This window comes from Rana temporaria, chromosome 13 (genome assembly GCF_905171775.1).
Source record: "Rana temporaria chromosome 13, aRanTem1.1, whole genome shotgun sequence".
Lineage (NCBI taxonomy): Eukaryota > Metazoa > Chordata > Amphibia > Anura > Ranidae > Rana > Rana temporaria.
In genome coordinates, this window is record NC_053501.1 from 23,438,919 (window position 1) to 23,583,097 (window position 144,179).

At 46.0% G+C, this 144,179-nt stretch overlaps 2 protein-coding genes and 2 pseudogenes across 3 annotated transcripts; 3 read left to right on the plus strand and 1 right to left on the minus strand.

Moving 5' to 3' along the window:
• Nucleotides 1-9,517: 9,517 nt before the first annotated feature.
• Nucleotides 9,518-37,118, plus strand: LOC120920899 (annotated as a pseudogene).
• Nucleotides 37,119-43,115: 5,997 nt separating this feature from the next.
• Nucleotides 43,116-77,432, plus strand: LOC120920898 (cholesterol 24-hydroxylase-like). 2 transcript variants are annotated; one of them, XM_040333314.1, is made up of 15 exons: nt 43,116-43,389; nt 52,051-52,128; nt 54,636-54,717; nt 55,848-55,918; nt 56,572-56,658; nt 58,398-58,536; nt 60,690-60,800; nt 62,080-62,236; nt 64,568-64,630; nt 65,950-66,022; nt 66,978-67,062; nt 70,360-70,470; nt 73,650-73,738; nt 76,543-76,609; nt 77,124-77,432. In XM_040333314.1, the coding sequence occupies exons 1-15, from the start codon at nt 43,259-43,261 to the stop codon at nt 77,283-77,285; spliced, it is 1,506 nt and encodes a 501-aa protein (XP_040189248.1). In that variant the 5' UTR covers nt 43,116-43,258; the 3' UTR covers nt 77,286-77,432. The 2 variants fall into 2 exon arrangements, with proteins under 2 accessions (XP_040189248.1, XP_040189249.1); XM_040333315.1 differs by lacking the exon at nt 52,051-52,128.
• Nucleotides 77,433-88,194: 10,762 nt separating this feature from the next.
• Nucleotides 88,195-90,433, plus strand: ARF6 (ADP ribosylation factor 6). The gene has a single exon (XM_040333690.1). The coding sequence runs from the start codon at nt 88,789-88,791 to the stop codon at nt 89,314-89,316; it is 528 nt and encodes a 175-aa protein (XP_040189624.1). The 5' UTR covers nt 88,195-88,788; the 3' UTR covers nt 89,317-90,433.
• A 9,149-nt stretch (nt 90,434-99,582) lies between these two features.
• On the minus strand, nt 99,583-99,693 carry LOC120921450 (annotated as a pseudogene).
• Nucleotides 99,694-144,179: the final 44,486 nt, after the last annotated feature.

Here is a 144,179-nt window from a genome sequence, read left to right on the forward strand (position 1 = left end):
CTAAAACATTTTTTTTCTGCTAGAAATTACTTAAAACCCCCAAACATTATATTTTTTTTTTCTAACACCCTAGAGAATAAAATAGTGGTCATTCCAATACTTTTTGTCACACTTTTTTGAATTAAAAAATAAGACAACAATAAATTTGGCCCAATTGTTTTATATATTTTGAAAGATAATGTTACGTCGAGTAAAATGATGCCCAACATGTCACGCTTAAAAATTGCGCCCGCTCGTGGCATGGCGTCAAACTTTTACCCTTAAAAATCTTGATAGGCGACGTTTAAAAAATTCTACAGGTTGCATTTTTTGAGTTACAGAGTAGGCCTAAGGCTAAAATTATTGCTCTCACTCTAACGATCGCGGCGATACCTCACTTGTGTGGTTTGAATACCGTTTTCATATGTCGGCGCCTACTCGCGTATGCGTTCGCTTCTACGCGCTCGTCGGGACGGGGCGCTTTAAAAAAATTTTTTTTTGCTTTTCGCATTTATTTTATTTATTTTAGAATTTTTAACACTGAAAAAAAAAAAAAAAAAAAATTATCACTTTTATTCCCATTACAAGGAATGTAAACATCCCTTGTAATAGAAAAAAGCATGACAGGTCCTCTTAAATATGAGATCTGGGGTCAAAAAGACCTCAGATCTCATATTTGGGCTTAAATGCAAAAAATAGAAAAAAAATAAAAAATGTCATTTTTTCAAATGACCAAAAAAAAAATTTGTCTCTTTAAGAGGCTGGGCGGGACTGACGTTTTGACGTCACTTCCGCCCAGCCGAGCTATGGGGACGGGCGAAGGAGATTTTTCCTTCAGTCTCGTCCCCGCTCACCAGCCGACAGCATCCGATCGCCTCCGCCGCTACCGACGGCTCCGGTAAGTGGCGGAGGGCGCGGGAGAGCGGCGGGAGCCCCTCTCCCGCCACCGATAACGGCGATCTCGCGGTGAATCCGCCGCGGAGACCGCCATTATCGGATTCCAGACCGCGCACACTAAAGATGGATACCTCGGTTGTGACAGCAGCTGCTGCCGTTACCGAGATATCCGTCTTTAAAAATAGGACGTACATCGTCGTGCGCAGGTCTGGAAGTGGTTAATATCCATACCAGACCTGAAGGGCCTGATATGAATTTGGGGGACCCCCCACGCATTTATTTTTCTAATTTTGGTTCAACCCATGCTGTTTTTTTTTCAATGACTTTTATCTGTACTGTCAGGACCCGACAATTCATTATAGCCGAGAGTAGTTTTAAATTACTTTTTTTCCCTTTAGAAATGTCATTTTGTGCAGGGACAGTTCTAAACACGGGAAACATGCGCTACTTTACAGACATACAATAGAAACCCCCCAGGTACAAAATTTTAAGGAATATTTTACTTTTATTGTTTCACTTTAAGCATTATTAAAATCACTGCTCCCAAAAAATTAGCGTTTTTTTTTAACTTTTTTGCATTGATACATGTCCCCTGGGGCAGGACCCAGGTCTCCAAACACTTTTTATGACAATAACTTGCATATAGCCTTTAAAATTAGCACTTTTAATTTTTCATGTTCGTGTACCATAGACTTTAACGGTGTTCGTGTGTTCGTACAAATTTTTTGCCTGTTCACATGTTCTGCTGCGAACCGAACCGGGGGGTGTTCGGCTCATCCCTAGTCTTGTTTATATCTTATAAAACATTGCCAATGAAGCTTTAGAAACAAGTACTTCTTGTTACTCCAGTCCATGAACCTAAAGGCCTTCTTGGCTTTCTCAGGAATCTGAATGACCAAGGTCTTGCAACCTTAAAGCCCATCTCCGGGAATGTTAAACTTATCATAGTTAAAGCAATTCTACATTCTTATGCCTCAAAAGCCACCTCCCATCATGCATGTTGCCCCTCCACAAATCTGCTCATTTACATGCCAGGTCATAAGAAAATCCAAAGGATTAGAATACCATACGTTTACAGTAAGCCCAGTAGTAATTTCAGGCTGATAAAAAAAAAATCTGAAGGTTCATTCAACACATTTCGGATGCTCACAAATATCCTATCATTAAGACTAAAAGACAAAATAACATAAGACTATTAACTATAGACATAGATGCAGAAATATTGAATACAAAGCCAAATCAGAAGTTGTGATATACTATGAAACTTATGGCCCCCATACATTTGAAAATCCATCATTTGGATTATTCATTTATTTTTCGCCCCAGTTAATGGGCACAAATAGAAAATCCTTTTTTTCTTTTTCAGAGCGAAAAAAAATGTAAGAAACATGTTGGAACACTTCCCCCAAGCCGAACGTCGGTGCGCAGGCGCCGTATAGCGCCGACTCGCCATTCGGCTTCTTTCAGGAACCCGTGACGCTCCTTATGCGACGGGTGGAGGTTGTTTTTGTCATCACGTCAATCACCTGCTGGATAGGAACGCCCACTCCCCGGGAGGCCCCACCCTATCATTTGGGCACTGCCATTGCCCTACTGATGCCGTCCACTGCCAAACCCAGCCCCAATGCATTTAAAATAAAAATAAGATAAAAAATTCAATTGTAAAAAATAAATTAAAATAAAAATATAAAAAAAAAACTACTGACACCATCCACTCTCTACTGACTCCACCCTCTGCCCCCCCCCCAAAAGCAATATGAAAAAAAAGTTAAATTGTAAAAAAAAAAAAAAATATGTAAACAATGAAAGATTGCAACAAATAATAAAAATAAAAAAGTATCAAGAAAATGTTGCCTCATGTTGTTAAAAATTGGAGGTGCCGGGGGATTTAATATTTGTTACAGATGCCCTTTTGGGCTTCTACTCACCATTAGCGTTGGAAGGGGGATTCTTTCTGTGCATCGATTCTTCACCTTTCATTTGGACTACCTCACCGCCGCATTTTTACCACCTCAGCTCCTGGGGGGCTTGTTCCTTATCCCCTGGCACCTCCAATTTTGAACACTAGCAGATACCCTCTCATATGATCTTTACAATATACCTACAGGTAAGAGTGATAGGATTACAGGTGTTGTTCCCTGCTTCCCTCACTTAATTAATTACCATTAATTAAGAATAAATTATATATTATAGGTGTCCCCAAACAGCTGCTCCTAATCAGTGGATACTACTCCACGAAACGCGTCAAGATTTTATATTTGATGTCTTATCACAGCAATCATGTGGCAACCATTTAAATAGCTTGAGTCATCAATTTATTTAATATAATACAATATGATATCTATTTTGGGTATACTGATGATATTAATATTAATCATGGGTTACTTTGTATATTATGCAACTATGTTTACTAGTATGATGTGATTTACCAATCATGTTTTATCTCACTCTGTATTACCGTATTTATCGCGGTATAACGCGGTCCCGCGTATACCGCGCACCCCTAAAGTGGCCCCCAATCCTGTGGAAAAAAAAGTTTTTTTTGTACTTGCAGTTTTGGTGTCTTGCGCGGCGTCCATCGGCGGCCTCGTCGGGTCCGGCGTCCTTCTGCGGCTTCGGTGTGTCCTCTTCGGTGGGTCCGGCGTCCTTCTGTGGCTTCGGGTGTCCTTCTGCGGCTTCGGGTGTCCTTCTGCGGCGGGTCCGGTGTCCTCTTCGGCGGGTCCGGTGTCCTCTTCGGCGGGTCCGGCGTCCCTCTTCGGCGTCTTCGCGTCCTCCCCCGCTCGTTTCCTGCGCCGAGTTTGAATACTGCGCCGACATATACAGAGCACAGTACACTTGTGTATTGTCAGCACTGCTCGGGCAACCCGCGCTGACGTCCTGTACGTCCAGGACGTGAGTGCGGAAGGAGCCGAGACTGCCCGACTATACCCGAGTGTACTGCGCTCGGTATATGTCAGCACTGTATTCAAAACTCGGCGCGGGAAAGCGGGTATCGGCGTATACTGCGCACCCACGATTTTGCCCCCTGATTTTCAGGGCAAAAAAAGTGTGCGGTATACGCCGATAAATACGGTATATTTATTGATTTTATATGAATATAATTCTATGCACCATGCTCATATTTGATGCAATTAAACAAATCTGATTTTACCTCATATGACACGACTCATTCTGCCCTTAGTGTGATGTTTCTATATTACAGTCGCACTGCCCCCTTGCCCCCCATTGTCATCCTCTTTTGCATACAAATCAGGGATTGGAGGACCCTGTGTGCTGGATAGTCACGCCTACATAAGTCCCAACAATTCTTCTTTTTAAACACTTTAAATTGGACTAACATTTTCTTATAAGAAGGTACTGTATATATTAAGCGATATATAAGGGTTTTTATGTTGCCATCTGGTGGTTAAATATCATACTGTAACTCTTTTTATTATTGTTTTGGCTTTTTTTCTTGAGCCCAATCACGCTTCTATACCTAATCGACCATGTGCTACTTACGTATATATGTGATTTTTTTGTGCCTTTATAGTATTCTGTGTGATGGGCATTTTACCCTTTTCACTCCTTTTCCAGGAGACACATAAGGTAGAATACAGAAAGAGTTAGGCCGGCTTATGAGTAGATAAGCCGACCTAACTCAGAATCTACCGCCGGACCTATGTTAATCTTAGCGTATGCTCAAACAGAGATACGCTTAAACATATCTAAGATAGGACGGCTTGCGCCGTCCTATCTTAGATTGCAATATTTCGGATGGCCCGCTAGGTGCGCTTCCATTGCGGTCGGCGTAGAAAATGTAAATGAGATGATATGCCGATTCACAAATGTACGGCCTGGCCGCCGCAGTAGATTTACGCAGTTTCCGTAAAGCATTATCAGGCCTAAAGTTATTCCATCTATTAGGTAGAATAGCAATGTTAAAGTATGGCCGCCGCGAGATTCAAAATGTTTACGTCGTTTGCGTAAGTCGTCCGCGAATAGCGATTTACGTTGTTTACGTCCACGTCAAAATCCAAGGCCCGTGCACACTGGGGAATGTAGGCGCCCGGCGCATGCGCAGTAACGAAAAAATTTAAAAAACGTAAGGTCAAGCCTGATTATCATTAAACACCCGCCCCCTTCCACATATTGAATTAGGCGCCCTTACGCCTGCTCGCTTTAGGCTACGCCCTCCGTATATTAGCAGGCAAGGTAACATTGAGAATCATGTACTATGCCTAGCTAACTTACGGCGGCGTAGCCTAAAACAGGCTAAGCTACGCCGCCGCAAGTATACACCACTCTACCTGAATCTACCTAACAGTACCTCCTGGGAGCTTATTAACAGGAGAAAAGCAGAATGAGTACATTGATGGTCTTACTACGGTCCTGGTGCCCCTTCACTACCAATCAGCGGGCTAGGGGCAGGTCTTTGACCATACTTTACTACAAAATTACTTATAAGCCCCCAAACATTATATATCTTGTTTTAGCAGTGACCCCAGGGAATAAAATGGCGATAATTTTTTATGTTACACATATTTGTGCAGCTGTTTTTTAAACACAATAAAAAAAAATACACTATAATGAATTAAAACACAATATATAACCAATTTTTTTTTTGTAAAATATGAAAGATGATGTTACGGCCGAGTAATTAGGATACCTAACATGTCCCGTTTTATAATTGCGCACGCTCGTAGCATGGCAACAAACATTGGTACTTAAAAATCTCCATAGGTAACATTTTAACATTTTTACAGGATACCTGTTAGTAGTTCTAGTGCTAGAATTATAGCTCTCGCCTCTAAACGTTTGCGGCGATACCTCACATGTGTTGTGTGAACACCGTTTACATCTTCTGCATTCCCTTCCGCGTGCGAGCGTGAAGGGATTGGGCGCTTTACTTTATTTTTTTTATTTCTTATTTCTACTTTTACTTTATTTTATTTTTTTATTTCTTATTTCTTTTATTTTTACTTTTAATTATTTATTTATTTATTTTTTGTAGATTACTTTTTTTCATATTACAGGGAATGTAAAAATCCCTTGTAATAGAAATAAGGTTGACAGGTCCTCTTTATGGAGAGATCTAGGGACCAAAAAGACCCCAAATCCGTCTACCTTTAAAAGCAAAACATAAAAAAAAGGTATTTTCCTCTTAAAAATAAATTAATTGTGAACTTCCACCCCAGACCAACATGATGTTGCTGCAGGCCCCAAAGACTATAGAGGCAATCTGAGATGAACTAGTCTCTCATTGTCTCTGTGACCAGCCGGCTGCATCGTCAGATTGTTTCTCAGGGTGCGCCGGTCTGGAATCCATGTGAAGGGCTGTTTCACACTGCCATGCTGACGTTTGGCTGCAGCGCGTTTCAGCGAGGTGTACCGCCAGTGGTTTTTGTGTGAGTTCCCCCCGGATTCCAATAGACTTTCTATTATGTACTGTGTCATTGGCACATTTTCTGAGCCCAATTCATACTTCATGTAGCGCGAACTTGCTTTCAAAGATTTTTGCATGGGTGTTTTCACGGCATTTCCGCGTGTTGCACATAGCGCAGCCTATTCACTTTAATGGGCTGCGCTATGCAAATTTTTGTCGCCCAAAAGAAGCCCCTGCTCGTTTTGGGTAACAAGCTTCTTGTGATTTTCCTAAAGGCGTGTTTTGCCCACGACTGCCACGCGGTCCTACCAAAATCGCACCGCATTTGGGAGTGCCATTTAGAATAAAAAGCCACCCAATTATGCATTGCACATTTTGCAGTGACTGCCGTGGGATTTGCAATCACAGGTAGAATTGTGTCGATTTCGCCTGTGATTCTGAATCACCAAGTGTGAATGGGGCCTAAAATTGCAACTACAGATGCAGCATGTGGACTTTTGAGGGTGCTTTCAGAAAATGCACAAAAAAACACAGGACAAAATAAAAATTCTATGGAAAACTGCAGGTACCCTGCACTGCAGAGCCAACCGCAGCATGAAAATGTGAAAGCGGCTTTAGGCTGCATTCACATAAGCTTTGGTTGTTATTTTGGAGCTTTTGTTATGGCGTCTTTGCAGATGTTTTTGCCTGAGTGGTTGTATGCAAATAATAGAAAGGAACATTTTTGAGTAAAAAAATATATTTTTTATTTTAATCAAAGAGCTTATTGTCCACTTTAAATCCTGATTTCTTGCCAAAATGCAGTGATACAAGATTCCCATATTTGCGCTCTTGCAACTGCTTGTGACCCCGGAGTGATTGTAGAGGCCCCAGTCTGGGGAGGTTGGACAAATCCAGACAATCGAGGTTGATGTTGCCCTTTGTCCTATTTTCCGCAGCCTGCTTAGAATTAACAAGGGTTGTTGTGAGCCAAAAGGCGTCTGCAGCTTCTCGGTGACAATGTGGGCTCTTGTTTTCTGGATATTTGCTCTTCTGCTATCTCCTGGCCTCCGTTGCTTTTATCCTATTCTGTGGATATTTATTCTACATACAGAGAAATATGACCACATTCCTGGACCCCCAGAGACAGGTAAGTGAAACTACTATTTAACATAGTTAAAGTAGACCTAGATCCAATGAATAAGCTAAGACTTAACATAGTAATCCAATTCCAAAAGTTGTTTTTAATCATCCTAATAGTGGCCATACACCACTTCGATTTTTTATTTATTTTTTGATCGATGGGGATTCAGTCAAAACAATAGCCATATGTTCCCTACCCCTACCCAGAGGCGTAACTAGAATCTTCAGGGACCCGGTGCAAGAAACCATGAAGGGCCCCCACCAGGGGTGTTGCTAGGTCTACAAAAGATCTTGGGCCTAAAGCCCATAGCAGCGAAGTAAAGAAAGTCATACTGTATGCTTGGGCAGGCATTATGTATGTACAGTATATAATGAGTGAGGTGCGGATTCCCAGAGAGGCTCTTCTTACATCAGGGTCTCCAGAGAGCCCCCCCCTTACATCAGGGTCCCCAGAGAGTTCCCCCCTTACATCAGGGTCCCCAGAGAGTTCCCCCCTTACATCAGGGTCCCAGAGAGTACCCCCCTTACATCAGGGTCCCAAGAGAGCCCCCCCCTTACATCAGGGTCTCCAGAGAGCCCCCCCCCTTACATCAGGATCCCCAAGTGTCCCTCCCTTACATCAGGGTCCCAGAGAGTCTCCCCTTACATCAGGGTCCCCAGACAGTCCCCCCTTACATCAGGGTCCCAGAGAGTCCCCCCTCCACACCGGGGTCCCCAGAGAGTCTCCCTTACATCGAGGACCCCAGAGAGTTCCCCCCCTTACATCAGGGCCCCAGAGAGTCCCCCCTTACATCAGGTCCCAGAGAGCCCCCCCCTTACATCAGGGTCTCCAGAGAGCCCCCCCCTTACATCAGGAATCCCCAGAGTGTCCCCCCCTTACATCAGGGTCCCCAGAGAGTCTCCCCTTACATCAGGGTCCCAGAGAGTCCCCCCTCACAACGGGGTCCCCAGAGAGTCTCCCTTACATCAGGGCCCCAGAGGGCCCCCCTTACATCAGGGTCCCCCAGACGGCCCACCGTTACATCAGGGTCCCCCAGAGGGCCCCCTTTACATCAGGGTCCCCCAGAGAGCCCCCCTTACAATCAGTTTCCCCAGCAAGCTGTCTCCTTTCCCTCTCTAGATGTGCAAAGCTGGCTTAGAGACATCCCAAAAAGACTTATAGCTGTAATTGCAGAGAAAGGTGGTTCTACAAAGTATTGACTCAGGGGGCTGAATACAAATGTACACCACACTTTTCAGATATTATTTGAAAAAAAAATTGAAAACCATTTATTCATTTTCCTTCCACTTCACAATTATGTGCCACTTTGTGTTGGTCTAACATATAAATCCGCACAGCCAACCAGCTGCCGTTATTCAGGTGGTCGGCGCTAAATGTCCGGCCACCTTGAATAGACCAGCGGCAGCTGGCAATAATAACATACAATAGCAATAATAACATACATTCATGAAATGCATGAATGTATGTTATTTTCAGTGGCGGTACGGAGCGCCCTCTATGGACGGACCGCCGCTGACATTGGGTAACAGCCTGTGGTGTGTTCTCGGTGAGGACATTGTATGACGTCCACCCAGAACTAGAGAGCTCCTGCCTGGGTGTCATTTTTTTACTATAGGCCCGGCAGGTAGTGGTTAATATACATTGCCAACCCATCAAAAGGCATTAAATAAGCATAGTTTTTTAACTGAGGTATTTCAGAAAACTATACTGCATTTTGGCCACTAGATGGAGTTGACGATACAGGCATTAATTTCTTAAAAAAATTACGATGACATTAGTTTAGAATGCGTGAATGTTTCTGACATTCATTTTTTTTTCTAAAAACTCCTAAGGATAGCCATAGATAATTTTGATTTTCATTCTTTCCACCATGGGTGGAGGGAAAGAAAATCGCTCAATTCCTCCATCAACACAATCACTTTTGATGGGGGAAACTCCTGCAGTGCTATTGTGTTCTGCCGATAGGAAGCCTTTCCAGCCAGTAAAAACACAAAGATTACTGCTAGCAGCTAAAGCCCCTGGCAGCAATCCCATGTAACAAATCAGACAAGCTGGTTTGCACACGAGTTGATGGATTGACTTGGGTACAGTCAGCCTACCCATGAATGGATCAAATCTCAGACAGTCCTGTTGAACCAGCCAAGATTCGATCCATCTATGGCTGGCTTAGATGTCCTTTAGGTAAGGTTTACGTCTACTACGCTAAACACTACAATTATAACTTAAAATGTGTATACAGAAAACACTCTGCTGTCCTATTAACATAAAATGATTTTGCTCTTTTAGTTTCAATCCTTGGACATTATTCCACAACAAATACACGACAACCTTGTGTATGACTTTGTTTTTAGAGTGGTAAGTTCGTGCCATTATTTATCTTACATTACACTGGGGACTGGGGATGCCGTTTTGGTTCCAATGTTATGCCGCAAATTCAGGGCACAGTGTACCCTGGAACAGCATCATGTGCTGCATGGTACGGGCCAGCCACAAGCACCATATTAACCAATGAAGCTCTAGGACTGAGATTGCACGGTGTCCCACCCGCACTATGCCAATTGAATGGTGCTGATCCAGGGCAGGTGGCATGCATTCAGGAGGGGAAACGGGGAGAACCTCCATCTAGACCATGCTCTGCCATGCTACTGGAGGTATGTTAGGCTGCATTCACACCTAAGCGACAGCCGCGTACGCGTGTAGCGGCAGATTTGCCGCGATTACAAATGTATCTTTTTTTTTTTTTTTTTTTTTCTAAAGTATTCCCATTGCTGTCTATGGGAAAACGCGCCTGTCGCGTGAAAAAAAGGGTCCGGGGCTTTTTTTTCAGGCGACAGGCGTTGCGCGTCTATGAGATGTGAACCATCTCCATAGACGGCAATGGGAATTCTCCCCTCTAGCGACAGAAGCGTCCCGTGTCGGGCGTTTTTGTCGCTTAGGTGTGAATGCAGCCTTAGGGCTGTGAGGACTGTGATGTATATTATTATGTGAGTGGAGTTGTAGTGTATTTGTTTTAAAAAAGGAGTTTGTACATTTTATTCGATTTTTAGGAAAGGACAGGGAAAATTGCTGTTCACAGACGCTCTCCATCCAATCTGACAGAGCTTGAGATATTTTGCAAAGACGAATGGGCAAAAAATTCTCTCTCTAGAATTGCAAAGCTGGTAGAGACATCCCCAAAAAGACTTGCAGCTGTAATTTTAGAGAAAGGAGGATCTACAAAGTATTGACTCAGGGGGGCTGAATACAAATGTACGCCACACTTTTCACATATTTATTTGTAAAAAAAATTGAAAACCATTTATTATTTTCCTTCTACTTCACAATTATGTGCCACTTTGTGTTGGTCTATCACATAAAATCCCAATAAAATACATTTACGTTTGTAGTTGTAACATGACAAAATTTGGAAAATTTCAAGGGGGTGTGAACACTTTTTCAAGGCACTGTATATTATTTCCAAAAGAACACGAGGGGTGTGAATACTTTTTTAAGGCACTGTATATTTCTAAAAGAACAAGAGGGGTGTGCGAGATAAAAAGGGGTGGCCAGGATGGAGGAGTCTCCCTCCCACTATAATGCAATACACAGTTCTTGTTCCAAACACTTCAGGATCAATAAGTGTACCTGTGTTTATACTTTGTCTTTTTTTCCCCCAGGGTCCAGAAATATGGCCCAGTTGTACGGATTAACTTTTTACACAGTGTGATGATTTTAGTTGTCAGCCCAGAAGCAGTGAAGGTAAGAATATCTCCATCTCTGCATCCTCCCTGGACCTTCAATGAACCAGTTGAAGCAGTAGAGCAAGCATAATATATGTCATCATAAGATGCAGCAAAATATAACATAAGTACCGTATATACTCGAGTATAAGCCGAGTTTTTAAGCCCTTTTTTTAGGGCTGAAAATACCCTCCTCGGCTTATACTCAAGTCAGTGTACCTGAATTCTTGGCAGGCGTCCGTTTTTTTAAAGTCGCAGCTTCCTCCTGGCGTTACGTTTCGTAATAGGCATTTGACACTGTGTTCCGCCTATCACGGAGGTCCTCTCATCCTCGGACAGTTTCCCAGCAGACAATGGCCCAGATTCTCAAAGGGCTTACGACGGCGCAGCGCCATGTACGCCGTCATAAGTCCTAATCTGGCCCGTCGTATCTATGCGACTGATTCTTAGAATCAGTTACGCATAGATATCCATTAGATCCGACAGGCGTAAGTCTCTTACGCCGTTGGATCTTAACTGCAATTTTTTTTTTGCCCGCTAGGTGGCGATTCCGTAGATTTCTGCATCGAGTATGCAAATTAGCTAGATACGCGAATTCCCGAACGTACGCGCGGCCGACGCAGTAAAGTTACGACGTTTATGTTAGGCTTTTCCCGGCGTATAGTTGCCCCTGCTATATAAAGGCGCAGCCAATGTTAAGTATGGCTGTCGTTCCCGCGTCGAAATTTATAAAAGTTACATCGTTTGCGTAACTCGTCCGTGAATGGGGCTGGACATAATTTACGTCCACGTCAAAATCAATGACGTCCTTGCGACGTCATTTAGAGCAATGCACACTGGGATATTTTAGGGACGGCGCATGCGCAGTTCGTTCGGCGTGGGGACACGCTTCATTTAAATGATACACGCCCCCTACCCGCCGAATTTGAATTCTGCCGGGTGATTTACGCTACGTGAATCTGGGCCAATGTGTTCATTGTTCCGCCAATCACGAACGTCCTCTTGTCCGAGGATGAAAGAATGTTCCGTGATTGGCGGAACACCGAACACAGTGTCTGCTGGGAAACTGAGTCCGAGGAGAGGACCTCCGTGATTGGCGGAAACACAATGTCAAATGTCTATCACGGAACGGAACGCCAGGAGGAAGCCGCGTCTTTTAAAAAATGGACGCAAGAATTCAGGTACTCGGGCACAGTGAGACTGCAATGGGCACAGTGAGGTATGGCACAGTGAGACTGCAATGGGCCGAGTGAGGTATGGCACAGTGAGACTGAAATGGGCACAGTGAGGTATGGCACAGTGAGATTGTAATAGGCACAGTGAGGTTGCAATGGGCACAGTGAGGCGTGCAATGGGCAAAGTGAGGCGTGCAAATGGGCATTGTTGAGCCTCTTTTTCACTTACAGTAGCTGCTGCATTCTCACCCTAGGCTCATACTCGAGTCAATAAGTTTTCCCATTTTTTTGCGGTAAAATTAGGTCCTCGGCTTATGCTCGAATATATACGGTAAGCTGTTTAAGGCCCCGTACACACGACCGGATCTATCCGCTGAAACTGGTCCGACGGACCAGTTTCAGTGGACAGATCCGGTCGTGTGTAGGCCCGACCGGACAATTGTCCGGCGGATCGGACAGTATCCAGCGGACAAAAATTTCTTAGCATGCTAGAGAAATCTGTCCGCTGGAAACCTGTCTCCTCAACGTGTCTTCCATCTGTACAGACCTCACCGACACATCGTCGCGGCACTTGGCTCATCTCAGGACATTAAGAAGGAAGATAGCATTGTTCCCAGTCATTGCAGTTGACTACAGGACACACTAACCCCTATGTTATAGATCTAAGATGAGGAGTAGGTAGTCCTAACACTTCATACCCTAGGTTGTACCACACTGCTCTTCCTTTGATGTGGTACAGTGCATTGTCATCCTAGGGACAGAAAGTGAGAAAAGGAATAAAGCCTCAAAACATAAAATAATGCAGCCACCACATGTAAGGACCGTAAGCTGCCTACATATTGTTTTTTTTTTTTTATCTTGAGCTCTGGTAACAGTATATTGCAGCACTGTACACATGGGCGTCCGCTGAATTTTTTTTCAGAGGGGGGGGTGCTTCCGCAGTGGTGATACACATTTAACCCTTTCTTCAACGCTAGAAGGGGGTTAAAAGCGTCTCCACTAGCGGCTGAAAAGCGCGAGCTAAAACGATGGTAAAGAGGCGCTTTACCGATAACGCGGCCAGTCTGCAGTGTGAAATAGCTATTGAGATAATTCAGCTTCACTCCATGCCCATATAAATATAGCCTACGAGAATGTACAGACCCCCTCTCAGCACAGACCCCCACCCTTCAGCACAGACCCCTCCATTCAGCACAGACCCCCCTCCATTCTGCACAGATGGTACCCCCCCCCCCCTTCAGCACAGCCCCCCATTCCGCACAGACCCCTTGCCATATAGAGCGGACGCCCATGACTGTACACACCATGGATTTGGGCTACAGGTTCTTAAATAGCACACAAAAAGGTCAGAATGCACATGTGTGTGCAATTGAGACCCTGTGGAGAAATTTTGGAAGCGTGCATAGACTGGGATTGTCAAGGTAAAGCAGGTATGTTTCACAAGGGACACTGGTGCAACCATGTACAGGAAAATAATAAAAATCGCTGTTACAAAGTGGCCATTAAATTTGATCGAGGTTAAAGCAATGCTCTAAGATCTATTTTTATACCTTATTGTAGGAATTTCTGATGTCTCCAAAATACCCAAAGAGCTGGTTTTACAGCCGCATGTCTTACTGTTTGGCGTTCGGTATGTACCTCATCTTCCAGAATATTGCATACAAATTATATTGGGGTTATCCAATGTACAATGAGCAAAATTATAAAATGCAATACTTTTGCGTTTGCCCCTATTTACTCATGAGCTGACTCAAAGATCTACGACTTTTTCTATGTACACAAAAGGCCTATTTCTCTCAAATACTGTTCACAAACCTGTCTAAATCTGTGTTAGTGAGCACTTCTCCGTTTGCCAAGATATCCACCTCCACCTCACAGGTGTGGCATATCAAGATGCTGATTAGATAGCATGATTATTAGACAGGTGTTCCTCAGGCCACAATAAAATGCCACTCTAAAATGTGCAGTTATATTACACAAGCACAATGCCACAGATGTCGCAAGTTGCGACTGCAGGAATGCCACCAGAGCTGTTGTCCTTGAATTGTACCCCCCCATATTTCAGTTGCTACCCCAAGAGCCCCCTGCCCACAACCTCCCATCTACCCCCCCACACAGCACTATGTGAGGGAGGTAAAGTGAAGGTTGTGGACAGGGGGCCCTGGGGGGTGGGGGGGGGCAACAACTGAGATACAGCCATGGGGCATTTACAGTACTTACCTGGCGCTATCTGGAGTCTCTGTATTTCCTGCTGCCAATGCAAATGACAAGAACAACAGCCCTGGCATCCCTCCCAGCCTGCCTGTGCCTCGATTCTCAGTGCCAGCCATCGTGGCTGCTATGCTTGTATGGCGTCCCCGGCATCTCTCCATAAGTGCCTGTACTTGTAAGTTGTCCTGCCGGCCACTGAGAAAACTATGCAGATCCACATAGCTGTCCCAATTAAAATAACACAGATTGATTCATTTAGTTATGCATAAGTTTACATTAACATTTTTCTAGCTTCCATCCAAATTTTGTGTTTTTCTTACCATCATATGCCAGGTTCTTGGGAAGAGGCTTGGTGACAGATCGGGGATTATGATCACTAGGCACAAACAAGGAGAATTATGGATCCAGCGGTTTAGTAGAACGTAAGCACAAATATTAACCAGACATTGAAACTTAAAGTGAGTTCCACTTGTTTTTTACCTTGACAATTCTTTGTCTGAATTTCTCACTTCTGTTCCTCCTCAGTAAGCTGTTCTAGCTGACTAACCCCCAGCCAGAAACGGCTCGGATGATGGGGGCAAGCTTACATGAGGAGGAACAGGAAGTGAGAAATTCAGACAAAGAAAAAACGTACTTAGGGAAATCGGAAGGAAAAGGTAAGTGAACCAACAATGCACTAGCTTAAGGGGTTTGTAAAGGAATTTTTTTTTATCTTAATAGCTTCCTTTACCTTAATGCAGTGCTGTTTTCATGTCCTCATTGTTCGTTTTTGCTCTCAAGTTGCTGTAATTCTTCTCTGATCTCCACACTTCCTGGTTGTCTGTTTCCTGATGACCACAGTGCTGGGAGCTTTCTCTCTGTGGTCACTAATCAAGGAGGTGTGATTACTGTGTGTCTAAAACCCCACAGCACCAATCAGTTTTCCAAACCATCACTGCCCTGTGTTGGCTCTGTGGCTCTGTACAGCAGAGAAGCAGGAAACAACATGCAAAAACGAAACCAGAAACTACTATATTATATATATTATATGATTGATTTTTATCTATTTTTAATCATTTTTAAAAGGAATCAGTTAACTATTATATCTCTATACCCTGTAAACAGTCATTTCAACATATTTTTTTACTTATTTACAACTCCTTTAAAGGAACCTATTTAGAAAATAAAAAACGAACCTTTACAACCCCTTTAAAGCGGAGTTCCGCCTACAACAAAAATATTAAAAGTCAGCAGCTACAAATACTGCAGCTGCTGACTTTTAATAATCGGACACTTACCTGTCCCAGGGTCCAGCGAAGCAGGGGGAACGAAGCCCCGCTCGTCTCCCGCTCCTCTCCGCGGTGCCGGCATCACCACTGTGGGCCCCCCGGCTTCACAGCCGGGCACACACTGAGCATGCGCGAGCCGCGCTGCGCACCGTGATTGGCGGAGCAATCACCTGGGACCTGTGATGTGTCCCAGGTGATTGCGGAGAGTGAGGGGGGGAGAGGTGACTTGATTCCGGTCGTCGAGGCGACCTAGGGAGGAAGTGGGAGCTGTAACCCTCTAAGAAGAGGGTTTCCGCTCCCCCCCCCTCCAAAAAATGTGGCATGTCAGGGGGACACCTTCCCTTAAAGTGGAAGTTCCATTTTTGGGTGGAACTCCACTTTAAGTCTCTATTCTACACAAACTAGCTATAAAAGGGTAGCATTGCTCTGCACTGTTATAATGGAAGTATACAAGAAGACATATTTTGGTGTCATAGGGCCAGATTCACATACATTTGCGGCCGTGTAACGTAACCCGTTTACGTTACACCACCGCAAGTTTCCAGTTTTAGTGCCCGATCCACAAAGCACTTACCTGGAAACTTGCAGCGGTGTATCGTAAATACGTCCGGCGCAAAGGCGGGCCAATTCAAATGGGCGTGTGCCATTTAAATTAGGCGCGCTCCCGCGCCGGACCTACTGCGCATGCTCCGTTTCGCAATTCCCGTCGTGCTTTGCGCGCAGTGACGTCATTTTTTCGAACGGCGACGCGCGTAGCGTAATTCCGTATTCCCGGACGGCTTACGCAAACGACGTTCATTTTTTAATTTTGACGCGGGAACGACGGTCATACTTTATACAGCAATACGATTGCTGTGTAAATTTAAGGCACCAAAAACGACGACTAACTTTGCGACGGGAAACTAGACTAGCGGTGACGTAGCGAACGCGAAAATCCATCGTGGATCGCCGTAACTCCTAATTTTCATACCTGACGCTGGTTTACGACGCAAACTCCCCCCAGCGGCGGCCGCGGTACTGCATCCTAAGATCCGACAGTGTAAAACATCGGTCGCATAGATAGAAACAGAGATACGACGGCGTATCAGGAGATACGCCGTCGTATCTCTTTTGTGAATCTGGCCCTTGGTCTCTATACATTAACCTACATAATCAGTGCCTCTGTTACCTGTATGCAGATACCTGACTGGATTGATGGCCCCTTTCAATGAGAAAGCTGAAGACTTGATGCAGAGACTGTCGGAAAAGGCTGACGGAAAAACTGACGTTGGAATGCTTAACATGTTCTGCAGAGTCACTCTGGATGTCATTTCAAAGGTACTTAGAAAGAACAGATTTAGGTTTTCCGTTACTAATAACATTGCCCAAAAACTAACAAATGGGTTCTTCCAATCTGAACAGCCCATACCTGGACTTTGATTAGAACTCTGGGTTCTGGCAGAGGAAATAACATGGTGGCTGGACTGGAGCAGCGGCTGGAGGACTTGTCTCAGCATCTACAATATCCAGACATTCGTCATTTGAGCAGAGCTCCCAAATCGCACACAAGACGGATGGAAATCAGTCTGTCTCTTGTCAAAGCCTATGCACATTTAGCACTGGAGAAGAGATGAGATTTCACTCCAAACAGATACACAATTAAAGCGGAGGTTCACCCAAAAAATACATTTTTAACATTACATTCAGCCGAGTTGTCCCAAAGACAATCGGCTGTTTTTTTTTTTTTTTCCCGTACATACCGTATTTTCACCACCGCTTCCGGGTATGTCTTCTGCGGGGCTGGGCGTTCCTAAAAAAAAAAAAAAGCAAAAAAAAATAAATAAAAAAAATTCACATTGTTTTAACAATTTGAGATAAAAACAGATATAGTCATAGCCAAAAATATTGACACCTGTGCATTTTTGTCAGCTAATTTAAATTTATCACTTGGCTCAAAAAATTGTTCCAATTACAAATGTTTAGGCATGTTTATTTCTTTTGTTTGTATTGGTATGACACAAAAAAAGTGGAGAAACAAAAAGCCAAATCTGACATTCCACACAAAACTCCAAAAATGGACCGGACAAAATTATTGACACTGTCTCCAAGTTGTAAGAAATAATTGCATTCCAAGTTTGTGATCCTCCTTTAATTTGTAATTAATCTCACCTATATCAATTACCAGGTGCTGAAAATTTAGAAATCACACCGGCAACCAGTTAAAATGAGGAAAAATTGACTCAGCATTCCTGTTGTGTGTCTCTGTGTGCCACACGGAGCATGGACAAGAAGATTGAGGATCGTCTGAGGATTAGAGAACAATAATTGTGGAAAAGCATGGACATTTTTGTCAGGTCACCTGTGGCCAGGTGACAAGTGCACTCCGTTGGGGTCAGGGATGCACCACAGGGTAGTGAACCCTATAGCCGACTGCTGCTATCAAAGAGGAAGCGTGAACCCAAGATCGCCCAGGGCGCGGAGTCTAAGACCCAGCTTTGTGTTCACCAGAGCCTCTAGTGGTGAGGATGTCCTTCGCCGCAGCTGGATCCAGGTCGCGACCCCTGGGATCCCCTAGGTCATGCTCCACAGAGAGAGAGGGGAAGCAGCAAGCAGGACAAACGGTAGTGATGGGTAAGCCGAGGTCAGGGCAACAGGCAGACTAGGGTAACCGAGGGACAGGCAAAAGGTCAAGGGCACAGGCAAACAGGAGAAGTCAGGGACGAGCCAAAAATGGTACACAGGAAGATAATCGTAGCACACTGCAGACAGGAACTTAAGCAAACAACACTGTTGAACAGCACTGCGGACCTGTAGTGCAACAGTTAATATAGACTTCCTGGGATGGCCTGGGTGGGGCCATACAGGAAGAAGTGATAAGAAGGGAACCAGAACAGGCCTCTAATGAGCAGGCCTCTAATGAGCAGATGGAAACAGGTAAGCTGCCAGACTTTATTGCATATCCATGACAATTGTCAAGTTTACAAGTCAATCTATAGAGATATTCATGTTCCTTTGTCCACTGTGCGCAACATTGAAAGGAAGTTTACAGCCCATGACACTGTAGCTGATCTCCCTGGATGTGGACGAAGGAGAAATCACTGATGTTTTGGGGTTGCGTCAGGCACTGGATGTCTTGCCTGTGTGCATATCATTATAAAAAATGTAGACTACCAAAGAAAGCACCCAGAAATGGTTAAAAAAAAAAAACGCCGAAGAGTAATCAACTGGCCAGCAATGAGTCCAGATCAAAATCTCATAGAGCACCTGTGGAGCAGCAGTTGGAAAAGGGAACCCTTCCAATCTGAGAGACCTGGAGCATATAAGTGGTCCGAAATTCCAGTAGAGGGGTACAAAAGTAATTGATGGTTACAGGAAGCCATTGATTTCAGTTATTTTTTTCCAAGGGGTGTGCTACAAAAAATAAAATGAGGGTGCCAATAATTTTTTTTCAGTCCATTTTTTGAGTTTTTTTACGTGGAATGTGTCAGATTTGGCTTTTTGTTTCTTCGCCTTTTTGAGTCATACCAATACAAACAAAAGAAATAAGCATGAGAATGCCTAAACATTTGTAATTGCAACAATTTTCTGAGCAAAGTGGTGCATTATCTGACAGAAACGCCTCACGTGGAGCTTCAGTCTTCAAGCATACAGTATATGGCAACAGATAAATCGGTGAAAGTAGCCCATTCCTCTTCAACCCCTGAGAAACAAAAGGAAAGACAGGAGCAAAACCCTGTAGTGCAGTATATTAAGCACAAAGCATTTATTAAATGGATAAAATTGCACTCACAAAAAATGGCATGTGCTAGGCATAACAGTGAGTGATGACGTGTGTAAACCAGGCCCTGCCTTGGCCGCTGGCAAGGGTATGAGAGCACACTTGTGAAGGAATACAGCTGTTGTCACTGAAGGAACACGGTCACCGATGCACAACCACAGAAGTGGAGACCTCCCGGCGTAGCCGATGTTCACACGTTTCCAAGCTTCTTCCTCTGCCTTAGCTAAGCCATGAGCTTTTTGATGCATTAGGAGCACTATAAATTAGACTGTTGTTTAGCACTGTGGTTTATTTTCTTTGGTTTCGCCATAGCCCAATTAATTTAGTTATCCTCCATAACCCCTTAATGTCCCCTCCTGTTGACCTTTTGACTGGGCCTTAATGCAAGGACACTTAAAGCGGGGGTTCACCCTAAAAACATTTTTTTTTTCTAGCATACCATCAAGCATACTAGCGCGATCTACAGTACGCCTTTATTTTATTTTTTGGCGCCATACTCACTGTTTACTGCCGTAATGAAGTTTCAGACTCCCCGCGGGGAATGGGCGTTCCTATGCACAGGGAAGATGATTGACAGCCGGCTATGGCGCGTCATGCTTCCCGAAGATAGCCGAAATAGGACTTGCCTCTTCACGGCGCCTGCGCAGTCAGCTCCGATGTCTGTGCGTAGGCGCCGTATAGCGCCGTGAAGAGGCAAGTTCTATTTCGGCTATCTTCGGGAAGCGCCATAGCGCCATAGCCGGCGCCATAGCCGGCCGTCAATCATCTTCCCTGTGCATAGGAACGCCCATTCCCCGCGGGGAGTCTGAAAGTTCATTACGGCAGTAAACTGAGTACGGCGAAAAAAAAAAAAAAAAAAAGGCATACTATAGCTCGCGCTAGTATGCTTGATGTTATCATAGAAACTTGTTTTTAGGGTGAAACACCGCTTTAATGCCAGAGTGCCCATCAATTGCCGCTACTGTGCCCCATGAGATGCTGCCAGTGTGCCAATCAATTGACGCTACTGTGCCACATCAGATGCTGCCAGTGTACTCATCAATTGCCGCTACTGTGCCCCATCAGATGCTGCCGGCACTTTTCTGTCTCGCAGCGGGTCAGCGGCGGTCTCCGTGTCTTCTTCCATCCTCTCTCAGGTGTCCAAACACAGCGCCTGACGTTTCAGCCAATCAGATGACCGTTAACAAACCCGGCAACCTGATTGTCAGAAAGGTGCATTCAGTGTTAGCAAAGCGTATTCTTTTTCTTTGCTAACACACAGCTGAGTGAACAGTGAATGCTCAGCATGGCGTCCACTCTTCACATTTTTTGGGCGCCTATTAGAGCCTTGAGGGAAGTAGCTCTGGAGGAGAACCCATGTCAGTACAATTGGCCTCCCAATAGCTCCTTTGGTAGTGCCTTGAAGGGGCATAATAAAAGTTGTTTTAGGAACCTGCTGTAGAGGATGATAGGGAGGTTTGGGGTTGAATGCGGACAATGCCTGGACACACATTGTAATTCATTGTTTTTTTTAGGTAGCTTTTGGGATGGACCTGAATTCCATTGATGATGATCAGACTCCATTTCCTCGAGCCATATCGCTGGCTATGAGAGGAATAGTGGAAATTAGAAACCCTTTGGCCAGGGTAAGGACATGATTATCTGTCTTGCAATGTGGTGCCATAATAAACTGATGCCCTTAGCTCATACTGCTATGATCATATCTATGACTGCTGTTCTCCTCTACAGTGTGCAATGCAATTTTACGATATATGTTACACTATCATACCGTGTATTGAACGCTACTACATTTATTGTAAGAATCTTTTTATTTTATGTTTATTACAGTATGTATTTCTTTCTAGTTCTCCTTGGGAAAACAGAAGTATATAAAAGATACTCAAGAAAGCCTCAGACTTCTCAGGAAAACTGGGAGAGAATGCATCGAGAGACGCAAAAAGGCAATTGAAGATGAAGAAGACATTCCATTGGATATACTCACACAGATCCTCAAAGGGGCAGGTATGCCAAAAGAGCTTGTACAGTACATGTCACATTTATTATAGAAGAAAAAAAGATCTACTCTACACAAAATAGGCCCTCCTGCTAAGTCTCTACTGTTGCCAGAGGTTGCCATGTTAAACATTTAGGAGCCATACCAAGGAAAAAGACAAGAGTCCCAGATCTTGAAAGAACTACGTCCTACTGGAAGAGGTTTTGGGAAAGGACCACCTGCTCTTTTTTTTTTATTGTTGCCAGGGGTTATGATGCAAAACATTCAGGGGCCATACCTAGGAAAAGTAGGGTGGATGCTCAAATTTTGGAAGCGGTCCTCCTGGAGAGGTTTTGGAAGAGGTCCCCTATTCAATCTTAATTGTTGTCAAGCCCCGTACACACGACCGGTTTTCCTGTCAGGAAAACTGCCAAGAGAGCTTTTGGCTGGGAAAACCAGACGTGTGTATGCTTCCTCGCAGTTTTCCCCGTCAGGAAAACAGCCGGGAAACCCAGTGGGAAAATAGATATAGAATATAACCTGCTCTCTGATTTCCTGTCGAGATTCCCGGCGTTTTTTTTTTTTTGCCAGATCTACTACTTTCCTATGGGAAACACTGCGAGGCAGTGAAGATGGAGCATACACACGGGCAGGATTCCCGGCCAAAGCTCCATGGCAGTTTTCCTGCCGGGTTCTTGGCTTTCCCCTCGGTTTTCTCGGCAGCCTTTTTACCGCCTGAGAAAACCGAGCGTGTGTACAGAGCTTCAGGGTTGTAAAACATTTAGGGGGCATACGTAGAAAAAAGTAAGAGGCTTTGCAATATTGAAAGAGGACCTCCTGGAATAGATTTTAGAGGAGGTCCCCCTGCTCATTCTTTACTGTTTTCAGGGGTTATGATGCAAAAAATTTAGAGGCCATACCTAGGAAAAATGTAAAATTTAGAAGAGGATGAGGTCCTCCTTGGAAAAGGTCTTTAGGCCCCTTTCATACTTGTGCTACTCCAAAGTCGCGTGATTTTGCCACAATTTCGTGGCCACCATATTGCTGTGATTTTACCGCGATTCGCGGCCATGATTTCAGGGTATGCCTGTGTAAGTGCCATCAAAATTGGACCAAAGTAGTGCAGAGACTTAGGGCTAGATTCACATAGAGTTAGGCCGGCGTATCAGTAGATACGCCGACCTAACTCGGAATCTGCGCCGACCTAAGTTTAAGTGTATTCTCAAAGAGAGATACACTTAAACCTATCTAAGATAGGATGGCTTGCGCCATCCTATCTTGGGGTGCAATATTTAGGCTGCCCGCTAGGTGGCGCTTCCATTGCGGTCGGCGTAGAATATGTAAATCGCGGTCGGCGTAGAATATGTAAATCACTAAATACGCCTATTCACGAACGTACGCCCGGCCGACGCAGTACAGATACGCCGTTTACGTAATGCATTAGCAGGCCTAAAGATATTCCATCAAATAGTTGGAATAATAATGTTAAAGTATGGCCGCCGTTCCCGCGTTGAAATTCGAAAATTTTACGTTGTTTGCGTAAGTCGTCCGTGAATAGGGATTTACGTCATTTACGTCCACGTCGAAACCAATAGGCCCGTGCGGCGTACGTTTCCGCAATGCACACTGGGATATGTAGGCGGACGGCGCATGCGCCGTTCCAAAAAAACGCCAATCACGTAAGGTCAAACAAAATTAACATAAAACACGCCCCCTCAGCCTATTTTGAATTAGGCGCTTTAGGCTACGCCGCCGTAACTTAGCAGGCAAGTACTATGTGAATCATGTACTTGCCTCGCTAACTTACGGCGGCGTAGTGTAAAGACGATACACTACGCTGCCGCAAAGTTAGGACGGGCTATGTGAATCTAGCCCTTAAAGTCGTGCCAATATGAATGGTAGTCATTGAAAATCATTGAGAATGACTTGTCATGCGATTTTGCAGTCCAAAATTGTGGGACAAGTCCTATAAGTGTGAAAGGGGGCTTACTGTTTTTAGGGGTTATGATGCAAAACATTAAGCCCCCTTTCCCACTTGTGCGACTTCAAAGTTGCGCAATTTTACCTGTGATTTCACCGCGATTCGTGGTCGCGATTCCAATGAATGCCTGTGTAAGTGGCATCAAAATCGGACCAAAGTAGTGCAGGGACTACTTTGAAGTAGGCACGACTTGAAGTTGTGCCAGTATGAATGGTAGTCATTGAAAATCATGGAGAATGACTTAGGCCCCTTTCACACTTATACGACTTGTCCCACTATTTGTGATGGCAAAGTAGCATGACAAGCCGTTTTTCATGATTTCCAATAACAATTCATATTAGTACAACTTCAAGTCGTTCCGACTTCACAGTAGTCCATGCAATACTTTGGTCTGATTTTGATGCCACTTACACAGGTATTTCCTGAAATTGTGGTATTTGAATTTGAAGTCACAGTAGTGTGAAAGGGGCCTTATCTAGGTGAAAGGGGCCTTATCTAGGAAAAAAAGGCCTATTCTCCGATCTTGTGGCCAATTACACATCTGTGGATATGCATTTTCAAGAAAGATTCATTTACTCTTTCCTCTCTTCACAGCCCAGGAGGATGAATGTGATATGGAAGATTTGATAGACAATTTTGTTACTTTCTTCCTTGCAGGTTTGTATTCATATCTATTCATGTAAAGTGGTTTTAAACAGCAGGTTGAACTGCATGTAGAATAAGACACAAGAAATACAGGCCTAGGGCAATGCACATCAGGGTAAATGTGTAACAATATCCTATAACAACTAATCTGATTTTATCTTTCACCCCAGGGATGGACTGCCCATTGGGACTACAGGGAGTTTCCCGGTGGGCCGATGGCTCAGTGGGCTGACTTCAGTGACAGCAGACCGCCGCCCCCCTCCGCTCCTCTGTCTCTCCCTTCCCGCAGCGCTCACCTCCTCTCCCTCCCCACAGCGCTCACTTGGGGGGAGCAAAGAAGCAGGAGGAGGACCAGAGGAGCAGGGGGGATGACAGAGGAGCATGGGGGAGGGGACAGACAGCTGACTCAACAGCTATGGCCTGGGAGTTTCTCACTTCTGCCTAATCTTGTCCCATAAGGGGGGGGGGGGGGCACCAAACTGATTCTTTGCCCCGGGTGAAATAATGTCTAGCTTCCCCACTGGTACTGCCTATAAGAGTACCAGCGGTTCTACTCTAATAAATACAACGGCTAGTGAAGGGGAAGAGGGGGCTTGGGAGGCCGGGGGGGGGGCGGGAGTTGTCCGGCCGCCATGGGAGAGACCTGTCAAAGTGGGCCAGTCTGGATGAAGTCCAGGGCCAAATTTTTGTCCCAGTCCAGCCCTGTTTCACCCTCATTCAGTTTTTGCATGGCTGGCATTAGAAAGCTTCAGTTTTACTCCAGTTTCTGTCCCTCTGGTCTTTGCAAATTAACTGCGCCGATTGCTAGCTCTTGTGCTTATAAAGGCTCTTTAAACAGATCTGTGTCCTTTTCAGGGCAAGAAACAACTGCCAACCAGTTATCATTTACAGTGATAGAACTGGCACGGAACCCGGACATTCGAAAAAAGTGAGACACATAATGATTTGCATACTGCTTTACCGATGTGTCATCCCTTTCCCTTTGTATAATTGGTATCATAACACGTTTTTTGGTTGTGCGTTATTTTTGCATGAGGTTTGAGGTCACGGGGCACATATTCATACCTAGCGCTCATTCATTGCGGTAACTTTGTAGTCTAACATCTAAGTGCGTTTAAGAACGAGATTGTGGGAAGATCTGCAAGGGTATTGAAAGAGTTTAGGGTGATATCTGTGGCACAGTGATTGAAACATATAATTGTTAAACTTACCTTTCAGGGCTCAGGATGAAGTAGATGAAGTTATTGGTTCCAAAAGAGACCTTGTGTACGAAGATCTTGGAAAACTCCAATATTTGTCTCAGGTAGCTGCAAAGAAAAAAAAAAAAAAGGTCCAGTTCACAAGTTGCTCTATATTTAAAAGACCCTTTGAGGGAACACAATCACCAATCAGCAAGTATATATATTATTTTTATATATATATATATATATATATATATATATATATATTACATATACAGGGCCAGATTCACAGAAGAAGTACGCCGGAGTATCTGCTGATACTCCGGCGTACTTTCAAATTTGCTGCGTCGTATTTTTATTTGTAATTCACAAACAAAGATACAACAGCATTTGGCTAAGATCCGACAGGCGTACGGCTTCGGATCTTAGGATGCAATACTTCGGCGGCCGCTGGGTGGAGATCGCGTCGTTTTCCACGTCGGGTATGCTAACTAGCTGTTTACGGCGATCCACGAAGGTACGCTCGTTCGTCGCATTCTCTTACGTCGTCACTAGTCGACTTTTCGCATCGCAAAGTTACGGCTGCTATTTAGGTGGTGTAACAATAGACAGCCCATGTTAAAGTATGGCCGTTGTTCCCGCGTCGAATTTCAAATTTTTTTTTTTGCGTAAGTCGTCCGGGAATACGAAAGGACGTAACGCACGTCGCCGTTCCAAAAATTACGTCATTTCGCGCAAAGCACGGCGGGAAATTTCAAAACGGAGCATGCGCAGTACGTCCGGCGCGGGAACGCGCCTAATTTAAATGGTACACGCCCCATTTGAATTAGACGGGCTTGCGCCGGATGGCTTTACGCTACGCCGCCGCAAGTTTACACGCAAGTGCTTTGTGAATCAAGCACTTACGATGAAAACTTGCGGCGGTGTAACGTAAAGGGGATAGGTTGCGCCGCAGCGCAAGTACGTGAATCTGGCCCACAGTAAATATATTTAAATATATATTCCTACACATAGCTGACTTCCTGTCCTGTAGTAAGATAGTTTGAAAGTGGACCTTTCAATAACTTAAAAATTATTTTGTACATTCCTAATATGTCACAAAATAAACTAACTGTACAGTAAAACCTTGGTTTGAGAGCGTTTTGCAAGACAAGCAACATTTTTAAATACATTTTGACTTGATATACAAGCTAAAGAAAGAGATTACATGGCCATTAAGTAGTAAATACAGTAATATTTTTTTTTTATATATATATAAAAGAGATCAAGGTTTGATCTGGGTTACTGTCAGGGTCAAGGTTGGGTTCTAATGTCAGGGGTCAAAGGTGACTTTTTTTTTGTTTTGTTTAAAAAAAAAAAAAAAAACTTTTATTTAGTCTCCATGGGCCAGATTCAGAAAGACTTACGACGGACGTATCTGTAGATACGCCGTTGTAAGTCCGAATCCGCGCCGTCGCAACTTTAAGCGTATGCTCAAACTTAGATACGCTTAAATGTTTCTAAGATACGACCGGCGTAAGTCTCCAATGCCGTCGTATCGTAACTGCATATTTACGCTGGCCGCTAGGGGCGTGTACGCTGAATATGTAAATCAGCTAGATACGCCTATTCACGAACGTATGCCCGGCCGTCGCAGTACAGATGAGCCGTTTACGTAAGGCTTTTTCCGGCGTAAAGTTACCCCTGCTATATGAGGCGCAGCCAATGTTAAGTATGGACGTCGGGACCACGTTGAATTTTCCGTCGATTAAGTCGTTCGCGAATAGGGCTGGGCGTCATTTACGTTCACGTCGAAAGCATTGGCTTCTTGCGAGTTAATTTGGAGCATGCGCACTGGGATACTTTCACGGATGGCGTATGCGCCGTTCGGAAAAAGCGTCATTTACGTGGGGTCACAGTACATTGACATAATACACGCCCACATCTTCCAAAAAACGTAAATAGGATACGTTACGCCCGCACAAAAATATGCGGTCCCTACCTGAATCTACCCCCATGTGTTCAACCACTTCAGGATTTGCCCTCTTAATAACCAGGCCATTTTTTGTGAAAACGGCACTGGCGATTGCGTGATTGTGCGACGCTGCACACAAGCAAAATGTATGTTTCTTTTCCCCACAAATAGAGCTTTCTTATGATGGTATTTGATCACCTCTGTGGTTTTTATTGTTAGCGCTATAAACCAAAAAATGTTAAAAACATTTTTTTTTACTTTTTGCTATAATAAATATCTCCCCTAAAAAAAAAAAAAAAAAAAAAAAATTTCTTCAACAGTTTAGGCCAGTATGTATTCTTCTACATACTTTTGGTAAAAGAGAATCGCAATAAGCGTTTATTGATTGGTTTGAGTTATAGCATCTACAAAATAGGGGATAGATTTTTGGCATTTTTATTATTATTCTTTTATTTTTTATTAGTAATGGCGGCGATCAGCGACTTTTTAGTGGGACTGCGGCATTGCAGAGGGAAAATCAGACACTTTTGACACTTTTTTTTGGGACCAATGACATCTTGGTTTGAGGATTCAAACCAAAGATACGACGCGGGTAATTCGAAAGTACGCCGGCGTATCAGTAGATACGCCGTCGTACTCGCTCTGAGGATCTGGCCCCAAGGGGCTAAAAACGGACATTGATGTTATAACAAAGACTGCTGTCTGATATTACATGTCACTAGATTGGCAAACTTTGGATTTAATGTGCATATTTTGTAGGTCTTAAAGGATAGGTTTAAGGCTCTTACCCCCCTGGTCCAGGTACATCACGTGCCTGAAGAAGAAAACTGTTATAGAGGTCGTGAGGAATTCCTGCTAATTCGTCCCTGATGGTAAGTTTTAAACCACTACTGTACCCACTGACCCAAGCAATGTTTACAGTCTACATATATAGTAATGGCTACCCTAAAGAATTATGTAACCAGATCTAACCCCCTTTTAATGGGAGGGTCTAATTACTGTCTGTGCTGGTGTGATGAAGTACTAAAATTAATATTTTTGTGTTATGATTACTTTCCTCCTGAGCTACTCAAATGTTACCTATGTATGTGTGAAAATATACTACAATGCTGTTACTTTTTCCTTAGAAGACATTAAGGGTTAAAATCTCGGCTCAGGAAGTGAAGAGAGCTGTTATCCCTCCCTTGTACGCACTCCTAAACTCCCTCCTTCCGGCCCATCCCATCGAGTGAAGAAGATGGCTCCCAAAAGACTTTGAAACAGTGTGCCCACGATGCCAAGAACAGACTAAGCCAGGGGTGCCCAACCAGTTGCCCGGGGGCCCACATGTGGCCCGCGGAGCCCTCTGATGTGGCCCGCACCTTCTTCTCTGGGTGGCTGGTTTTGGCAAGCCCAGATTGCAGGTTGCCGACACTGCCATCCAAGAGCATCAGTGTTGTGAATGAAGCCGGCGGTAGAGGAAGCAAGTGGCTTTTCAGAAAGTGCACCACACCTGCAGGATATATTAGAAGTCTATGGCAAAGTGCAGCTAAGCCCCTGGGAAAACCTCAGGTACACTGCGCCACAAACCCACAGTGTGAGTAGAAACCGCAGACCATCAGTGTAAAATCAGCCTTAGGGGCCCCTTTCCACACGATCGATCCAACCCAGTCGGCAGATGTAACAGACTTTTGTTGTTCGTTTACACCCTCCGTACCTCCAATCCAAACGGTTAAAAAAAACAGAAGTGGATCCCTCCCTTTCCATTTGATTGGATCAGAGGGCCCATAGAGTAGATTGGGGGCTGTGTCTGTTTTGCATATTCTGACTGCCCACTCCACTCATTGTAGCTCACAACTGGTTACTAAGGTCGCTTAAGTGCCCTGCGCCTTCAAAAGGTTGGGCACCCCTGACTAAGCCAATGAAATGTGTTCACTTTGTATGATGTCATTCTGGTTTAAAAGACCAAGTTAAAAAGTCCAGCCCCCTCTCTGTGGCTGAACGGATGGAAGGTGAAGATGTAGACTGTTTTTCTCTCTGGGTCTGCAGGGGGTTCACTATTATAATTTGGGGTCAAACGGCAGAAATGGGTTTTTTTTCTAGAATTGGGCAAAGAGTACCACTACATCACTGGCCCAGCAACTTTGTCCCTCCCCTCACCTCTTGTACATAGCCTTTTATGTAGCTGCGTGGAGAGGAGGTAAGGGGAGTACTATAGAATATTACTTGAGGTACAGCTCAGAGTCTTCTGGGTCTGCCAACATCACATCCAAGTTGGGGAAGAACCAGCAGCAGTTTCTGGCTTTTTGATGTCTACAAAGGGGAAGATTTTACAGGTAAATAACATGAGTCTATACACTAAATTCACATAAATTCTTACGGGTGAATTTTTGTTGAAATTAACAATGGTGACAGAGTATTGAAAAAAAATTACATTTGGCATCATTTTCATTATTAATTGTTGTAGCTATAGTGCGTGTTGACGATTAGGGTGTAGGTGGAGGTTACATTTTAAAGGCGGAGTTCCGCCAATTTTTTTTTTTTAATCAGCAGCTACTAATACTGGTAGCTGCTGACTTTTAAAAATATGGACACTTACTGGTCCAGGGGCACCAACGATGACCTCACCCAAGCCGACCCATCCCTCTGCTCCGGTTGGAGGTGCCGGCATCTTCAGTAAGGCCCCTTTCACACTGTGGCGGGAGGTGGCGGTGGCGGTAAAGCGCCGCTATCTTTAGCGGCGCTTTACACGTCAGAATTTCGGCGGTATTTGGCCGATAGCAGTGCGGGTTTAACCCCCCGCTAGCGGCCAAAAAAAGGTTAATACCGCCGGCAATGCGCCTCTGCAGAGCGCATTGGTGGTGGTATATGCCACGGTTTCCCATAGCTTTCAATGGGAAGGGAGAGGCGGAGGAGCGGTAAACACAAATGCCGCTAGCAGCACTTTTGAGCTGTCCTGTTATCGCACTGCTCCAGTTGTGAAATCTTTCGGGGCTTTCATACTGGAGAAACAGCAGCCGTTGTTTCAGGGTCAGTAGCACCTGCAAACCGCCCAGTGTGAAAGGGGTCTAAGGAAATTAGAAAATAAAGCCTTGCGGCTTCACAGTCTGGTTCCCTACAGCGAAAAATAATGTTATGGCTCATCATTGTATATTTGCATAGTATACAACTACATCCTGTATCACGCCTTAGGCTTCACTCACACTTGGCGGACTCCGTCGCTACGGAGTCCGCCTGCTCCCGTCGGCCTCAGCGGGAGATCAGTCCGCAGATCTCCGCTGAGCCGACGATGACAAGCTCCTCTCTGCTCACTGAGCTGGGAGGGGCTTGTCGGGCACCGCTGTGTCCCTATGGAGCGATCTGATGAAAACGGACAGCATGTCCGTTTTCATCAGATCTTACCCTGATCTGATCCGCATGGACGGATGGGGACGTGGCCCCCATACGTTTTTTTTAGCGGGTCGGATGTCAGCGGACATGTCCTCCGCTGACATCCGACGCTCCATAGCGATGCATGGAGCGCCGTTCAGTCCGCCGACAGACGGACCCGAACGGCCAAGTGTGAATGAGGCCTTACTGAGTGATGTTTATTGAGTATTACAATGTTCTAAAATCAATCCACCTAATAAAAATGTGGAATGTTCTACTTACTGAAACAAAGTTCAGCCAATTTATTTTATGAAATAAACCTGTATCTTCTGTATCTTCTGTTCCTTGCACAGTTTAACACCTACGTCATGGGAAGGATGGAGCAGTTTTACCCAGATCCCCTTGTTTTCAACCCAGATCGATTTCACCCGGATGCCCCCAAGTAATCATTTTTTTCTTACCTGTGCTAATTGTTATCTTTGTGATACCCTGGAAATAGGCAGTTTGACTAAAAACCATGGGCCAAATTCTCAAAAGAGATACGCAGACTTAACTGCTGTTCAGCCTGCGTATCCCTGTGCCTAACTTTGGAAACGATTCTCAAAAGGCTTTTTCCAAAGTTAGGCAGAAAATCTGACATGTGTAAAACACTTACACGGTCAGATTTTAGGATGCAGTACCTGCATCCGCCACTGGGGGCATTTCTCATTGAAATCCAGCTTTGCGTATGCAAATGAGGACTTAAGTAGATTTTCAAAGCATTTCAGCACTTTGATTTTCTGCCTAAGTTCCGAATTTGCCGGCGCAAAATTAGGGCTGGTTTTACAATGTGGAAAAGTTAGCCAAACCTTGTAAAGGCCCATTCCAGCGACGGCATTGGTATACATTCCTGAGGGAGAACTCCACGGCAATTTTGAAATTCAAAACCGGCATGGGTTCCCCCCCAGGAGCATACCAGGCCCTTAGGTCTGGTATGGGTTGTAAGGAGACCCCCCCACGCCGAAAAATTGACGTAGGGGGGTCCCCCTACAATCCATACCAGACCCGTATCCAAAGCACGCTACCCGGCCGGCCAGGAAGGGAGTGGGGACGAGCGAGCGTCCCCTCCCCCTCCTGAGCCGTGCCAGGCCGCATGCCCCTTCAACATGGGGGGGTTGGGTGCTCTGGGGCAGGGGGGCGCACTGCGGGCCCCCCCACCCCAGAGCACCCTGTCCCCCATGTTGATGAGGACAGGACCTCTTCCCGACAACCCTTGCCATTGGTTGTCGGGGTCTGCGGGCGGAGGCTTATCGAATCTGGGAGTCCCCTTTAATAAGGGGGCCCCCAGATACCGAGCCCCCCACCCTAAGTGAATGGATATGGGGTACATCGTACCCCTATCCATTCACCTGTAGGCAAAAAGTAAAAGTTAATAAACACACAACACAAGGCTTTTTAAAATATTTTATTATTCTGCTCCGGTTGTCATTGGTTGTCGGGGTCTGCGGGCGGAGGCTTATCGGAATCTGGGAGTCCCCTTTAATAAGGGGGCCCCCAGATACCGGCCCCCCACCCTAAGTGAATGGATATGGGGGACATCGTACCCTATCCATTCACCTGTAGGCAAAAAGTAAAAGTTAATAAACACACAACACAAGGCTTTTTAAAATATTTTATTATTCTGCTCCGGAGGCCCCCCCTGTCTTCGTTATTAGCTCAATTACCAGGGGGGGCTTCTTCTTCCGCTCTCCGGGGGTCTTCTCCGCTCTCCGGGGGTCTTCTCCACTCTCCGGGGTCTTCGCCGCTCTCCGGGGGGGCTTCTCCGGACTCCGGGGGCTTCTTTCCATCTTCTCCCCCTCTTCCGCTCTTGACTCGGCGAACCCCGGTTCTTCTGCAGCTCTCCGGTGCCTTCTTCTTCAGCGCTCCGGCAGGTACCCACGTGGTGGGTGACGTGCACCCACCACGTGGGTACCTACCGGAGCATGATGGGACGGTGATGCCTATATAAATGTGATGCAAGGCGCGCTTCCATCATTACAGCGACAACAGGCGACGAGGCAAACATCGGAAGAACAGAAGACCAGAAGACCCTGGCGTCACAGAAGACCGCGCCGGCTGCCTGTTTTGAAATCGAGCTAACACACAAACATAGCAGGCAGCCAGCGCTGAAGAAGAAGGCACCGGAGAGCTGCAGAAGAACCGGGGTTCGCCGAGTCAAGAGCGGAAGAGGGGAGAAGATGGAAGAAGCCCCCCGGAGTCCGGAGAAGCCCCCCCGGAGAGCGGAGAAGACCCCCGAGAGCGGAGAAGACCCCCGGAGAGCGGAAGAAGAAGCCCCCCCTGGTAATTAGCTAATAACGAAGACAGGGGGGGCCTCCGGAGCAGAATAATAAAATATTTTAAAAAGCCTTGTGTTGTGTGTTTATTAACTTTTACTTTTTGCCTACAGGTGAATGGATAGGGGTACGATGTACCCCATATCCATTCACTTAGGGTGGGGGGGCCGGTATCTGGGGGCCCCCTTATTAAAGGGGACTCCCAGATTCCGATAAGTCCCCGCCCGCAGACCCCGACAACCAATGGCAAGGGTTGTCGGGAAGAGGTCCTGTCCTCATCAACATGGGGACAGGGTGCTCTGGGGTGGGGGGGCCCGCAGTGCGCCCCCCTGCCCCAGAGCACCCAACCCCCCCATGTTGAGGGGCATGCGGCCTGGCACGGGCTCAGGAGGGGGGGGGGACGCTCGCTCGTCCCCACTCCCTTCCTGGCCGGCCGGTAGCGTGCTTTTGGATACGGGTCTGGTATGGATTGTAGGGGGACCCCCTACGTCAATTTTTCGGCGTGGGGGGGGTCTCCTTACAACCCATACCAGACCTAAGGGCCTGGTATGCTCCTGGGGGGGAACCCATGCCGGTTTTTTTCTTTGAAAATTGGCATGGAGTTCTCCCTCTCAGGAATGCATGCTGAGCGACGCTGTCATTTTTTTTTATAATTAATTGTTTTCCCCGGCGCGTCTTTTTTTTTCACACCCGTCGCAACTTTAGTGTCCCGTCGAAATTCTCAAAGCCGACCGGCGTTAATTACGTTCGCGCGCTGCACGTCGGGAAAATGACGTCACACGCATGCGCAGTACGGCCGGCGCGGGAGCGCGCCTCATTTAAATTTAAAACGCCCCCAGGAGAGGAGGACCGCCTTACGACGGCGGCACTTAAGTTACACAGCGTGTAATTTCTACCTAAGTGCTTTGACGATCAGGCACTTAGGTAGAAATTTTAAGTCAGTGTAACTTAACTGCTGAAATTTAAGTTACGCACAGTTTTTGAGAATTTGGCCCCATACTTCTACATTGGTTATGGTCTAGATCAGCCATTCTCATCTAGGGTTCCATGGAATCCTAGGGATCCTCCAAATGTTGATAGGGGTTCCTTGAGCTGTGGCTGATTGACCTTCTATCTTAAGGTGTCTGCATTGTTCTGTTGGTAGAGACAGTTGCAAAAAGACAAAAGAGGTAGCCCTGGGAATTAGAATGAGGTGAGAGAGGTTTAGCCAATGTTCACAGCGAACAATGAGACAAAATCAATTAAGGTGTTATGTAACGGAATGGCAACAATGATTGTGAGTTACCCGGCATAATAGCCAATGTACACAACACAGACGTAACGTATTTATTGAGGTATAGCGCGCTCCCGCGTATAGCACGCACCCCTAAAAATGCCCGAAATTCCTGTGGGAAAAAATATTTTTTGTACTTACTGTTTTGGTGTCCTTGCGCAGCGGCCTCGTCGGGTCCGGCGTCCGTCTGCGGCTTCGGGTGTCCTCTTCGTCGGGTCCGGCGTCCTTCTGCGGCTTCCGGTGTCCTCTTCGTCGGGTCCGGCGTCCTTCTGCGGCTTCGGGTGTCCTCTTCGTCGGGTCCGGCGTCCTTCTGCTGCGTCCTCGCGTCCTCCCCGCTCGTTTTCCGCGCCGAGTTTGAATACTGCCCCGACATATACAGAGCGCAGTACACTCGTGTATGGTCGGGCATTTGTGTATCTCGCTGATTTACATATTATTTATCGTAAATCAGCGGGAACTGGCTTGACATCACTGATAGTATACAATGCTTCAAGCTTGGTGTTCAGAAGGATTCGAAAAATTTACATAGCGCCGTTGCCAATTTTGCCCTATTGTTGGTGTCATTGGGAGGCATTATCATTTTGGACGCAGGGAGACCAAGAAAATAATGAACACTGAAAATATGTCTTGGATTAAAAACAGGTAACATAGCAGTAAACAAAATGTCCATTATTTACAGAACCATCACAGAATGGAAATTTTAAATATCAACCAGAACAGAACATAAAAAAAAGGGGGGGGGGGGGGGTGGATACATATTCAAAGTTTATGAATGATATGGTGAATCAGATATGTTACAAGATCAGGAGGTATCGCTCCCTTCAGGCGCTATAGTGCATTCAAATTCTACCCAAAGTGACCAAATTTTAAGAATTTTTTAGGGGATCCTCTGGTTTCTTAAAGCGGAGGTTCACCCTAAAAAACAACTATGTACCATCCAAACTAGCATACTAGCGTCAGCTACAGTATGCCTTTTTTTTTTTTTTTTTTTTTTGCGCTGTACTTACTGTTTAATCGGTCACTTTCGTTTCAGACTCCCGCGGGGAGTAGGCGTTCCTATGAAGAGGGGAACATGACTGACGTCCGGCTATGGCGCGTCACACGTTCCGAAAATAGCCGGAGTAGGACTCGGCTCTTGACGCCGCTATACGGCGCCTGCGCACAGACTAGGAGCTGACTGCGCAGGCGCCGTATATGTCCGAGTCCTATTTCGGCTTTTTTCGGAACACGTGACGCGCCATAGCCGGACGTCAATCATGTTCCCCTCTTCATAGGAACGCCTATTTCCCCGCCGGAGTCTGAAACGAAAGTGACCGATTAAACGGTAAGTACAGCGAAAAAAAAAAAAGGCATACTGTAGCTGACGCTAGTATGCTGGTTTGGATGGTAGATAAAGATTTTTTTTTTTTTTAGGGTGAACCCCCGCTTTAAGTCATTAATACAATGACTTAAAGCGGGGGTTCACCCTAATGTAATCCAATCCAAAAATGTAATGTAATGTAATCCAAAAATGTACGACGGGAGGGGTGTGCAATGCCATTAATTCTTATTGGAACCCCAATAGCTGTGTGATTTTGCCACGATTGTTGCATTGCAATCGTGTGACACATGACGCTCAAAAAGAAGGAGAAGCTCCTTTTGAACGATAGCATCATGTGTTGCGATTTGCCACGATTGCAGCACGGTTTATCAAGTGACAACCGTGGCAAAATCGCACCGCGATTGTGGTGGCATTCGGATCGCTCGGGTGTAAACGGAGCCTTAGAGTAGTTTGCTTTGCCACACGAAGTAAGCACTTTTTTTCTTTTTCCAAACAGGCCATATTTTACATATTTCCCATTTTCTCTTGGTCCACGTTCTTGTATTGGACAAGTCTTTGCACAGGTTTGTTAATTCATTTTATTTCATATCAATGTGGCAAAGAAAAATGCCTGGAGTATAGAGACATATACACTAGAAAACATGGACAGAATAAAGGACAAAGTGTCTTTATACACCACCATCTACTGGCCACTGATACTTGCCTTCTCTGCACTCTCCCACTGTTGGGAATGCCTTGGTGCCAGAGCTTACACAGGTTAATTATCTTACTCCCATGCCCACATGTTCAAGTTTGGTAGTTTGCCGATCAGGCTTGAGCACTGCATCCCGGGAGAAATAGGAGAAGGTCACACGCTTCCCCAAATTCGTTATTTCCATGGGCTCTGGCAGATGACGAATCGAGAAAGGAGAAGGTAAGCATCAGTTGATGCTTGGAGGGACAGGGGGGTTGTTATTAAAGTGGAGGTTCACCCTCCAAAAAATTTATGTGGGATATCCGGAGATACGCCGTCGTATTTCCTTTCTGAAACCTGGCCCACAGCGATCAAAATAGAATTTCAGAGATTTGCACCTTCCCCTTGGTGCTCCTTTTGATCTTTTGCGCACCTTCTGTGGCCTGTATAAGGGGCTCCCATTCCACCGGCTGGATTCTTTTAATTTATTTCATATTATGGAGATTGTAACAGAAGGAGGGTGAAACACAAAGGGGTACAGGAAGACCTAAAACTCCCATTGGACAGAAACACAATCAGAAACTATGGCAGGGCCAGGAAGATCTCTGTCTTGGAACATTTTGATTATGAGAAGCTGCATGAGTTGTATCTACAATGTTAATGTTGGGTGTACCGAAATCTGATTTTCTGTGTCTTCCTATACAGATGGAAGCGAAGGTGGTAATAGCCAAGCTCCTGCAGAGATTCGAGTTTGAGTTGGTGGAAGGGCAAAGCTTTGAGATATACGACACAGGCTCTCTACGACCCATGGGAGGGAGCAATATGTAGACTGAGGCCCCGAACAATCTCTGGAACCATGAAGAAATAGAGTTTTTATGTATACTGTTTTTTTGTAGTGTCTATAGCAAATACCTAAAAGTCTATATACTAATGAGTTTACAAAAAAAAAAAAAAATTTTTTTAAAGGGGTCAGCTTACCTTTACCAGAAAAACTGCTTATGCATGTAAGGGATGCCTGTAGATTGAAAGAAGCTGTGTAGCGTTCAACAAAGTTAAATAATGCCCTAACCATAGGAGTAGGCCATTTATGTACTCAGGGCCAATTCACCCTATAGGCTCACTATGCAAGCCGCTTTGGGGCCCTCAAAGCTGCCCCTCGCTTCTCAACTCGCTGGCTGCATGGGAGAAGAGGTAAGAAGTCAGCACCCCCCCGCTTCTCACTTCTAATCTTTAACCACTTAAGCCCCGGACCAAAATGCAGCTAAAGGCCCAGGCCAGGTTTTGCGATTCGGCACTGCGTCGCTTTAACAGACAATTGCGTGGTCGTGCGACGTGGCTCCCAAACAAAATTGATGTCCTTTTTTTCCCACAAATAGAGATTTCTTTTGGCGGTATTTGATCACCTCTGCGGTTTTTATTTTTTGCGCTATAAACAAAAATAGAGCGACAGTTTTGAAAAAAATGCAATATTTTTTACTTTTTTCTATAAAAAATATCCCCCAAAAATATATAAAAAAACATATTTTTTCCTCATTTTAGGCCGATACGTATTCTTCTACATGTTTCTGGTAAAAAAAAAATCACAATAAGCGTTTATCGGTTGGTTTGCGCAAAATTTATAGCATTTACAAAATAGGGGATAGTTTTATTGCATTTTTATAATTTTTTTTTTTTTATTACTAATGGCGGCGATCAGCGATTTTTTTCGTGACTGCGACATTATGGCGGACTCTTCGGACAATTTTGACACATTTTTGGGACCATTGTCATTTTCACAGCAAAAAATGCATTTAAATTGCATTGTTTATTGTGAAAATGACAGTTGCCGTTTGGGAGTTAACCACAGGGGGCGCTGAAGGAGTTATATTTCACCTAGTGTCTGTTTACAACTGTAGGGGGGTGTGGCTGTAGGTCTGACATCATCGATTGTGTCTCCCCTATAAAGGGATGACACGATCGATGCGCCGCCACAGTGAAGCACGGGGAAGCCGTGTTTACATATGGCTCTCCCCGTTCTTCAGCTCCGGGGAGCGATCGCGAGGGGGTGGCTAGAAACGAATAGCCGCCCCCTCATCCCGGATCGCTCCCAGACGATTTCCGACTGCCGCATGTACCGGGGGGGGGTCCCGATCGGACCCCCGACCCGCGGAAAGGCAGGGACGTACATATACGCCCATCTGCCTGTACGTGCCATTCTGTGGACGTATATGTACATGCGCCCCCCCCCGCCACTTCTCAACTTTACTGTGACATGTCATTTTGCTTAGGGCCCCAGGGAGGTCAGGATCGGCACTGTATGTACTTCTGGAAGCCTGGCCAAAAAACTCCCAGAGATGGCATAATCCTGTCCTGCCTTGTTGCTAGGATGTTGCTAAGACGCTCCCAGCTAAATCAGACTCCTTTGCATGCACTCTTCTCTCCCAGTTGCTGTAGCTTTGAGCTTAGTGATGCTATGACAGAGGAGATAGTGGACCACACATGTGCCAGGGTTTGGGAGATCATTCCTGTGAGGGCTGGAGTGAGCAGTAGCAGCTGGGACTGAACCTTAGCAATGTCCCAGCAACAAGGCAGGGTGGGATGATTCTATCTGTGGGAATTTTTCAACCAGGCTACAGGAGGTACATAAATTGCCTACACCTATATAGCAAGGGCATCATTCAACTTCAGTCAAAGCTGCAGTTTGTTTTATCTATGGGCACCCCTTACCCACATAGGCAGATTTGTGGTAAAATGAAGAGAACCCAAACTGAAGATGCATAGAGAGCTATATATTTTTAAATGTATTTGTTGATAGGCAGAGCATGTAGATATGGGTTTGTTATATACTAGTAGTCAAGATGCTAATACCGGATCAAATTCAGATACTTACACTGCTTGTTACAAGGTATCTCTTCAAGGGCCACAGTGAAGCATTTGTGTGAAAACTACCATATGCTCATCTGTGTGTATTTTTGTTTTGTAATTCTTCCCTTTGTACTTTTAGGCATTGTGCATGGATGTTTTTTTTTTCTAATTGCTGCATTTTTAGTAAAAACAAAACAAAAACAACAACTATTGAAGAAAAAAAGCATTTACTGATGTAATAATGATTTCAAATCTGTATTACCTTTTGTGTTTTAAATTTGTCTTCGCGTTCAGCCAATGTAAGGGGTATTATTTCCATTGATCCCCAATGTAAGGGGTATTATTTCCATTGATCCCCAATGTAAGGGGTATTATTTCCATTGATCCCCAATGTAAGGGGTATTATTTCCATTGATCCCCAATGTAAGAGACATTCTTTCCATGGACCACCAATATAAAGTGCATTCTTTCCAGTGACCACCAATGTGGATATTCTTTTCATAGACCACTAATGTAAGTAGCATGTAAGTAGCATTATTTCCATTGACCATCAATATAAGGAACATTCTTTACATGGACCCCCAATGTAAGCAGCATTTTTTTCCATTAATAATCAATGTAAAGGGCATTCTTTCCACTGACCACCAATGTAAGGAGCATTTTTTCCCACTGATGATCACCAATGTGGATATTCTTTTCATAGACCACTAATGTAAGGGGCATTTATTCCATTGACTACCAATGTAAGGGGCATTTTTTTCAATTGACCACCAATGCATGGGAACATTCTTCTCACTGACCCCTTTTTTAATACATTTTAGCAGGAGTTCTGAGACCTAAAATTAATTTCAGGGATTCCCAGGGGGTAAAAAGGTTGAGAAAGGTTGCATTAATTAAAGGCGATGTTGGCAAGCTACTGATGGGTTGCCAACCATGAGTATATACAATGTATGTAGTTATGTGACGTTTGCCATACTTGTTTACCTATACGCATCATTGTTGAAAGAATGCCCCTTACATTGGTGGTCAGTGGAATGAATTAAGGTGGGTACAATGTGGGCATTACCTGGCGAGCCTATTCTGACAACCTCAGGACAGCAAGCACCCACCCACCCTTGTCGCTGGCACTGTTACGTGATTTGTCACCTTTGAATCAAGGGTGAACTTGTATTTGAAAGACTCTGTTGTTATCTGGCTTGAGTCCTGTGACTAATGCCGCATACACACGATCGGAAATTCCGACAAGAAAACTGTGGATTTTTTTCAGACGGAATTTTGGCTCAAACTTGTCTTGCATACGCACGGTCACACCAAAATTCCGACCGTCAAGAACGCGGCGACAGACAACACTACGACGAGCCGAGAAAAATGAAGTTCAATGCTTCCTAGCATGCGTCGACTTGATTCCGAGCATGCGTAGGATTTTTCTCCGTCGAAATTGCATACAGACGATCGGAATTTCAGACAAGAACTTTTCCCGTAGGAAAATTTGAGCACCAGCTCTCAAATATTTCTTGGCAGAAATTCCAACAGAAAAATTCCGTTGGAGCGTACACACGGTCAGAATTCACGACCAAAAGCTCACGTCGCACTTTTCTTGCCGGAGTTTCCGATTGTGTTTACGCGGCATAAGCCTAAGTAGAGTACGCAATTTGAATTTGTTATCATTTTAATTTAATCCATTGGATATGTATTGCCGTGGCCAATTTTCTGCCATTTTTAGGTCGGTGTATATTTTCTTTCATGATATTTGTGATATTGTGAGCATGCAGCCTGTAATCCCAAGAATATTCCTTACAGTGGTGGCCACACCTTTGGGTTCATAGTAGCACTAGTTTCTGTCTATAATTACACAGCAACAAACTTGATTCACCCGGAGTTGCCCAACCTTGTTCAGACAAAGGCCTCTTCGATAATACAGGGTCAGCGCAGTTTGAAAAACTTGTATGACTCTGCATTGTATATTTGTAACCCATATGCTGCCTGCAAGGTTTTAACTCCAGCAAAAGGCAGATAGTACCAGCTCTGCAAATGTTGTCAAAAGCTGTACACAATGCAGAGAACTTACCAAATATATAAACAGCAAAATAATATGCACGGCGTGGGGACTCATAGGAGCCAATCAAAAAGGAGCAAAACTGTTTTCTGCAACTGATTATAACACGTGAGCTGCAGTTTGGCTTTAATTTGTTAGTGTATTTAACCACTTCAGCCCCGGACCATTTCGCTGGGCACTTTTTGCGTTTTCGGCGCTGCGTCACTTTAACTGACAATTTCGCGGCCGTGCGACGTGGCTCCCAAACAAAATTTACGTAATTTTTTCCCCACAAATAGAGCTTTCTTTTGGTTGGTATTTGATCACCTCTGCGATTTTTATTTTTTGCTATAAACAAAAATATAGCAACAATTTTGAAAAAAATTCTATATTTTTTACTTTTTGCTATAATAAATATCCCCAAAAAACATATAAAAAATTTTTTTTTCCTCAGTTTAGACCGATATGTATTCTTCTACATATTTTTGGTAAAAAAAATAAAAAATCGCAATAAGCGTTTATTGATTGGTTTGCGCAAAAGTTATAGCGTCTACAAAAATAGGGGATAGTTTTATGGCATTTTTATAAAAAACATTTTTTTTTTTACTAGTAATGGTGGCGATCTGCGATTTTTATCGTGACTGCGACATTATTGCGGACAAATCGCACACTTTTAACACCATTTTGGGACCATTGTCATTTTTACAGCAATAAGCCCTATTCACGTACGACTTACGCAAAGAACGTAAAATCCACAGCAGTTCCAACGTCCATACCCTACACGACTTAGACCAACTATTCGGTGGTTTATCTTTACGCCGGACGTACGCCTTACGAATATTTGCATATTCGACGCATAAATCAATGGAAGCGCCCCTAGCGCCCAGTGTAAATATGCACCCAAGATACGACGGCGTAGGAGACTTACGTCGGTCGTATCTTGCCACGATTAAGGCGTATCTGATTTTGAGAATCAGCGCATAGATACGACGGCGCACATTTGGACTTACGACGGCGTATCAGTAGATACGTCAGCGTAAGTCTTTCTGAATCTGGCCCATGTTCTCTATCTAAACTCCAAAGGAATTCCTCGGAATATCCAATGGAATTACTCCGATGGGACATACACACGGGGGGAGATCCACATAGATCTGCACCCGCGCAGCGTATCTGAGATACGCTACGCCGCCGTAACTTACCCGGCTTTGGTTTGAATCCAGAAAGAATTTGCGCCGTAAGTTACGGCGGCGTAGTGTATCTCTCGCGGCATAACGGCGCGGAATTCAAATGCGGCGAGTAGGGGGCGTGTTTCATTTAAATGAAGCGCGTCCCCGCACCGAACGAACTGCGCATGCGCCGTCCCTAAATTTTCCGCCGTGCATTGCACTAAATGACGTCGCAAGGACGTCATTGGTTTTGACAAGGACGTAAATTACGTCCAGCTCCATTCACGGACGACTTACGCAAACGAAATAAAAAAAATTCAAATTTGACGCGGGAACGACGGCCATACTTAACATTGCGTACGCCACCAAATAGCAGCTTTAACTATACGCCGAAAAAAGCCGAACGGAAGCGACTTAAAAGAATGCGACAGCCGCTCGTACGTTCGTGGATCGTCGGAAATAGCTAATTTGCATACTCGATGCGGATTACGATGGGAATGCCACCCAGAGGACGCCGAAGAATTGCATCTACGATCCGAAGACGTACGCCTGTCGGATCTAACCCAGATGCCGTCGTATCTTGTTTTGAGGATTCAAAACAAAGATACGACGTGGGAAATTTGAAATTACGCCGGCGTATCAGTAGATACGCCGGCGTACTTTCTTTGTGGATCTGCCCCACGGTTGGGAATTTCCGATGAATTCAGGGAGTCAGATCACAGCGGCAAAAAAAAAGAAGAATTTGGAGGAGACTGAGAGCAACAAAGGGGACTTTTTTGGAGTTAAGAATATTTACTTGAATAGAATATTTTTTTTTGTTTATTGTCACTTTAAATCCTTTATCATGCAATAGAGCTATAAAATGCCGTCATTCAGGTTTCTCATATTGCACTCTGCACTGCACAGCCCTCGTATTATTGTAGAGGCCCCAGTCTGAGGGAGGTTGTACATATCCAGGATATAGAGTTTGGCGCTGCCCTTTGTCCTATATTCTGCAGCCGGCTTGGAAGTAAAATATGTTGCTGAGAACCTGAAGGCGTCTGCAGCTTCTCGGCGACAATGTGGGCTCTTGTTTTCTGGATATTTGCTCTTCTGCTATCCCTGGCCTCCGTGTCCTTTATCCTATTCTGTGGATATGTATTCTACATACACAGGAAATATGACCACATTCCTGGACCCCCCAGAAGCAGGTAAGTGGAACTTATTTTAACATACAGTATCTCACAAAAGTGAGTACACCCCTTTTATTCTATCTTTTCATGCAACAACACTGAAGAAATGACACTTTGCTACAATGTAAAGTAGTGAGTGTACAGCTTGTATAGCAGTGTCAATTTGCTGTCCCCTCAAAATAACTCAACACACAGCCATTAATGTCTAAACCACTAGCAACAAAAGTGAGTACACCCCTAAGTGAAAATGTCCAAATTGGGTAAAAAATCTGCCATTTTCCCTCTCTGGTGTCATGTGACTCGTTAGTGTTACAAGGTCTCAGGTGTGAATGGGGAGCAGGTGTGTTAAATTTGGTGTTATCGCTCTCACTCTCTCATACTGGTCACTGGAAGTTCAACATGGCATCTCTGAGGATCTGAAAAAAATAATTGTTGCTCTACGGAAAGATGGCCTAGGCCAGTGATGGCGAACCTTGGCACCCCAGATGTTTTGGAACTACATTTCCCATGATGCTCAACTACCCTATAGAGTGCATGAGCATCATGGGAAATGTAGTTCCAAAACATCTGGGGTGCCAAGGTTCGCCATCACTGGCCTAGGCTATAAGACCCTGAAACGGAGCTGCAGCACGGTGGCCAAGACCATACAGCGGTTTAACCACTTGACAACCAAGCCAATTCTGACAGTTCACTCCTAGATGTAAAAATCATAGGGCCAGATCCACATAGAAATGGATCGGCGCAGCGTATCAGAGATACGCTACGCCGCCGTAACTTTTTCAGCTTTGGTTCGAATCCTGAAAGATTGCACGCCGAAAGTCACGGCGGCGTAGTGTATTTCTGGCGGGGGAATTAAAATCGGCGATTAGGGGGCGTGATTCATATAAATGAAGCGCGTCCCCACGCCCCGTTTCGAAATTTCCCGCCGTGCTTTGCGCGAAATGACGTCGCAACGACGTAATTTTTTGAACTTAGACGTGACTTACGCAAAAAAAAATAATTCAAATTTCGACGCGGGAACGACGGCCATACTTAACATGGCAAGTCTATCTATACGCCGCAAAATAGGAGCTTTAACTATACGCCGGGAAAAGCCGACTAGAGACGACGTAAGAGAATGCGACGGCCGCGCGTACCTTCGTGGATCGTCGGAAAAAGCAAATTTGCATACCCGACGCGGAAAACAACGCGAACTCCACCCAGTGGACGCCAAAGTATTGCATCTACGATCCGAAGGCGTACGCCTGTCGGATCGAACCCAGATGCCGTCGTATGAGGATTCAAACTAAAGTAACGACGCGGGTAATTTGAAAGTACGCCGGCGTATCAGTAGATACGACGGCGTACTCGCTATGAGGATCTGGCCCATAATTTTTTTGATAGAAAATTACACAGAACACCCAAACATTATATATGTTTTTTTTAGCAGAGACCCTAGAGAATACAATGGAGGTCATTGAAACTTTTTATCTTGCACTGTATTTGTGCAGCAATTTTTCAAACATGTTTTTTTGGGAAAAAAACAGTTTAATGTTAAAAAAAAGAAACTGTATAGTTAGCCCAATTTTTTTGCATAATCTGAAAGATAAAGTTACGCCGAGTAAATAGATACCCAACATGTCACGCTTCAAAATTGCACACGCTCGTGGAATGGCGCCAAACTTCGGTACTTAAAAATCCCCATGGGCGACGCTTTAATTTTTTTTACTGGTTACATACAATAAAAAGTGATAAGCGCTCAAGACAGTAGTTAGAAACTACTAAATGGTTTGAATACACATAAATAAAATGTAGTGATATCATACAAAACACACTAGGTAATGTGGAGTGACAGGTGGTCACTGATGTGGTCAAAAAAATGAAAATGTCCTAAATAGTGTTATCCTCCTATGTGAATAAAAGGAAGCCTCCAATGGTGTAATATCGTTAAAAAGTGGGTGAGCTTTATTATGTAGCAAAATGGACTCTTACATATAGATAAAAAGTAGATGCATAAAAGATAACAAGACGCGGCGTTCGCAGCACCGTCTTACGTCTCCTCCGATTGCTTCCGGCTTACGACAGTCTTGCGTAATCCCCATCCAAAGGTCGTTACGTCACGTGCCTCGTGACTTCATCAGGGGAACCTGATTGGTTATCGAGACGACATTGATATATAGTAAAAAACGGAAATAGATCCTCCGCCATTTTCTTGTAGTCCATAACAGACTGTTTTGGTGGAAATGTAGCTATTGGTTATTCCACCTTTTTCTTGGAGAACAGAGATTTAGATCCTATGAGTAATAGTATTTCTCCTACACCAGCTCCTCGGAACATGGTGAATTAAACGGAGAGCTGTAATAGTCCACACACAATACAGAAATATTCCATATCTGTGTTGAAATTCATAGGAACTTCAGGATATGACAACTAATTTAATAAAATGAGTAGATGTAATAATAAACCAGTAATAAAAGAGGGTAAGTATGATATCAGTATCTATACTTCCCCGTATAGTACACCTCAATCAACATAAGTAGTGTATCATACTCTAGATAGCTATTAGATGATATAAAAGTTTAAAAATAGATTTGATTGATAGAATATAAATCATATAAAGGGGCAGATCCACAAAGCGAGTACGCCGGCGTATCTACTGATACGCCGGCGTACTTTCAAATTTCCCGCGTCGTATCTTTGTTTTGAATCCTCAAAACAAGATACGACGGCATCTGGGTTAGATCCGACAGGCGTACGTCTTCGTACGCCTTCGGATCTAAGATGCAATTCTTCGGCGTCCGCTGGGTGGCGTTCACGTCGTTTTCCGTGTCGAGTATGCAAATGAGCTATTTCCGACGATCCACGAACGTACGAGCGGCCGACGCATTCTTTTACGTCGTCTCTAGACGGCTTTTTTCAGCGTATATAGTTAAAGCTGCTATTTGGTGGCGTACGCAATGTTAAGTATGGCCGTCGTTCCCGCGTATAATTAGAATTTTTTTTTCGTTTGCGTAAGTCGCCCGTGAATCGGGATGGACATATTTTACGTCCACGTCAAAACAATGACGTCCTTGCGACGTCATTTAGCGCAATGCACGCCGGGAAATTAGGAACAGAGCATGCGCAGTTCGTTCGGCGCGGGGACGCGCTTCATTTAAATGAAACACGCCCCCTACTCGCTGATTTGAATTACGCGCCGTTACGCCGCGAGAGATAGACTACGCCGCCGTAACTTACGGCGCAAAATATTTATGGATTCTAACCAAACTGCAGTAAGGTACGGCGGCGTAGCGTATCTCAGTGTATCTCTTGTGAATCTGCCCCAAAATCTATAAATTTTTATAATATAAAAATATTTAATATAAAAAATCATAATATAAAAAAATGTAAGATATATAAAAATATACACTATAATATAAAAACCCCATAGATATGTTTGGGTAATATCTCTCATAGAGCATAAAATCCCGAACCAAAAAATCATGGTTCGCCCCAGACTATCGCAAACCTGAAGCGATCAGACAAACCGGGGCCGGCGGATCCGTTCTCCAACTCGCCAATCGCACAGGTGAGTCGGTAGAAGCACCGGAGGGCGGCAGGGGGGGGGCGTCCCCTCTCACCGCCCATAAGAACGAACAAACGGCGGAACAGCCGCTATGATCATTCTTATGGTGTAGGGAAACACCGGCTGAAAACGGCAATATCTAAATGATGCCTGTAGATGCAGGCATCATTCAGATATACTACCACAAAGCCAAAGATGTCTTTAGACGTTAGGCATTCGGTAAGAGGTTAACAGGACAGGTTCCACTCCAAACAGGCCTCGCCAAGGTCAACCAAAGAAGTTGAGCACACGTGCTCAGCGTCATATCCAGAGGTTGTCTTTGGGAAATAGACGGATGAGTGCTGCCAGCATTGCTGCAGAGGTTGAAGGGGTGGGCTGTCAGCCTGTCAGTGCTCAGACCATACGCCGCACACTGCATCAAATTGGTCTGCAAGGCTGGCATCCCAGAAGGAAGCCTCTTCTAAAGATGATGCACAAGAAAGCCCACAAACAGTTTGCTGAAGACAAGCAGACTAAAGACATGATTACTGGAACAATGTCCTGTGGTCTGATGAGACCAAGATAAACTTATTTGGTTCAGATGGTGTCAAGAGTGTGTGGCAGCAACCAGGTGAGGAGAACAAAGACAAGTGTGTCTTGCCTGCAGTCAAGCATGGTGGTGGGAGTGTCATGGTCTGGGGCTGTATGAGTGCTGCCGGCACTGGGGAGCTACAGTTCATTGAGGAAACCATGAATGCCAACATGTACTGTGACATACTGAAGCAGAGCATGATCCCCTCCAGTGGCGGCTGGTGCTCAAAATTTTTGGGGAGGCGCAAACGAAAAAAAAAAAAAATTGCAGCCTCACTGTGCCCATCACATGCAGCCACTGTGCCATCAAACGCAGCCACTGTGCCATGCCACCAAATGCAGCCACTGTGCCATCAATTGTCACCACTGTGCAATGCAACACAGCAACTGTGCCATCAATTGTCACCAGTGTGCCATGCCATCAAATGCAGTCACTGTGCCATCAATTGTCACCGCTGTGCCATGCCATCAAATGCAGTCACTGTGCCATCAATTGTCACCACTGTGCCATGCCATCAAATGCAGTCACTGTGCCATCAATTGTCACCACTGTGCCATGCCATCAAACAGCAACTGTGCCATCAATTGTCACCACTGTGCCATGCAACACAGCAACTGTGCCATCAATTGTCACCACTGTGCCATGCCATCAAACGCAGCTACTGTGCCATCAGTTGTCACCACTGTGCCATGCCATCAAACGCAGTCACTGTGCCATGCCATCAAACGCAGCCACTGTTCCATCAATTGCCACCACTGTGCCATGCCATCAAACGCAGCCACTGTGCCCCTCAATTGTTGCCACTGTGCCCCTCAATTGTTGCCACTGTGCCAATTGTCACCACTGTGCCCTTTAATTGTCACCACTGTGCCCCATGATGCCACTGTGCCCATTGTCACTCACCACTGTGCCCCATGATGCCACTGTGCCAATTGTCACCTCTGTGCCCTTTGTCACCACTGTGCCCCATGATGCCACTGTGCCAATTGTCACCTCTGTGCCCTTTGTCACCACTGTGCCCCATAATGCCACTGTGCCCATTGTCACTCACCACTGTGCCCCATGATGCCACTGTGCCAATTGTCACCTCTGTGCCCTTTGTCACCACTGTGCCCCATGATGCCACTGTGCCAATTGTCACCTCTGTGCCCTTTGTCACCACTGTGCCCCATGATGCCACTGTGCCCATTGTCACTCACCACTGTGCCCCATGATGCCACTGTGCCAATTGTCACCTCTGTGCCCTTTGTCACCACTGTGCCCCATTATGCCACTGTGCCCATTGTCACCTCCGTGCCCTTTGGCACCACTGTGCCCCATGATGCCACTGTGCCCATTGTCACTCACCACTGTGCCCCATGATGCCACTGTGCCAATTGTCACCTCTGTGCCCTTTGTCACCACTGTGCCCCATGATGCCACTGTGCCAATTGTCACCTCTGTGCCCTTTGTCACCACTGTGCCCCATGATGTCACTGTGCCCCTTTCCCTGTAAAAAGCACTTACCTGAGGATTCCATGTCCTCCCTCGATGTCTTCTGCCGCTGTTGTGAAGCTTCAGCCAATCGGGTTCCTGAAAACCAGAATCCGGGAACCTGATTGGCTGAAACGGCGTTTGTCTTATGCAAGGAGCGCAGATTGCTTGCGCTCCGAGTATAGACATCTGAGTATAGACATCTGAGAGCCGGAGAAAAGCCTATCAGACCCGCTGGCTTTGATAGGCAGTTCCCCTCAGCCAACCAGCTGCCGCTATTCGAGTAACCGGCGTCCCACGTCCGGTTATATGAATAGACAAGGCAGCTGGCAACCAACCAATAACATACATTCATGCGAGAGGGGGTGGCGCTGCAGCTGAGGGTAAAGGTGATGGACTGGCCAAGCATGTCTCCAGACCTAAACCCTATTAAGCATCTGTGGGGCATCCTCAAAACGGAAGGTGGAGAAGCACAAGGCCTCTAACATCCACCAGCTCTGTGATGTCATCATGGAGGAGGGGAAGAGGACTCCAGTGGCCACCTGTGAAGCTCTGGTGAACTCCATGCCCAAGAGGGTTAAGGCAGTGCTGGAAAATAATGTTTTTAGGTGTGATTTTTGTATACTTGCATGTCTAATAAAATGTATACTCTTTTTATATATTCTATGGTACTATTTTTCTCCTACATCAAGGTATACTTTTCCCTTGCCCGCCTAATCCCTGAGGCATCCTTTCCAAATTTTGGGATGTGGCAAGGGTTTCTAGGATTTACTCTCAGGTAGTCTCTCTTTCCCTATTTTTTCATGCCCAAGAGGGTTAAGGCAGTGTTGGAAAATAATGGTGGCCACGCAAATGTTTGACACTTTGGGCTCAATTTGGACATTTTCAATTAGGGGTGTACTCACTTTTGTTGCCAGTGGTTTAGACATAATGGCTGTGTGTTGAGTTATTTTGAGGGAACAGCAAATTTACACTGTTATACAAGCTGTACACTCATTACTTTACATTGTAGCAAAGTGTAATTTCTTCGGTGTTGTTACATGAAAAGATATAATAAAACAGGCCTCGACAAAATCCGGGCGCCCGGTCGCAATTGCAACAAGAAATTGTGACCTGGCGCCTGGGGAAGCTTAAGCCTGCAGAATGCTGCAAAACCGCGGACTCAATTACCGGACAGCGTGGGGCGCGCCCGCCGGTAATTGAGGCCGCAGCTTTGCGGCCTTCACAGAAGGAAGCTGAGGCCTGCAGAAGGTCGCAAAGCCGCGGCCTCAATTACCGGCCGGCGTGGGCCGGCAATTGGGGCCACGGCTTTGCGGCCTTCTGCAGGCCTCAGCTTCCTTCTGTGATCTTGCGCCATCTTGTGGTGGCCGTTGGCATTACAGGTTACATTACATTACATTACATGTAGCAAAACAGCAGTTCTAATGTGTTTTTCACTGTTTTCACTGCCATCTCCTTCCCTCTAATTAGAACCCCCAAACATTATATATATTTTTTATTCTAACACCCTAGAGAATTAGGCTCCATTCACTTCTGAGCGTAGCAATTTACTGGCGTTTTTTTCAAGGCATTTTTTTAACAGTTTTTGCAGCTTTTTAGAATAATTTTTAATAGCTTCAGGAATTTTTGTTTAGCTAATAGAAAGCACTAGGGGGAGGAGAGGGAGAGGAAATTAGGGGTGGAGAGCTGCTGTTTGAGTTATCTATGAGGCCAAAAAGAAACTTGTGTACTTTTTTGAGTAAGGCTGGGTTCACACTACGGTTTTCCCGTCCGTCAGCCGCATACGATTTATATGAAAAACCGTATGCGGCTGAAACGGACGGGAACGTATGGAACCGCACATATGTGCGTTTTCCATTGACATTAATGTTAAAGGAAAACGTATGCGTTTGCCATACTGTTTTAAAAACGACCGCAAAACCGTGGTTGAACACGGTTTTGCGTACGTTTAAAAAACGTTTTGCCAGCAAATCGTACGCACCCGGATGCATCTGAGTGCATACGATTTGCAATGCATTGTCTATCTATACGTTTTCCCGTCCGGGCCCGTACGTTTTCAATACTGAAATCGTATGCGGCTGACGGACGGGAAAACCGTAGTGTGAACCCAGCCTGACAGGCGTTTTGCTTCATTTGACAGAATGCTCAGAAGTGAACAGGGGCCATTGAAATTAATAGGATTTGGCTTATTGTGCGTTTTAGAGCTACAAGCTTCAAGCAGAAAATCGCTCATGTGTGAACGGGGCCTAAGACTGGGTTCACCCTATTGCGAATTGGATGCAGGTTTCCCCGCACGCAATTTGCATAGCAGGAGTCTGTGACTGTCTTTCTATGGAGCTGGTTCACACATGTGCGCAGAGGCTCCGGTGCGAATTGCACAGGAGCCCTGTGCGTCTTTTGGTCCATTTCAGCCCAAAATTTGGGATGAAATAGGACCTCAAACGATGAATGGAGACGCACCAGACTGCTGTGAGCTGGAGCGTGCTTTGGTGTAAACCCAGCCTTAGGCTGCACTCACACCTGAGCGTTTTGTCTCCTGAAGCGCGACGCTCAAAAACGCTAGAGGGGAAATAAAAAAAATTATTCCCTATGGAGATGGTTCACATCTCCACTCCAAAACGCCTGACGCCGAACGCCTAAAGCTCAAACAAGTTCCGAATCGGGCGGTTTGGGCGTTTTTGAGCGTTTCTATCTCCCATAGAAAGTAATGGAAACGTTCGATCCAAGCGACTAGCGCGACAACGAGCGTTTGCTACGGGCGTTTTATCGCTTTAATCAATAGAACATTTCACCCTGGCAGAAGATTAAAAAAATCTACCAACATAGCAACAAGTGATGAAAAGATGATCATTTTTCCTATTGGCTAAAATAAAAAACGTCGAAGTACAAAAACGTCGGACGACGCTGTATGCAAATGCGCAAATAAGCATGAATACGCGCGACCAAATGCTGGAAAAAAACGCCGGAAAAAACGACCGACCGACCTACGCTCAGGTGTGAATGCAGCCTAAATGTCCTTCAGATAAAGTAAACACTGCAATTATAACTAGAAATACATCTGTATCATTCAGAAAATTATTTGCACTTTTAGCTTCCTCTTTGGACATTCTTCCGCAACAATGAAGCATATGAAGAAAAATGAGCTTGTGTATGACCTGTTTTTTGACTGGTAAGTTGTGCAATCATTTATCTTACGTTATACTGGGGAAGCGTGACATACAGGGAAAAAAAAATTGCCAAAGTCGACAGATTTATTTGAGATTATGAATAATGAACACACAATGTCGTCTTCTCTGCCATGGTGTGGGCCAGCCACAGGCGCTAACAACAATTGTTCTGCCCTCACTATATGTGGCAGACAGCTAACTCTCCTCCCTTAAAGCGGAGTTCCACCCTAAAAATTAACTTTCTATGAACAGCTTGCCTTTAATGTAAAAAAAAATGTAAAACATTTTTTTTTTACTCACTTCTATCTGGCTGTTACTAGGCAGATTTCGTAATCTGCCTAGTTCCTGGTCCTAGGTGGTTCAACTTCCTGTCCTAAGACCCCATTGCCTCCTGGGAAATGATGACACTCATTTCCCAGGAGTCTCTGGGCATTACTGTGCCTAAAAATCGCCCGGCATGCACCTCTACATGAAAGCCAGGAAGAAATAAGAATTGGGCTTCAAATGCCCACACATATGATGGATATGGCCACAACATGAGCTGGAGGATATAAGGCAAGTGTTTGCAATGATTTCTGGAACAATTGGGGAGCTATTAATATGTTTTAGGGACTATTTAATGTGATTATTTTTAGCTTGCAAAAAAAAAGTAATTATGCCCGGAACCCCGCTTTAACAATTCATTGAGGCAGGCGTAAGGTCCTTTTTTCAATTTTTATTGCAGGGAAGTTAGAGTAAAACTGAAAAAAAGAAATAACATACAATCAGTATACACAATATACAAAATAAACAGTCCTAACACACTAGTCTAACTAGGGGAAGGGATATGAACATACCAGCGATGTTTCCATAGGCTGACATTAGAATTGCAGCTGAATAGGTGTGGAGTCCTCTGGAGAAGGTGCATGTCTGCAGAAGAAATATGGATACTGGGCTGTCTCTCACACCTCATGGTATAGACCAGTAGAATTATGGGATTATGTGGCTTTTAAGTAACAGTCTCTATCTACCTTCAGTAAATTATTCACAAATACTAATAGCTAGATTCACAAAGACTTACGACGGCGTATCAGTAGATACGCCATCGTAAGTCCGAGTCCGCTCCGTCGTATCTTTAAGCGTATGCTCAAATTGAGATACGCTTCTCTGTTGCTAAGATACCACTGGCGTAAGTCTCCTACGCCGTCGTATCTTAGCTGCATATTTACGCTGGCCACTAGGGGGCTGGCAGTTGTGTTTTATGGAGTTTGGAGTGTGCTGGCCGCGCTGTCCCAGGGCCAGAAGAGGCGGGACGGTCAGCCTGATTCCCTCCCAACGGGTGGCACCCGGGGCGGACCGCCTGATCCCCGGCCCCTGTTGGTAAAAGAAAAACAGATATCGGCGTATAACACGCAGGCACGGTTTACCCTCTGTTTTCAGGGTAAAAAAGTGCATGTTATACGCCAATAAATACAGTAATTTTGTTCAAAGGTCCTTGAAAATGTGTCCAGATCTTCTACTTCTACTTCTACTTAAAATCCTAGACATAGAAAACAGGTTTATTTTGTGCCTAGAACATGCACATTACAATATGTATGCTTTTTCCAAAATAAAAACCACATTCACAGTTGGAATTTTGTTTGTTTAAGGCCTCCTACACACGATAGGTTAACCAGAGGAATACGGTCTGATTGACTGTTTTCATCGGTCCAAACTGATCGTGTGTAGGCCTCATAGGTTATTTAACCATCGGTTAAAAAAAAGCCAACTTGCTTTAAAATTAACCTATGGATTCCTAACCGATGGGAAAAAAACGATCGTTAGTAGGCACGACCATCGGTTAAAAATCCATGCATTCTCAGAATCAAGTCGATGCATGCTTGGAAGCATTGAACTTCGTTTTTTTCAGCACGTCGTTGTGTTTTATGTCACTGCGTTCTGACACGTTCGGTTTTTTAACTGGTGTGTAGGCACGACGGACCATCAGTCAGCTTCATCGGTTAACCTATGACAACGGTCCTTCAGACCGTTGTCCTCTGGTTAACCTATCGTGTGTACGAGGCCTAAGAATACTTTTCCATCCGTCTTCTTTCAATTTTCTTGTCACTGTTGTTAAAAACAAATGTTGATTTGAACTCATTAACCATTAAAAAATGAAAAGAAAATTCTAAAATAGTCCTGGATGGAACGGGTGCTAAGTTACAAATGAACAAATTTCGCTATTACTCATAGTTCAGAAAAATATGGATATCACCAGCGCTTCAACAGTGATTGTTATCCTGATGAAGGGTCCTGGTATGGTTTCGAAAAAATTGCATTGTGGCAAAAAAAGCTCTTCTTGGAGCCACTCTGGAGCGCAGGTGATAGCCATGTGTTTCTAAATGAACATGAAGCATGCATAGGATAAAAAGGGCCAGGTGCCCATGATGGAGGAGGCTCCCAACCACTACAATTTAGTGCACAGTTATTGATCTGAACAATACAGGGCAAATACGTATACCTGTGTTTATACTTTGTCTTTTTTTGACAGGGTCCAGAAATATGGCCCAGTTGTGCGGTTAAATTTTTTACATAATGTGATGATTTTAGTTACCAGCCCTGAAGCAGTAAAGGTAAGAATATCTCCATCTCTGGACCTTCAATGAACCAGTTGACTCATTAGAGTAAGATATGTCATCATTAGCTGTAATACAATTTGACCTGTTTAAATCTAACCATTTGTATTCACACATTGATTACCCAAGAGTCAGGTGGCGTACACACGGTCGAACATGTCCGCTGAAACTGGTCCGCGGACCAGTTTCCGCGGCCATGTCCGACCGTGTGTACGGCCTAGCGGACAGGTTTCCAGCGGACAAAAGTTTCTTAGCATGCTAAGAAACTTGTCCGCTGGAAACATGTCCGTCGGACATGTCCGATGGTTAGTACACCTAATCGGACATGTCCGCTGGTTATGGTGTGTAACCAGCGTCCCGAAATCCTGCGCATGCGTCGAATTGATTCGACGCATGCGTGGAAGCATTGCACTTCCGTGTTTGAGAACATCGCTGTCTTCTACGTCACCGCGTTCTCTGTCCGCGGGGATTTTGGTCTGATGGTGTGTACCTTTGCAAGTCGCCTCTGAAGTTGTCTTGAGATCGCCTTGCCGAGTTGACCCCAAAGTCCCTGTGTGAACCAGGTCTAAGGATCAGAAAGCTGCTACATTTTTTTTGTTCTTGAGCTTAGGCTCACTATGCAAGCCGCTTAGGGTCCCCGCAAAACTGCGGAGGGCCCCCAAATTACTAGAGGCCCCGCCTGGTGAGAAGTCATTTTCGGCCCCTTACCCCGCTTCTTAACTCGCTGGCTGCATGGGAGAAGAGGTAAGGAGTCAGCACCCCCCGTTTCTCACTTTAATGTAAGATGTCATTTCCGACAGCAGAACACCCCCCCTCCCTCCTCAACTTTAATTTGAAATGTCATTTTCGGCGCCCCCCCCCGCTTCTCAACTTCATTGTGACATGTAATTTTGCTTGTGGCCCCATGGAGTTCAGGATCGGCACTGTCCAGGACATTGAGAATTCTGTAGAGAAATTTTGCCAGGCAAGAATAGAGTTGTCAGGGTAAAGCAGGTATATTTCACAAGAGATACTGTTGGAACAATGTGCAGGAAAAGAATAAAAATTCCAGTTACAAAGTGACCATTATAACTTAATTGAAGGATAAAGCAAAGCTCTAAGATCTCTTTTTTTATACCTTATTGTAGGAATTTCTGATGTCTCCAAAATACACAAAGGACTGGTTTTACAGCCGGCTGGCTAACATGTTTGGTGTTCGGTATGTATCGTATCTTCCAGAATATTACATACAAATTATATTGGGGTTATCCAATACAGAAGGTCTAATACTCCTCACCTGCTATGGTTCTTTTTATCCGTAGAAGCTTCTGGGGCAGATCCTCAAAGAAATTACGCCGGCATATCTGTTGATACCCCTGTTAGTTTTTTCATCCCCATTGGGCAGATTTCTCTTCACTTCCTGTCCCATAACCAAAGCTGGAAGTGGGGAGAAATCTTTTAAAAGTGAAAGAATCCCTAGAAGTGTTAATAGAACTAGTGTCCACATTGGAAGATTTCCTCTTCTTGTCCTGTTTTGGCGACAACTCAAAATTTGGGATTTTCTTTCAATTTTTCTCTCAGTTATAACAGTAAACAGGACAAATAGAAGGGGTGACTCTCCCTAACGGGGGACACAGACAACAATAAAAAAGCTGACATGTACTAATCTCTCTCCACTCTTTACAAAAGTTAAAAAAGGTTTTGCTTTTAGTTATAATTCAAAGGAAGACAAGACTGAGAAAACTATGTAGATCCACATGGCTGACCCTACTAATATAATACCAATCACCTCCTTTAGTTATGAAAAAATTAGCATTAACACCTTTCTAGCTTTAAAATCTTTTTTGTGTTTTATTACCCATCATATGCCAGGTTCATGGGAAGAGGCTTGGTAACAGATCGGGATTATGATCACTGGCACAAACAGAGGAGAATCATGGATCCAGCATTTAGTAGAACGTAAGTACAAATATTAACCAGACGTTGAAACTTAGCGGGTAAACTAGGTGCTGCTTTTAAATCTGAAGACCATGGAAACAGCTAAATACACAGATGAGATGTTAAAAAAGAATTCCAGATATGGATATTTTATACATAGTTACAGTACATTGTGTCAGCTTGGACCAATGTAACTATGTATATACTATGGCCCGGATTCACAAAGCACTTACCACAGAACTAGATACGCCTGAAAATAGACTTCATCCGACCGACGTAACTTTCCTACGCCGACGTATCGTGGGCGCATATTTACGCTGGCCGCCTCATTGCAAATATGCAAATGAGGGAAATACGTCGATTCACGAACGTAGTTGCGCCGGGCGCATAATATACGCGGTTTGCGTAAGGCTTACGTCCGGCGTATAGTTATTTCCCATCTATGAGGCGCATCACAAGCAAAGGTATGGACCAGGGAACAGCCGTCGTATTTTACGTCGTTTACGTAGTAGTACGTGAATAGGCCTGGGCGTAGGTTACGTTCACGTCGTAGGCAGTGATCCGTCGTATCTTAAGGAGTAGTTTTGACGTGATTCTGAGCATGCGCACTGGGATACGTCCACAGGACGGCGCATGCGTCGTTCGTTTTAAGTACTTCTATGACGCTTGGCCCATCATTTGCATGGGGTCAAGCCTCATTGGCATGGCTCATGTCCACTACCACCTACGCTGGCTTACGCAGAGGAAACCCAGCGTATCTTTAACAGCGAGTGGGAGCGAGTGCTTTGTGAACACTGTGCTTGCCGCTCTGCGCCGGCGTAGCCTAAAAAAGTTACGCTACGCCAGGATAAATATGCGCCAATGTATGTGAATCCGGGCCTATATCGGTCTAATGCCCCTTGAAGCCCCTTGAAGTTGGAAGCCACTGAAGTAGACACCGCTATGCCCACCAATCTCCAATACGATCTCAGTCCTGTGCATTGTGAGCAAGGGAAGTATGCGGCTCAACGCGGGTGCCATTCAGAGAACAGTTCCTTGACAAGGTGGGGCAGTGATGTCACGCTCTCTGAATGGTGCCCGAATGGTGCCCGTGACAATCGGCCGATCTTTTGTGGTCAGAATACAGCAAGGCAGCTGCTCAGCACAGGAGGCATCAGCCAGGTATGGTATATACATAGTTACATTGGTCCAAGCTTGACTGAAAGGGTAATGATACCAGACCAAATTCAAGAACTTAAACAAATCTTTGGGCAGGGCTCAGTCCCACTCATGGCAACCCTTTAGAGGTCTTTTGGGAGGTTGAAAGGAGGGTATGCCACCACAATGAATGCGGTTGAAGGGTAGTTGTGGTCCGGTCCCATATACTTAAAGGGTTTGAGTTCAGCACCTTTACCGTCTGCCGACGTGCCGTTTAAATATTGCCTTGGTTGCAAAGCATCAAGGCTACGGCATGTGTATAGCCCTGAGTAGCTGTATTCCTTTCTTTAGATGGACGATGGGGGGGGGGGGGGGGGACTCAGCCCTTCATCAGCCTGCTTTTACCATCCCCTGGCTGCTTTTAAGAACAAGACTGTATACGTGTGTTTACAGAGAGATAATTTTTGAAGTTTTTATTCTAGAAGACTAGCTATAAGAGGGTGCACTAGTAAAGTAGCAACGCTCTCCACTGTTGCAATGGAGGTATATGAGAAGATACATTTTGGTGTCTGGTGCATTGTTCGTTAACCTTGGCTAGCACTGCCTCTGTTACCTGCATACAGATACTTGATTGGAATGATGGCACCCTTCAATGAGAAAGCCGAAGACTTGGTGGAGAGACTTGCTGAAAAGGCTGATGGAAAAACTGAGATTGGAATGCATGACATGCTGTGCAGAGTCACCCTGGATGTCATCTCAAAGGTACATAAAATTAACTGATGTAGACTTTCCGTTACTTATAAGGTTTCCCATACACCAGCAGATGGATTTCTTCAATCTAAATGTTACTCTTACCCCCAAAGTGGCCGCTGAGAATGTACCCAAGTCTCTCAATGTAGTACAGAGACTGGCAGTCACATAAGCACAGTCCCACGCACACCGACAATACAGGTTCAGTCTAGGGGATGATTTTTTTAGTATTCATTGCTGAAGAACTTTAGCAGAAGAAGGGTTTAGGGTTAGACCCGGTTCACACTGGGGGGGACGAAACAGGCGGCTCAGCCACCTGACGTGTCGCGTCCCATTCAATGCAATGGAACCGTTCTAATAGGAGCGACGCAAGTCGCTCCGACTTAGAAAAAGGTTCCTGTACGACTTCGGGGGTGGCTGGGGGCGACCTGCATTGACTTCTATACAGAAGTCGTTTTGCAAATCGCCTCTGAAGTCATCCTCAGGACGACTTGCAAAGTTGCCCCCGAAGTCGTGCCGCTGCTGTGTGAACCGGCTCTTACAGTATACTCCCAAAATGATCAATAGCAATAATGGGAGGACAGCTTCTCCCTAATCTTCTTGGAGCAGCCTTTCCTGGAGGTAACAGGGAATGGCCAGTATGCCTAGGACTCTATGAGAGCAGCCCCAGTCCATGTAGCAACCACTGTCACTTAGATCTCTTCTAGCACAAGCACACCCAAAGTCCACAGCAAGGTTTTTGCTCACAATGTCCTTGGAGATGTCTGCCACCCAGCCTCCACAAGTAGATCCTCAGTGAGCGAGATAAAAAGATCCTTCTCCAAACTAGGACTTCAGAACAGTGCCCTTCAGCAAATACATCTTTAGCAGTCTTTTCCCAGGCCCTCAGTCCAGCATCTATGAATTCCTGCCGAGAAACCCGAGCGTGTGTATACTTACCTCTCCATGGAAACCCGTGCATGCTTGACGCATGCGCAGTAGCTTTCAAGGCATAGGTAGGGTGTAGCAAGATGGCGGCGACGGCATCGAATGTGACGAGCGCATGCTCGTCGTAGTCGATGACGTCACCGCATTCGTATCGTTCAAAAGAACGGCTATTCTTTTAAATGGAGTGTCTGTACACTCGGCTGGCAAGAGATTCTTTCCAAGAATCTCATCAGGAAAAACAACGTTTTTTTCCTGACGAAATTCTGGGCCGTGTGTACAGGGCTTAAGAAACAAGGGATAAGAAACAAAGAGATCTTTAGTAAAAAGCAGCACATGTTACACACATTACACATTGTTAGGCACACATTTAACCCCTTGATTGTCCTAGATGTTAGATGTTAACCGCTTCCCAGCCGGAGTAATTAGTACAGTGACAGTACATATTGTTATACATGCAGAAGAATACATTTTGGCTTAAATTTAAGAAGAATTTCGATTTTATTACATTTTTTTATTGGATATGTATTACTGCAGAAAGTAAAAAATATTGTTTTTTACCCCAAAATGTTTGGTCTTTTTTCATTTATATTGCAACAAAAAAAAAACCCCAGGGGTGATCAAATACCACCAAAAAAAGCTATAATTGTGTGAAAATAATAAACTATATAAATTTTATTTGGGTACACCGTTGCAAGACCACGTGATTACCGGTTGAATAAAGCAGTGCTAAATAGCAAAAAAAATGGCCTGGTCATGAACCGAAAGTGGAACTTCTGCTTATAATCCTCCTCCCCACCAGTGTCATATTTGACACCTTTCAGGGGGAAAACAGGGACCAGTCTTTGACAGGTCCCCTTCCCCACTCCTGGGAAGTTCATCTCCTGCCCTCTTACCCCACCGCCGGAAGAAAATAGAAAACGCAGCGCACTTTGCGCATGTGCAGTAGAAAACCAGGAATGGCAGCGGCAGCACCCAGGAGTCGATCCGAAGATCGAGTGCCGACATTGCGGGCTCCCTGGATAGGTAAGTGCCCTAATATTAAGAGTCAGCAGCTGCAGTATTTGTAGCTGCTGCCTTTTAATTTTTTTCACCCAGGCTGGACCTCCTCTTTAAGGAGGTAAAACCTTCCTCTGCTCAAGTGGTTTAAAAAGTCTGCTGTAGAGGATAAGAGGGAGGTTTGCGGATAAACGTGGCCAAAATCAAGACATACATTATAATTCATTGTTTTTTTTTTCTAGGTAGCCTTTGGGATGGACCTGAATTCCATTGATGATGATCAGACTCCGTTTCCTCAAGCCATATCTCTGGCTATGAGAGGATTAGTGGAAATGAGAAACCCTTTTCTTAGGGTGAGGACTGGATTGATTTTTCCATCTTGCAATGTGGGCCCATAATAGACTGATGTCCTTAACTCATGCTACTATGATCATATTGATGCTGTTCTCCGCTACAGTATGCTATACCGATTTCTAATGCTCCTAGGTTATATTTTGTCCTTAGGAGTTGTGGCTGACAGCACTGGAGAGGAGGTGAGTATTGCTGCCTGAACTGCATTTTTTATTTCACAGCACCTGGGGCATAATAAAATGTAGCGGAGTGCCAATTTACTCACCATGCTCAAATGGAGGTGCTGACCCCTTACCTCTTTTTTCCAATAACTCCCTGGGTTCCTAGACACAGTCACAGAAGACACATTTCTCTACTTCCCTCCCTCAGCAGCTCCGAAATGCCACCCCTGATGAGGCAGAGGTAGTAAAGAAATTGACCTTCAGCCAGGTGGGGAGCCTTTTACTGGCAGAACTGGCGTGTGGACAGCTGAGCCAGAGCCTAACAGCACACAGTTGTAGTGGGGAGCCCCTCCATGACTGCTAGCAAAGTAATACAGTTCCAGCTGGATGGCGCTTTGCCCTTGGACCCCTCCAGCCGTTTGCCCATGTTAACAGAACTACCCAGGACTTTACTGTAAGGGACACTGTTTATGGGGACTGTTGAGGACAGTTGTTTTCTGAACTGTCTTGCTTAAAGCGGAGTTCCACCCTAAAGTGGAACTTCCGCTCATCGGATTCCTCCCCCCTCCAGTGACACAATTTTCACCTTTCGGGGGGGGAAAGGGAACAGGATACCTGTCTTTGACAGGTATCCTTTTCTACTTCCGGGAGTCCGGGCTGCGGCCCGTGATGTCACCGCAGGGCTCCCTCCTCCTCTCCCGGCCACCAGTCTAACCGGAGAGAGGAGTGGGGGCCTCGGCGTGAAGCCGAAAGGCTACACTTCTGGGTTCCCTTACCCACACAATAGGGTACAGCTGATGGAACCATCAGCTGCGGTGCCGACATCGAGGGACTCCAGGACAGGTAAGTGTTCTATTAATAAAAGCCTGCAGCTGCAGTATGTGTAGCTGCTGACTTTTAATTAAAAAAATTTGGCCGAAACACCGCTTTAAGTAGTTACTCCCAGCTGGACTTGCTACAGAGTCTTATATAGACACTATGCTATGCAGCCACATGTTACCCTGATTGAGTCCCAAAGACATTGCTGTAAAAAGAGTCCATGTTTGTACAGCTTTTATGATCTGTCATGCATTTTGAAACTTATTATTTTATTTATATTTCTGTATACCTTTCTTGCTAGTTTTCCATGGATAAGCAACAGTATATTAAAGATACTCAAGAAAGCCTCAGACTTCTCAGGAAAACTGGGAGAGAATGCATCAACAGACGCAGAAAGGCAATTGAAGACGGAGAAGACATTCCGGTGGATATACTCACACAGATCCTCAAAGGGGCAGGTAAGCCAAAAGAGCTCTCAGATATCTAATTTATTATAGAAGAGGTAAAAAGATTGATTCTACACAAAATAGGTTTCCCTCCTCATTCTTTTCTGTTGTCAGGAGTTATAATGAAAAACATTGAGGAGGCATACCTAGAAAAAGATAAGGCAGATTCTCTGATCTTAGAAGTGGTCCTCCTAGAAGAGGTTATGGAAGAGTTCTCCTTGTTCATTCTTTCCAGTTGTCAGGGTTTATGATGTAAACTTTTAGGGGGCATACTTAGGAAAAATGTAAGGCCTATTCTCCAATCATGAAAGAGTTCCCCCTGGAAGAGGTTTTGGAAGAGGTCCCCCTACTCGTTCTTTACTGTTCCCAAGGGTTATGATGTAAACAATTTAGGGGCCATACTTAGGAAAGAGATAAGGTCAATTTCTTCGATGTTGGAAGAGGTTCGGAAAGAGGTCTGCCTGCTCGTTTTTTACGGTTCCCAAGGGTTATGATGTAAACAATTTAGGGGCCATACCTAGGAAAAAGATAAGGCCAATTTCTTCGATGTTGAAAGTCCCCCTGGATGAGGTTTGGAAAGAGGTCTGCCTGCTCATTCTTTACTGTTCCCATTCCAGGGGTTATGATGTAAACTTTTAGGGGGCATACTTAGGAAAAATGTAAGGCCTATTCTCCAATCTTGAAAGAGTTCCCCCTGGAAGAGGTTTTGGAAGAGGTCCACCTGCTCGCTCTTTACTGTTCCCAAGGGTTATGATGTAAACAATTTAGAGGCCATACTTAGGAAAGAGATAAGGTCAATTTCTTTGATGTTGGAAGAGGTTCGGAAAGAGGTCTGCCTGCTCGTTTTTTACGGTTCCCAAGGGTTATGATGTAAACAATTTAGGGGCCATACTTAGGAAAGAGATAAGGTCAATTTCTTCGATGTTGGAAGAGGTTCGGAAAGAGGTCTGCCTGCCTGTTTTTTACAGTTCCCAAGGGTTATGATGTAAACAATTTAGGGGCCATACTTAGGAAAGAGATAAGGTCAATTTCTTCGATGTTGGAAGAGGTTCGGAAAGAGGTCTGCCTGCTCGTTTTTTACGGTTCCCAAGGGTTATGATGTAAACAATTTAGGGGCCATACCTAGGAAAAAGATAAGGCCAATTTCTTCGATGTTGAAAGTCCCCCTGGATGAGGTTTGGAAAGAGGTCTGCCTGCTCATTCTTTACTGTTCCCATTCCAGGGGTTATGATGTAAACTTTTAGGGGGCATACTTAGGAAAAATGTAAGGCCTATTCTCCAATCTTGAAAGAGTTCCCCCTGGAAGAGGTTTTGGAAGAGGTCCACCTGCTCGCTCTTTACTGTTCCCAAGGGTTATGATGTAAACAATTTAGAGGCCATACTTAGGAAAGAGATAAGGTCAATTTCTTTGATGTTGGAAGAGGTTCGGAAAGAGGTCTGCCTGCTCGTTTTTTACGGTTCCCAAGGGTTATGATGTAAACAATTTAGGGGCCATACTTAGGAAAGAGATAAGGTCAATTTCTTCGATGTTGGAAGAGGTTCGGAAAGAGGTCTGCCTGCCTGTTTTTTACAGTTCCCAAGGGTTATGATGTAAACAATTTAGGGGCCATACTTAGGAAAGAGATAAGGTCAATTTCTTTGATGTTGGAAGAGGTTCGGAAAGAGGTCTGCCTGCCCGTTTTTTACGGTTCCCAAGGGTTATGATGTAAACAATTTAGGGGCCATACTTAGGAAAGAGATAAGATCAATTTCTTCGATGTTGGAAGAGGTTCGGAAAGAGGTCTGCCTGCCCGTTTTTTACGGTTCCCAAGGGTTATGATGTAAACAATTTAGGGGCCATACGTAGGAAAGAGATAAGGTCAATTTCTTCGATGTTGGAAGAGGTTCGGAAAGAGGTCTGCCTGCTCGTTTTTTACGGTTCCCAAGGGTTATGATGTAAATATTTAGGGGCCATACCTAGGAAAAAGATAAGGCCAATTTCTTCGATGTTGGAAGAGGTCCCCCTGGAAGAGGTTTGGAAAGAGGTCTGCCTGCTCATTCTTTACTGTTCCCATTCCAGGGGTTATGATGTAAATACTTAGGGGCCATACCTAGGAAAAAAGTAAGGCAGGTATTCCAATCTTGGAAAACGTTCTCCTGGAAGAGGTTTTTGGAAGAGGTCTTTTGATAATTCTTTACTGTTGTCTGGGGTTATGATGTAATACATTTAGTGAAAAAAGTATGGAAATTGCTCCAATATTCTTGCTTTTTTTTGGGGGGGGGGGGGGGCCTGATTTATGTGTCTATGGATAAACATTTAATTTTTTTCAAGAAAAACTAATTTACTCTTCCCTTTCTTCACAGCCCAGGAGGATGAATGTGATATGGAAGATTTGATAGATAATTTTGTTACTTTCTTCATTGCGGGTTTGTAATCTAATCCATAAATGTAAAATGACTTTATTGAACAGGTAGAACTGCATGTAGAATAAGACCCCTTTCACACTGGAGCATATTGCAGGCGCTATAGCGTTAAAAATAGCGCCTGCAATCTGCCCTAAAACAGCTGTCACATCCACTCCAGTGTGAAAGGCAGAGTGCTTTCACATTGGAGCGTTGCGCTAACAGGACGGTAAAAAAAGTCCCACTAGCCGCATCTTTGGAGCGGTGAAGGAGCGGTATGTTTATCGCTCCTCCACCGCTGCTGCTCATTGAAATCAATGGGACAGTGCAGCTACACCCCCCGAAATGCGCTGCTTCAGCAGCGCATTGCGGGAGGTTTTAACCCTTTCTTGGCCACTAGCTGGGGTTAAAAGCGCCCTGCTAGTCGTCGAAATGCGCCGAAAATCCACCCATAGCGTCGGCGGTAAAAATAGTGGAGCTTTACCGCCGACGCTATGGGTGGCTCAGTGTGAAAGGGGTCTAATGCTTCGTACACAAAATTGGTTTTCCCAGCGATCTAAAGTCCGCCGGGAAAACCGAGAACCTGCTTGGTTGCTTTTCCCCGTGTACACATGGTCGGTTTTCCCGACAGGAAAACTGCCATGACAGCTTTGGTCGGGAAAACCGTCCGTGTGTATGGAGCACTGCAGGTACGTGATTGTGCCCAGCCGTGCCATTCTACCGACGTATATCGGCGTTAGGCGGTCCTTAAGTGTTTAAAGGAAAACTATACTGAGGATGTAGGAGGCCTTGACCTCTCCTGAAAATACTAGTTGCCTGGCTGTCATGCTGATCCAGTATCATAAGTACTTTCTGACTCACTGACCTGATGCAAGTATGCAGATCCGGAGCTCTGACTTAATAAGACACTCATCAGGCCTGTGCAGAGCAGAATGACAATGCCTCCTGATTGCAACCCCGCCCCCGAGGAACATATATTCACCCAGAACATCGCCATCTTTGTCACTTGGGGAACCAGTGATGTCATCTACACAGCTACATTTTGGCACCATATGACGGAGCATATCCAGGATAGATTTATACGGCAGGGATGCCCTGTCATTCTGCCCTGAATGGGTAGGTGGGCATGTTTTACAGACGCTGAAGCAATGCAAATAAGGGTAATTGTGTCCCAAACAACCAATCTGATTTAATCTTTCACCTTTTTTGGATTGGCTGTCATTAGCAAGCTTCAGTTTTGCCACTGTTTATAGTTCTCTGTTTTTTTGGGGGGATATTAGCCGTACTGATTGCTAGCTTTTGTGCTTGAAAAGGCTCTTTAAACAGATTTGTGTCCTTTTCAGGGCAAGAAACAACTGCCAACCAGTTATCATTTACAGTGATAGAACTGGCACGGAACCCGGACATTCTGAAAAAGTGAGACACATAAAATAATAAAAATTAAGAAACCACTTTACTGATGTATTATCCTTTAAGAAATCAAATCATTCCTTTAGGCAAAGAAAAACAATTCCAAAAAAAGGCGTATCTATTGATACGCCGGCGTAATTTCAAAATTCCCGCGTCGTATCTTTATTTTGAATCCTCAAAACAAAATACGACGGCATCTGGGTTAGATCCGACAGGCGTACGTCTTCGTACGCCTTCGGATCTTAGATGCAAATCTTTCGGCGTCTGCTAGGTGGCGTTCTCGTCGTAATCCGCTTCGAGTATGCAAATGAGCTATTTCCGACGATCCACGAACGTACGAGCGGCCGTCGCATTTTTTTACGTCGTTTCCGTTCGGCTTTTTCCGGCGTATAGTTAAAGCTGCTATCTGGTGGCGTACTCAATGTTAGGTATGGCTGTCGTTCCCGCGTATAATTTTGAAAATTTTTTCGTTGTTTGCGTAAGTCGTCCGTGAATGGGGCTGGACGCAATTTACGTTCACGTCGAAAACAATGACGTCCTTGCGACGTCATTTCAAGCAATGCACCCTGGTAGTTTTGAAGGACGGGGCATGCGCAGTTCGTTCAGCGCGGGGACGCGCTTCATTTAAATGAAACACGCCCCCTACTCGCCGCATTTGAATTCCGCGCCCTTACGCCGCGAGAGATACACTACGCCGCCGTCACTTACGGCGCAAATTCTTTGAGGATTCAAAGAATGTCAAAGTAAGTTACAGCGGCGTAGCGTATCTCACATACGCTGCGCCCACGCAGATGTATGTGGATCTGCCCCAGTATATTTATTATTGAACCAATAAATAATTTTATGAATAAATCCTCAAAAACACTATAAAATGTATATAAACAAAGTGAAAAGTGCAAAGCTCACAGTACATTGGTTAAATATGATACAGATTAAACAACCATCTCGGTTTACCTTCCAGGGCTCAGGATGAAGTGGATGAAGTTATTGGTTCCAAAAGAGACCTCGAGTACGATGATCTTGGGAAACTGCAATATTTGTCTCAGGTAGCTGCAAAAACAGTCCATTTTACAGGTTGCTCTATATTTAAAAGCCTCTTTAATCACCAAAGCGCATTCACTTATGAATGGACACACAAGCGATTGGTACTGTTTACTCATGGTGTCCATTTAAAAAAGGCAAATAGGAAGATATGTAATTTACCAGCCCCTTCCCTCACTCTTCATCCTGAAAGAATCCCCTGCAGCAGCTGGCGAGAGAGGGGAAGAGGGAAGCCAGCAGCAGGGGAGGGGAGGGGGAGCACATAGGGGCCTGGAGGCAGCAGGAAACAATTAACCTGAATAAGAGGGGATGCATGGGGCAGCATATAGAGGAACCAATGCCCTTAATTTTCCTCCTGCAGTCGCTGATAACTGGCAGGAGGGAGAGGAGGAGAAGCTGGCTTTCAGCTGCTGCAGGAGTAAAATGAAGGACATTGGTTCCACTATATGCTGCGCCCACCACCCCTGACCCCTCCTATCCAGGGGTAAAACTAAACATGGGCCGCATGGGCCCCCTGAAGTATGGGGCTGGGTTGCAATTTGAGCCCCCTATAGTTACGCCTCTGATATGTATATGGGAAAGGGAAGGCTGTCCACAAGGCTTAGGAGTGTGTCTATGGGAATGTTTGACCATTCTTCCAGAAGAATTTGTGAGGTCAGAAACTGATGTTGGCTTGTAGTCTCCACTCTAATTCCTCCCAAAGGTGTTCTATCAAATTGAAGTCAGGACTCTGTGCAGGCCAGTCAAGTTCCTCCTCCCCAAACTTGCTCATCCATGTCTTTATGGACCTTGCATTGTGCACTGTTCCCACAATGTAGGGAGCATGAAATTGTCCAAGATATCTTGGTTTGCTGGCGTCTTAAGATTTCCCTTCACTGGAACTAAGGGGCCAAGCCCAACCTCTGAAAAAACAACCCCACACCATAATCCCCCCCCCCCTTCCACTGAATGATTTGGACCAGTGCAGAAAGCAAAATCCATAAAGACTTAGATGAGCGAGTTTGGGGTGGAGGAACTTGACTGGCCTGCCTCAACCCGACTGCGATCCATGCCTTCTCATCCACATCAGTGCCTGACCTCACAAATGCGCTTCTGGAAGAATGGTCAAACATTGCCATAGACACACTCCTAAACCTTGTGGACAGCCTTCCCAGAAGAGGTGAAGCTGTTATAGCTGCAAAGGGTGGACCAACCCAATATTGAACCCTACGGACTAAGACTGGAATGCCATAAAAGTGTGTAAAGACAGGTGTCCCAATACTTTTGGTAATATATGGCCAGATTCAGAGAGAGTTACGCCGGCGTATCAGTAGATACGCCGGCGTAACTCTGAATCTGTGCCGTCGTATATTTAAGTGTATTCTCAAATTGAGATACACTTAAATCTAGCTAAGATACGACCGCGGGCGCCGTCGTATCTTAGCTGTCTATTTAGGCCGGCCGCTAGGGGCGTGTACGCTGATTTACGCCTAGAATGCGGAAATCAGCGAGATACGCCTATTCACGAACGTACGCTTGCCCGTCGCAGTAAAGATACGCCGTTTACGTAAGGCGTTTTCAGGCCTAAAGTTATTCCACCAAAAAGATGGTGCAGCCAATGTTAAGTATGGACGTCGGAACCGCGTCAAATTTTTAAAATTTTACGTCGTTTGCGTAAGTCGTCCGTGAATGGGGCTGGGCGTAATTTACGTTCACGTCGAAACCAATAAGTCTTTGCGGCTTAATTTGGAGCATGCGCACTAGGATATGTCCACGGACGGCGCATGCGCCGTTTGTTCAAAACGAATAAAACCGCATAAAACACGCCCACCTCTTCACAATTTGAATTAGGCGCGCTTAGGCTGGCACATTTACGCTACGCCGCCGTAACTTAGGACGCAAGTGCTTTGTGAATACAGCACTTGCCTCCCTAACTTACGGCGGCGTAGCGTATATGAGATACGCTACGCCTGCCAAACGTTAGGCTCATCTACGTGAATCCAGCTAATAGTGTACATTGCATATTTTTCTTCTAGCCAGAGAAAAATAAATAAAAAAATAGATCAATATAAGATAAAATAGATCGTGCTTGATCTGGGCTACTGTCAGGGTGAAGGTTGGATTCAAATGTCAGGGGTCAAATGTCACTGGCCCAGATTCAAGAAGCTATTGCGCCCGCGCAACCATAGGTTGCGCGGCGCAATAGCTGTTTTGCTCCCGCGTAGCGAATGCCCCTGATTCAGGAACATCGCTACGCGGACTGCAGCCTAGGATATGACAGACATAAGCCTCCTTATGCCTTCATATCTCAGGCTGCATTCTTGCGTTGGCCGCTAGGGGGCGCGGCCATTGTTTTAGGCGTATAGTATGCAAATTGCATACTACCACCGATTCACAAAAGTTGCCCGGGCCCTGCGCAGGCAAGGTACGGAGTTTTTGTACGGCGACTTTAGCGTAAGGCTGCTCCTTCTCATAGTAGGGGCAGCCAATGGTAAAGTATAGCCGCCCTTCCCGCTCGTGAAATTTAAATTTCACGTCGTTTACGTAAGTGATTCGTGATTGGCGCTGGACGCCATTCACGTTCACTTAGAAGCAAATGACGTCCTTGCGACGTCATTTGCCGCAATGCACGTCGGGAAAGTTTCCCGACGGAGCATGCGCTGTTCGCTCGGCGCGGGAGCGCGCCTAATTTAAATGATTCCCGCCCCCGGCGGGATCATTTACATTAGGCGCCCTTACGCAGGGCTAATTAGCATAGCGCCCGCGCAATTTACGGAGCTACTGCTCCGTGAATCGCGGGCAAATCCAAATATTTGCGTGGGCGCAGAGAAAAATCTTTGCCCTTTGCCCACGCAAATATTGCTCCAATCTACCTGAATCTGGGCCACTGTTTTTTTTAAAACTAAAGACATTTTTTTTTTATTTAGTGCCAGTGTGTTAATATATAAATAAATAAAAGAAAATGTGCACTATTGTTCCTGGGACCTACTATGGATGCAAACAACAAATAATATACACTGTACACATATCTGGTATTGCCACAAACATAAGTAATAGGAGAATTTTTTTTTATTTTTATTTTTTAGTAATGGCAAGAAATATACAGTTGAATTTTTTTTTTTTTTAAGTTTTTTTATTTTTTTTATACTATTTTGGTCCAGTTTTCATTTGATAAAAAAATATATATAAAAAGGTATTCATTGCCATTTACCACCATGTGAAAGAATACTTTGTCCTGAAAAAAACAAGGTATAATCCACCTGGATTTGCTACGTAGTTGCAATGATACTGCAAACTTCAGATTTAATATGTATCTTCTCTAGGTCTTGAAGGAAAGTTTAAGACTCTACCCTACTGCTCCAGGTACGTCACGTGCGCTAGAAGAAGAAACCGTTATAGAGGGCGTGAGAATTCCTGCTAATTCATCACTGATGGTAAGATCCAAACCCTCACCGTGTCCACTGACTTAGGTGCAAGGATTTTTGACAACTAAGGCGAAGGTGCATTTTGCTGCCCACCCCACCCCAACCCTGTTTTAAGGGGCAACTTTAAAACAGGTCCCCCTTACCTGTTTCTGAAGCCTTGTAAGTCACGGCGGCGGCTCTGCGTACGTGTGTCCGGCCTGTGTGGTGAGCGCGGCGTGGACTCGTCCTTCAGATGCCGCCTGCAGCGGCAGCCCCACCCACACTGCTGCCCCCCAGGACAAACCACCCCTTATACAAGTTTTTTTCTGGCAGTGGGTGGTATGATTGCAGATAATTTGACAGATTTGCAGATTACTGTGGATTTTATTGTAAGGGACATCAGAATTTATAAAGACAGCTATGTCCTTTCTTTTATAAATATTTCAACAATTCTAACAAGAAACATTTCCACACTATGTATTTTGTACTGCAAAAAATGATTGACACAGCTAATGAGTATATGTATTTGATGTTTGTATACATTTGTGGTGCTTTTCCACAGCTTTAACCACTTAAGCCCGGACCTTTAGGCAGCTAAATGCCCAGGCCAGGTTTTGCGATTCGGCACTGCGTCGCTTTAACAGACAATTGCGCGGTCGTGCGACGTGGCTCCCAAACACAATTGGCGTCCTTTTTTCCCCACAAATAGAGCTTTCTTTTGGTGGTATTTGATCACCTCTGCGGTTTTTATTTTTTGCGCTATAAACAAAAATAGAGCGACAATTTTTAAAAAAATGCAATATTTTTTTACTTTTTGCTATAATAAATATCCCCCAAAAACATATATAAAAAAAATATTTTTCCTCAGTTTAGGCCGATACGTATTCTTCTACCTATTTTTGGTAAAAAAAATCGCAATAGGCGTTTATCGATTGGTTTGCGCAAAATTTATAGCGTTTACAAAATAGGGGATAGTTTTATTGCATTTTTATTATTTTTTTTTTTTTACTACTAATGGCGGCGATCAGCGATTTTTTTCGTGACTGCGACATTATGGCGGACACCTCGGACAATTTTGACACATTTTTGGGACCATTGTCATTTTCACAGCAAAAAATGCACTTAAATTGCATTGTTTATTGTGAAAATGACAGTTGCAGTTTGGGAGTTAACCACAGGGGGGCGCTGTAGGAGTTAGTGTTCACCTAGTGTGTGTTTACAACTGTAGGGGGGTGTGGCTGTAGGTCTGACGTCATCGATTGTGTCTCCCTATAAAAGGGATCACTCGATCGATGCAGCGCCATAGTGAAGCACGGGGAAGCCGTGTTTACATACGGCTCTCCCCGTTCTTTAGCTCCGGGGAGCGATCGCGACGGAGCGGCTATAAACGAATAGCCGCGCCGTCGTCCCGGATCGCTCCCCGCGGGAATCCGACCGCCGCATGTAGCGGGGGGGGGGGGGTCCCGATCGGGCCCCCCACCCGCTAGAAGGAAAGGACGTACCTGTACGCCCATTTGCCTGTACGTGCCATTCTGTGGACGTACATATACATGCGGCGGTCGGGAAGTGGTTAATGGCTTTAGATTCAATAACTTTCTCCACAACAGACCATACCTAGCAATTTTCAGTGCAGAATGATGTGTAATATCAAAAACATAAGTTGGAAATGCTGTTTTTATAAATGGTGCAAAATCATTGTAAATGAAGTGCATTTGCTGTTCAGTACCTCTCTGCTTTACTCCACTGAAGATTTTTGAGCCAACAGGTCAGCTCCCAAATCAAACTATCTGACTCTGTTGCAAAATGTTAGCAAGAATGATTGCTGCTATGAAAGCTAAGAGCTGTCCTTACTGTGAGGAGAGCCTGAGGAATGTGTGGAGCCGCACCGCCCGGGTGGAGAAGAATATCGTGACACGGGGGCAGATTCATGTAGCACTTACACCGTTTTTTTGGGAGATGCGCTGCATAAGTGCAGATTTGCGCCGTACCCAGAGACCCAGATTACGCCTCCAAATAGACTTCATCGCCTCGGTGTAACATTTCCACGCCGGCGCGGCGTTGGCGCAGATTTACGCTGGTCGGATCTGGCGCGGCCATGGTTTTTGTGTTTTAAATATGCAAATTAGGTTTTTGGGCCGATTCATCAACCTAAGCTTGACCGGCGCAGGCTACTCCCGGTGCGCGGAACTGAAATTTCCGGCGCCAAGTTACCCCTCATAAAAGCAGGGGTAACTTTGCACCAGACTTGCACAGGTCAGCTGGAGAGCAGCTAAAGCAGCAGCGTTACAGACAAGCTGAGCAACAACACTTGCTGGACAACACATCAAGTGACCTAGCTTGGGAAAAAAAAGCTTCAGTACATTTGCACCTGCAGGGCGGAAGTCTGGGCTGATTGGACCTGGACTGGGCGTTGGTAGTGGGCCGGCGTAGCTCAGGGGTCACGCCAGGGCGCAGTTCTGAGCATGTGCAGATTGGGGCATTTACCCCTGGATGTCACTGAGCATGTGTGGTCTAAGATGCGCCCCGGCGTGACCCCTGCGCCACGGTCTGCACTTCATTAGCATAGGGTGACTCCCATTTGGCCTTACCCCGCCTTACGCCGTCTAAAATCCGCCCCGCTGGGGCATCGTAGACAAAAAAAGTTTCTTGAATCACCTAACTGCCTCTCCGCGCTGGACCGGTGTAGTCTAAAAATGATGCACCACGCCGGTGCAAATCTGCACCATTGTTCATGAATCTGGCCTACGGTGACTGGCTTGGAGAGACGCCGACAAGGAGCAGGAGGATGGAGGGGAGCAGTGAGCGCTTGAGCGCCCTCACCTCTGTGGCGCCTGGGTGAACTGCACCCCACGCAAACGTCTCGGATCTTCCCTGAAATTTCCGCCCTGTTCCCCTGGCGGCGCTGGCTCCGTAAGGCAAGGGCCATTGTTGCCTTGCGCTAGCGCCGGCCCTGCCCGTAATGTATGATAAAGAAAACGATTTTACAGGAAAGCTGTTATAAAAATTCGATTTTTGTAAATGGTGGAAAAGAGCCACTGACACGTTTACTGTATAAAATATCTTATATCTCAGCTTAGTGAGTGATGTTCATTGAGTATTGCAATGTTCTAAAATCAATGCCCCTCGTAAAAATATGGAATGTACTGAAACAAGGTTTGACCAATTTGTTTTATGAAATAAACTTGTATCTTCTGTTGTTCTTTAAACAGTTTAACTCCTACATCATGGGAAGGATGGAGCAGTTTTACCCAGATCCCCTTGTTTTCAACCCAGATCGATTTCACCCGGATGCCCCCAAGTAATTGTTTTTTCTTATCTGTGCTAATTGTTACCTTTGTGATACATTGGAAATAGCCAATTGGTTACAGTCTAAACCAGGAGTCTCCATGCTTTTTAAGCAAAGGGTCAGTCGATTGTTCTTTAAACTTTGTGGGGTCCAGACTGTGACCAGTGGGAGTAGAAATGTCCCGACATCGCAGGGAGTAAACCATGCCTCAGGCTTGTGGTTGATATGTGGTCAATAGAAAGAGGAATAGCGCCCCATCATTGGTATCAGTGAAAGGAATAATGCTCCGTCACTGGTACTAGTGGGAGGAATAGTGTCTCATAATTGGTATCAGTGGAAGAAATAGCGCCCCGCCATTGGTGTTAGTGGTAAGAATAGTACTCTATCATTGTGTCAATGGAAGGAATAGTGTCCCATCATTGGTATCAGTAGAGGGCCCCATCATTGGTATTAGTGGGAAGAATAGTGCCCCATCATTGGTGTCAGTGGAAGGAATAGTCCCCCATAATTGGTATCAATGCAAAGAATAGTGCCCCATCATTGGTATTAGTGGGAGAAATAGTGCCCAATTATTGGTGGTGGAAGGAATAGTGTCCCATCATTGATATCAGTGGAGGGAACAGTGCCCCATCATTGGTATTAGTGGGAGGAAAAATGCTCCATCATTGGTATCAGTGGAAGGAGCAGTGCCCCATCAATGGTATTAGTGGGAGGAATGGTGGCCCACCATTGGTATCAGTGGAAGGAATAGTTTCCCACCATTGGTATCAGTGGGAGGAATAGTGCCCATCATTGGTGCCAGGGGAGGGATTAGTGCCCATCATTGGTATCAGTGGGAGGAATAGTGCCCATCATTGGTGCCAGGGGAGGGATTAGTGCCCATCATTGGTGTCAGTGGAAGGAATAGTGCCCCATCATTGGTATCAGTGGAGGGAGCATTGCTCCATCATTGGAATTAGTGGGAAGAATATTGCCCCATAATTGGTATCAGTGGGAGGAATAGTGCCCTATCATTGGTGTCAGTGGAAGGAATAGTGACCAATCATTGGTATCAGTGGGAGGAATCATTGGTGTCAGTGGGAAGAAGAGTGCCCCATCATTGATGTCAGTGGGAGGAATAGTGCTTCATCATCCCATTATTGTTTTTTTGGGAGGAATAGGGCCCCATCATTGGTGTCAGTGGAAGGAATGGTGTTGCATTGTTGGTGTTAGTAGAATAGTGTCTCATATCAAAGAGAGTAATAGTGACCCAATGGCCAAATAAAGAAAAAAGGCCACATCCAGCCAATGGGTCGCAGTTTGGAGACCATTGGTCTAGACAGCAGACATCAATAACATGTAACACATATATCAGCGTTGCCTTATTGCTGGATGTAAATGGCATCATAAAGCCTTTTCGATATGTTTTGGGTTTTCTTTTTGTTAGACATCTAAACCTACATTTTCTATTCCATTCTTGCCTTAGGGCAATAGTAGCACCTAAAAGTCTCCAATTCTAATGATTTCCAATGCTTTTCTTTTTAAAGATGGTGGATGTTCCCGGCAGTATAAGAGCCAATGCAGGCAACCATAAAAAATGGGGTATCGTTGCTGATCTTGGAAAAAAAATAGAGTAGGAAAATCAAGGGATGAGGCCAGAGTCTGGAGACTCCCATGTAGTGTAGTTTCCTTGGGCTAGATTCAGGTAGCTTCGCGCATTGTTACAGCGTATCGTATTTACGCTACGCCGCCGTAAGTCAGAGAGGCAAGTGCTGTATTCACAAAGTACTTGCCTCCTAAGTTACGGCGGCGTAGCGTAAATGGGGCCGGCGTAAGCGCACCTGATTCAAATGAGGGGGCGTGTTTTATGTTAATTATTGGTGACTCAACGTGATTGACGTTTTTCCTGAAAGGCGCATGTGCCGTCCGTGGAATTTCCCAGTGTGCATTGCTCCAAAGTACGCCGCAAGGACGTCATTGGTTTCGACGTGAACGTAAATTACGTCCAGCCCCATTCACGGATGAGTTACGCAAACGACGTAAAATTTTCAAATTTCGACGCGGGAACGACGGCCATACTTATTGCGTACGCCTCCTAATAGCAGGAGTTACCTTACGCCGAAAAACCCTAACGTAAACGACGTAAAAAAATAGCGCCGGGCGTACATACATTTGTGAATCGGCGTATCTAGGTAATTTGCATATTCTACGCCGAAAACGACGGAAGCGCCACCTAGCGGCCAGCGTAAATATGCAACTAAGATACGACGGCGTAAGAGACTTACGTCGCTCGTATCTTAGCCTAATTTAAGCGTATCTGGTTTCCAGAATACGCTTAAATTCACGACGGCGTAGATTCAGAGTTACAACGGCGTATCTACTGATACGCCGGCGTAACTCTCTCTGAATCTAGCCCCTTGTTTTTTACGGCCACAAATAGGAAAATATCTTGAAATAATAATATTTACATCTGGTTAGGTTGCAATAGTCCACCTAAATAGTATGCAACCTGTCATCGGGCATATGAAGAATATCTCTGTCTCCATGCAGATTAATCTTTTAGTGGATGGTCAAACGTAAAGTCTTGGACCATGTTTCATATTAAACCAATATACAGTATTTGAGCTGGAACATGAAACATGGTCGCATTCCCCAACCCCCACCCTCAAACTGCCCCCCATTTACCTGAACCACAGGGGAATCTGCCTGGAGCATCTTGTGGGAAGAATATTGTTGTTTATTTTTTTAAATTAAAGGGGTTGTAAAGGTAAAAAAAAAATGTTGGAAAAAAAAAATGTTTGGCACATGAAGTGAGTAATTTCTCTTTCTCCAAACAGGCCATATTTTACGTATTTCCCATTTTCACTTGGGCCACGTTCTTGTATTGGACAAGTCTTTGCGCAGGTATGATATTTTAGTTTATCAAATAACAATGTGGAAAAAATGCCCGGAGTATATGCCTAGAGTCTGCCTAGAGACACACAGTATACACAACTGGAGGACAGAGTGACAAGTTCTCTTTATATCTTGTTATCCCCCGGTTACTGATACTTACCTTCCCCTCACTCTCCCGCTGTTCCCCTGGCTTGTTGGACCCATGGCTCTCATTCTTGTTGGAGCCTCATGCCGGAGTTTACACAGGGTCTTATCTCCTCCCACACGTGCTCAGCTCTGGTAATTTGCCGAAAAGGCTTGAGCGTGGCTGCGGATAAGGTGGTAGTAGCTGCTCTTCTGTACTGGGCCCAGGCCCTATAAGTTCAACAGGGTGGCCCAGAGCAGCACAATTTCTGGTACCAATCCCCCTGTGCCCCTCCCTGTGTTTGCAATGCTTCAGTGTGTGAATGAACAGGGAGCCTCTTTACAGAACACTTCCTGTTCATTCAGTCTGCAAACTGATTATCTGTATTTCTTTATACAGATGGAAGCGAAGGTGGTAATGGCCAAGCTCCTGCAGAGATTCGAGTTTGAGTTGGTGGAAGGACAAAGCTTCAAGATTAATGACACAGGCTCTCTACGACCCATGGGAGGGGCAGTATGTAGACTGCGGCCCAGAACAATCTCAGGAACGATGAAGAAATAAACTTTTATTTTTTATGCAATGACTTTACTATACCAACTAACTGTCCAATGTAACAAGACTATTGAAAAAAGTCTATGTACTAATGAGTTCATAAAAAATATTAGATAAATATTGGTATTTTAAAATAAAGATGCATAGACAGCTTTATATATTTTATGTATTTGTTGAAAAGAAGATCTCAGAGATATGGGCTTATTATATACTGGTAGTCAAGAGACCAATACCAGATCAAATTCAGATTTTTAGGCCTCGTACACACGATCAGTCCATCCAATGAGAACGGTCTGAAGGACCGTTGTCATCGGTTAACTGATGAAGCTGACTGATGGTCCGTTGCGCCTACACACCATCGGTTAATTAACCAATCGTGTCAGAACGCGGTGACGTAAAACACAACGACGTGCTGAAAAAAACGAAGTTCAATGCTTCCAAGCATGCGTCGACTTGATTCTGAGCATGCGTGGGTTTTTAACCGATGCTTTTGCATACTTACGATTGGTTTTGACCTATCGGTTAGGCGTCCATCGGTTCAATTTTAAAGCAAGTTCCTATTTTTTGAATCGAAGGTTAACTAACCGATGGGGCCCACACACGATCGGTTTGGACTGATGAAAACGGTCAATCAGACCATTCTCATTGGATGGACCGATCGTGTGTACGTGGCCTTACACTGCTATCTACAGAGAATCTCTTTTAGGCTGCATTCACACCTGAGCGTTTTGTAGCCTGAAGCTATAAAACGCTAGAGGGGAAAAAATACATTATTCTCAATGGAGATGGTTCACATCTCCACTCCAAAACGCCTGAAGCCGAACGCCTGAAGCTCAAACAAGTTCTGGACCGCGAATCGGGCTGATTTGGGCGTTTTGAACGTTTGTACTCCCATAGAAACGAATGGAAACGCTTGATTCAAGCGTCTAGCGCAACAAGCGTTTCTACGCGACCCTGGAAGGTCAATGCTTCCACGCATGCGTCGAATCACTTTGACGCATGCGAGGGCTTTCGGCCGAGCGGACATGTCCGGTGAGTCGTACAGACGACCGAACATGTCCGACAGACAGGCTTCCAGCGGACATGTTTCTTAGCATGCTAAGAAACATTTGTCCGCTGGAAACCTGGCCGATCCACCGGAAAATTGTCCGGTCGGCCGTACAGACGACCGAACATGTTCGCGGAAACTGGTCCGCCGGACCAGTTTCAGCGAACATGTTCGGTCGTGTGTACGAGGCCTTATATGGAACAAGCAAGGTGGATCAGAATGAAGCTCAAGCTTCTTGTACTTGTTTCAGGTCAGTACAGGCATACCCCACGTGTATCTCAGAAAGTACTAAAGCCAATGGATCAACTTGACAGCCAGACTTCTAGCATTTTTCAGAGGGAATAAAACTGTCAGCCTAAAAAATTTCCCATGATCAGGTTTCTTTTAACCAAATCAACAAACTGGTTCTCAACCTGTATTTCTCTCTTCTACTGGTAGAGGGCGCTCTCCCATAAGAAATAATATGTGATCTGACAATACATTTTGAAATCTGAACATTGCTCCACCAATTAAAGCCTGTGTACTTCCAAACGCTCCAGTTAGATTTTGCTGTTAATTTAAAACTGCAGCAATGTCCTTAGATGGTTTGGTAGATTGTAGGTGGTGGCTCGCATTTAGAATTTCTGCTACAATCAGAATATAAGCAGCTGCAGCACTAAGGAAAAACGAAATCAACAAATATATTTTTCTACGCATTATCTTACACACTTAATAAGGCCTCATTCACACCTGGATTTTTGCGATTCTGGACAAAGCTGACAAACTGCACCGCTCTTGTTCAGGTGCCATTCATTTTCAATGGAACCTAAATGTGGGTGCGTTTCCAGCTCCTTTTTGAGCGACATGCTTCACGCGATGCATTTTGCCACAATTGCAGCGTGATTTATCCCTGCGCCCCATTTAGATACCATTGGAAATGAATGCCACCTGAACAAGCATGATTCGATGTGTCAGTTTTGCAAAGCATTTTGGGATCGCAGGCAGAATCGTCCAGATCCTGTCCACGTTCGCAAGCGCACAATTGTTCGCAAGCGTTTGCAAACGCCCTTATTAGTATTTATTATTAGAGATAGTCCTAGGGGTAGATTCAAGAAGCAATTGCGCCTGTGTAACCATAGGTTACACAGCGCAATTGCTTACTTGCCCCGGCGTAACGAGTGCTCCTGATTCAGGAACCTCTTTACGCCGACTGCAGCCTAAGATCTGCGCGGCATAAGGCTCTTATGCCCGCATATCTTTAGGTGGCCGCTAGGTGGCGTTCCCGTTGTGCTCAGTGTATAGTATGCAAATTGCATACTAACACCGATTCACAACGTTGCGCGAGCCCTGCGTACGCAATTTACGTTGTTTACGTACGACGGTTTTCGCGCAAGGCTGCCCCTGCTATTAGCAGGGGCAGCCCATGTTACGTATACCCGTCGCGAAATTTGAATTTTACGTAGTTTGCGTAAGTGAATCGTGAATGGTGCTGGACGCCATTCACGTTCACTTTGAAGCAAATGACGTCCTTGCGACGTCATTTGCTGCAATGCACGTCGGGAAAGTTTCCCGACGGAGCATGCGCTCTACGATCGGCGTGGGAACGCGCCTAATTTAAAAGATTCTCGCCCCCTAGCATTTTGCCGGCGCGCCCGCGCAATTTACGGAGCTTCTGCTCCGTGAATCAAGGGCAGCGGAGCAAATTTGCGGGGGCGCAGGGCAAAAACGTTGCCCTGCGCCTCCGTAAATAATGCGCAATTCTACCTGAATCCGTGCCCTAGTTTGTTAACGGTAACTACATGAATTACATTTAAAAATGCATTTAGAAATGTTTGCATTGAAGCCTGCAGAGCATTGCAACTACGATTAGTGTGTTACGGGTGCAATGCACAGGGTCCTGTATTGTTTACCTCCATACAGACCTTTTGTTATATAGCTGGAGGATGTAAACAATGGAGTACAAATGCGGTGATGTCCTTCTCCTGTGATGGCAAATGGGACATTTATGCAAAAATGTAGAGCTGTGATTCGCTGTGTGTGGCTCCACATCCAAGACTAATTGGAAAAAATAGACTTTAACCACTTAAGCCCCGGACCATTACGCAGCCAAATGACCGGGCCACTTTTTGCGCGGTCGTGCGACGTGGCTCCCAAACAAAATTGACGTCCTACAAATAGAGCTTTCTTTTGGTCGGTATTTGAGCACCTCTGCGTTTTTTATTTTTTTGCGCTATAAACAAAAATAGAGCGACAATTTAGAAAAAAAAAAACAATATTTTTTACTTTTTGCTATAATAAATATCCCCAAAAATATATATAAAAAAAAAAAAAAATTCCTCAGTTTAGGCCGATACGTATTCTTCTACATATTTTTGTTAAAACAAATCGCAATAAGCGTTTATTGATCGGTTTGTGCAAAAGTTATTGGGCCAGATTCATGTACATCTGCGGCGGCGTAACGTATCGTCTTTACGTTACACCGCCGCAAGTGCCTGATTCACCAAGCACTTGCGTGTAAACTTACGGCGGTGTAACGTAAAGCCGTCCGGCGCAAGCCCGCCTAATTCAAATGGGGCGTGTACCATTTCAATTAGGTGCATTCCCGCGCCGAACGTTCTGCGCATGCTCCGTTAGGAAATTTCCCGCCGTGCTTTTCACGAAATTACGGCGCCCCGACGTGTTTTTTGAACGGCGACGTGCGTAACGTACTTTCGTATTCCCGGACGTCTTACACAAAAAAATAAAAAAAATTGAAATTCGACGCGGGAACGACGGCCATACTTTAACATGGCTGGTCTAAATGTAAGCCATGAAAAAGCAGGCTTATATTTGCAACGGTAAAAACCGACTAGCGACGACGTAACGAACGTGCGTACCTTTGTGGATCGCCGTAAAAGCTAATTTGCATACCCGACGCTGGAAAACGACGCAAACTCCACCCAGCGGCGGCCGAAATATTGCATCCTAAGATCCGAAGGCGTACGCCAGTCGGATCTTAGCCAAATGCCATCGTATCTTGTTTGTGAATTACAAATAAAGATACGACGCGGCAAATTTGAAAGTACGCCAGAGTATCAGCAGATACTCCGGCGTACTTCTTCTGTGAATCTGGCCCATAATGTCTACAAAATAGGGGATAGTTTTATGTCATTTTTATTAACAATTTTTTTTTTTTTTTACTAGTAATGGCGGCGATCAGCGATTTTTATCGTGACTGCGACATTATGGGGGACACATCGGACACTTTTGACACATTTTTGGGCCCATTGTCATTTTTACAGCGATCAGTGCTATAAAAATGCACTGTTACTGTGAAAATGACACTGGCAGTGAAGGGTTTAACCACTAGGTGGTGCTGTAGGGGTTAAGTGTGCCCTAGTGAGTGATTCTTACTGTAGGGGGGATGGGCTACACGTGAAAAGACAGTGATCACCGCTTCCGATTACAGGAAGCGGTGATCACTGTCATTGTCACTAGGCAGAGCGGGGAGATGCTTGTTCACATCAGCATCTCCCCGTTCTTCCTTACCGTGAGACGATCGCGGGTATCCCCACGTAGATCGAGTCCAGGGGACCCGCGGTCGGGCTCACGGAGCTTGCGGTGGCGCACCCGCATCCACAATGCCGCGCTCTTAAAGGGGACGTATATATACGTCCTTCTGCCTGTCCGTGCCATGCTGCCAACGTATATAGTCGTACGATGGTCGGCAAGCAGTTAAAGGTGCCCAAATTGAAAAAAGTGAAACTGCTCACATATTTATTAATAACATTTAAATGTTATTTAACAAATATAAAATTACCGTATATACTCGAGTATAAGCCAAGGCACCTAATTTTACCACAAAAAACTGGGAAAACGTATTGACTCGAGTATAAGATTAGGGTGTCCATCTGCATGCCTCACTGTGCCCATGTGCATGCCTCACTCTGTCCATGTGCATGCCTCACTGTGTCCATACCTCACTGTGCCCATGCCTCACTGTGCCCATGCCTCACTGTGCCCATGCCTCACTGTGCCCATGACTAGACTGACGTTTAACATAGGAGTCTATGGAAGGGGTGCCCGGATTTAAAAAATCGGTGCTCCCCAGCCGTAGGTCCCCCAGACAACAAACTTTGCACACTTGTAGAGGAAAAATGGGACTACATGTGGGCCAAGTTCCGGGTCCAGGGGACCTACAACCGGCCGAGACCTGGTCCCCAAAGTCACCGGAGAAATTACCGTTTAACATGGGAGTCTATGGAAAGGATGCCCGGCTTTGAAAAATCGGTGCTCCCCGGCCAAGAAACTTTGCACACTTGTAGAGGAAGAGTGGGGGCCAAGTTTGGGGTCCAGGAAACCTACGGCCGGCCAGTACCAGGTCCCCAAAATCCGGGAGATCAGGCACAAAAAGGTGACTTTGAGTATAAGCCGAGGGGGGCATTTTCAGCACAAAAAAATGTGCTGAAAAACTTGGCTTATACTTGAGTATATACGGTACATATTAAAACAATGAACTATGCAAGAGCTGTCTAAATGTATCTCCCCCATGTGTATGAATCACAAGACTACAAAGAGACCCCTATGTGAAATAGCCCACAAGTAAATCTCATGTAAAATACGGCAGTCGCTGTGATAGCACCAAAAGATCGCCTACGTGTTTCGTCAAAGGCTTCTTCAGGGGATCCTGTTGGTAATGCCACAATCACGATGGAAAATATGGAGTGCTCAGTTCACCATACATAAGGGAAAGGAGGAGTGTATGGTCAGCCAAAGAAAGGAAGGGGCCCTATATTGCAGCCAAAATAGGGGGTCACTCAGGGTCCAATTCAAAAATATGAGTATCGATGGAATTTTCACAGTCAAGTTGTAAGGAGTCAATCAGGATGTGTATCACCAGGGACTAAAGACTTTTATGTTTGCTCACTGATAATTAAAGGGGCTGTAAAGGTTCATGTTTTTTCACCTTAATGCATCCTATACCTGAGCCAGTTCACCTGCTCTGCGCGTCCCCGGCGTCTTCTTCTTCACTGAGTCTCGGCGGTGATTGGATAGATTGATAGCAGCGCAGCCAGCCAATAAATAAAATTGTAAAGAAATCAATACGTAAAAATAAAAACCGACTGACACCATCCACTGCCTTACTGAGACCGCCCACTGCCACATCCCCTTCCCCAGAAGCACTGTGAAAAAAAATCTAAAAAAAAAATCTTAAAAAAAAAATAATAAACAAAAAAACTGTAAAAAAAAAATAATAAAAACAAAAAAACTGCCACTTGTCCACGGCTCTCCTGACACTGTCCACTACCCCCTCCCCCACCCCAATTATTGTGAAGAAAAAGAATTGCGAAAAAAAAACATACTGCTCTACTGCCAATGTCCACTTGCCCCCCAAAAAACATTTTGAAAAAAAAAATACTAAAAATTAAATTGTAAAACCAAATAAACAAATTGTAAAAAAAAATAAAAAAACATGACACCATCCACTACTGTCAGTGTCCACTGCCCCCCCCCCCCCCCCGCCAAAAAAAAAGCATTTTGAAAAATGTGCCACGACTGAAAAAAATAAGTTGAGAAACTCTATTTTAGAGGATAAGTGACTGCGGTTTTATTATACTAGACATGTCAGGTACACTTGGTGATATCACTTTTATTTCTTTTGCCGACTTTCATTATTAGAGAAATGTTAGTGTCTGTGGTTATAATGACAGACATGGGTCTCTCCGTGCTGTACACTGATGGCGGGTATGGCCACTGATGTGCCACCATCCCCCTCTGCCGTGCCACTAACACCCCCTGCCTCTATCCCCCTCTGCGGGGGCCACTGCAGTCACCATCACCCCCTGCCTCCAATCACCCCCTGCCTCCAATCTCCAATGCGCAGTTCCAAGCCGAACCGATCTCGGCTATTTTTACTGGAACAATCCCACAACTACGGACATTTAGGAACGGGGAAAAAAGAGCCAGTTTTTACGAACTGTCCTTAGAAATACGGACGGTTTGCAACACTGCCCCCATCCAGCCTGTGATATGCATGGTGTGCCCCCATCCAGCCTGTGATATGCATGGTGTGCCCCCATCCAGCCTGTGATATGCATGGTGTGCCCCCATCCAGCCTGTGATATGCATGGTGTGCCCCCATCCAGCCTGTGATCATATGCATGGTGTGCCCCCATCCAGCCTGTGATATACATGGTGTGCCCCCATCCAGCCTGTGATATGCATGGTGTGCCCAGCCTGTGATATGCATGGTGTGCCCCCCATCCAGCCTGTGATATGCATGGTGTGCCCCCCATCCAGCCTGTGATATGCATGATGTGCCCCCATCCAGCCTGTGATATGCATGGTGTGCCCCCCATCCAGCCTGCGATATGCATGGTGTGCCCTCATCCAGCCTGTGATATGCACGGTGTGCCCCCATCCAGCCTGTGATATGCATGGTGTGCCCTCATCCAGCCTGTGATATGCATGGTGTGCCCCCATCCAGCCTGTGATATGCATGGTGTGCCCCCCATCCAGCCTGCGATATGCATGGTGTGCCCTCATCCAGCCTGTGATATGCATGGTGTGCCCCCATCCAGCCTGTGATATGCATGGTGTGCCCCCATCCAGCCTGTGATATGCATGGTGTGCCCCCATCCAGCCTGTGATATACATGGTGTGCCCCCATCCAGCCTGTGATATGCATGGTGTGCCCAGCCTGTGATATGCATGGTGTGCCCCCCATCCAGCCTGTGATATGCATGGTGTGCCCCCCATCCAGCCTGTGATATGCATGATGTGCCCCCATCCAGCCTGTGATATGCATGGTGTGCCCCCCATCCAGCCTGCGATATGCATGGTGTGCCCTCATCCAGCCTGTGATATGCACGGTGTGCCCCCATCCAGCCTGTGATATGCATGGTGTGCCCTCATCCAGCCTGTGATATGCATGGTGTGCCCCCATCCAGCCTGTGATATGCATGGTGTGCCCCCCATCCAGCCTGCGATATGCATGGTGTGCCCTCATCCAGCCTGTGATATGCATGGTGTGCCCCCATCCAGCCTGTGATATGCATGGTGTGCCCCCATCCAGCCTGCGATATGCATGGTGTGCCCCCATCCAGCCTGTGATATGCATGGTGTGCCCCCATCCAGCCTGTGATATGCATGGTGTGCCCCCATCCAGCCTGTGATATGCATGGTGTGCCCCCATCCAGCCTGTGATATGCATGATGTGCCCCCATCCAGCCTGTGATATGCATGGTGTGTCCCCATCCAGCCTGTGATATGCATGGTGTGTCCCCATCCAGCCTGTGATATGCATGGTGTGCCCCCATCCAGCCTGTGATATGCATGGTGTGCCCCCATCCAGCCTGTGATATGCATGGTGTGCCCCCATCCAGCCTGTGATATGCATGGTGTGCCCCCATCCAGCCTGTGATATGCATGGTGTGCCCCCATCCAGCCTGTGATATGCATGGTGTACCCCCATCCAGCCTGTGATATACATGGTGTGCCCCCATCCAGCCTGTGATATGCATGGTGTGCCCAGCCTGTGATATACATGGTGTGCCCCCATCCAGCCTGTGATATGCATGGTGTGCCCCCATCCAACCTGTGATATACATGGTGTGCCCAGCCTGTGATATGCATGGTGTGCCCCCATCCAGCCTGTGATATACATGGTGTGCCCAGCCTGCGATATGCATGGTGTGCCCCCATCCAGCCTGTGATATACATGGTGTGCCCCCATCCAGCCTGTGATATACATGGTGTGCCCCCATCCAGCCTGTGATATACATGGTGTGCCCCCATCCAGCCTGTGATATACATGGTGTGCCCCCATCCAGCCTGTGATATGCATGGTGTGCCCCCATCCAGCCTGTGATATGCATGGTGTGCCCCCATCCAGCCTGTGATATGCATGGTGTGCCCTCATCCAGCCTGTGATATGCATGGTGTGCCCAGCCTGTGATATACATGGTGTGCCCCCATCCAGCCTGTGATATGCATGGTGTGCCCCCATCCAGCCTGTGATATGCATGGTGTGCCCCCATCCAGCCTGTGATATGCATGGTGTGCCCTCATCCAGCCTGTGATATGCATGGTGTGCCCCCATCCAGCCTGTGATATGCATGGTGTGCCCCCATCCAGCCTGTGATATGCATGGTGTGCCCCCATCCAGCCTGTGATATGCATGGTGTGCCCCCATCCAGCCTGTGATATGCATGGTGTGCCCCCATCCAGCCTGTGATATGCATGGTGTGCCCCCATCCAGCCTGTGATATGCATGGTGTGCCCCCATCCAGCCTGTGATATGCATGGTGTGCCCCCATCCAGCCTGTGATATGCATGGTGTGCCCCCATCCAGCCTGTGATATGCATGGTGTGCCCCCATCCAGCCTGTGATATGCATGGTGTGCCCTCATCCAGCCTGTGATATGCATGGTGTGCCCCCATCCAGTCTGTAATATGCATGGTGTGCCCCCATCCAGCCTGTGATATGCATGGTGTGCCCCCATCCAGCCTGTGATATGCATGGTGTGCCCCCATCCAGCCTGTGATATGCATGGTGTGCCCCCATCCAGCCTGTGATATACATGGTGTGCCCCCATCCAGTCTGTAATATGCATGGTGTGCCCAGCCTGTGATATGCATGGTGTGCCCCCATCCAGCCTGTGATATACATGGTGTGCCCAGCCTGTGATATGCATGGTGTGCCCCCATCCAGCCTGTGATATACATGGTGTGCCCAGCCTGTGATATGCAAGGTGTGCCCCCATCCAGCCTGTGTGTCTGCCGTGAGCCCCCGCCATGTCCCGCAGCTGCTGTCATCTAGATTTTTTTTTAGCTCAATGTCTTCGATCGGCGTGTGAGGGGTTAATCCGAGTCAGCTGTATTCGTTGTGAGCAGCTCTGCACTCGTTTTCTTTCGTCTGAAACCAGCGCATGCGCAGTAGCGGTAAGGGACCGTCTTACACGGGTTACTGAGCTTCATGCTACACCAGCAGTTGAGGGCGCAGGCGCGGCTGGGCGGGGCCGGCACCGGCTCATTAGCGTGACTAGGAAGCGGGCCCCTCCCTGGCTGTGGCGGGCGCCCGGGATTCAGGCTCCTCCCCACCCTCCTTTCACTCCGAGGACCTCCACCTCAGTCCGAGCACCGGAAGCCATTGACTGGGGATATCCGGCCGGATTGAGAGCACAGGGGAGCGGAGGAGGAGGCGGCGGCCTGCACAGCTCTGAGGGGAGAGAAGCTTCTCATGTGGCTGCTGAGAGGGACACCCTGCTGAGTGCTTCTCATACGGGACACTGACTGTGCTCCATACATTCAGGAGCCGGACACACCATCTGCTATCCTCCCAGCTGAGGAGATCCCTCAGCCCTGACAACCACCACAGCTCGCTGGAGGAGCAGCTCTAGGGGTCCTGGACCCTCAGGCCTCATCAGAGGGGCCCCTAAGTGCCACCAGACCTGGTGTGGGATCAGTACAACCTGAGCCTTGGGGCTTTACAGAACTTACCTGAGGGCCACCCTGAGTCATTAAATCCTCTCAGGAGAGTGCCCTAAGTCATTGGACCTTCCTGGGTAAGATCCTTAAGCTATTGGACCCTCCTGGAGGGGAACCCCGAGTCCTTGGACCTTCCCAAAAGAGCACCTTTGGTCCTTGGACCTTCCTAAAAGAGCACCACCTTGAGTCCTTGGACCTTCCCAGAGGACCACCTTGAGTCCTTGGACCTTCCCAGAGGACCACCTTGAGTCCTTGGACCTTCCCGGAGGACCACCTTGAGTCCTTGGACCTTCCCGGAGGACCACCTTGAGTCCTTGGACCTTCCCGGAGGACCACCTTGAGTCCTTGGACCTTCGCAAAAGAGCACCATTGGTCCTTGGACCTTCCCGGAGGACCACCTTGAGCCCTTGGACCTTCCCGGAGGACCACCTTGAGTCCTTGGACCTGGAGTGGCACCCTGATCTTCAGGACCCATACAGAGGGTAATCTTGTTTATCCTTTAACCTGATGAACTGTCCGCAATCCTGAGGACCTCCAAACCTCACCTACAGAACCCCACAGTGCTTAGTCTCTGAAATCTGAGGACTGCTTCTTGCCCCCATATCTGAACCCCAAGCACTGTTGCCTCCTGTACCCCCCCAAAAGCTGGAGTTATCCTACATATCATCTGTAAGCCTTGTACATCACGAGGAGCATCCCCTGGACACAGCAGAACCCTGATATTGCCTCTGTGGCAAGCTGTGGGACGTTTGGTATCTAGCAACCTCCACCAAACTACCCGATTAATAGACCTCGGGGATCCTTCCACCCTCTGCACTGATCATCACAAGATCAGAACGTTGGAAGTTGCAAGCAGCACAAGACTAGCACTTGATACAACTGTAGGGGGACTTTACAGATTTGGGTACAGCCTTGCCAAGCGGTGCTTTACCCTCTTCAGAACACTTTCCAGAAGTCGGGCCCCATAGGTGTACAACCCAGTTCTTAATTTCTCCAAGCTGTGTTTAATGCTCCACCATGGGCAAGGTGCTATCCAAGATTTTCGGCAACAAGGAGATGCGGATCCTGATGCTCGGGCTGGATGCGGCCGGTAAGACCACCATCCTGTACAAGCTGAAGTTGGGCCAGTCGGTCACCACCATCCCCACCGTCGGCTTCAACGTGGAGACCGTGACTTACAAAAACGTCAAATTCAACGTGTGGGATGTGGGGGGCCAGGACAAGATCCGGCCTTTGTGGCGGCACTATTACACGGGCACGCAGGGGCTCATCTTCGTCGTGGATTGTGCCGACCGGGACCGCATCGACGAGGCTAGGCAGGAACTTCACCGTATTATCAACGACAGGGAAATGAGGGACGCCATCATCCTTATATTTGCCAATAAACAAGACCTTCCCGATGCCATGAAACCCCATGAAATTCAGGAGAAACTAGGCCTAACCCGAATCAGGGATAGGAATTGGTATGTTCAGCCTTCCTGTGCGACCAGCGGGGACGGCCTCTACGAAGGACTCACGTGGCTAACCTCCAACTACAAATCTTAATGACTATTTAGAAGATTTAAACGCAGTTTTACGATGTTGCTTCTCCTCCGAAGAGGATACGTTTGGAAGAAAAGTAACGTCGGGAGGATTATGCTGATCTAACCGATCACCCTGTTAAATTACAAAGAAGTATGGGCTGGAATATGTTCTATAAATATAATATACATATTTTATTTTATTTTTATTTTTTTTTCTCTTGTTCTGCGTTAGAATTCTGACCTCACAGTTTCCTGTACAAACTTTAAAACTGAGCTTGAAGAAGTAGGAACTTCCTTCTCTATAAGCTGTAATGGTTTGAGGGATATAAAAGCTTATTCCTTTTTTTTTTTTTTTTCTTTCTTCCGCTTTCTTTTCTGTTTTTGTTGTAATTTCTGCATTCATACAGGGTATGTTGCTAGGTCTCTTCCAGATAGTAAACTTTACGATTTATTCCTTAACAATCACACTGCAGTTTGTCTTTTATACCTAGGCTGATTTTAATAGTTCTGCTAGCTAGCATATAACAAATTACTTGGAAAATTGTCACCCCCCTCCCCTTCTTTTTTTTTTTTTTTCTTAAGATAAATATATATACATCTATATTTAAAGCTTACTTGATTACTAGGCCTTTTTCAATTTGGTTGCTTACAAATTGTGCAAAATTTCAAAAATATTTAGCTGTGGATCTGCCATGATTGGAAGCAGATGATCCCGAATCTCATATAATGTATGCATGAGTAAGCTGAATGCAAAACGATCCTTCTAATCAATTGTTTAGTGAGAGGATGACGAGAAAACCCGTGAGTGACATTGAGAAAGTATAGAGAGAGCAGCCACTGTCGCATAAGGATCTATTCTGTTGCAGGGGGGGAAAGAAAATTTAAAATTTTACTTTTTGTACATAGAGGAAGGTTCCCTTTTACATGTAGCAATACTTTTAAATTTATGCAAAAGTTTGCCTTCTTGAAAACCAGATTCTGTAAAGCACAACTTTGTAATTCAGTGCAAATTGCAAGGCTTTCTCGGAAGCTTGGTGATTGGCCTGTCTGATTATCTGTGTTAAAAAGGTACATTTCTCCAAAGCGTCTTAAACTATATGCATTTATTAATAAAAATACCTACATTATTTCTGTAAAAATATTGTAAAGTACACTTCTTTCTAAGGCCAGTTTATATGGCATAAACCGCACAATTGTGGGGGGGGGGGGGACTAAACGAGTCTTGCATGTGGGTTTTTGCAAAAATAAATGTGAATTTCTGTCCCATGACATTTACATTTTGTAATAACAGAGGTTTGGTTGTCTAATTTTGGGTATGTGTGAGGTCTGGTGCACTAAGGCAGGGGTAGGCAACCTCAGCCCTCCAGCTGTTTTGAAACTACAAGTCCCATGAGACATTGCAAGACCCTGACAATCACAGGCAGGGATCCTCAAACTACAGCCCTCCAGCTGTTGTAGAACTACACATCCCATGAGGCATTGTAGCACACTGACATTCACAGACATGACTAGGCATGATGGGAATTGTAGTTCCTGAACAACTGGAGGGCCGTAGTTTGAAGACCCATGATTACAGGCATGACTCCTAGAGGCCGAGGCATGATGGGATTTGTAGTTTCACCACAGCTGGAGTGCCACGATTACCTACCTCTGCATTAAAGCCTATCAGCCTTCGTTCACATTGGAGCGACTTGAAATGCATGCATGACAAGTCACACCTTATTGTTGGCAATGGGCATGTTCAAATCGATGCAACCCCCGACTTTGTATAAGAAGAGAACTAAATGGTTGGGACTTTAAATGAGGCGTAGGCATAGAGCCGAGCGCTTCCATCCCTGATACTAACCCTGACTTTGCGGTGCCTCGACGATTTGAAAAAGTAGTACATGCACTTTGGCGCTTTCAGGTGCGACTTGAATAGACATCTGTGCATGAAGCCACACAGATGTCTTTAAAGTCGCAGTGAGATGCAGCTTTGCAATTGTGCGATTTCCAAGCAGCATTAATGTGAACCAGACTTTAGTCTCGTTTCTCCTTGTGTAATGCAGATTTGAAGACTTTTTAGCGTTTGTATAACTTTTTTTGCTTGTATAGTATTCAGATATCCCATTTATTTCTCAAGTGCAGTGCACTTCTTAAAGTGGATTTTCAGCTTGCACCTAATTTAACCTTAAAACTTTCCCCTCCTAACACTTTAACCTGTGTAAGAAATACGTATATACTCTGTTTTCAGGCTGCTCTGGTCTGGTCACGTGACCTCCTCTGTCAGCCAGCAGCAGCGAGGAGACAGCGATTAGTAACGCCTGGAGCGATGACGTCACCCATAGGCTTCAAAGGCCCATTCGTTGTTGGCACTCCCTCGTCTCCCCTGCAGCCACGCTGGCTGACACAGGGGAGCCGGATCACATGACCAGACGGCTGAAAATAGGTATGTATATACATCTTTCCTAAGCTTGCCATACATTATACAATCTTATTGTATAATTTTTCTTTAGATTTAGCAAAAACTATATGTTGTGATGTCAAAGATAGGCCTGTGCGCTACATGGTTGAAGGTAAAAATGAAGAGAGATTATACAATTTTCTTGTACAATGTATGGCCAGCATTTTACTAGGGCTGTGGAAATTAAAGATTAATTCCTCGATTAATCGTAAGTTCTTTTGATCGGTACTAGTGGTGCAATGGATCGTAAATGATCCGTGATCCGAACGGGTCACCATATGCAGATCGGCACACCACGTCATCCGCAGAGCTCCGCTGCTGCCTCGGCCATAGGAAAGGCTGCGGCTTCAGCCTAGCTCCCGGAGCGGCGGCCATCTTGGTCCACCCGGCGGCGGCCTAGGTGACATCATCACCTGGCCTCAACTGCTTGTGTTCGGCCGGCTTCTCTGGTAAGACTTAGCAAGCACTAATCTTCCTATACAGTGGGGGAGATGTCTGTGGATATTACAGTGGGGAGATGTCTGTGGACATTACAGTGGGGGAGATGTCTGTGGATATTACAGTGGGGGAGATGTCTGTGGATATTACAGTGGGGGGGATGTCTGTGGAGATTACAGTGGGGGAGAGGTCTGTGGATATTACAGTGGGGGAGACGTCTGTGGATATTACAGTGGGGGAGACGTCTGTGGATATTACAGTGGGGGAGACGTCTGTGGATATTACAGTGGGGGAGACGTCTGTGGATATTACAGTGGGGGAGACGTCTGTGGAGATTACAGTGGGGGAGACGTCTGTGGAGATTACAGTGGGGGAGACGTCTGTGGATATTACAGTGGGGGAGACGTCTGTGGATATTACAGTGGGGGAGACGTCTGTGGATATTACAGTGGGGGAGACGTCTGTGGATATTACAGTGGGGAGATGTCTGTGGATATTACAGTGGGGGAGATGTCTGTGGATATTGCAGTGGGGGAGATGTCTGTGGATATTGCAGTGGGGGAGATGTCTGTGGATATTACAGTGGGGAGATGTCTGTGGATATTACAGTGGGGGAGATGTCTGTGGATATTGCAGTGGGGGAGATGTCTGTGGATTACAGTGGGGGAGACGTCTGTGGATATTACAGTGGGGGAGACGTCTGTGGATATTACAGTGGGGAGATGTCTGTGGATATTACAGTGGGGGAGATGTCTGTGGATATTACAGTGGGGGAGACGTCTGTGGAGATTACAGTGGGGGAGATGTCTGTGGATATTACAGTGGGGAGATGTCTGTGGATATTACAGTGGGGGGAGATGTCTGTGGATATTACAGTGGGGGAGACGTCTGTGGAGATTACAGTGGGGGAGATGTCTGTGGATATTACAGTGCTCCAAAAAAAGTGCAATCATTATTTATTTATCTTCAAAGTAAAGTCATCCTTTAAAACAGACCTTTGTCCATAGAATGTGCTTTCTCTCTTCTGCTCAAACGCTATTCCCCCCCCCCAATACATTCACAGACAGTTATGTTGAAGGAATTTTATTCTCTGTGCTGCCCGCCAGTTTTTGATTGCTTGTCTAGGCAAAGATGACATACCTGCTGCTTTTAGAACGTTGATGTCACAAATCCCAGGAGAGTGTGTTCCGGTGGGATGAAGTATCGCACAATTTTGACCTTGCGCATGCGCAGTCACACTCAAGGTCTTTGGGACCTGGCAGAGTTTTACGACACAGCAGGTATATCTGCACATTCATCAGTGTCCCTCAATGTGCAGAAATGCCGAATAGTTCTGTCTAAAGACCTAGGTACAATTTTTTTTTTTTTTTTTTTTTTTCCCCTAAATAGCTTCCTTTACCTTAGTGCAGTCCTCCTTCACTTACCTCATCCTTCCATTTTTACTTTTAAATGTCCTTATTTCTTCTGAGAAATCCTCACTTCCTGTTCTTCTGTCTGTAACTCCACACAGTAATGCAAGGCTTTCTCCCTGGTGTGGAGTGTCGTGCTCGCCCCTTCCTTGGAGTAAATATTTTGTAAATCTGAAGACAAAAATTTGCAGAAAATCTAATAGTGTGTATGGGGCAGGGTATGAGCAGGCCAGTGTTCATTGCAAAACCGCAGTGAGAAGTGGTGCCTTGCATTTTTAAAAGGCACTGTTTACATTTTTTTTGTTTTAAACTTTATTGAGATTTTAGCAAATGAGATTTGATCTCAAGGTTGCAGTGTGTTGAGATGCGCTGATATAAGGTTGCAAATGCAACATGTCTGCAACACAGCATTGCAGTGAACGGGACACATAGAAACCATTCTGTTTTCTGTGTAAACCAGCACAGGTCAAGTAACCTTCCAGGCATCTGAACGTTTCTGCTCCTCTGGGCCTGTCTACTGAAAACTGATAGTTCTGTTTTTGATAGCTAAAGAAGAAAACCACCCAATATCTTTTCTTAGCAACTCCAGATGCAAGATTTCCATAGGGCTACACATTATGAGCGTGTTTAATGACCTCAGTTGTCTTGAAAGAGAAGTATGGGGTGTTTTTATTTTTTTTCATACTTACCTCGGTGGATGGAGCAGACCGATGCTGCAGCTGTCCCCCGCCGTCTCTGCACTGAGAACTGAGTCATCGAACATCGCGGATGGCTCGGTTCTCGCAGATCCAAGAGAGGAAAGCTGCTGACTGTCAGTCAGCGTCTCTCCACTCTGCTTCTCCATGCTCACTGGAGCGCTGAGCGGCTTCCTCATCCTCTCAGTGGCTGGCTGAGACTGCCATCAATCAAGGCAGATGGTGAATCCCGACTTGGAAGTCGGGGTGGCGCGGTGCCTTGACTGATGGCAGTAAGGTCAGCGGAGAGCGGACTTCAGACCTCTCTCCCCTGAAAATGGGTCTCAGGAAAAGGAATTGCTCTCCTGTGACCCAGAGGAGAAGCCCAACCTAACAAGCTCAGGCTGGACTTCGCCTTTTAATTATTTTTATTACGGAGGAAACCGTAGGAATAAGATGCCTAAAGAACAAACGGAAGGCGCTTCTGTTCTTTATTTGCCAGAGATTTGTTTCCATCTTGGAGTGCTCAAGTGCCACCCTAGCCAGCAGTTTGCCTGATCCACACCATCATCTCTGCAGACTATTAGCACTGCTCCATCCTGTCATCCAGAGCACCCTCTTTCCATTACTGTGTATGGAAGACCTAGTGGGTGGAAACCCTCTCCAAGGTGTTTAGGATCCTAGGGATATCTACCCAATGGAATCCTCAAGATAACCTTTTGTCAGTGGGCTTTGTGCAAAAAGTTAGGCCCTACTTTTGGTAGCAATAGCTTCCAATTTTTAGATACCATACTAGCAGTATGTACTGAGATAGAGATACTGAATATAAAAAAAAAATATATATAGGAAGTGCAGGGTGGTCTGTCTGTGGTTAGGAACAGTACAAACAAAATGGCATCAAAAAATGATCAGTGAACTGACTGACAAAAGTATCGCAATTCTATGCATGAGTGCTAATATCCTGAATTCTTCTTGGTATAGTGAAATAAACAATAAAATAAGAGATGAAAAAATGCAAAAAGATATACAATGTGTGTAACACAACACCCAAGTGACTGTGATAGGCTCAGTGATAAGCTTGAGATAAGCTAAACTAAAAGGTCCATACAGCAAAACTTAATAATAAAAACGGAAATCTGAATAATGTTCAAAAAGTCCAAAAATTGGAAGGTGCTGGTGTAGATCCCAACGTATAAGGTGAAAAAATGGATGAATATCCAGTGATCCCTTTAAGGTGAGTGAGGATGTCCCCTTACCTTACTGCTGTAAGGTAACAGCATATAGATCCAAACACACTTTCCAATCGTGTCTGTATGGAAGTCACGTGTAGTGACGAATACGCGTAAGAGTCCACTGAGAGGTACCGGAGGTGACGTTGGCAAACTACTGCCCCTCTTTTTATATGCCTGATTTTATTTTAAACCATGTGAGTACTTTTATATATTTTTACTGTTGAATAAACCTTTTAAAACGGTATCACACTATTGGTGTTTCATCCCTCTGGGTGCGAGTTATTGGCCATCCCGGGACGCGACTATCAAGAGGGACCTATGTTTTCCCTGAACTAGAGTCCATTCGGATAACCATCCATACAGACACGATTGGAAAGTGTGTTTGGATCTATATGCTGTTACCTTACAGCAGTAAGGTAAGGGGACATCCTCACTCACCTTAAAGGGATCACTGGATATCCATCCATTTTTTCACCTTATACGTTGGGATCTACACCAGCACCTTCCAATTTTTGGACTTTTTGAACATTATTCAGATTTTCGTTTTTATTATTAAGTTTTGCTGTATGGACCTTTTAGTTTAGCTTATCTCAAGCTTATCACTGAGCCTATCACAGTCACTTGGGTGTTGTGTTACACACATTGTATATCTTTTTGCATTTTTTTCATCTCTTATTTTATTGTTTATTTCACTATACCAAGAAGAATTCAGGATATTAGCACTCATGCATAGAATTGCGATACTTTTGTCAGTCAGTTCACTGATCATTTTTTGATGCCATTTTGTTTGTACTGTTCCTAACCACAGACAGACCACCCTGCACTTCCTTTATACCTTTCCCATCCCCCACTTACAGCGCAGCACTATCTTCTTTTTGCTATTACCCATGGTCTGACACACCTTTCAGTGCCGCAGCTGTACCCCCTCTTTTTCCCTCCCCCCCACCCCCTTTGGTAGCGCGGTAATACCCACTCCTTCACTCAAAATATATATATATATATATATATATATATATATATATATATATATATATATATATATATATATATATATATATATATATATATATATTCAGTATCTACTATACTGTGTGTGGATGGCGGTGGCAAGGTATAAAAAGCACAGCAAACTCCTACTCACAGTATTGACTTTTCCAGGTGCTGCGGGGATAAGAAACGTGGCTACAGCAGTGAAGGGCTCCAGGCGCATCCCCGTTTCCTCCTCTGTCCACGCCCATTACATTTTTTTTTTTTTTTTTTTACAGAGTTGAAGATGTTTTGTGAATGGAGGAATATGTATTGTAGCCTCCATTCACAGAACCACCCCCCCCCCCCTTATACAGGCTTTTTGTGAAGACTTGAGGAAGGAGTTACTGGAGCCCTTCACTGGCATAGCAGCACTTCTTATCACTGTAGCCCCTGGGAGGACAGTACTGTATATAGGAGCTGACTCCACAAAGCATAACCCTTATAATATGCTGCAGTCATTCACACACCGTACACAAATTATTAGGACTCTTACTTGGCTAGTACAGTATCTAAAATAAAGAAGAAAAAGAGAAATCCTGCATCTCAGATCTAAAGTTAACCTTGTGTTGCACGTGCAGCATGAGTCATGGTTGGCCGTCCTCTTCATGCAGATGTGTGATTCATCAATCATTCTCTAACTTTGCAAGAACTGTAAATTGCAGGACACATGAATTCAGCATATGTGCAGTTAAGTATAAGTACTGCATGAGCACGGCGGTGTATTTCTGTCTGTCTATAGACCGTTGTCACATGTTGCAAATCTAATTTTTTTCCATCTCTGATGTTTTTCCGTCTCTGATGTTCAGGGCAGTTGATGTCACACCCTCCTAATGTCAGTTTCAGAGGAGCCTCGCTAACTTCCTGCTGATCTAGATGACTAATAAGACAATCACAACCTGACTCCAAAAATTAGCACAGCAAGAACTCTTTTTTTTTTTTTTTTTTGGATAGAAGTAGAAGCTTTCATTTTGAATGAGGGAAGAACGTATGAATCAAACTGTAACCTTGTAGAAAATCAGCCTTGCTGACCCTGTGTTGTATTGCTTTTCTGTCCCTAAGGCCGTGTACACACGGGCAAACGTACGATGAACCCGGTCCGTCGGACCGTTTTCACCGTACATGTCTGCCCGGGGACTTCTGTACGATGGCTGTACTAACCATCGTACAGAAGTCCGCGCGTAAACAATACGCGGGGCGTGTCCGCACCGTCGCCGCGGCGACGTGGGCGGGCCTGCCTTTTAAATGCTTCCACGCATGCGTCAAAGTCACTCGGCACTCGGACATGTACGGTAGGTCTGTACAGACGACCATACATGTCCGAGCGGGCAGGATTCCAGCGGACGGTTTTAAAACAAGTCCAGGAATATTTGCCCGCTGGGAAAAGGCCCGGCGGGCAAATGTTTGCTGGAATTCTGCCCGCTAGCGCCTACACACGACCGAACATGTCTGCTGAAACTGGTCTGCGGACCAGTTTCAGCATACATGTTTGGTCGTGTGTATGGGGCCTAACTGTGTTTTAGAAAAGTAAATGTCATTCAGTTAGGTTTACATCTAAATGAATGGTTACCCAGATCACGGACATGAGTCATTTACATCTTACATCTTAAAGCAGGGGTTCACCCTAAAAAAAAAAAAAAAAAATCTACCATGCCATTCCGCATACTAGCGCGACCTACGGTATGCCTTTATTTTATTTTTCTGCGCCGTACTCAGTTTAATCACGTAGTGAAGTTTCAGACTCCCCGAGGGGAGTAGGCGTTCCTATGCAGAGGGGAACATGAGTGACGGCCGGCTATGGCGCGTCACGCTTCCCGGAAATAGCCGAAATAGGACTTGGCTCTTCACGGCGCCTGCGCAGTCAGCTCCTAGTCTGTGCGCAGGCGCCGTATAGCGCCGTGAAGAGCCGAGTCCTACTCCGGCTAATTTCGGGAGGCGTGACGCGCCATAGCCGGCCGTCAATCATGTTCCCTCTGCATAGGAACACCCATTCCCCGCGGGGAGTCTGAAACTTCACTACGTGATTAAACTGTGAGTACGGCGCAGAAAAATAAAATAAAGGCATACCGTAGGTCGCGCTAGTATGCGGAATGGCATGGTAGAAAGTTGTTATTTAGGGTGAACCACCGCTTTAATATGAACTAAACAGCATTAAAACGAGCTCTCCCTGACCTGTTGCATTATAAATAAGGAAAGCTAAAAAAGGGGGGGGTCTGCTCCATCCGTGCAATAAACGCCAAAAGAAAAAGGTTCGCCCTTGGGACTTTGAGTGAGGTGAGCACTATAAAGCCAGTAAAAATAGCAGAAATAATTACGGTATATATTTAATTCAAGTAAAAAGCAGTACATACATTGCTGTCATGAACATGAGCCAATTCGTACAGAAAATAGGTAAAATGATAATACAAGTATCTTTCAATATTATAACACACAAGCATCTAGTATACCTGACGCGTTTCGTGAGGCTTGGCTCACTCTTCAGGGGTGGATGCTCGTAGTGTAACTGACGCGTTTTGTGAGGCTTAGCTCATTCTTCAGGGGTGGATGCTTGTAGTGTACCTAAAATGAAAGGATATAGTATGATAAAAAAAAGCAAAAGGTAAGGGAAGGCCCTTGATGTGGAAATCTCCATACTCACCAATGGACATGGCCAAAATCCAGCGCATGTGAGGCTCCCAAACGGCAGGAGCGAATGTCCTGCCAGTGCAGCCCTCCACCCCAGCCAGCTAGAGAGTCCTTTAAGGTTTTCTTGGGGAGAACTGTCGCTCCAGTTATCAGCCTCCGCCAATACTAGCCCCTCCAGACCCTCCATCAACCTGGCAGATTTGCATGGTCCTACCCCGTCACATCCCAGGGCATTACCAGCTCCTCCTACCGGATCGCTGACAAAGATAGCACTCCAGCCAGCCAGAAGGCCAGACTAGAACTTGGCAAAAAGACCAGACCAGGTGCAGCCACCCATTCTCACCAGGAACACCCTTCTGGTCGGCTCGGCCTCGCTGACGTCGACTAAGGGCGTCCAGACGCTGACACTGCCGAGACCGCCCATCCAGGTGCAATTACGCCATTGGATTTGTCTGTGCCTTCCCCACACTTGGGATAAGCTACAGCGCCTCCTCTGGCAACTGATAAGAACAGATACTACACTTGATCTTAGCCAAAAGGCAGAGAAGCGATGGACACTGCAAGGTGTTTTTTCACCTTAATGCATAGAGTGGAGATGGATCACAACACCTATTAGGTTTTTATTGCTGTCTGTTCCCCCGTTGCAAACCCTAATTTTGGGTTGTCCCCAGAAAAATGACGGGGGAAATCTTCCAACGGGGACAATAGTTTCGATGACCTGAGAGTCGCCAAAGGATTCCCTTAATTTACAGGAATTTGATCTCACTTCCTGTTTTGACTATGGGACAGAAAGGTAATCTCCCTAATGGGATGCAGATGGCAAAAAATAAACAGACAGGGGGGGTTCTAACCCTCCATTACTCTATCTAAAAAAATAAAAAATAAAGTTTTGCCTATAGTTCTGCTTTAATACATTCTCTGCTTTAGGGTAATAGAAACTTTTGTGACCGCCCCATATCCTTGCCTGATCTTGATCCAGCGCTGTCTCGCTCTTAGGGGCCATTGGCTCCTACTGCTGGTAATCGCAGCCTGTGAGGAGAGTGCAGGGAACGGGGTTGATCTTCACTGTGTGTTTCTATAGACACAGGTGGCTCGGAATCTAGCCCACCAGTATGCCACAAATTTAGGAATCGGCTACCTATCGTGGCACACCTAACAGGAGCAGGAGCGCCAGCGGGGACCCCAGCAGAGGAATCTCGGGCTAGATTTTAATTCTCTCTGGTTCAGCCCATAGGCTAAATGAGAAAAATCTAAATGTGTATGGCTAGCTTAAGACGTCCAGGAGCTACCTTGTTTGTGTCGTCTTTTTACATCTACCGGGCATACATTGTTAGCCATCTTAAATGGCTGGCGAGGAACGATGTAACTTCCACGCATGCACAGCTCAGTGTACATTTTTAGGAAGATTGTGAACAGGCAGGTACCTTTATTTTATTGCAGAGGAGAGTATGTCTCTTCTGCAATAACGGGCCTGTCTGCTCGCAGGTTTGTTTTTACTGTTTAACTTTTTGGTTCTACTTTAAGCTCCGCTACTTGCCTTTCTACTGTCCAGTAAGACTGTGAGTGGCAGGTAGGGGCACCCCCAATGGATAGTGGAATGGCATTTGGTGAAACATAGAATTAAAGTAAAAACTTAACCAATAACTTTATCGGTTTCTCAAAGCTGTTACATTCAAGGCATGCGGTTAATGAACTTTCACAGTTGCTTGTACTTTCAACATAACTGTCAAGCCATAAAATGACTGATCACATGTGCAGCACCATGGCAACCGCAGATCAGAGGATAAGATGGCAGCTTCCTTGGCTGTAAAGGTTAGATGGGTTAGGTTTGGCTTTAACATGGTTGTAAAGCCTTTTCACCTTCATGCGTGAAGGTGAAAAACCTGTGCTGTAGCTCTCCCCCCCCCCCCTTTTTTTTTCTTACCTGAGCCCAATTGGATCCAGCAATGTGCATGAGCCAGGGGCGGACTGACAACTCATGGGGCCCCCAGGCAATAGAAGATTATGGGGCCCCCAGGCTTACAGATGGCCACCAAGCCAGGACACATTACAGAGGCGGGGCAGCTAAAATCTCAGGATTTTCACATCAAAAGCATGTCGGTTTTGGACATATCAGGGACAGATGTAAAAAAAAACACAGATTTTTACATACTGTCCCTGGTTTTAATGAGCCTGGCAACCCTGATGGGGCCCCCTAGTGCCCGAGGGCCTCAATGGTCAGTCCGCCCCTGGCATGAGCGCAGCGACTACAGCTGCTGTCGCTCTCCTCAGCGGACAGATTGACAGCAGCGGGAGCCAATGGCTGCTGCTATCAATCAAAAGCTGCGACACGACGGCGTGCGGGGGGGGGGAGAATTACGCTGCCCGTATCAATGAACACAGCAGCGGGAACGAGCCCACATGGGTTCTCCCATGGAAAGCGGCTTTCTGTGGGGGCACTTGATGAAAAGGAGGCACTTGGAGCGCCACTGGGGCACCCCAGAAGAAGAGGACCAGGGCTGCTCTGTTCAAAACCATTGCACAGAGCAAGTCAGTATAGGCATGTTTTGTTATTTTTATTAAAAAAAAAAGCGAGGGTTTACAATCATTTTAAGGTAACACACATCTTATAGCATTTAGTCATTTTACAATTAAAAATACATAATTACAGAGCAATTTTTTTATCCTATTTTTTTTATTTTATTTATTACAGGTACTTATATATAGCACCTTCAATTTACGCAGACTTTTACATATATATTGTATATTAACATCCGTTCCTGCCCTCAAGGAGCTTACAATCTAAGGTTACTAACTCACACACACACACACTAGGAGTAAATTAACCTACCAGCATATCTTTAGAGGGTGGAAGAAAACTGGAGTACCCGGAGGAAACCGACACAGGGAGAACATGCAAACTCCAGGCAGGTTGTAATTTGAACTGGCAACCCTAGCTCTGCTAGGCAGAAGTGCTGACCACTTAGCCACTGTGCTGCCATTTTACCACCATAGAAATAGGAAGTGAAGGTAAAGGCAGTACAGTATTCAATACTGTTTTTTTTTTTTTTTCACTACCAGAAATGTTTTGAAGTGTGTGAGCAGCTGCTAGAGTGAGCTGTAACATACCTTTTTTAATTCAAGAAAAACTAAACCCAAGGACAAAACTGTCAAATATTACAGCTTGCCCGTCCTTAGATCTGTCAGCTGCATTAGTCTTCAGTCTATGAATATTTCAGAAAGTACAAACTCCTGTTGATCCTGACAGAAATGCCATGTCCTTATCATTTCCTGTCTGCTAAATAAAAAAAATGTTTTTATTTTTTTTCTGTAAACTACCAATCTCATCATCCCGCATGTAATGGAGATGAAAAGAAGACCTGTTTGATCCTTGTGTGAAAATCTCGGCTCTCTTCATAGATGCCATGGATTGAGTGTGTGTAGCCGCCCTAGGCCAGAACGCATTTTATTTCCAGAATCACCAGGTAAAAAATAAATAAATACCCAAGGCTGGTTTTCACACGGGTGATCCAATCAGGTCTACCTGTCAGTTTTTAAGGTGGGCCTGATGAGACCAGCCATTGTTCTCTATGGAACAGCGGATGTCAGCGCGCTGACACCGGCATCCGATCCAATCCTATTCTGTCCGCCAAAAACAGATGGATCGGGATCCATTTCCCATCCGTCCATCGGATCGGATGAAACGGACAGGCAATCTGTTGCTTTCCGACCGCCCCATAGAGATCAGGGGGAATATGTATGCTGCTGTCAGGTCTAAGACTGGTAAGCTGCAATAATTACTGTTTTTGGGTTTAGATACACTTTTTCATTTTGGAGTGTAAAATGTAGGATAAACCACTGTTTACAAAATATTTTAATGCAGAAACTCACTATTGTCATATATTTGTGACCCACGTGAACAGCATTGCCAAAAGAGTTTTGGTTCTACTCAGTGGCGGCTGGTGCTCGAAATTTTTGGGGGCGCAAACAAACAACAAAAAAAAAAACATAAATTGCAGCCTCACTGTGCCCATCAATTGTTGCCACTGTGCCATCAATTGTCACCACTCTGCCCATCAAACGCAGCCACTGTGCCATTAATTGTTGCCACCAAACGCAGCCACTGTGCCATCAATTGTCGCTACTGTGCCCATCAAAAGCAGCCACTGTGCCATCAATTGTTGCCACTGTGCCATCAAACGCAGCCACTGTGCCATCAATTATTGCCACTGTGCCCTTCAATTGCCGCCAGTTTGCCCCATAAAATGCTGCCAGATCGCCCCAAAATACCGCCAGATTGACCCCCGCCCGGCACCCACCTTTCTCAGGTCAGCCATCCTCCTCCACGATCCCTTGATGTCTTCTCCCGCCCTCGATGTCGCTTCAGCCAAACAGGTGACCGGTAACCAGACCCGGTGAACCTGATTGGCTGAGACTGGTTAACCATTTGGAACCCGATTAGAGCCCACAGGCTGTAATCGGGAAGCCTATCAGAGCCACTGGCTCTGATAGACACTTCCAAAACACACCCACTGCTGTTATTCAGATGGCTGGCGCTCAACAGGGGGCCGGCTACCTGAATAGTGGGCGGCAGCGGTGACAATAAATAGATCCATGCAATGCATGAATCTATGTATTGTTGAGTGACGGTGCAGGAGAGAGGGGGCAACGCTCCTGTGCCGTTTATGGACGCACTGCCACTGGTTCTACTTCTCCTTAAGTAAACTTTAAGAGGACGTATGAAGAGTATTTTTTATTATATTTGCCTCGAATGCAACTTCAACTTAAAGAGAAACTGCAGTCTGCGCACATAATTTGAAATAAAAATATCTTTGCCATTCCGATGCTCCCCTCCAACCACGTTGCATTTTATTTTATATATACTGTGATTCTGTACATTCCAAATATGCTGCAGAAATCTCCCTCCACTGAGTCTGGCTGCAACCATTTTAACTGTGGGCAGCTGAAGCTGCTGCCTGTTCACTTCCTGTATTTACACAAAGGCACACCTCCAGCTCTGCAGCTTTCATTGGCGATCTTATGACTCATTCCCCCTCCCTTCCTGGCAAACTCTCACGAGAGTGAGAGCTGTGCATGATGTCATAAGCCTAGGCTGATTACCAGACAAGAAACAGGAAGTGGGCTGTAAAGGATATTTACGGGCAGAATTTTTTTTTTTTACTATCCAAAGTTAAAACAACAACAAGGGCAGAGAATTTTTAATAGACGGAAAGTAAAAAATAAAATGACTTAAAGTCCGCTTTAAGCTGGCCATAGATGTATCGGAATTTGTGAGGGACAAATTTCGATCCACCTATGGCTGTTCCCACTAGAAAGAAGTCGACCTGAAGATCGGCTTCTCTTGAATGGGAATGTCGGAAAGCAGGAGTCCCTGCGGTCAGAATACGATAGGATCCCTTCCTTGATTGTGTTGATGGGGGGATCTTTTTTTTTACCACCTGCTCTGATCTCCCTTCTATTGGAGAATCTATTTGCTGCTGTACTCCTGCTGCCATTTTCTGGTGAGTCACTATGAATAATACAAGCAGCAGCTAAGAACAGATTTCAATATATAAAATGTATGTGGTTACAAAAAGAGGAACAGGATGTTGCATGAATGTGTGCACTGAGTGAATGAAGTCTGTCACACGTTTTTTCTATTTCCTATGTACATGGAGAATGACATTTCATTTAATCTCACAAGAGTCCCCAGCAACACTGACAGTCATTTAAAAAGCTGGGCTGCTAAAGTGAACCTGTCACTGTAATATAGGGTGACCACATTTCCAAACTACCATTCAGGGACACCCTCCCTTCCCAAAAATCAGCTTGTGCTGTAACGAATCACAGCACAGTGATTGGACACAGGCGGGATTTATGATTTTCTCCAATCACAAGCAGGGGGCGGGATTGTGCTCCTCCAGACATTCTCGGCCAGGACAAGTACTGTCAGTAAGTAAAGCGGTGATGTGGCAGCCTTTTTTGGGGGCATCAGATTGGCCCGAGGGGTGGCTGTGTCAGTTTCATTCCGGGACACTGTATTGTGCTGGAATGAATAAGCACCGGGTCAGACCTGCAAAATGCGTGAGTGTCCCAGGCAATGCGGGACTGTCCCGGGCAATACGGGACTGTCCCGGGCAATCCGGGACACGTGGTCACCCAAGATGTGTAAAGCAAAACTTTATCCTTCTAAAAATTACAACACCTTTATAAATGTGTTAGTAATGGCAATCTACAAACACATAGGCCCGGATTCACAAAGCACTTACGCCGACGTATCTCGAGATACGCCGCGTAAGTGTAAATGTGCGCCGTCGTATCTGTGCGCCGTGCCCACAAAACTAGATACGCCTAAAAATAGGCTTCATCCGACCGACGTAACTTTCCTATGCCGGCGTATCGTGGGCGCATATTTACGCTGGCCGCAAGTGGCGCTCCCATTGATTTTCTGTGCGCATATGCAAATGAGGGAGGTACGCCGATTCACGAACGTAGTTGCGCCCGGCGCGTAATATACGCGGTTTGCGTAAGTCGTACGTCCGGCGTAAAGTTATTCCCCATATAGGAGGCGCAAGTCATGCAAAGGTATGGACCAGGGAACACAGCCGTCGTATTTTACGTCGTTTACGTAGTACGTGAATAGGGCTAGGCGTAGGTTACGTTCACGTCGTAGGCAGAGATTCGACGTATCTTAGGCAGTTGTTTCGACGTGATTCTGAGCATGCGCACTGGGATGTGTCCACGGGACGGCGCATGCGCTGTACGTTATTTGTATCTTTATGACGCTCAGTCCATCATTTACATGGGGTCACGCCTCATTAGCATGGCTCACGCCCACTTCCACCTACTCTTGCTTACGCCGAGGAAACCCAGCGTAGATTTGGGGGCGAGTGCTTTGTGAATCCAGTGCTTGCCTCTGTGCGCTGCGCCGGCGTAGCCTAAAAGAGATACGCTATGCCGGCATAACTATGCGCCGATGTATGTGAATCCGGGCGTTATTCTTTACTGTCTGAAACTCTGGGTCTGCCTTTGGGAACATGTAACCATGCACATCATCTGAAGGGGAAGGCACTGGTGATGTAGCTAGCCCAGTATACCTCGTATATACCTACCTAGTATATCTCTGTTGCCAGGGTTACATCACCAGTTCCTCACTCAACCAGGTAGTGTAAAACAGTACATTTTTAAAGGATAAGTTGACCTTTGGGAACATGGTACATGTTCCACCTGGTTTTAGGGTAGGACATGTTCCCAATTCTGCAGAATTTCTGAATGAATGCAAAGCATTCTCTGATTGGACAAGGTGACTTTCTGAATGAATTCAAAGCATTCTCTAATTGGACAAGGTGAAGAGCATGACATCACTACCCTGCCTCTCCTCCACCTTGTCCAATCGGAGAACGCTTTGCATACAGGAGGTTTTTCCTCCTCCTGTATGCAAAGCGTTCTCTGATTGGACAAGGTGGAAGAGAGGCAGGGTAGTGAAGATCCCTGAAGTAGTGCTGTTTACTTCAATGATTTCCAGCTTCTGGGAGGTATAGACAAGGCGTTTCCTATACATAGGAAAAAACTCAGCTTCTGGACAATATAGCACCTTGTCCCCTAGTTGATTTGTATATTGGAGATTTGTGGGAATTTTTTAGGTGCATATTAACTGCTTGCCGACCGTCTCATGCTGATATACTTGGGCAGAATAGCTCTGCTGGGTGAACCCCATATGGGTACGTTCTGCCGCTTAAGAGCTGCCAGAGGGCGCGCACCTGCTGCAGAGAGGCAGCATGGGGATTTGTGCGTGTAAAATCCCTGTTCTCTCAGGGCAGAGGAGACATATTGTTTGTTCCTACTAAGCAGGAACAATGATATGTCTCCTCCCCCAGTCAGTCCTATCCCCATACAGTTAGAGCCCATTCACACAGGAACGACTTTGGATCCGACTTCAAGTCGCCCCTAGTTGCCTCAAGCCGCGCTGCATGAGAAAACCAATGTAAGTGAATGGAGCCGTCTTAATGCACACTACTGCAGTCGCTCCGACTTCTAGGCAACCTGTAGGCAACTTGTACCCATTGATTTCAATGGAAGTCGCCTCAGAAGTCAGATCAGAAGCAACAATACAGAAAGAGAACTGTCAGTGAACTAACCTAGCTGGACGTAGTATACCGCACATGCGCGGTAGAACAGCCTGTGCGTGAATCGCGCGCGAATGCGCGGTACGGCGGCGTGCCACGTGCACAGACGTGCACGCACGCTGTCTCCTCAGAACCAATCAGGGGCCTGACCGGCCTATTTAAACCAGCTTCTGTCCTTTGACAGGTTGCTAGTTTGTCATCAGCTCCTGTTATGATTCCTGTTGCTGTACCTGCCTTGTTGACCCGGATTTCCTCATGACTCTGCTCTCTCTCCTGAACCTGACCCCTGGCTTACATTCCTGGATTGCTGCTGTCTCCTGCCCCTGACCTCTGGCCTGCACCTTTTGATTCTCTGCCTTCTCCAACCCTTGACCTTCGGCTTGCACCCCGGAACTGCCTCCTGTCCTTGTCCCTGGCTTCCTGCTCTGTGCACACGGACTATTGTTGCCTGATCCACTGCTTACTCCAGTGAACTATCAGCTCAAACTACTGTCTAAACATACCTAATCTTCAGCTTCACTGCCGGTACCGGTGCCTCCTTGCGCCTTCCCCCCTCTGTCCCAACTCCAGGGGGCGGATTGCGCCAGGTCACAAAGGTGAGCCGCCCTCAGCATCTCGGTCTCGGTAAGTACACCCGTGACAAGAACATACATTTCTCAGGAAAACCCCTCCCTCCCACACAGCTGATTGTTGTTTGATTGGCCACTGGAAAGCCTCCTGTCCTGGAGGCAACTTGAAGTTGCCTTGTAAGTTGCCTCATGTCGCGCTGTGATTCATACTCAAGTGTGTCCAAGTTGCCTCCCAAAGTCGTGTTGCCCCTGTGTGAATGAATTCTTAGAACACATCCAGGAAACACACCTTTAACCCCTTGATCGCCCCCTAGTGTTAATCCCTTCCTTACCAGTGGCATTTACACAGTAATCAGTGCATTTTTATAGCTCTGATCGCTGTATAAATGTCAATGGTCCCAAAAATGTGTCAAATGTGTCCTATTCGTCCGCCACAATGTCGCAGTACTGCTAAAAATCGTAGAACACCACCATTACTAGTAAAAAAAAAAAATGTATAAAAATGCCATAAATCTTTCTCATAGTTTGTAGACAAACCACAAACAAACAATATACACTTAGTGCAATTTTTACCAAGATTATGTAGAATATATATTGTAGAATATATATTGGCCTAAGAATTTTTAAAAAAAAAAAAAAATTGGGGGGATATTATAGCAAAAAGTAAATATATATATATATATATATATATATATATATATATATATATATATATATATATATATATATATTTACTTTTTGCTATAATATCCCCAAATTTAAAAAAAATAAAACAAATTTCTTCATCAGTTTAGGCCAATATATATTCTACAATATATATATATATATATATATATATATATATTTTTTTGTTTTTTTTAATTGTCGCTTTTTTTTTGTTTATAGCGCAAAAAATAAAAACTGTAGAGATGATCAAATACCACCAAAAGAAAGCTCTATTTGTGGGGGAAAAAAGGATGCAAATTTTCTTTGTGTACAGCGTCGCACGACCGTACAATTGTGAGTTAAAGCGACGCAGTGTCAAATTGTAAAAAGTGCTCTGGTCAGGAAGGGGGTAAAATCTTCCTGGGCTGAAGTGGTTAAATCAATATGTATATATTTTTTAAAATTTTATTATTACATAAAAACAACGCATTTGCATTAGAAAATACTCATACGGTACAGTCCTTAAAGGTATTGCACGATGGTGTGAGTCCCAACATGTTTCGCCTTAAAATGGGGCTTTTTCAGGGCACACTGTCCAAATGCCCAAGATATATTGCAATTGATAATGGTTCAGGGGGTCGGGCAGACACCATAAGGCCAATCATAGGAGGCATGAAAGGACCAGAGAGTCTAATTTGCAAAGGGGTGAACACAAGGATGAGAAACTCCTATTGGGGACACTCAGCACATGATCTGAGGTCCTGTAGGGAGTATGTGGACCTCATACTCCCCCTACAGGACCTCAGATCATTCATACACCATGAAGAGCTGCAAACTGATATGATTTTTAGTGAAAAGGGGGGAAAGGTTCACAATTAAGGCCCACTACAGCCAAACTCTATCTTCAGTAGTCTTGTAGGCACATGTATACCCAACAATAAATGTTGCTTGAATTACCTTACAGAAGTACCATTCTCAACAGATCATTCCAAAAAGTCATCCCTCAAAAGGCTTTCTATTTGTAATTTCTTGTCATGTGGTCCAAACACTTGTGGCTGCTCTATCGACTTGTTGATTGATTTTTGTTGAAGTTCCAATGATTATCATGGCTGCTCTATCTTCATTAGGGTAATCATTCCCCTCATTATCACTGTCTAGTCTCATCGGCTATTTTGCTGATGTCAGTAATGAAGGAGGCAGTCCTAATCTTATTCAGACGGAACTTCCTGCCTAATCTCTGTGGAGTGGTTATCAGCTCTGCCCACTCAATTGTAATACCTTAAACTGGAGTACACACTACTGTCATCTCTGGTCGGAGCCGCTGTACTGACCATGCGAGGTTAGTCCAGCGATCTCCCCAGCTGAGCTGTTGTGTTCTGCCAGGGGGACGACCCCCTACCAGAACACTCTGATCAGCGCTTTCTGCCATTGGCTTAGAGCGCTGATCGGGAGTTGGTTGGCTGCAGAATGTCAGACTTTTTTTTTTTTAACTGGCAAACAGGGGAGGGCTGGGCCGGGGGCAGGGTGGAAATTGCCTCCTAGGCTGCCCTTACTTATGTTTAAAATTCCCGCTACCATTTTAATTTTTATTCTGGTCTTGGAAGTCGGGCTGACCACTAGCTGTTGCATTCCAGGAGTTGTAGTCCATGCTCAAGCTCCAGGTGGGTGGAAAACAGAGCAGCGCAGAGGAAACTACAACTCCCTGGGACCGGATTCTTGGAAGCAGGCAGAGGCAGGGCATGCCAGGGAGTCGGGACGCAGGGCTGCAGGGCTGGGCGCTGGCTGCAACTTGACCCCAGGACCAGGAGCATTACCCCCCCCCAAGAGGCCGTGGTGTGCAAGGACCTGCTGAGCTGAGATCACTGAGGTTGAGAGACCCTGACACCCCTAGCTGACCCCCATATACCCCATGTAACCTGTCCCAGTGATCAGGCTGCCTTGATGTGCACTGGAGTTGGCTGCACTGATGGGCACTGGTGAGGCTGCATTGAAAAACCAGATGGGCCATGGATGGTAAGCTGATTCGGCGGTTCAATGGGCCACTTGACTGGACTTGCCCCCCAGGCCTAAGGCTGCCAGCCCTCCCCTGCTGGCAAATTTCTCCCGACATTCTGCTCCTGTGTATGGGGATTAACCCTTTCGATACCTATGCATCGCAAGTCTTCACCCACAATGTGCATTAGAAGGTGCACCAAACACCAACTGTATATCACTATATAAGCTCAGACTTTCTGGGCCATATTCTCAGAAGAGTTACGACGGAGTATCTCAGGAAACTCCGTCGTATCTCTCTTTTTTTGACCCGCGTATCTATGCGAGTGATTCTTAGAATCATTTTCGCATAGATACACTGAAGATCCGACATGTGTAAGTCACTTATATTAAATGTAATTCGCCGCCGGCCGCTAGGTGGCGTTTACGTTCAGGTCTCATTTGTTCATGCAAATGAGCCTGATACGCCGATTCCTGAACGAAATCGCGTCGCGTAACCGTCGCTTACGTCGTTTGCGTAAGTGTAAGGTTACCCCTGCTATATGAGGGGTAACCTTACGCCAGTCCCACGTATGCCATGTTAAGTATGGCGTCGGGTCCGCGCCATCTTTTCCCGTCGGGTACGCCGTTTTCCTCAGTCGTTCTTGAATACGACTTTACGTCAATGACGCACACGTCGGCGTCATTGACGTTTTCCGCCGAGAACTGGAGCATGCGCACTGGGCTATTTTTAGCCCGGCGCTGGCGCAGTTCGATCGAAACGGGGGCACGCTTAATTTAAATATAAGCCCCTTTGAAATACGCGGGGATACGCCGGGCCTTTTACACTACGCCTCCGCAAACTACGGAGCAAGTGCTTGAGGAATACGGCACTTGCTCCAGTAAGTTGCGGCGGCGTAGTGTAAATAGCTTACGCGAGGCCGCCGCAGATTATTGGAGAATCTGGCCCACTGTGGACAAGTGCAGGGTGTACCAAGATGGCTGTCACAGAACGTCAAGTTTTGACGGGTTGCCTAATTTGATGGAACACCTGCAGATAACTACAGAAGGGGGGCGGAGACAAGACCAGTCATCCTGCACAAGGAGAGAGATCAGCAGTGAGCGGTCTTTATTACAGGAAGTTCCTGCACACAGGGAAAGTCTCACACTGGATTACTGCACAGATCTGGAAAAATACACAAATCACACAGAGATTCCAGGAAGAAGACTATGGGGTAGATTCAGGTAGGGCTGCGCACTCTTACGGAGGCGCAGCGTACCGTTTTAACGCTGCGCCTCCGTAAATTACTTGCGCTACGCTTCATTCACGAAGCAGTAGCTCCATAATTTGCGCGGGCGCTCCGTAAAACTTGTCCGCGTAAGCGCGCGTAATTTAAATGATCCCGTAGGGGGCGTGGATCATTTAAATTAGGCGCGTTCCCACGCCGAACGTTGTGCGCATGCTCCGTCGGGAAACTTTCCCGACGTGCATTGTGGTAAATGACGTCGCAAGGACGTCATTTGCTTCAACGTGAACGTAAATGGCGTCCAGCGCCATTCACGATTCACTTACGCAAACGACGTAATTTTTAAAAATCGCGACGCGGGAACGACGGGTATACTTAGCATTGGCTGCCCCTGCTAATAGCATGAGCAGCCTTACGCAGAAACCGACGAACGCAAACGGCGTAAAATGCGAACGCAGGGCGCGCGTACGGTTGTGAATCGGCGTGAGTATGCAATTTGCATACTCTACGCTGACCACTACGGGAACGCCACTTAGCGGCCATCGTAAGAATGCAGCCTACGATACGACGGCATAAGAGACTTATGCCAGTCATATCTTAGGCTGCAGTCGGCGTATCGAGCTTTCTGAATACAGAAAAGTCGATACGCCGGCGCAAATTAGCAATTACGCTGCGTATCTATGGATACGCAGACGCAATTGCTTTCTGAATCTACCCCATTGGGCTCTTGTATTTAGATAATATTTGCTTATCCCGGAGTTCAGCTTTAACCACTTCCCTACGGCCGTACGACTATTGACGGCCGCAGGGTGGTTCTAAATCTCTGAGCCGCCGTCAATTGAAGGCAGCTCATTTCCGCGTTTCCGCGTTGCGTCCCTTGGACACAGCCAGTCACAGATCGCCGTGAACGGCCAATCGGAGCGGCCGTTTCCTAGGCGATCTGTGCGGCCAATGAGAGATGATCTCATATGTTTACATATGAGATCATCTCTCATTCCCGGCTCTCGCAGACAGCGGTGCTGTCAGGGGAGAGAGGAGACGGATCTGTGTCTCTTGTACATAGAGACACAGATCGGTCACCTCCCCCAGTCACCCCCCTTCCCCCACAGTTAGAACACTATATAGGGAACACACATTTAACCCCTTCCTCAACCCCTAGTGTTAACCCCTTCCCTGCCAGTCACATTTATACAGTAATTAATGCATATTTATAGCACTGATTGCAGTATAAATGTGAATGGCGCCAAAAATGTGTCCGATGTGTCCGCCATAATTTCGCAGTCGCAATAAAAATCGCAGATTGCCGCCATTACTAGTAAAAAAAATAATAATAAAAAAATAATAATTCTGTCCCTTATTTTGTAGGCGCTATAACTTTTGCGCAAACCAGTCGCTTATTGCGATTTTTTTTTTTTTTTTTTACTAAAAATATGTAGAATACGTATCGGCCTAGACTGAGGATAAAAAATTTTTTTTTTTTAAAAATTGAGCCATTTATTACAGCAACAATTAAAACATTTTTATTTTTTTTTCAAAATTGTTGCTCTATTTTTGTTTATAGCGCAAAAAATAAAAACCGCAGAGGTGATCAAATACCACCAAAAGAAAGCTCTATTTGTGGGAAAAAAAGGACGTCAATTTTGTTTGGGAGCCACGTCGCACGACCGCGCAATTGTCAGTTAAAGCGACGCAGTGCCGAATCGCAAAAAGTCCTCTGGGCAGAAAGGGGGTTTAAGTGCCCAGTAAGGAAGTGGTTAAGGTTCCTCTGTGCCCAACACAGCCCGCTATTCTCTGCAGTGGGTGAAGAAAACTCCCAATTTTTGGCTGTAAATGACAAGTTGGTTTTGTTCAGATGCCCGTGTTTTCATAACTCTTCCCACACAGCACAATGGATCCAGTATTTTTCCATCCCGTCTTTTTTACACAATTAAATTCCTAGAACCAATGTTGTCTTTGCTCATTGTTGCCAATAGCAAACAAATTGTGACTCTGCCTGTAAAACGAGTCTTGTCAGGCACACGTCTCAGCTTAGATGCAATAAATGACTCACGGGGACGATGGTTGTGAAATGCCAGTGTGCAGAGTAATGGCACAGCACATGAATGAACTCAGGAAGTGTAATTATTGAACCGGTTTGTATTAGGCTGGGCACACACCCTTTGTTTTCTCATTGTATTGCATTTTAATTTGCACTGCATTTATGTGTCCTTTATATGCTTTAATGCCCATTACATGCTTTAGAACACATTTTTCATGTGTTTTAATTATTTCAGTGGGCCCCTTGTGGGTGGGTACCTTCCTCGTGTATGTAATCACTAATGCCCGGGACCGGGCGGGGCTGTGTTCATGTGAAACTCAACATTTTAAGTGATTGTAAACGATCACCTTGTAAAACCACCCATTCAGTTTCAATAAGAAATTAAAGGCAGGGGGCCGGATTCAGAAAGAGATACGACGGCGTATCTCCGAGTTCCGAGGGTCGTATCTATGCGCCTGATTCATAGAATCAGGTTACGCATAGATATCCCTAAGATCCGCCAGGTGTAAGTGTCTTACACCGTCGGATCTTAGGCTGCAATTCCAGGCCGGACGCTAGGTGGCGCTCCCGTATTATTACGCGACGAATATGCAAATGAGGAGTTACGCCGATTCAGAAACGAACGACCGCCGGGCGTTTTTTTTTTACGTCGTTTGCGTTTGGCTTTTTCCGGCGTATAGTTACCCCTGGGTCTATGAGGCGCAGCCAATGTTAAGTATGGCCGTCGTTCCCCCGCCGAGTTTTGAAATTTTTACGTCGTTTGCGTAAGTCGTTCGCGAATACGGATGGACGTAATTTACGTTCACGACGAAAGCAATGACGTCCTTGCGAAGTCATTTAGAGCAATGCACACTGGGAGATTTTTTTCGGACGGCGCATGCGCCGTTCAAGTAAAACGTAAAAAACGCGGGGTCAAGGGAAATTTAAAGAAAACACGCCCCCTACATCCCCATTTGAATTACGCGGCCGTACGCCGCAACACATACGCTACGCCGCTCTAACTAAGGGCGCAAGTTCTCTTGTATTTCAAAGTTCCCCCGTCGTATCTTTGTTTTGTATCCACAAAAGAAGATACAACGGAATCTGGGCTCGATCCGACAGGCGTACGCCTTAGTACGCCGTCGGATCGTAGGTGCATATTTACACTGGCCGCTAGGTGGTGTTTCCGTCGAATTCCGCGTCGAGTATGCAAATTAGCTAGATACGGCGATCCATGAATGTACGTCCGGCCGGCGCATTTTTTTACACCGTTTGTGTTCGGCTTTTTCCGGCGTATAGTTACCCCTGCTAAATGAGGCGTATCCTATGTTAAGTATGGCCGTCGTTCCCGAGTCGAATTTTGAAAATGTTACGTCGTTTGCGTAAGTCGTTCGCGAATAGGGTTTTGCGTAGAATGACGTCACTGTCGTAAGCATTGGCTTGTTCTGGTTTAATTTCGAGCATGCGCACTGGGATACCCACACGGACTAAAAAAAACGACATTTACGTCGGGTCACGACGCATTAACATAAAACACGCCCCCATCACATACATTTGAATTGCGCGCCCTTACGCCGCCTAAGTTACACTACGCCGCCGTAACTTACGGCGGGAAATCTTTGAGGATACAAAAAAAAAAAGTAAGTTATGGCGGCGTAGTGTATCTGAGATACACTACGCCGGACGGAGAGAAGCGCCGCGCTTTCGTGGATCTGGCCCATGATGTTTGGGGGTTCTAAGTTATTTTCTAGCAAAAAATACGGATTTAAACTTGGAAGCAACAAATGTCAGAAATAGGCCTGATAGGGATAAGGAGGGGGCAGCCCGAATGTTGCATGGGGGCCCCTCCAGCCATAGCTGCACCCCAAATTCTGCTTCTCCATCAGATACATGGTCTGCCATTGGCGGAGACATAACGGACTTTTCCATTCTCTCGGTGCCTGTGTTGAATACGTGTAGCTCATGTCTCCGGCGTATTTGAAGAATGCGCTATTTCATTTAGATAGGCCCCTCAGAAGAATCCGGGGCTTCCTATAATGAAATACCAGCATTCTGTCCTACTGAGCGGTATGTAAACATTGCCTTTCATAGGGATGAGTAAAGAGACGTAGAGGACCCAGCAAACAGAAAGGGGAACAGAAATGATGTTTTATGATACGTTGTTAATGCATTTCCATAATGTATTTCCATAAGCTCTATTTATAATGCAAATGTTAGGGGAGAGGTGCGGACTTTAAGTTGGATTTGTTTACTTTTTCTCAATGTTTAGGTTCTCTTTAATGCCTAAAGACTTAGGGGCAGATCCACAAAGATCTGCCCCGGCGCATCGTATCCGAGATACGCTACGCCGCCGTACCTTACCTGGCTTTAAATCGAATCCATAAAGAATTTGCGCCGTAAGTTACGGCGGCGTAGTGTATCTCAAGCGGCGTAACGGCACGGAATCGGCGATTAGGGGGCGTGTTTCATTTAAATGAAGCGCGTCCCCGCGCCGAATGAACTGCGCATGCGCCATCCCTAAATTTCCCGCCGTGCATTGCGCTAAATGACGTCGCAAGGACGTCATTTTTTTTAACATAGACGTGAATTACGTCCATCCCGATTTACGGACGACTTACGCAAACAAAAAAAAAAAATTCTAAATAAACGCGGAAACGACGGCCATACTTAACATGGCAGGTCTAACTATACGCCACAAAATACCAGCTTTAACTATACGCCGGAAAAAGCCGTCTAGAGACGACGTAAAGGAATGCGCCGGCGGACCGTTTTCATCGGACATGTCCGCTGGGATCATTTGGTCTGATGGCTGTACACACCATCAGACCAAATTTCCCGCGGACAGGATACGCGGTGACGTGGCCGCGACGATGACGCGGCGACGTGCGCGACCCTGGAAGGTCAATGCTTCCACGCATGCGTTGAATCACTTCGACGCATGCGAGGGCTTTTGGCCGAGCGGACATGTCCGGTGAGACGTACAGACGACCCAACATGTCCGATGGACAGGCTTCCAGCGGACATGTTTCTTATCATGCTAAGAAACATTTGTCCGCTGGAAACCTGTCCGCTCGGCCGGGAATCCGGTCCGGTCGGCCGTACAGATGACCGAACATGTCCGCGGAAACTGGTCCGCAGACCAGTTTCAGCAAACATGTTCGGTCGTGTGTACGAGGCCTAAGTCTTACAGACGATTGGACATTCCGTCAAGAAAAGTCCGATGTGAGCTTTTGGACGGAAATTCAAACCGCGTGAAGGCTCCATCGGACTTTTGCTGTCGGAATTTCCACCAACAAAAGATTGAGAGCAAGTTCTCTATTTTTCCGACGGGAAAAGTTCCTATCGCAAAATCCACTCGTCTGTATGCAATTCCGACGAGCAAAAAAACACGCATGCTCAGAATCAAGCAGAAGAGCCGAACTGCCTATTGAACTTCATTGATCTCGGCTCGTTGTACGTCACCGCGTTCTTGACGGTCGGAATTTCCGACAGCATTTGTGTGACCGTGTCGTGTGTATGCAACACAAGTTTAAGCCAACATTCCGCTGAAAAAAAAACATAGTTTTCTTGTCGGAAAAACAGTGCCCTGTAGGCAAGTGGTTAAGCATTTCTCTACAATTTACAAACTCATTATATACTGCTAGAGTGAAAAATTGAATATATTATTATTTATGGTATTGAGGTATGAACATGCACTACAGACCAGTGTTCATTTTGATGTCAAATTTCAATTTAGTTTTAGTCTTAAGGCCCGTACACACGATCCAACTTTATGGCCATAATTGTCTGATGGACATGTTGTGTGAGGCTGGGTTCACACTACTACACTACTTTCATCCTACTTTGCTCTGCTACATTCAGGGCCGTCTTTACCGCAGGGCAAATGGGGAAGGTGCCCTGGGCCCTGTCACTGTTGGGGGCCCAAAGCAACCCCCTTTGAAAAAAAAAAAAAAAAAATTTTTTTTTAGGGGTCCGGAGGCCCCCAGGGGCCCCGATGACCCCAGGGCCCCAGATGGCAACCCCCCCTTTTTTTATTTATTTTTAAATAAAAAAAAATTATATATTTTTATTAAAGGGACAATTTTTTAATATATTTTTATTTTATTTTTTATTAAAGGGCCAATTTTTTTTTTAGAGGTCTGGGGGTCCCCAGGGGCCCATAGTTCCCCAGGGCCCCGGATGACAACCCCCCTTTTTTTATAAAAAAAAAATCTTTATATATATATATATATATATATATATATATATATATATATATATATATATATATATAAATAAATAAATGTTTATTATTATTATTATAGGACCCAGGGGTCCCCAGGGCCCCGGATGGCATCCCCCCCTTTTTTTTTATAAAAAACATTTTTTTTATATATTTTATTTTATTTTTTTATTTTTATATATATATATATATATATAATATATATATATATATATATATAGATATATATATATATATATATATATATATATATATATATATATATATATATATATATATTTTTTATTACAGGGCTCAGAGGTCCCCATGTGGCAAACACCCTTTATCTTTTTTATAAATGTTTATTTTTTTATTTTTGTTTATATATTTTTTTTATTTTTTTTTTATTTAAGGGCCCAGAGGTCCCCAGGGCCCTGGATGGCAACCCCCCCCCTTTTTTTTATAAATGTTTCTTTATATATATTTTTTATTAAAGGGCCCAGAGGTCCCGGATGGCAACCCCCTTTTTTTTGTAATTTATTTTTATTAAAAAAAAAATATTAAAGGGCCCAGAGGTCCCCAGGGCCCCAGATGGCAACCCCCTTTTTAAAATATATTTTTTATATATATTTTTTATTGCTTTTTTTATTTTTATTAAAGGGACCAGAGGTCCCCAGGGCCCCGGATGGCTACACCCCTTTTTTATATATATTTTTCTTTATTTCTTTTTTTGTAAAGGGCCCCCCGCTTCTAAATTTGCGGCAGCCCCCCCCCCCGCCTGCTTTTCAATTTCAGGCGGCAGCACCCCCCATCCCGGTTCTCTGCTCCAGGGGGCCCATGCCTGAAGCTGTGTAAGTGGCCCCATAATTCCTGATGGCGGCCCTGCCTCCCGTTAAGCCCCTGTGCTGCCCACAAATCAGGCTGAAAATCATCAGCGGCACACAGCCAGTGACAGTACTGCTTCCCTTCCCAGTGTTTTAAAATGTACAGCACCCCTGGCTTCCCTTTGGACGCGCACTTCTCCCTTCCTGCCACTGGGTGCTGCTTGCATATAAAAGTGAATTAGAATGTGATTTTATAACATCCCCAGTTTGCTCTTCCTGAGGCTGACTTCTTCATGTCCTGCTCCTCAAGGTATGTCACTGTTTGCTAATCTATATTGTAAATTGAAGTTTTCTGTAGAGTGTGCCCAAAGTCTTTATAATATTTGATGATTCACTGCAGGTCTGGTCAGTGTTTTAAAAAGTTCCTCTATTTTACACATGGCATGGCATGGGGTCACAGCACCGTCTGTCCATTCTGCTTTAGCACCATGGGACCCCGTGCCATGCCATGTGTAAAATAGAGGAACTCTTTAAATCACAGACCAGACCTGCAGTCCAGGCTGAGTAAAGCCTCAGAGTACATGACATTACTGTCTGTATTTAACTGCTTGATGGGCTTATTTTGGGCCTGGCTGGTTCACATGTGTCATGGACCTTGAGATATTAAAGTGTTTCTACTTGACATATGTTACACAGGAGAGGGACATTCAATGCAAGGCTTTTGAAATGCTAAGTGGAACCAGCTTGCGAAATACCTTTTATTGTGTTCTGCAGGTTAAGAGCGGGTGTCGGAGTCAGGCCGTCTAGCTGGAACCAGGTTATTGTGTACATTGATTACCCCCTGGGGCTTCTGTCTCAATACACAAGTCTTTCTATCCAAGCTATTGGACCAATCCCTGTTGACAATTTCAAGTCCTCATTTGCATGGTCAAGGGGGACCTGAGTGAAGACTGGATATACTTTACAATTGACCAATAGGAAAGCGGTTGTTGGGAGTGGGATGTTCCAAAATTCTGTATAAAAGTGTGCTGTGTACTTGAAATAAAGAGTCCTGTTGGAACTTACATACAGCCTGCCTGGTGTTTGTTCTTAATGGGTCCGAATGGCACATAGCTGTAATTCGGATCCCGGAACCTTGGATGACTGGACCATCAGACGTTGCAATCTGCAAGCTGACTCACTGGTAGCAGAGGAGTGTCGGGAGAGCAGGACCTGGGCGAGGAAGGATCTCGTCACATTGGTTGGCAGCGGTGGGATTTGCTCTCCAGTTACTGGGACAACTCCAAACCACCACCATGAATGACCAGCTATGCAGCCTGGAGGAGAACCATGCTAAAAGACTTGCTTGAGAGCCGTGGAGGGACCGGTGGGAAGAACAAGGCCACCCTGATCATTGCGCTAGCCGAGATGGATCAGAGGGATGGTGATGCAGGACCCCGGTCAGTTGAAGACTTGTTCCAGCAGCGAGTTCAACAGCGGTTGGCATTATATGGTGCGAACCCATCAGAGACCGCCATACAGAATACCATTAGAGACCTCCAGCGGCAGGATGAGAGAGAACGAGAGCGACAACAGAGAGAACGAGAGCGGCAACAGGAGCTGAGAATTGCAGAAATACGGCGATCGGTGACAACGCCTAAAGAAGCAGCACCAAATGAAAGAAGAGGAGAGGTACAGATATCAGTAACCATGGAAGAGGAATTCAGAAGGAGGTTGCGAGAGAAGCAGATACAGCGCAGAGGACCAGTATCAGAGGAGGTCCTGCTTGGATGGTCTGATTCGATCCGCTGCGAACTCTGGAAAGAAGCGCTAGCCCGCGAGCAGCGACACCAGGGAAAAGCTCTCCCCTCCATCCATGTAAGGTACTGGTCACAGTATGAAGTACGGATGCTGTTATTGGGGGAACAACCAAAGCAGGAGTGGACAGCAGAGTTAAGCAGGCTGATCCGGGAAGAGATGCGGTTGGACGAGAGCTACAGAGCCCTCCGGTGGTATGTAGTCCAAGAGTGCCCGTGGTCAGCGGATGACAGCCCCACGGAAGGCTTTGACTATGATGGCCTGGGATTGTTGTATTGGAGGATGTCCAGGGATCCCAACTTTGGGAGCGATCGGGAGTGGCGTTGGGAGGAAATAATGGAGCACAGAGAGCGAAGACTGAATGTCCCGGAAGTGCACTGGTTACAGGAAGATTTGGAATTCCTGGCCGCTCAAGAATGGGAACTGGAAATCACCTACAAACAGCTGCTAGACTCCCCTCAGCAGCAGGGTGAGGTTCCCTTTACCTGGGACTATGAGGAAATATCAGCTGACAGTGATGAAATCCTGGCTGATGAATCAGCAGTGGAAAATCGGGAGCTTGCCATTCCCAAAGCTGAAGTGCTGACCGCACGGCCGAGCTCTGCTAACCTCTGCTCAGTACCCATAGCATCTTCTGGGTTCCATGGACAGGAGATGGTGAACCTCTATCCCCAGACACCAGTTGTAGAGACAGGGGATTTGATAGACTTTTCTGCTGAGGAAGAACAACCTGGGGAGCCTCCAGCAGAAGAGCTGGTATCAGGGCCAAACTTCACTGTGCTCTGCCCAGCACCAAGGGCAGTATTTGTGGAGTTACAAGGAACTTCCCCAGCTGAAGCGCTGGTCACAGGACAGAGGGATCAAGACCTCTGCCCCACCCCCGTGGCAGTTCCGGAGGCTCAGGGTGAGAAGATGGCAATCACTCCCCAGCCACAGATTACAGAATGTATGGACTGTTCAGAGGATGTTATGGATTATGCACCCCCAGCAGAAGTGCTGGCAACAGGGCAGAATGCTAGCCATCTCTGCCCAGCACTGGGACCAACTGTGGAGTTCCAGGGAGCCGGGGCGGTTGGCCCCCCTCCCCAGCAACAAGCTGAGGTAGTAAAGCTGTTACTCCCAGCTGAATCACTGGCAGCAGGGCAGGATGCTACTGGCTGCTGCACACAACTACAGCTTGAGCGGATATCGGTGGATGGGACTGTGGTCCCCACTCACAGCAACCCAGCGGAAGAGCTGGCAACAGAGCAGAGTGCCCCGGGCCTCTGCTCTCAACTAACAGAAGAGGGGGTTCCTGTGGTAGTGGATGGGACTCCGATCTCCACAGACACAACCCCAGAAAATGGTGCGGCACTGAGACAGGAGGATGTCGGCTTTGCTTTGCAAGCACCGGGGGATTTTTACCTAGCATCAGTGGATGGGACTGCAGTCTCCACTGGTATACCCCAGGAATGGTGGCCAGTTGGCCCAGATTCCCAATGGCATGATGAACTGAGCCCAGCCACCCTGTCTTCTCTCCAGCGGCTGAAAGGACTCCAGGGAGAAGGGCCAGTCCAGGCCTCTCCCCAGCGGCAGGCGTGTTCTCTGAGAGAGGCAGAGATTGGCTGGGTGAGTAATGCTCTCTTTGGGACAAGGTATCTGGGGTACTGGGTGGGTACCGACATTGGGGTCTCTCCCAGTGTTAGTCTCCTGCCAAAGGGGGAGATGTGTGACAGACCTAGCCGGGACAGGGGCTTTTGGAGAGGACTGAATGTGAGCCTCTTGCCGTCCGATTATGGGCCAGGACCTCAAAACAGGAAGGCAGATGGGTCATCCCAGCACAGTCCTGGAACTTTAAGACTACTTTTCCAACATCCTCGAGTTGACCCGTTTGGGTCCCACTGCGGCTGTTGGACTGGTTCCCAGGGGAAGTAATGTCATGGACCTTGAGATATTAAAGTGTTTCTACTTGACATATGTTACACAGGAGAGGGACATTCAATGCAAGGCTTTTGAAATGCTAAGTGGAACCAGCTTGCGAAATACCTTTTATTGTGTTCTGCAGGTTAAGAGCGGGTGTCGGAGTCAGGCCGTCTAGCTGGAACCAGGTTATTGTGTACATTGATTACCCCCTGGGGCTTCTGTCTCAATACACAAGTCTTTCTATCCAAGCTATTGGACCAATCCCTGTTGACAATTTCAAGTCCTCATTTGCATGGTCAAGGGGGACCTGAGTGAAGACTGGATATACTTTACAATTGACCAATAGGAAAGCGGTTGTTGGGAGTGGGATGTTCCAAAATTCTGTATAAAAGTGTGCTGTGTACTTGAAATAAAGAGTCCTGTTGGAACTTACATACAGCCTGCCTGGTGTTTGTTCTTAATGGGTCCGAATGGCACATAGCTGTAATTCGGATCCCGGAACCTTGGATGACTGGACCATCAGACGTTGCAATCTGCAAGCTGACTCACTGGTAGCAGAGGAGTGTCGGGAGAGCAGGACCTGGGCGAGGAAGGATCTCGTCACATTCCACAAATCAGGCTGAAAATCATCAGCGGCACACAGCCAGTGACAGTACTGCTTCCCTTCCCAGTGTTTTAAAATGTACAGCACCCCTGGCTTCCCTTTGGACGCGCACTTCTCCCTTCCTGCCACTGGGTGCTGCTTGCATATAAAAGTGAATTAGAATGTGATTTTATAACATCCCCAGTTTGCTCTTCCTGAGGCTGACTTCTTCATGTCCTGCTCCTCAAGGTATGTCACTGTTTGCTAATCTATATTGTAAATTGAAGTTTTCTGTAGAGTGTGCCCAAAGTCTTTATAATATTTGATGATTCACTGCAGGTCTGGTCAGTGTTTTAAAAAGTTCCTCTATTTTACACATGGCATGGCATGGGGTCACAGCACCGTCTGTCCATTCTGCTTTAGCACCATGGGACCCCGTGCCATGCCATGTGTAAAATAGAGGAACTCTTTAAATCACAGACCAGACCTGCAGTCCAGGCTGAGTAAAGCCTCAGAGTACATGACATTACTGTCTGTATTTAACTGCTTGATGGGCTTATTTTGGGCCTGGCTGGTTCACATGTATGTGTTTTGGCGGCCCACATTTGCACAGGCACAGCAGCCCATTCATTTGAATGGGCCGCCATGCCTGCCTTTCCTGCAAAGAAAAGCGCATGCCTCATGTAATAGGCTGCGCACACGGCACGCTTATGCCCATCAAGCACTGAAATACAGCACTGTCTGTCCATTCTGCTGTGACTTATCTGCAGTTCCCGCACTGTCAAACTTGCTGCATTTTTAGATGTTTAGGTCACGCTTTTAAAAACACAGTGCGTTTGTGTGTGCAAGAACTGCAGGTAAGTAGCATGGTGCAAAAGCAGAATGGATTTCAAGGCAACTGTATTTTTAAAATGCTGAATGCACCTTTTTTCTGCAGGAAACAAAGGCATGGCAGCCCATTCAAATCAACGGGCTGCTGTACCTGCACAAATGAGGACCGCCAAAACATACATGTGAACCAGCCAGGCCCAAAATGAGCTGGAGGGGGGCCCAAAAAAAATGTTTGCCCTGGGCCCAAACCATATTAAAGACGGCCCTGGCTACATTGGTCCTACATTTATCCTACATTGGTCCTACATCCATCCTACTTTCATGAACAGGATACTACTTTGGTCCAACTTCAATGATATTCAATGGGCCTGAAGTAGGATCAATGTAGGACCAAAAGTAGTACAGGGAGCATTTTCAAAGTCGGACCGACTTGTGTAGGACACTACAAGACGCTCTCATAGGGAAACATTGAACACAGAGCAAAGTAGGATGAAAGTAGTGTAGTAGTGTGAACCCAGCCTTAAACTGCTTGATTGCAACCAATGGATCACCTGCACAGGTGTGTGTTTATTATATTCTTGGTTTGTTTTGGGGGGAAAAAAAATGAGGAATTAAAAACTATTTACACATAAATATGTTAATGTTTCTGAAACCTATTTAATCCTAATAGAAATAGTGAGCGATGTTTTCCAACACAAGGCAAAGCTTCCTGCGGAATAATCCGAAACAATACTGCCAACTGTCACGTTAACTGCCCGCTATTTCCCAAAAGAACATCGAACAGTACAAAGCCCAGTACAATGACGATACCAGTATAACTGGTTTGGTACAGGTGTTGGCAATTTCATACAAATGAGTGAGTACAATAAGGCCTGATTCACACTTATGCAGTTTGCATATTCCAGGTGTATTTTGCGTTTTTTAACCACTTAAACCCCGGACCATTTGGCTGACCAAAGACCAGTCAAATGTTTGCCCAGGGTCCAATCAATATTAACCACTTCCTGACGGCCGCAGGGTGGATCTAAATTCCCGGCATCACTGTGATGCCGATGCGCGAGCCTGGCGCCCGCGATGTCCGCCAGGCACCCGCGATCGGCGGTTACAGAGACAAGGATGTGGATCTGTGGGTGTAAACACACAGATCCACGTTCTGTCAGGGAGAGAGGAGACCCGATCTGTGTCCCTTGTACATAGGGACACAGATCGGTCACCTCCCCCAGTCAGTCCCCTTCCCCCACAGTTAGAAACACTATGCAGGGCACACATTTTACCCCTTCCTCGCCCCCTAGTGTTAACCCCTTCAATGCCAGTCACATTTATACAGTAATCAGTGCATATTTATAGCACTGGTCGCAGTATAAATGTGAATGGTGCCAAAAATGTGTCAAAAGTGTCCGATGCGTCCGCCATAATGTCGTAGTGCCGATAAAAATCGCAGATCGCCGCCATTACTAGTAAAAAAAATAATAATAATTCTGTCCCCTATTTTGTAGGCGTTATGGGCCAGATTCACATACCTTTGCGGCGGCGTAACGTATCCCGTTTACGCTACACCGCCGCAAGTTTTCAGCGTAAGTGCTTGATTCACAAAGCACTTGCCTGTAAACTTGCGGCGGCGTAGCATAAAGCCGTCCCTTCGTGGATCGCCGTAAACAGCTAATTAGCATACCCGACACGGAAAACGACGCAAACTCCACCCAGTGGGCGCCGAAGTATTGCATCCTAAGATCCGAAGGCGTACGAAGCCGTACGCCTGTCGGATCTTAGCCAAATGCCGTTGTATCTTTGTTTGTGAATACAAAATAAAGATACGACGCGGCAAATTTGAAAGTACGCCGGAGTATCAGCAGATACTCCGGCGTACTTTTTCTGTGAATCTGGCCCTATAACCTTTGCGCAAACCATTCGCTTATTGCGATTTTTTTTATTTATTTTTTTACCAAAAATATGTAGAAGAATACGTATCGGCCTATACTGAGAATTTTTTTTTTTTTTTTTTTTTTTAATTGGGCTATTTATTATAGCAACAAGTAAAAAATATTGATTTTTTTTTTCAAAATTTACGCTTTTTTTTGTTTATAGCGCAAAAAATAAAAATCGCAGAGGTGATCAAATACCACCAAAAGAAAGCTCTACTTGTGGGGAAAAAAGGACGTCAATTTTGTTTGGGAGCCAAGAGGCACGACTGCGCAATTGTCAGTTAAAGCGACGCAGTGCCGGAAGCTGAAATTTCACCTGGGCAGGAGGGGGGTATATGTGCCCAGTAAGCAAGTGGTTAAAGACGGCCCTGATAAGAATGTCTCCCCTTAAAGTGTGCAATCAAAATGCTACCCTTACAGATCGTTGATGTCGGGTAGCTGGCTCTGCCAAGTGATGTTGTCCCCAGAAGTATAAAGATAACATCAAATGGGAGTTTAACCAGCCACAGCTCAAGGAACCCTAGGGTTCCGCAGACCCCTGGTTGGGAATGGCTGGTCAGAAAGATTTTTGGAGCCATGGCACTGGTTCTTCCAAGTGGAGTTGACCCCGGAACTATGAGGGCACCTTCAGATGGGAGGTCACCTATTCACAGCTCAAGGAACCCCTAGCAACCTCTGGAGGAAACCTAGAAGTCCATGAAAACCTAGTTGAGAACGGCTGTAGAGTTTCCCATGGTACGGTATGGTACTTACCATGTGTGTTTCCGTACAGCAGAGGATTATGGCAAAGAAAGAAATGTCAAGTAGTTGTAACGTGCAGTGTTTTGTGACAATGTTCCAGTGACTGCAATGAAATAATGTATTGAACTATTTATAGGTTGTTCTGTTGATTGAATATCTGAACCATTGCCATGGAACTTGTTGCTCTGTCATTTATAGCTTTGCTTTGTAAAACATCAAATGGCCCAACTGAACATTTTCCTCCTTTGCCAGCCCTGCCCTGTTAAAGTGGCAAATGCTCATTCAGAAAAAGGAAAAAATAGATCTGTGGGGAGCTGAGGAAGGAATTACTTGAGTCATTGCTGAAAACTCAGAATGATTCATGTGGACTTGCAAAAAGAACAGCAACACCTTTAAGAGCTCGTTCCCATGCACGGATATTACTGCTGCCCCTCTGAAAAGCAATCCGTGGTAGATCAATTTTTCCAGGTGTTGGATAGGCAGTGGGCAGGTGATATGTTTGTAAATTTGTAGGAGGCTGAGAGCAATAGAAGGGACATTGTTGAGTTAGGAAGATGTAGCAGTCAGGCCTCGTACAGACGGACGGACTGTCCGCTGAAAACGGTCCGCCGGACCGTTTTCAGCGGACATGTCCGCCCGGAGATTTCTGTCTGATGGTTGTACACACCATCAGACAGAAATACGCGCGTACGCGATCCGCGGTGACGTGGCCTCGCCGTCGCCGCGACAATTACGCGGTGACGTGCGCGGCCCTGGAAGGTCAATGCTTCCACGCATGCGTCGAATCACTTCGACACATGCGAGGGATGGCGGCCGATCGGACATGTACGGTGAGTCTGTACAGACGACCGAACATGTCCGACGGACAGGCTTCCGGTCGGCTGGACAAATGTCCGCTGGAAACCTGTCCGGTCGGCCGTACACACGACCGAACATGTCTGCTGAAACTGGTCCGCGGACCAGTTTCAGCAGACATGTTCGGTCGTGTGTACGGGGCCTCAGTGTTAATTTCGTCAACGAAAACGTTTTCATCAACATTTTTGTCAGCGGCATTTTTGCACCGACGGAAACTATCACGAAAATCTATTTTATTTTCATTAACAAATGAAAACTAGATGAAAATGTGAGGCAGGGGCCTTTGTGAACTAACTTCCGATTTCCACGGAGCTCCACCTGCTTCTGCTTCCAGAAAGCAAGCGACTGTGCAGCCAGCATTACAGGCCTCCGAGTCCTCAAACAACCATCCGGAGCAGCACTGTGCACTACAGGCCTCCGAGTCCTCAAACAACTATCCGGAGCAGCACTGTGCACTACAGGCCTCCGAGTCCTCAAACAACCCTCCGGAGCAGCACTGTGCACTACAGGCCTCCGAGTCCTCAAACAACCATCCGGAGCAGCACTGTGCACTACAGGCCTCCGAGTCCTCAAACAACCATCCAGAACAGCACTGTGCATTACAGGCCTCCGAGTCCTCAAACAACCATCCGGAGCAGCACTGTGCACTACAGGCCTCCCGAGTCCTCAAACGACCATCCGGAGCAGCACTGTGCATTACAGGCCTCCAGAGTCCTCAAACAACCCTCCGGAGCAGCACTGTGCACTACAGGCCTCCCGAGTCCTCAAACGACCATCCGGAGCAGCACTGTGCATTACAGGCCTCCCGAGTCCTCAAACAACCATCCGGAGCAGCACTGTGCATTACAGGACTCCGAGTCCTCAAACGACCATCCGGAGCAGCACTGTGCATTACAGGCCTCCGAGTCCTCAAACAACCATCCAGAGCAGCACTGTGCATTACAGGCCTCCCGAGTCCTCAAACAACCATCCGGAGCAGCACTGTGCATTACAGGCCTCCCAAGTCCTCAAACAACCCTCCGGAGCAGCACTGTGCACTACAGGCCTCCGAGTCCTCAAACAACCATCCGGAGCAGCACTGTGCATTACAGGCCTCCGAGTCCTCAAACAACCATCCGGAGCAGCACTGTGCATTACAGGCCTCCGAGTCCTCAAACAACCATCCGGAGCAGCACTGTGCATTACAGGCCTCCCGAGTCCTCAAACAACTGTCCGGAGCAGCACTGTGCATTACAGGCCTCCCGAGTCCTCAAACAACCATCCGGAGCAGCACTGTGCACTACAGGCCTCCCGAGTCCTCAAACAACCCTCCGGAGCAGCACTGTGCACTACAGGCCTCCCGAGTCCTCAAACAACCATCCGGAGAAGCACTGTGCATTACAGGCCTCCGAGTCCTCAAACAACCATCCGGAGCAGCACTGTGCATTACAGGCCTCCGAGTCCTCAAACAACCATCCGGAGCAGCACTGTGCATTACAGGCCTCCGAGTCCTCAAACAACCCTCCGGAGCAGCACTGTGCACTACAGGCCTCCCGAGTCCTCAAACAACCATCCGGAGCAGCACTGTGCATTACAGGCCTCTGAGTCCTCAAACAACCATCCAGAACAGCACTCTGCATTACAGGCCTCCGAGTCCTCAAACAACCATCCGGAGCAGCACTGTGCACTACAGGCCTCCCGAGTCCTCAAACGACCATCCGGAGCAGCACTGTGCATTACAGGCCTCCAGAGTCCTCAAACAACCCTCCGGAGCAGCACTGTGCACTACAGGCCTCCCGAGTCCTCAAACGACCATCCGGAGCAGCACTGTGCATTACAGGCCTCCCGAGTCCTCAAACGACCATCCGGAGCAGCACTGTGCACTACAGGCCTCCCGAGTCCTCAAACGACCATCCGGAGCAGCACTGTGCATTACAGGCCTCCAGAGTCCTCAAACGACCATCCGGAGCAGCACTGTGCATTACAGGCCTCCCGAGTCCTCAAACGACCATCCGGAGCAGCACTGTGCACTACAGGCCTCCCGAGTCCTCAAACGACCATCCGGAGCAGCACGGTGCATTACAGGCCTTCAGAGTCCTCAAACAACCCTCCGGAGCAGCACTGTGCACTACAGGCCTTCAGAGTCCTCAAACGACCATCCGGAGCAGCACTGTGCATTACAGGCCTCCCGAGTCCTCAAACGACCATCCGGAGCAGCACTGTGCATTACAGGCCTCCCGAGTCCTCAAACAACCATCCGGAGCAGCACTGTGCATTACAGGCCTCCGAGTCCTCAAACGACCATCCGGAGCAGCACTGTGCATTACAGGCATCCGAGTCCTCAAACAACCATCCAGAGCAGTACTGTGTATTACAGCCTCCGAGTCCTCAAACAACCATCCAGAGCAGCACTGTGCATTACAGGCCTCCCGAGTCCTCAAACAACCATCCGGAGCAGCACTGTGCATTACAGGCCTCCCAAGTCCTCAAACAACCCTCCGGAGCAGCACTGTGCACTACAGGCCTCCGAGTCCTCAAACAACCATCCGGAGCAGCACTGTGCATTACAGGCCTCCGAGTCCTCAAACAACCATCCGGAGCAGCACTGTGCATTACAGGCCTCCGAGTCCTCAAACAACCATCCGGAGCAGCACTGTGCATTACAGGCCTCCCGAGACCTCAAACAACTGTCCGGAGCAGCACTGTGCATTACAGGCCTCCCGAGTCCTCAAACAACCATCCGGAGCAGCACTGTGCATTACAGGCCTCCGAGTCCTCAAACAACCCTCCGGAGCAGCACTGTGCACTACAGGCCTCCCGAGTCCTCAAACAACCATCCGGAGCAGCACTGTGCATTACAGGCATCCGAGTCCTCAAACAACCATCCGGAGCAGCACTGTGCATTACAGGCCTCCGAGTCCTCAAACAACCATCCGGAGCAGCACTGTGCATTACAGGCCTCCCGAGTCCTCAAACGACCATCCGGAGCAGCACTGTGCACTACAGGCCTCCCGAGTCCTCAAACGACCATCCGGAGCAGCACTGTGCATTACAGGCCTCCCGAGTCCTCAAACGACCATCCGGAGCAGCACTGTGCACTACAGGCCTCCCGAGTCCTCAAACAACCATCCGGAGCAGCACTGTGCATTACAGGCCTCCCGAGTCCTCAAACAACTGTCCGGAGCAGCACTGTGCATTACAGGCCTCCGAGTCCTCAAACGACCATCCGGAGCAGCACTGTGCACTACAGGCCTCCCGAGTCCTCAAACGACCATCCGGAGCAGCACTGTGCATTACAGGCCTCCAGAGTCCTCAAACGACCATCCGGAGCAGCACTGTGCATTACAGGCCTCCCGAGTCCTCAAACGACCATCCGGAGCAGCACTGTGCACTACAGGCCTCCCGAGTCCTCAAACGACCATCCGGAGCAGCACTGTGCATTACAGGCCTCCGAGTCCTCAAACAACCATCCGGAGCAGCACTGTGCATTACAGGCCTCCCGAGTCCTCAAACAACTGTCCGGAGCAGCACTGTGCATTACAGGCCTCCCGAGTCCTCAAACAACCATCCGGAGCAGCACTGTGCACTACAGGCCTCCCGAGTCCTCAAACAACCCTCCGGAGCAGCACTGTGCACTACAGGCCTCCGAGTCCTTAAACAACCATCCGGAGCAGCACTGTGCATTACAGGCCTCCGAGTCCTCAAACAACCATCCGGAGCAGCACTGTGCATTACAGGCCTCCGAGTCCTCAAACAACCCTCCGGAGCAGCACTGTGCACTACAGGCCTCCCGAGTCCTCAAACGACCATCCGGAGCAGCACTGTGCACTACAGGCCTCCAGAGTCCTCAAACGACCATCCGGAGCAGCACTGTGCACTACAGGCCTCCGAGTCCTCAAACAACCATCCGGAGCAGCACTGTGCATTACAGGCCTCCGAGTCCTCAAACAACCCTCCGGAGCAGCACTGTGCATTACAGGCCTCCGAGTCCTCAAACAACCATCCGGAGCAGCACTGTGCACTACAGGCCTCCGAGTCCTCAAACAACCATCCGGAGCAGCACTGTGCACTACAGGCCTCCGAGTCCTCAAACAACCATCCGGAGCAGCACTGTGCACTACAGTAGGGTGACCACATTTCCAAACTGCTATTCAGGGACACATCCCCTCTCTCACCTTTCCCAAAAAAGATGAGGGGGGTGGGGGGAAATGTAGTCTCGGAATTGATGGGGAATTTGGCAGCAGGTTATTTGTCAGGTGAATGTGCCACTTGCCACCAGATGCCGAGGTGGGTGGGGACAGCAGTGCTGAACTAGGCGCAGGCCTTGCTTCCAGTCTCACTGTCTGAGAGTAAATTGTCACCGGTTGCAAGATGCCAGGCAGCACTGGCCCTAGCAACCAGTTCCGGAAATTTAGTTATTAGTTAGTATGGGGTGGCTGTGTCCTCCATTTCATTCCGGGACATTGTATTGTCCCGGAATGAAGTTGCCCGGGACCCAGGACAGACATGTCAATTGCGGGACAGTCCCGGGCAATCCGGGACACGTGGGCACCCTACCTGGCAACCTCTGAACAGGTAAGGAAGACACTTTAATACCAAAAAAAAAAATCACCTTGGGACATCTACTTTTCAAAGAGAGGACTATCCTGTCATTTTTTTTTTTGTATGTTTTATAAAACAAAATAAGAGTAAAATAAAAATAAAAACGTAATGTGTCTTTTAATTTATTTAATAATAAATAAATAATAAAAAAAAACACTCAGTGGTTATTAAATACCACCAAAAGAAAGCAAAAAAAAAAAAAAGATATAACATTCATTTGGGTACAGTGTTGCACAATGAAGTAATAGTCAGTCAAACTATCACAGCGAAATTGGCCTGGACAGGAAGAGGGTGTAACATGGCAATTTTGAAGCGGTTAAAGGTGGCGCAGGACTTGAACATGCTTTTGACAGGCTAGCAATTATGCACATAAGACAAATTATGCTAGCGCAAGATTATCATTACTATTATTTTTTTTTTAAGGACAAAATTATTGTGAAAGACGCGAGTAGGCCCGGTTCCACCTGCCTGGCTGCGACATTGTTTGAAGTGCACTGATGAGTTACGATGGGTGTGAACAAGCAGCCGAGCTGAACAATCCTCCTTTGAATATAATCACACTATTGAAAGCAACACACCTTGACATGCCCTGTGGTGTCTCATCCAGCAACCTTCTCTGGGAAGAAGCAGAGAGAGAGAGAGCGGCTTATCCCGGCCATACCGGCACGGATTATAGGACGAGGACATGACTCAGTGCAACATATCAGCACACCTTTGTTCACCTCCAGCGTGCAAAGGGCGTGAGCGCAGGAGTATCAACTGTAACTGTAATTTCAGAGTTCAGCAAATCTACAGGAATGTCACCGGTTACCCATTAACACCAGAGTTAATATTGATTTATGTTTTGCCGACAACAGGACTATATCTGAACCTTGGCCGCAGTCACAGGGGTTGTATATTGATTTTCCTTTCCTTTGATACAGTTCACTGGCGGAGAGAAGAGAACGCAGCTGGGAAGAAGGACAGCTGACTGGCGCTGTGCACATTGTCAGCCATTGTTCAAACACACACATAGATATATATTTGGAAACTGCAAGAATGAAACAAAAGTGCAGCTAGTTATACAATAGAGTAGACCATTCTTTAACCATTTAACCCCATATTGTTGCCCAAAGACCAGAGCACTTTTTGCGATTCGGCACTGCGTCGCTTTAACTGACAATTGCGCGGTCGTGCGACGTGGCTCCCAAACAAAATCGGCGTCATTTTTTCCCCACAAATAGAGCTTTCTTTTGGTGGTATTTGATCACCTCTGCGGTTTTTAGTTTTTGCGCTATAAACAAAAATAGAGCGACAATATTGAAAAAAATGAATATTTTTTACTTTTTGCTGTAATAAATATCCCCCGCATTAAAATCACTAGATTTTAGACTGGGGTGCCTCAAGATTTTGCACACTTTTAAGGAGTTTAAAACAAGTTTGAGAGAAGCTGTCTTAGAAATGGTCTGGTGTGAGTGAGGGAGTCAGGTGCTGACGTCGACTATCATGTCACAGGGTCATGTCTCCGACTGATTGCCAGCTGCTGGCAAAGAAGTCTAGTGTTGTCCCCCCAGAGGTTCAGGATACTCAGCTGGTTGTGTTATTATGGTGGTAAATCTGCAGAGGCACCAACCAGCGACAGGTTTACTGAGCGCATAAAACAGTCTGTGTACTGTACCACTGTGACAACATGTTGATAAATGGCCAACCTTAGGTGACCTGGGCATCTCCACTCCAAGATGGAAGCAGGAGTAAAAATGTTATTTATCCTTATGGGACTGCTGGGTGAAGCCAGGTGTCAAGGAGTAGACTGAATTACAGCCCAGACTTCATAATTAAACATATTTATTGAACAGTATCTGGCACACCAGGGACTTTGATCAGCAAAGATTAAAAATGTATTACAATTCAGTGATGGACAAATCCCGGGAGCCAGGAAACCAGTATGTATAGTCAGTGCCTAACTTACTGTAGTCTGTTCTTACTTAGTAATGGAAGAACATGTTCTCTGGCTTCCTAAAGTCAACCTGTGCTTTGCCCACACAAGCATAGGCCTTCCAGAAGAACATGCCCACCTTCCTTTTGCACCCTCACCATTCTGTTCTGCTTGTGGTAGTAAAATGAAGGTCCTGTGTTAACTATGGATACCATGGGCCAGATTCAGATACCTGAGCGTATCTTTCTTCCAGCGTAACGTATCTCCGATACGTTACGCCGCTGTAACTTTGGGCGCAAGTTCTGTATTCAGAAAGATCTTGCGCCCTTATTTACCGTGGCGTAACGTATCTGTTGCGGCGTATGGCCGCGTAATTCAAATGGGGATGTTGGGGGCGTGTTGTATTTAAATTTGACTTGACTCCGCGTTTTTTGACGTTTTTCACGTAAAATATCCCCGTGTGCATTGCGCCAAAGTACGCCGTAAGGACGTATTGGAATCGACGTGAACGTAAATGACGTCCAGCCCTATTCGCGAACGACTTACGCAAACAACGTAAAATTTTCAAAATTCGAAGTGGGAACGACGGTCATACTTAACATAGGATACGCCACACATACGCCTCATATAGCAGGGGTAACTTTACGCCGGAAAAAGCCTAACGCAAACAACGTAAAAAAAAAAGCGCCGGGTGGTCGTTCGTTTCTGAATCGGCGTAAATACTAATTTGCATATTCCTTGCGTAAACATACGGAAGTGCCACCTAGCGGCCAGCCAGAAAATGCAGCCTAAGATACGACGGTGTAAGACACTTACACCTGTCGGATCTTAGGGATATCTATGCGTAACTGATTCTCTGAATCAGGCGCATAGATACGACCGACCGCACTCAGAGATACGACGGCGTATCAGGAGATACGCCGTCGTATCTCTTTTCTGAATCCGGCCCCATGAGTCTATGGACTCCTTATGTGACAGCAATGGTAGGCTAAGGCTTGGTAATGTCACATGCAGTGTGTCACATGTCATATTCCTGTACCAGGAAGCAGGGCTGCTGATACACCAGCAGGGGGGCACGGGCAACCTGAACAGATAAGTAATTCATGTAAAAAAATAAATGAAAAAATCCTCCAGCCATGACCGATCAGAGTCCTAAATATGGAATTATGCCATTAGCGGCATGGGTGGCACTGTATGCAGCACAATATGGCATTGGCGGCATGGGTGGCACTGTCAGCAGGTAGCACATGCGTTATGGCATTAGCATCATGGGTGGCACTGTCTGCAGCACAATATGGCATTGGCGGCATGGGTGGCACTGTCTGCAGGTAGCACATGCATTATGGCCCATAACGCATGTGCTGCCCGCAGTGCCACCCATGACGCCAATACCGTAAAGTGCTGCAGACAGTGCCATCCCATGCCGCCAATGCCGCAATGTGCTGCAAACAGTGCCACCCATGCCGCCAATGCCATAATGTGCTGCAAACAGTGCCACCCATGCCGTCAATGCCATAATGTGCTACAGACAGTGCCGCCAATGCCGTAATGTGCTGCAGACAGTGCCACTTATGCTGCCAATGGCATTATGGAGGGGCCATGGGTGGGGCTGAAGGAGGGACCAGGGGTGGAGCTGAAGGGGGCCCTCGTCAGGTAGGCTGTACGGGGCACCATGATTTCTATCAGCAGCCCTGCCAGGAAGTATTGGTTTCTTTGGCTTCCAGCGCTGAACAGGATGGCAGACGCCAATGGAAAGGTGAGTATACATTGCTGGGAAGTAGGGGAGTGGGGCAGCAAATAAAAAAAAACTGTTGTGTGCTAAGTATAATATGCAGGGCCATTGTTGCCGACCTCTCCTGAAAATTCTAATTTATATAAAACAATACTGTGGCACTCCAATGGTAAACAGTTGAACATGAATAGGAACCAGTGAAGCCCAATCAGTGAATATAGTGAATAAACAGCCAAAGTCGTGAAAAATGTTAATGAAAGTCAACCAAAAATGTGTGTAATAAAAAAGTAGGCTAAGGCTTGGTACTGTCACATGCAGTGTGTCACATGTCATATTCCTGTACCAGGAAGCAGGGCCGCTGATAGACCAGCAGGGGGGCACGGGCAACCTGAACAGATAAGTAATTAATGTAAAAAAATAAATAAATAAATCCTCCAGCCATGACCGATCAGAGTCCTAAATATGGAATATGGAATTATGCCATTGGCTGCATGGGTGGCACTGTCTGCAGCACAATATGGCATTGGCGGCATGGGTGGCACTGTCAGCAGGTAGCACATGCGTTATGGTGGCATTAGCATCATGGGTGGCACTGTCTGCAGCACAATATGGCATTGGCGGCATGGGAGTGATTTTTTAATTCTCAATCAGCTGTGCACCTGCAGGTCTCTAATGAGGAAAGCTGCTGGGCCTGCATCTCTTTGGGCGTGACTTCCTATTGGAAGGATCTCACTAAAAATTACATTTTTGTTGCAGGGGATGCCTGAAATCCGATTTGTATTTTAGTGCAGACTTCTGGGAAAATTAGTGAGCCAATCACACAAGCAGGAAATTATTTGTACAGAACACCTCCAGGTAGCCATATTGTAATTTTCTGAAAATTACAGAGCTGCAGGTTGAAAAGGAAAGGTACATTTAATTACAATTGATTTGTGTCACAATTGTATATGCTACCGTGTTTCCCTGAAAATAAGACCGGGTCTTATATTAATTTTGGCTACAAAAAAGACCCTAGGGCTTATTTTCAGGGGATGTCTTATTAGTATCAGTATTTTGATATCATTTTATTCTCCCAAAAAACATTTGGGGTAAAGTAATTTTAAGATTATATAGTCCATTTTGTGGGAGGATTGTGCTGGTGTAGGGTGCAGTGTGTCTCCCTTTGGCTGTTTTATGAGAAGGACCTTTTTACAGCAGCCCTCTGCGATCATGTAACCTGCCTGAGCTCTTCTCCGCTCTGAGATTCCCGCTGACTTCAGACCGCTTCGAGCACTGCAGGGGGAGGGGCCGCAGACGTCAGCCAGGAGGAGAGGAGAAGACCTCCGGCGGGTCAGCGGCGGCTGTGGATGGGGTATTTTGCATGATGGCTGCCGGGGGACACACACTTATTTTGCAGCCCTCTCCGATAATCGCAATAGGTCTTATTATCGGGTAGGGCTTCTATTGCAGCACTCCTCGATAATCGCACAAGATCTTATTTTCGGGGTAGGGCTTCCATTACAGCCCTCCCCGATAATCGCGCTAGGTCTTATTTTTGGGGTAGGGCTCCTATTACAGCCCTCCCCGATAATCGCACTAGGTCTTATTTTCGGGGTAGGGCTTCTATTGCAGCCCTCCTCGATAATTGCACCAGGTCTTATTTTCAGGGTAGGGCTTCTATTGCAGCACTCCTCGATAATCGCACTAGGTCTTATTTTCGGGGTAGGGCCTCTATTGCAGCCCTCCTCGATATTCGCGCTAGGTCTTCTTTTCGGAGTAGGGCTTATTTTCGTCGAAACACATTATAATATTTTTGCTTTATTTCCTATTTTTTTTCCCCAGGAAAGTGGAGTTGCCCTTTAAATAATAACATTCTGCTTGGTTGCAAAGAAAAGAGAGAATTTGAAAATCACTTGTTAACGTTTAAAATCTGTAGACATGAACGGCCCCAGATGCAGTTGTATCCTACTTTTTTTCCTTGTCAAAATATCTTTATTTAGACATATTTGTAAGTTTTATACATACAGTGTAAAGTTGTTACAGTATAGGCATTACCTAAATAAGAATAAGACATGGAAACTCCTATGCTTGTAAATTAACAAGTGACAATTTCTTGTGGGAGGTATCCTACTTTTTTTATGCCACTAAGGCCCCATACACACGAGAGAATTTATCCGCGGATACGGTCCAGCGGACCGTTTCCACGGATAAATCCTCTCAAAGATTTCCGCAGATTTCTATGCGATGGAGTGTACACACCATCGCATTGAAATCCGCGCGGAAATCCTCTGGCGATGACGTGTCGCGCCGTCGCCGCGATTATGACGCGGCGACGGGCGCGACGCTGTCATATAAGGAATTCCACGCATGCGTCAAATCATTACGACGCGTGCGGGGAATCCCTTTGGACGGATGGATCCGGTGAGTCTGTACAGACGAGCGGATCCATCCGTTGGGATGGATTCCAGCAGATGGATTTGTTGAGCATGTCAGCAAATATCTGATCTGCTGGAAATCCATCCCAGGGGAGATTTATCCGCGGAAACAGATCCGCTGGCGTGTACACACCATAGGATCTATCCGCAGAAACCCGTTTGCTGGGATTTATCTGCGGATGGATTCTATCGTGTGTATGGGGCCTAAGTGTGACGCACATTTTCTCTGAAGATGTGTGTATGGCCCCATTGATTGCTATAGTGCTGCGTTTGGATGCGTACAAAACTATATGTTGTTACAGATCTAAACGCAGCGTTTTAGAAGCCCATGTGAAAGAACATCTAACACGAGTACTTTAGGTGTGTATTTTACACAGAATCTTCTGCTTGCTTTGCCAGCAATGAACCTGCATTTTGTGCAGAAAATATCCAAGTCCCCTTGTGAATGAGTCCTAGGACAAGGCTGGCTGGAGCTCTCAATGGAAAATTATGGAATTTCTACCATGGGGGTGGTGCAGGAAAGTTTAAAACAGCATTAAATGATGTGTACTCCTAATAATTTTTTGTTATGAAAGCAGAGTTTTCCTTTAACGAGGAACTGCAGTCTGCTCACATAATTTGTAATAAAAATATCTTTGCCATTCTGAAGCTTCCCTCCAACCACTTTGCATTTTATTTTATATATACTGTGATTCTGTACTTGCCAAATATGTGCCAGAAATCTCCCTCCACTGAGTCTGGCTGCATCCATTTTAACTGTGGGCAGCTGAAGCTGCTGCCTGTTCACTTCCTGGATTTACATAGACACACAGAGGCACACCTCCAGCTCTGTTGCTCTCATTGGCCCCTGTAACGGAATGACCTGTGACACCCAGAGACTTTGGAAGGATGGGGGGTACTCCTGTGCCAGCGTCACTAATGACTCTTGGGTCACCCTGTGCCCCTTTTGGGCATAGGGTGACTGAGAAATATTAATTATAAATTACATGAGATGGGACATTACTGATAATTCATGTATTGCAGGAGATCTGGACATATTACAGGTGATTTCATTCTGACCCCCAACCGGTCGATAAGAGTGTCTCCTTCAATGCTAATACTGTTTTGTGTGAAAAGTCTATTGATAATAGAGGTGTTGTGAGTTAGCAGTCTAAAGGTCAGATGTCTCCTTTCAGGGGTAGGGAATTAGCATGTCAATTATGTTTAGTAAAGGAATGTGTATTATGCAGGTGAATCACTTATTGTCGGAGACGGAACGTCTGGGGGATAATTAACTCCTCTGAATGTCATTATATAAAAGAATGTGATTGAAGCCCCATTGTGTGATATGTGGGTGGAGAGTTTCTTTGTCCCTGTGATTAACTGTAACATGCTTGTGCTGTATATAAGAAAGCTAAGATACCATTAAAGATTCATTCATACATTTTGAAACCAGGGAACAGATCGTATGTCTCGTTTATTCTGGGAAATGGGATGGATCGTGTCTGATGTCTGCTGGCTTGTCGGATAAGCTGTCGTGTGGCTGATGGAATGGGAATGGGAATATCGTAAATGGTGGTGACCGTTACAGCCCTCTTATGACACACCCCCCTTCCTGGCAAACTCTCACAAGAGTGAGAGAGAGAGCTGTGCATGATGTCATAAGCCTAGGCTAATGACCAAACAAGCAACAACAAGGGCAGAGGATTTAATAGATGGAAAGATGAAAAAATTACTGAAGTTCCGCTTTAAGCAGCAAAATAGGAGCCCCATGTCTGTGACTTGGAACGCTGTGTTATGTCCGCATGTGAGAGGCTGAGAATGACTGTACTGTGCAATTTATTTAATAATCTCGTCATGACAACAAAATATCCTCCAGCAATGTCAGGCATTCCTGCGGAAGAGTCGGGCACTGGTGCACTCCACAAATCTCTGTGCGCTTCTTACCAGGCTATGCCAGGAATTCGAGATTTTTCCTCTTATAATATAAAACTCCAGCAGTAAAAGTTCAGGCAATGTGAATGTGCTGTAATCGGGTATTTACAGAAATTGCAGCAGGAGGTGTGAGACCTTCAGCTTCTTTTTCTTTCTTGGCAGGGAGGGTCTCAGTACCGGAACACAGAGCAATCTAAGGGAAGAACAAACTAAAGCTGGATACACACTATGGCCCGGATTCACAAAGCACTTACGCCGACGTATGTCGAGATACGCCGCCTAAGTGTAACTATGCGCCGTCGTATCTGTGCGCCGTGCCCACAATCTGAGATACGCCTAAAAATAGGCTTCCTACGACCGACGTAACTTGCCTACGCTGTCGTATCGTGGGCGCATATTTACGCTGGGCGCATTTGCCGCTCCCATTGATTTTCTATGCACATATGCAAATGAGGGAGATACGCCGATTCACGAACGTACTTGCGCCAATATACGCGGTTTGCGTAAGTCGTACGTCCGGCGTAAAGTTATTCCCCATATATGAGGCGCAACTCATGCTAAGGTATGGACCAGGGAACACAGCCGTCGTATTTTACGTCGTTTACGTAGTACGTGAATAGGGCTGGGCGTAGGTTATGTTCACGTCGTAGGCAGTGATCCGTCGTATCTTAGGGAGTAGTTCTGACGTGATTCTTAGCATGCGCACTGGGATGCGTCCACGGGACAGCGCATGCACCGTTCGTTTTAAGTACTTCTATGACGCTTGGTTCATCATTTGCATGGGGTCACGCCTCATTAGCATGGCTCACGCCCACTTCCACCTACGCCGGCTTGCGCCGGGGAAACCCAGCGTATCTTTAAGAGCGAGTGGGAGCAAGTGCTTTGTGAATCCAGTGCTTGCCTCTCTGCGCTGCGTCGGCGTAGCGTATATTAGATACGCTACGCCGGCATAAATATGCGCCGATGTATGTGAATCCGGGCCCATGCAATTTCCATTAGATTTTTTCCTTTAGATTTACCAAACCATATAATATGAGGTCAAACCCCAAAGTGGATGTAAACCCACAAACCACAAATCGCGGGAAAATCGCGGGAAAAACGTGGTACTTGCGTTTTGGATGCGGGTCCATTGAATTCTATTACATGCAAAATGCTGCTTTTTGCAGGAAAAAAAGTCCCCGACCCATTCCAAAAATGCAGAGGCACAAAAAAGCATTGATGTCAACATGTTTCATAGGAAACTATGTTAAAAAATGTCCCTGCATTTCTGCAAAATTCTTTAAAAAAAAGCATTGGTGTAAATGGAGCCTAACTCCAAATACCTTGCACCCCTCTGAACATAGTGGATACAATGCCCTGTGCTGCCGGTATTGAGATCCATACAATTAGCTAGATTCAGAAAGATTTAGGCGGGCGTAACGTATCTCAGATACACTACGCCACGGTAAGTTAGAGCAGCAGGTCCTGTATTCACAAAGAAGTTGCGCTCTAACTTACGGTGGCGTAGTGTAACTGGGCCGGCCTAAGCCCGCCTAATTCAAATGTGGAAGATGTGGGCGTGTTGTATGTAAATTCATTGTGACCCCACGTAAATTATGTTTTTTACTAACGGCGCATGCGCCATCCGTGGACGTATCCCAGTGCGCATGCTCCAAATTACGCCGCAAAGACTCATTGGTTTCGACGTGAACTTAACTTACGCCCAGCTCCATTCACGAACGACTCACGAAAACGACGTAAAACGTGAAAAATTTGATGCGGTCCCGTCGTCCATACTTAACATTGGCTGCTCCATCTTTTTGGTGGTTTATCTTTACGCCTGAAAACGCCTTACGTAAACGGCGTGTCTTTACTGCGACGGCCGGGCGTACGTTCGTGAATAGGCGTATCTAGCTGATTTACATATTCTAGGCATTAAACAGCATACACGCCCCTAGCGGCTAGCGTAAATAGGCAGCTAAGATACGATGGCGTAGGAGACTTACGCCGGTCGTATCTTAGCAATATTTAAGCGTATCTCAGTTTGAGAATACGCTTAAATATACGACGGCGGGGATTCGGACTTACGACGGCGTATCTACTGATACGCCCGTCGTAAGTCTACCTGAATCTAGCCCATTGTATACTTCCCTGGAGTAAGTATTCATCATAATGCTTGCAATAGCAAGTGCTCATTGGTCCGTGCGACCACGTGACTGGCCTGACCAATAAGAAGCACATCTGCCTCTTATTCTTACAGAAAGGTGTTCCAAAACAAAGAAGCCCTGGTCATGTGGTTGCCTTGACCAAAGAGCGCCATTGCGAGCCTTATGATGGATATTCACTCCGGGCACGTGTATTGCGATGTGCAATGTACAGACCACTACACTGGCACCACGGGGTATCACAGACCCTATGTGGAGCAGCAGGGTCCGGAGGGGTGGCCAGGATATTTAGATGTTTACTTTTTTGTGAACAAGGTGACTTTACCCTTTAAGCTGAGCGATCTGCAGTCATTAAACCTTCCAACCTTTGTGTCCATATTTGTAGAGTCCGGGCCTCCCTCCCGCCCCGGTACAGACAGACACTTTGATATGAGGCCGTTGTGCGTCACTGCTTTTCCTTGAACTTATTAGGCCTGCCTCTGGAAGTTATAATCATGATATTTATCTCTACTGCAATACAGAGGCATATCTAGTAAAAATGGCGCCTATGGCAAGCACTGAAACTGCGCCCCTGTCAAAACATTTGAACCCTTTAAGATAACCAGGGACAGAGAGGGACACAGTGCGACGAGGACAGAGAGGCACACTGGGGACCACTGGCGGCTGGTGCTGAAAATTTGTGGGGGCACATGCAAACTGAAAAAAAAATCAGTTCCTGCCACTGTGCCAATCAAACGCAGCCACTGTGTCATTAATGGCCAGTAATCGGCCGTCATGGGGGCACCTGTCACTCCCCTCCCCAGGCCAAGTAGCAATATTAGCAATTGCTGTGCTGGCGCTGCGCTGCGCTTCAGCAGGCCGGTCGCGATGCCGGGAGCTACATTAGTGCCAGAGGCGGCCACAGGAAGACGGGTGGGGTTTTTTTTCATGCAGTGGGTAGCTTTTTGCCGCCCCCCCCCCCCCTCCCCATGGCGCCCATGGCACTTGCCATGGCTGCCATACCCTAGATACGCCACTGCTGCCATATTCTTTATACAAATTATATACTTTCCTGCCCAATGGTGCATACCTGCAAACCTCCATATTTTATTCTCTTCTTGCCAGCATAATGCATATATGTGCCGGCAAGGTGGGTGGCCCTAAAGCCCAGCTGACGCACATATGCCTCTATGGGGCTGAGCTTCTGTGCTGAGAGTGCTCTGACAGCAATCCCGGGCTGTCCCCGAAAGCTTCCAACCAATCACAGCGATCATGTGATCAGAAAGTCACCTTCACCTACTGGCCTTAACACCTACCTACAGGACCCCAGGGACCCAGTGGCAAGGGTTTAAGGTGGCCACACACATAGCAATTGAGATAGGTTTACTGGCATAATATTATAATAAGAATAATGCAACACATACTGTATATTATCAATGAAAATACACTTGTAGCATAATCTCTTACCTCTTCCAGTCTAATGAGAACCTTCAAGGCCAAAGATAACTGACATCCTTTAATATGTGGTGGGTTGTGAGGCATAGTGGGTGCTAAAGTGATAAAAGTCATTGGGCGCCAGACACTTCTTGGATGTAAATGAGGTTTTATTTCTTTGACCGTCCTTTTTATATTTTGAGAAGAGAAGAGGTAAAGGTGGTTGATCCTTTAGTGGCGACAACGTCCCTTCTCCGGCCGGCAGAACCGTCATTTCTGGTTGGACTGCGAACTGCAATCCTGACCCTGCGCTGCCCTCTTACTTCAGGATAGGCCCTCACACAGCCTGGAAGCCTGATGCCCCCGGGATAGGCCCAATCTCCGCCCTAGCAGCCGGGGCAAACGACACACGTCCACCCAGACGGTGGTCCGGGTGGCACACAAGAACATGGGTCACCTGACCTCCCTCGAATATATAGGCTCTCCCAGCAGGCCAAGGGATTCAACAAAATCCCTGCCCATTGGCTAAGATATCCCATATACCCATAACCTGACCTTGAGTTGTCCTTCTCAATCTAATACCTCCAAGTGCCCGGCCACCTGGTGGTAGAAGAGGAAAGTACAACCAGGCCAAACTTAGGGAGAAGTCAATGGATCACTAGTAATTCATACCTCCCAACGGATTGTGCGGGACTTTCCCGCAATGACAACTGTT

Coding starts and splice junctions, on each gene's coding strand:
- LOC120920898 (XM_040333314.1), top strand. CDS start 43,259: ATGTGGGCTCTTGTTTTCTGGATATTTGCTCTTCTGCTATCCCTGGCC. Junction 64,631..65,949: donor TGTTACTTTCTTCATTGCGG/GTTTGTAATCTA, acceptor TGTCCTTTTCAG/GGCAAGAAACAACTGCCAAC. Junction 70,471..73,649: donor CTGCTAATTCATCACTGATG/GTAAGATCCAAA, acceptor TTCTTTAAACAG/TTTAACTCCTACATCATGGG.
- ARF6 (XM_040333690.1), top strand. CDS start 88,789: ATGGGCAAGGTGCTATCCAAGATTTTCGGCAACAAGGAGATGCGGATC.